Source organism: Pyxicephalus adspersus, chromosome 5, assembly GCF_032062135.1.
Source record: "Pyxicephalus adspersus chromosome 5, UCB_Pads_2.0, whole genome shotgun sequence".
Classification (NCBI taxonomy): domain Eukaryota; kingdom Metazoa; phylum Chordata; class Amphibia; order Anura; family Pyxicephalidae; genus Pyxicephalus; species Pyxicephalus adspersus.
The window spans coordinates 82,521,761-82,665,939 of record NC_092862.1 but is presented as its reverse complement, the minus strand read 5'-3'; the positions used below and the strand labels follow the sequence as shown (position 1 = coordinate 82,665,939).

The following is a 144,179-nucleotide window of genomic DNA, read 5'->3' as shown; positions in this document are numbered from 1 at the left end:
TCGCAGATCCTTGATGGTTTGCTGGACACAGATCACCCCCCCTCCCCTGATGGTTTGCAGGGTGTGGATAACAATCCCCTCCCCTTGATTTTTTCAATATTTTTGAGCTCTTTTAGGCCATTGGTAAAAATCCAATGAAACGTTATTTGTGGAGCCTAAATCCAAGTTGAATCAAAGGCCTGGGGCAATTCATGATTTGGATTGCAGGACAGAAGGTTAAGCAGCATGGGGAAGGAGTTTGCCTGCCAAGCTAATGTTTACCTATATCAGGAAAGGCAAGTTGGCTCACAGCGCAGACAGTTATTCTACTTGGGGAAATCTGAGTTACTTTGTAAATTTCCTTTTGCTACTGGTTTATTACCCACCTAGAGCTTTTTTAATGTAATTGCAAATTTCCTGTACCTGTTTTTCAATTTATAAATAGAGCACTGTTCACATATTGTGAATCTTTTGTGAAAAACTGGTGTCACCTTACAATTGAAATTACCATGGCCACATCCCCTTATATCAAAAAATGACGATGATGAGGAAGCAAATGACCGTCCCGGGAGATCTAATTGGGTGACGATCGTTTGCTATCTATTGTGTGTACAGTTGTTAAGTTATTCCCGTATTTTCTTTTTATACACTCAGACGTTATTGACAATAATTATCCATGAGATAAAAAATACATTCCACTCATTTATTTAGCTATCACTGCTACCACCAATATCAGAGTTTGACTTCCCCTACAAGAAAGTTTGCCCTGCTTATATCTGGATAGTCTGGGCGTCCTATGTGGTGCGCATCTGCACTATTTGATGGACGTTTCCGGTGAAAACCTGGAAACACATAGGAAGCCATACTCTATCCTGTACACGCAATGAACAGTGTACACACTATCTGCCCACCCAGAGTATGAACCGGGTGTTTAGCATTACCAACTTCCAGCGATCTTACTCCTACTTGTTCCGGGTGCCTCTGTGAATAAGGCACCTCCCCTTCCTCATAGTACGTAATATGTACTAGATTTTGTTGTCAACAAGCCCTTGTCATGTGGTATGCTTGAATACAGCACTTTAGTGTTAATCCCAACTAGTAAGTAATTTGGTAAAGAGAGACCTTCCAATACCTTTAATAGGTCTGGAGTCTTTCCAAATTGAGGGTGGACCGGAAACAAAAGGTAATAAATAATTATCAATTTATTGACTAGATTCCGATGAGATGCTCTCTATTCCTGACACAACCAGTCATCCAGGAGGATCAATCAGCTTTTTATGCACCTTTGGCAGTGTGTAGAAAGTTGGTAATTTCGGGTTCTTGTTGTTAAGATGATAAATGTTTTGTTATCAATAATTTCCTCATTTTTTGCTTTCGTAATGAATAATAATAAGTATTATAAAATTCCTCAATTTACCTACTCTCAATATCTCATTACCACTCCTGATTCTTAAGAATTTTTAGACACATCCTTTGTATTTTCTTTATCCAAAAAAAACACATTCCCACCTTTATCTGACAGTTTGATTACAATATCAGAATGTGTTTGTAAAATCCTAATCACTTTTTGTTACCATGCCATGTACTTTAGGTACTTCTAAGGCCTTGACCGCTTGAGAGACCTGTTGAAGAAAGGTGTAGTGTTACAGATCCACCCAAGTCTACGGCATCTTTCTGGCTCACCCAACTTCCACTCCCCTGCTGCCAGCACTAATTTTGCTTCTGGATCCAATACTCTGCACACCTGGTCCAGGTCATGTGACTCCCGATCAGCCGCTCCTTTTCCTCAGAGGACTAGAATGTTCCGCATTTGCGATCCATCTGAACAACATCTGGGACTGTCTCGTCACCAGCACTCCCTCTGCTAGTGAGTTTGGTGCCTGCGGCTCACATGACCCACACTCATCATATGACATCCCCTTTTTAAGGGAGTGGCTGGCAACAGGAAGTTGCCTGGACAAAGAGTTCCTTGTTGTTTTGCTCCCAGGTTTCTACTGCTCCAGTTTCTGTGTCCTGTTCCTGATCTATCTGTGTACCGATCCTGGCTTGTTTCCTAATGGCTCCTGATTGCTGCCTGCCCTGACCTTTGGCTTGTTCGACTATTCTTGGGCTCTCACTCTGGCACTATGTTTCTGTTCCTGCTAGTTAGCAGTCACCTGCCTTGGTGGGCACGGGGGCCACAACCTAGCAGCAGCTCACCGCACATCAACCTCACCTGTAGAGGCTCTGGAGAAGACCAAGTTACTGTATAGACCCTGTGCCCTGTGCACATCTTCACCCACTGGGCTGGTGACACAGAGGGTCCACCTATTTGCCCTGTGGAGCTGTGACATGTAGATTGCAGAAATTTGTCTCAGATAAATTTTTTTGTTTTTTAATCCACTTTGAACACGGAGTTATCCAAATGCTCCTCAGGTTCAAAGGCAAGACGTGTGTATTGCTCATCTAAGTCCTCAACATTCCCTGCTTCCCACAATTGCATTAAGTTTTCTAGGGTTCTGAATTCCTCTGTTATAATCCTCATAGTCTAATTGTGTCTAAACTAAGGCCTAATTTTATTATTTCAAGTTCTTTCTCAGATAATGGATATTGTGATAAGTTGATTACATTTAGTTGTTGATGTTCATAATTTTTTATACATAATTTCCCATTGGACCTGACACTTGAGAACTCTGGGTTGTGAGATTTATTGTGTTTCCTAAAAAAGGTGCAGGTGAGGGTGCAGGTGCTTGTAAAACAGGAACCCCAATTTCTGAGTATCCCTTTTCATGAGTTGTCTCAGTTTCAATCAGGTTTCTAGGAGGAACTGAAAGTGTTCCATTTGTAACTGTAAAAACCTCATTAGAACTAGGTGCCAAATGTGCTTTTTCATTGATATGTCGATTTTTGGGAGGTCTTAGTACCTGCCTCCTATGTTATATCGTCTTTTAAATTTCTGTGTGTGTTGTGGTAAAATTTCATTAGTGTATCTTTTGATCCCTTGTCTTAAACCTTTCATACTATTTGTACCTTTATTTAAAGATGGTTGTAAAGAACATGGAAAGTCACTCCCACCTGTTGTTTCATAATTACCCTGCCTTTCCGGAAGTCTGTTTTTGAAATTTGGTATATTTATCCATTTATATGCTCTTTAGGTTAAAAAAGCCTGTTGGTCTTTCAAAAATTTCTGTTCCTTATTGGAAACGATTTCAGAGTTAAATTTCGGCAAATAACTCTGATCTTTCAAATTTTTTCAACTACAAGCCTCTGAGGGAATTAGTTCAGAATGCTCAAAAAAATAAAATTTGTCCAATTCATCTATTTCTTTTAGCTCTATTGTGTGATATTTAATTAGCAACAACATCAATTGCTGTGAGCATCCTTTTTAACATCAGTAAAAATCTGAATTCGGATGCCCAAGGGGCTGGATTTTTCAACCAAATATTTTTGTAAATATTGTATATGCCAGTAAGATACAGATTTATTTTAATACATTCATTTTAAATGATTTGCAATCCCGCTGATCTTTGACTCCCTTTTAGTATGAGTAGTACAGGTTTTCTTATCCCGGAGTCAAAACCCTCCCAATAAAGACATTTTTGGCAAGAGTATTATTTACTGTCTTAGTGTGAGACGTATCAAAGTTATTCATAATAACATACCCTATTTGTATTAGGTGAACCAGAGATATAAATGGGTGTTTTCACCCTGAATGCAAACACTGGTATCACATAACAATTAAAGTTAACGAGGCCACATCCCTTTATATCAAATAAATATATACATGCAGCAACTTGTTCATGGGACTTTCAAGGCCATTACACAACAAATTCTTGTACCATTTAGCATGAATTTAAAAAAATGTTTTATTTATTAAATATGATTAAAAAGCAACATGGCTTAAAAAAAAAACATATTTTGCACATATATATGTCAATTAAGATCTCCTTAACAGAATACCCTTAAATTTGGGGTGTTCTGAATTTTTTCTACATGTTTCATGGAATTAACTACGCTTCTTCAGTAAACAACAGGAGATCTATAATCATAAAAATGTACAACATTAGCATATCATTGCAGCTTTACATTTCACTACATCACCCTAGAGTTCACATTATTTATTTTTGCAAAGACACTTAAATGGATATCTTGGTGGGAAGGGCTCGGTGTGGTTTTCAATGGATGTAGAAAACCACACCGAGCCCTTCCCACATAGAACGCTGCTAAACATACCTGCCTGTTTGCAGTTATTTAAATAAATGTACCTCTCCTAGCTCCTTATTCGGTGCTGACCTGAGGCTATTGCAGGTTGGTTCAAGACATAAAAGTTGGATAAGCCAATGTCCCTCATTCTCAAACATATTGGTCTGGGAGAAAAAATTCTGGATTCACTCAGTATATCACAAACCTTGAGCCAATGTCAGAGTAAATGGCTTCAAGTGCACATCTTTCTCTATTTTCAATTAAACAAGACAGGGCTGCCCGCTCTCTTCTCTCACCTTCACACTGACTTTGGAATGCTTCTGTGTGTTATGCGATGTATATTAAAGACATAACAGGTTGTAGCATGGGAGGCTCTCATCAAAAGGTGGCAGCATTCACTGATGATCTAATGTTTGTAATCACGAACCCAATAGTTTAACTCCCTAATCTTTTTAGGGAATTGAAAGAGTTTGGCAACTTGTCAAACTTTAAAATCAATGGCTCTGAATAGGAGGCTCTAAACCTCACACCAGCGTCACTCCTTTCAAGACTGCTCACCTATTATTTCTCCTTTTGCTGCTCCGATGTAGTCCCTAACTATTTATGGTTTATATACTGAAAAAACTTGCGTAGGTTTTTTAATTGAACTACCCCCTCTTCTCTAACAAAATCATTCTTCAAAACCACTCACTCTTCCTCCTGAAAGCAGGTTGGGGCCTAGGCATACCAGACCTCCCTTTACATTATACAGTGGCTCATCTCACTAGTATGATTGATAGCAAGCACTCCTGAAACAGACTTTTAGTACCTTACTGGTGCCTTTGTTGCCTTTGTTTCATCACCTGCCGCCACAGGCTCTGAAAACATACTACACCCTAGGATCAACTTTTCGCCCCTGCTCAAGACATCTACACAGCTCTGCTCTCTCCCAGCACCCTCACTTTACTGACAGTCATTGGCCTACCCCCTCCTTTGTACCAGATTAGGAGGACTGGGGTCTCCATACCTTTTCAACCCGTGAGCTGTGCAGGGCCCACCGATTTCTTATTTAGGGCTGATGGCTCACATTAGTGGAAATAACCTCCCCAAATTCTCCCAATCATTACCCATCTTTAGCGACTATAAAAGGAGGGAGTAGCATGGCAAACCCTTTTTGAATTATCACACCTCTTACACGCACCGCTTTCCGGCTTTACCCTGCATACCTAAGGACATGGAGGAGGAATTGGGTATTGCTCTCTCAGACTCCCAAAAGTCACACCTAATTACTCTGGCCCACAAATGTATTTACAGTAAATAAGAACTAGCCTAAAAGATATTGACATGCCGGTACAGGGTACCAGTATGTTTGCATCACATATTTCTGGGTTTGTTGGATAGGTGCTGGAGATGTGACTGATATGGGTACACTACTGCAAATTTTTTGGTCCTGTCTGAAACTCTGACTGTTCTGAGTTAAGGTTAAAGAAATTATGCAATACCTCTCTGACTTGCCCATTTTGGATAGCCTGGGCTTCTTTCCTCTCCATTGCTGTGATAGATCCTTGAAAGCATACTGGAAATCTGTGCCTAAGCATATGGTTAATGCAGCAATCTTGTGTGGCACTATTGTGGGGCCTCCACCATTGGCCTTTGATTTCAAAATATCAGTGAGATTATGTTAATGGAGGACCACACATCATGGTATGCAAGAGAACTTTAAGGATTCATCTTTTTGCAATGAAATCTTGCATTGTTGTAGCACAACATCTCCCTAACAAAACATAGAACACATGGAAGCTGAGTCATATTACAGAGGATGGATGGAAAAATTAGATATACTAACTTAACTATACTTACTTGACATCTCTGGCACAAACACCTAGGAACACTAAATTTGTCTTTTGTTGCTATACTGCATTGTCATTTTTTATGGAGCAAGATGCTGCAGGGTACCTCCTTCTTGTCCTTCCTTTTCCACTCCCCATAAAACTGAACAGCACTATACAGTGTACAGTGTGTTCTACTGTCATTAAAAATGATCACGAAAGATTGCAGCAAAAGTAAACACAGCCTAGAGAAGAGATTGCTTCTTTTTCCTTGTTCTTCTGTTTTCTTTCAAACTCAGTCATGTTGTCATTAACAAAAAATGTAAAAATAATAATCAAAAGTGAATTACTGGTTGACTCTTTTGCTCATGGTGAAGAGTGATGAAACTCCTGTGAAGTCAACTGTGGCCAGTAAACTTTGGCTGAGAAGTTAATAACTAGTGCTCGTGTTCGAATTCTCATGTGCTCGTGTTGTCCTTATATTCGACCCGAATATGGCTGTTCGAATTCGGATAGACCCGATCCAAAAAAAACGTGATTGGACGGCAAAAATTTGGATAAAAAAAAGTGTTAAAAAAATTAGAATAATGTTAAATTAATTTATTGAGTGTTTGTGTTTATTTAATTATTTTTTTACAGGTTATCCTACAATGACATGATATCTCTTAAGCTACGTACACACTTCCAATAATTATCGTTGGTAAACGAACGACGAACGATCCTGCACGATATCTGCAAACGATCGTATAGCACCGATCCTGTACATGCAGATAACCAGTTGCGCAAAAGGTGGTCTGATCTGAAGAACAGAGAGAGGGACGTGCTGCATACGCTGAGGCGACGTATTGACAGAAAACGTAAGTAAAAATTTTGTCACTTTGTGCAAGTTAAATTTTTTTTTGGATAATATTTGTTAAAAGTTATGTATTTTTAACTTTATTATTTTAAATTTATTTTAATTCTTTAAAAAAATTTTTTTTAATCTTTAAAAAAATTTTTTTTAATCTTTAAAAAAATGTATTTGTTTATGGCAACTTTTGGTTATGTTTATGCTTTTATGCATTAGGACGGCGTGCTCGGGAGGTAGAGGAGCAGGCGCAGGAGCGTCCCCAGGACCTGTAAATGGTCTGAATATAAGGGGTAAATGAGAGGGCAAAATCAAGGCTGACGCCAAGACAACGTGCCTAAGTTAGAAGTATGTCAGGTGAGATTTGGAATGTTTTTTTTTTTGGGGGGGATGATGAGCTCTGTTTTATCCAGGTTGAGTTTCAGAAATCTGTCAGACATCCATAAAAATTAGGCTGACAGGCAGCATGACACCTTATCTAGGACTAAAGTGAGACAAGTCAGGGGTGGTCAGATAGATTTAGGTGTCATCAGCATACAGATGGCACTGTAAACCAAAGAAGGATATGAGACTACCGAGTGAAGAGGTGTACAGAGAAAAGAGAACCGGTCCAAAGACTGACCCTTAGGGAGCACCAACAGAGAGCAGAGTGTGAGAGGAGGAATTACCATTGAAAGAAACAGAAAGGTCAGGTAGGAAGTAAACCAAGAGAGAGCATTGTCACTGATACCAATGGAACACCTGATTTGGGTTAGAAGGGGGTGGTCAACAGTGTCAAAAGCAGAGGAAAGATGCAGGAGAAGGAGAAGGGCACTTTATTAAGGGCTGTTTCGGTGGAATGGGCAGCTCGAAAACCAGACTGGAGGGGGTCAAGGAGAGAGTTGGTGTTCAGGTAATCGGTGAGTCTTTTACAGACAAGGTGCCCAAGAAGTTTGGAAACATAGGGGAAAAGGGGGATAGGATGGTAGCTAGAAGGTAGGGAGGGGTGGAGTGAGGGTTTCTTCAGGATAGGGAGAATAATGGCATGTTTGAAAGCGGAGGGGTGGATACCAGTAGGGAGGGAAAGATTGAATAGTTTGATTAGTGCGGGGGCTAGTGTGGAGGAATTGGCACAAAGTAGATCAGACGTAGTTGGGTCAAGCATCCCCCATTAAGATGATGAAAGCAGAGAGGACACTTTATCCACAGTAACAGGGGAGTTGTGATGATTTACAGGTGGAAGGGGTGGATTTGTTTGGTGAGCAGAGACATCATGTCCAATTTTGTCAGTTTTATCCCTCTCGGTACTAAGGCCAGATTTCCTTCACTGGCGCTCAGCTGCACGAACAGTCTTTTGTAAATGTTTGGTGTGATTGTTGTGCCAGGGTCGGGGATTGGCAGGGCAGGGGTAGCAGAAGGTGGCAGGGGCAACTTTATTCAGGGCCAAAGAAAGAGTGTAGTTTAACTGGATGGCAGCTTTATCTGGGGAGGTGATTTTGGAGATGGGTGGGGGTGAGGGACGTAAGGCTGTTTAAGAATAGGTTGTGGTCAAGGTTATGGATATCTCTCCGCCATTGGCCAGGTCTGGGATGTGGCGAAGGGGGGCAAGAGTTAGATAGGTTGAAGGTTGCAGAGTTTGGAAAATACCAGGGCTAAAGTGTGCTCGGGGATTTGTGTGGGGCCATTTATTTTCTGAGTCCAAAGGAGGAGGTAATGGAGAGCAGTTTGGCTGAGGAAGGACGGTTGGGGTCATCCACTGCAACATTAAAGTCACCAAGGATGATGGCGGGCAGGTCATGGGAATAATTATGTGGAAGGCAAAGTTGTCCACCAATTGTGAGACTGGGCCAAGGGAGCGGTAGACAACAGTGACAATGGGGGGTAGGGGGCGGAAAAGACGGATGAAATGGACTAAAAAAGGTGAAAAAAGAGGGGGCAGGGTAGGAAGTACTCTGTATGTACAGTTGGGGTAGAGAATGAGACCCACACCACCCCTTATTCTGTTGCCAGGTCTAGGGGTATGTGTGAAGTGCAGTCCTCCATAGGAAAAAGCAGCAGCAGAGGCAGAGTCTGAGGAGGGAAGCCAAGTTTCAGTGAGAGCCAGGAAGATTTAGAGAGAAGATTGTGGATGGAGGTTAGTTTATAACAGAAAGATCTGGTATTCCATAGACTGCCAGGAAAAAATGAGGTAAGATCTTTTGGGTAGTGGTAAGGGTAATGAGGTTAGGAGGAGGCTGATTCTTGGTGAAAGGGTATGGAAGAGAGAGGCTGTGGGGGGACCAGGGTTGGGTCGGATGTCACCAGCAAGTAGCAGAAGAGCAGAAAGGTGCAGAAGTACAGACAGAGAAAGCCGGAGAGTGAAGGAGCAGGCAGACAAGGTATTAACCGACTGTAGGGGGGGGGGGGGAGAGGGAATAGAGCAAGCAAAAAGAGTACATAGTAACACATAACACATCAGTCCAAAGATGTGAGGTGGGAGAAGCAGAGTGTATTGGTATGTCCAATTCTGTTTCAATTCCTGGTTCTATTCCCTGGATCAATTCTCAAAGCACTTATAATTTGGCACTTAAGATTTTGCCCTGTGACCAGAGTCCTACGTGACCTAGCCTGATGTTTAAAAAGAAGTGCTTGGGGCACTGAAAATGGATGGACTTATGGGAGTAACAAGGAATTTTGGCTAGTTGGCAGTTGAACCTGGGTAGGAGAGGGGTTAGCAAGGCAATAAAATCAATTAGCACTAAACTGGAACAAATGGATAGTGAACAGATAGTGCTATGGCCAGATTCAAATTTGTGCAATAAGTTCATCTAAAATGTACAACATAAGATGCATAAGAACATGTAAGCTACTCCCTTTCTCAGAGCTACAGCACAGCTTTGAGCCTAGAATGACCCAGTTACAAATTTAATATTTTGCACTATCCTTTGCTGAATATCTGGCATTATCTGCTTCCACCCTTTTTGAAAGGTCATGTATGGGTGGCACTGCATGACTGGGTTTGATTTTTGAAATGTATCATATTTTCATGGGGGGCATTACAAATAAACCCCCCTACATGGGGGAAGTTGGAAGCGAACCTGAGCATGGAATTATCCTTGGACCTTTGGAAATTAATTTAGAGACATGTCTATAAGAGCTTAATTTGTACTCTGTACCATGAGACTATATACAATAATAATGCTTTGGTTTTACACTCTGGACATATTGCATACAATTTATCCTGCTACTAGTAACATTTGTTTGAGATGTGGGAAGGCAATTGGCCTTCTTTGTTACGTCCTGTGGACTTCCCCAGAAATTGTTCTTTTTTGGGTGGAGGTAAATGATTTGCTTACTCAGTTGACTAATATTCCTGTATGATTAGATGCATCTACTGGGGCTTCCCATACATACATTAGATTTATCTAAAGTAGAAAATAAATGAGTTAACCATGTTTTACCAGCAGCCTTATCACTAGAAAACGACTTTTCCTATTTGATTAGCTTTATATCAGTGAGTAAGCATGTTCAATCAATAGAATATTAAATGTCTGTAGATACGCATCAAGAGATCTAGGCCCTATGAGATCAGTACTCTTCCCAAATCAATCTTTTATTAAACTTATAAAAGTTTTACCTCAATTAGGTGGCCAATGCTTAAAGTGGACCTAACACCAGAATGTTTACTTTACATAAAAAGGTAGACAACTTGTGCGCCTGTGCAGTGCGAGATCAGGTGAGGTAGGCAGAAGGCAGAAGAAGAGAAAAGAAGATGGCAGTGCCTGGCCAGGGTGAAGGAGGATTCCAGGATGGCACAGAACCTGATCAAAGAAACCTCCGGAGAGATTGATGGATCTGCCAAAGTAAAGGTGAGGGTTTTTTTTTTGTTTTTTCTTCCACCTTAAGGGGAGAGAAAAAATTAGTACTTTTCTGACTTGCCGTATTCTAGTATTGCAGTATTCTATCATTTTTTTTCTTTAACTATTTCTGTTTCTGATCTATTTACTATTTTGTTGATAGAAACTTTGGTTTTATTGATTTCCTTAGTTGTTTCAAATTTACTTACTGCTGAGATTACCACTGTGATTTATTTACTTTGGAAACTGTACTGCAATTTTTTATGATTTATATATGTTTTGATGCTACCTATGTTCAGATTTGCTTTTTGAATTTTGTTTGTTTCTTTTCTATATCTTATACATTAAAAAAAAAACATTTCATACAAAAGCAGCCTTTACACCACAGATGATCCCTGAATATTAAGCCGAGAAACTTGGTATTTAAAATGCTCATATAGTTTTGTCTGTTTTACATCAGTGATAGTAAGCAACCATATACTCCTTGGTTTCTAACAAGAAAAGTGTGAACTTGCATAATGATGGTGTGAAGTGAAACCATGAGGATGCTAATTTTCTCACATGCTTAGTGTCCTTTTTTTAAAATGCTACACACAATGATTTCTTTACAACAACGTATTTTCAGCATTCAATACCGTGTTCTGTAATATTGTTAGTGGGAAATATTAGGAATTTGTTTAGGATAAAAGTTCATTTAGCATTAACTTTTTGTTAATAACAGCATGATAAAGTAGTGATCATTTTTCCTTTACAGTATAACCACACTTTAATTATTGCTTCTGACAGTTCCCCCCAAAACGTTCATGCATTACAAACCAATGATGCCACTAGTTATATTGATGAAGATGAAGTGAAATTCACTAAGCCTTATTTACTAAAGTTCTCAAAGTCTAAAAAACGTTTTCCTTTTAGGTAGCAATTTTTTTCAGTACAGGACCAGGTCAAAGCAATTAATAGTGATATGTTTAGCTAAAATGTAACTGCAAAATTTTGCCACATAGTAGCAGACAATTTTTGTATTAGTAGCTGGCAACACTTTGAAACTCTCATCTGTCATAGAAGATGAGCTATTGTAGTTATGTGTACGTGGCTAAAATTAATTTTTATATTAAATTACAGGTTTGGTGCATGCACACTAATTCTACTGAACTTTTAGTAATTCCAAATTTTTTTTTTGCTTTGACCTGGTCCCAGGATAAAGAACACTTCTGCTCCTCTAACAATCAATTTTTAAGAAATATATTTTAGGTTTGCTGGATCACCTAGGTTTTTCCATGATGGTCTATCGTCTCCAATCTTGAGGCATTTTAGTACATCAGGGCAATGTCTCATATATTTTATGCTTCTCAGCAAATGTAGTGTTTCCTATGATCCAATCTGCTATCTATCCCACTACTACTGTTATAAGTTTTTCCTAGAATGTCTGTATTTGAATGTGCTTAACTATGGAGGTAATAATTGTGGTATTGCACATATTTGTCTGAAGGCTGAACACAGCTAAAGTATTCCTCAGAATTCTTTCTTTCAGTGCATCAATTTCTAATATTGTCTGATAATGTTCAAGGGCATGTACTGTATAGTCATAATAAATTTGTCACTGGTTGGTAAAGTCTTTTTAAAGTTTTTAAATGTAAATGATTGCCAAAACTGTAAATGATTGCCTAAAATTTGTATTTTATTCTCTTGCTTTTGTGTGGTATATGTGAGTGTCTTGACTACTGGACATCGTTTGGACTTTTTAATTCCAATCCCATGTATAGAAAATCGTTATTTTCTTTCATGAGATCTATCTATTACTAAATATCTGGCATTATCTGCCACCCTTTTTGAAAGGGCATGTATGAGTGGCCCTGTATGACTGGGTTTCATTTTTGGAACGTATCATATTTTCATGGGGGACATTAAATCCTCCTACATGGTAAAGTGGGAAGCGACCTTGAGCAAGGAATTGTCCTTGGACCTTTGGAAATTAATTTGGAGACATGTCCATAAGAGCTTACTTTGCACTCTGTACCAGATACTAGATATAAAATATTAATGCACTGATTTATTCACATTGAATATGATTTATCCTGCTACTAGTAACATTTGTTTGAGATATGGGAAGGCAGTTCCCCAGGAACCGTTGTTTTTTGGGCGGAGGTAAATGACTTGCTTACTCAGTTGTCTAATATTCCTGTACTATTAGACTCTTTGACACATCTACTATGGCTTCCCATAAGAGATTTATCTAAAGTGAAAAATTAATTTGTTACCCATATTTTACCTACCTATTTTCACTAGAAAATGGAAATTGACTACCTCCTATTCGATTTGCTTTATATCAGTGAGTAAAACATGTTCAATCAATGGAATATGTAATGTCCGTGGATACACATCAAGAGATCTAGGCTCTATGGGATCAATCCTCTTCCCAAATCAATTTTTTATAGTTTTACCTAGATTTAAGGGACCAATGCTTAAGGGGGAAAAAATTAATACTTTTGTGACATGCTGCATTCTGGTGGTGCAGTATTATAACTCAGTCATTTTTCTTTGTCTTCTTCTCTTTACTATTTGAATAGAAGCTTTGATTTTTATTGATTTCCTTAGTTGTTTCAATTTAAACTTACTGCTGACATGACCCCTGTAATTTATTTACTTTTTCAACTTGATTAAAGTCTGCTGAACTGATTTACAAAAACTGAAGCAAAGAAAACTGGTTCAAAAGTAAAACAAAAAACCAATGTTGCTAATCAGGTTACATTTTTAAATCAATGAAGGAAGCTAAATAGTTGTTGTTCTGTCCTGTGGATGAGCTCCAAGAATATTTGCTTGGTGGTTGGAACTTTAGCATTAGTGGATCTAATTTTTTAAGAAACTCATCGCAAGAATTTATTAATACAGTGTATGGTAAAAATTACTTTTACATAGTAATAATAAAAAAAAAATGGACATTATTTGCTATGACTTTTATGTTTTTTTCTAAATCTGTAGCCAGGGGAGAGGTAGAGGTTTACTAAAATTGTGCAGTGTAGAAAAAAGTTAAATACCTAAAAACGGGATAAATCTGCTATTAAAGAAAGAGAGAAAAATTTGTCTGTTTGAAATTACTCCCTTCAAATTAGAAATGAAGCTCTATTGCTAACCTGAAGTGAAAAGGGGTGGTGCAACAAGCCTTTCTAGCCCTAATCTGCATATATCCACAATGAATCCATTTCATCCATCCAATGAATGAATCCATTTCCTTTTGAAGATAGTTGCTACCTTGGTGAGCTAGAAACTCATTTCATAGTAGATCTAATGAAGGGATGGATCATTTATCACCAAAGCCCTCAGTGTATACTAGAATGGGCAGTTTACCTTTTCAGCTGCTATTCCTGCTCTGTTTAAGCCAGTATGTTGCACCAAGGAATTTATTGGAAGGTTAGTTTTTTTTTAATATACAGAATTTACTAGAATGTGTAATTCTATGTTCTTTTGTCACTATATCCTAATATATCATGCTGTAATTTTTTAGTTTTTTAATATATTGTTTATTTGTGGCCCATATATTGTCTATTTTGCAGCAGATCTAGGAAAAATAAATTAGGAGCATACATGTCTAGTTTATTAACCATGAGAGACATTTTAAATGTTGGTTGGTGTTAAAACTGTTCCAGCCTCTATAGATATGAGTGTGTTCAAACAAAACAGTAGAAATACAGTTAGTACACAGCAAAAGTATTATGGGTTCGTGATTTACAGTTCATTATAAAATTTAATAAGGCACAGATTTACTTTCACATTGCATCACTTTGGAACAAAGCTTCTTTTGTTCTACAGGTTACCTGACATTTTTAAGTGTTTTGTTTTTGAGAGCAGTTAAAAGCTAAGTCTGCTTTTGTGGATGAAGAATCTCCATAAATGTTGTGGTGTCCAATGTTTTTATGAAAGTTTTGAAGTTTAGCCTTTTTGGTTGGATAACATGCTCTGTAGTATTTGTGAAATGAGTGGGGGGCTTGTTGTTTACTTTTTCTGAGAGGGAGGGGGATCCTTATTATTTATGATTTTATTCAGTATCAGTAACACATTACTGGGCATAATAAAAGGTTCCTTGTTGCCTAACCTGCAAGTGCAATCTGATGAAGTCCTCATTGCAGTCACCCCTTCACTGTTGGTGGAATATTGTACTTTATACTATATAAATACAGATGCCCCTTTCTAGGTCAGAACACCAAGAACAGCTAGCCAAACCTAAACGGTGGTTTCTAAAAGAAGGAAAAACACGTTTGCAACACAGGGAGACATAGTGTTTAATGCCTACATTTATGGATTATTTTTGAGTTTTACTGCTCAAAAATGCTTGCATTGCAACTGCAAATGTTGCAATGCTTGGAACTGCCTATACAGTCGTTTTCAGGCGTTTTTTAATGCCTAGTGCTTTGCAGGCAAATGCCTGCAAAAAAACAGAGGTTTTGCCTGAAAATGATCCTAGATGCCTATGCATAGTATAGAAGTACAGGAGGGGTAGTGACTGCAGTTTTTTACTGTGGGTCTGAACCAGCATTTACTGGTTATGTTTAATAAGTTATGTATCCTTTCAAGACAGGGCCACTTTAAACAAATTATCCAACAAATGGCATTATTCAACGAACCTTTCTTACTAATGTACAGGGCAGCAGCTATATCACAAGCTGTACAATTTTGTTCAGTTTCATTCATTTGTATCTGTTAGTGACAAATGTCTAGAACATGTTCCTGTTCACTGAAGCCTGTCAGTTGTCATAACTGAAACAAGAGTAACAACTGCTTGTTTGTTAGTTTTTCCTCTAGAATAAGTACCTTAATTAGAGAGAGAACATCAAGCAGAACATCCAGTTAAACAATAACTTAGTGGGGGGTTCTCTTATTGCCATGGACCTTTTATCATTTTAGGAAGACAGACAAGAAATTTTCTGTTAGAATAACGAATAATTTTTCTAGCTGTGCTCTGTGATCATGTAACATTTGTTTACATTTTTAAATAAAAGTGTGTTGCAACTACTTTGCAAGATATAAAGCAAAGGTAATAACTTTGCAGATGATAATAGGTATGTATAAGTACATACACATTTGGTATACTGTTTTGCTACTAGCGCTCACCCAGAAATGGATTTAAACAATATTTCCATTGGGCTTTTCTATGTCTATAAAAATGACAGACAGTTTATTGGGTTTATTGGCTGAAAAGAGGTTTAATAAGTAACACTGTACCATTCCCTAGACCTCATATAACGTGCCACTCTTTTCTTTTCTTCAGGTTATTGTCCAGTAAAAGCCTTGTAATTTTAGCAAATGGCATACTGCAAAATACAGCATTGAAAGGACAGATATCTGGGCGTTAAAAAAGCCCATGGAAATTTTACCATGAAAATTTGCAGACATGGTAAAAGTTAGGCGTTCCTAAATTACATTACTTACATTACTGTCATGCCATCTCAGAGACACAAAAGTTAGTGATTTATACACAGGTCTGAACAGGGAGCAAGTAGCTATGTACTACCCAGCAGCTGTTACTGACTGCAAGTCCTGCTCTGATTGCTGCCTGAATAGTAAAAGTACATTCAATGAGATAAAACTGCACATTAAAATACATTGTGGGCTCTATTTATAAAACTGGGAATCTGACATTCCTTCAAACATTCCCACATTGTGGGAATCAATTACTGCCATTAAAACACATGGATCGGGAAGATTCCGACAAGCGAATGTTTGAGAGAATGTTAGATTTACTGTTTTTATAAATAGAGCCCTTTAAAGCACTGTAATACATTGGTGTTTGTAAATCACTGTAAAATGAAAAATCACATTTATGATTTGTTTCTCAGTGTGGATATTGCAAAGCAAAATCAAACAAGGTTTAGGCCAAGGGTGCCCCACCTAAAGCCTGTGGGCCACATGCAGCCGTCCCCTCCGTCCTTCTCTCCACTCCTAGCTCGTTGTCTTGGGGGGGAAGGGGCGCATGCATCTCCTATCTTTTTCTATGAGATCATGCTTTCAATGTTAGTTCCCTGAGAGTAGGCCTGTACTATAGACCTCAGCAAACAGCTTTGTCTACTCCCTGCACACCTTGCACTGTGAAATAATCTGTGTCTGTGTCCATGCTGCTGTCATTACCCCCTTGTAAAACCTTCATATCTCCTACACCAATTGCCATGGAAATGTGAAATTTTCAATGTATACAGGGGACCCTGAGAATTGTTACTAAACTTAATATCAGCCCCACAAACATAACAACATAAGTTGCCAGATTTGGGGTCACAAGCATAAATCTCTAACGACAATCAGGGATATTTTCACATTAAGGGGGGCTATTTCAAGACCAGGGTGCCCCAATTGACTTTGCATGTTGGGAACCCCCAGGGCCACTTTCATAGCAATGAGCATTAGGGTACTGTCAATTTGCTCTGTGCTGTGGTGCCCCACATATATGCCTTTAATATACTTGCTCGTTCATAAAACTTAAAAGCTGTGTTTAGAGTGGTGGTAAGGTTGGAGTGCGGTTAGCCCTTCCACATGCCGTAGAACCCTGGCCTGGGGGGAGACACTCAGTACCGGTCACTACCACCTGGAGGCAAATCTGCAGGTGTTGCAGTGTAAGGGACTGAGCGGCTGGTGTGGTGCCTGTCACACATAGCTGGCTACCTACCTTCTGTAAACCCCAATTTCTCTTTAACAGTGGAGAAAGGGAAATGTAGGATAAGTGGGGGACTCTTGTGGCTGACCCCCGCCCCTACTAAAATGTTATCAATTCTACCATGCCATGGTGCCCTGTAACATATAAATGTCCACTTACGTCCTTTAAACCCCAATTTCTCCTGAGAGGGGAGCTTTAGGTATATTAAAATATACGACTCTTGTGGCTTACAACTCCTAAAATGTTATTGCTTCGGCACCATCCCAAGATAAGAAAACTATACCTATCATACTGTGCTACCCTGTCAGACATATGTGTACAACCTTCTGAAAAATACATTTTACTTTGAATACAACTTTTCCAGCAATATTCTATGCATTTTTTCATTTTTTGTGCCTACAGAAAGAGATGCAAGTTTCCAAATATATTTTAAGCATGACAATACAACTGACTACACATCTTTTCTACTGGAGAACAAAACATCTACTTTTGTGGTAAGAACTATCTTAACAAAATCCAGGATACTAATGTGGTGTTCAATGATATGTACAAACATTATACTTATTTTATGTAATCCAGCTCTATACAACAGCATATATAATAAAATATTTATCACATTTGTATAATAGGTATTATATTTAATATACAACATATTTTTTATTCCTTTTCTGCATTTCTAGAAACCAACAAATTTATTACCCCTGAAACAAACATAAAAACTTTGTTATAACATTAAAATCATTCTCCACAACTCTTGTCATCACAGACTATGGAATTTTGATTCACAGATCATATTCATAAAGCAAATTGGTATTAATAAATATTTCTCGCAATCTAATGTGTTCCTTCTATATGAGAATCTCCTACAAACTGTACCTGGAAGATTGTGTGAATTGGTATATATGAACCACTTTTGGATGTTTTGACTATTATTCCTTGTGGGAATTTTCCAGGTCCAAGTGTTTCAATGGTTGCAATTGATTCTTACTAGGGAATCCTTCAGGTTATGTTAGATTTACAGTTTTATAAAAAGATACCTAAATTGTATAGTCCAAATATCCTTAAACACATGTAACTGTAAGTAGACATTGGTGTTAAAATATTCTGTAGGTAAATTACCACTAATAATACATATGTTCCACTCTACTTAATTTGTCCCACAAAAATCTCTAGTGATTAGCCACATAAATGAAACCTTATATATAAAGGTGGAGTATAATAAATGAGTCAAGGATTGCTTTTTTATGATTTCAAATGACCACTAAAGTACCCAGCAACAGTTCAATACATACCAATGCCACATCCCAATTACTCATCGGTACAAACAACAAGCAAAAAAACGAGTGACTTTCTAGGCATTATTGAAATATAATAATATTCATACATGGAATAAAATATTATAAACTATTTTATTCAAACACATATATACACAAATGTAAAAGGTATAAAACCATACAGTGGTTCAGTCTCAATAATCCTTCTATGGGTTTTGTAGACAACAGTCTACTTCCTCAGGAATCATTTGAGACCTAAAAAAACACAATACACAATAGGAATGATTTATTAAAGCTCCTCAAGGCTTGAGAAAATACACTTTTATCAGTAAAGCTGGGCAATCCAGCAAACCTGGAATATTTTCAATCCTGCACCAGATCCATTTCAGGTTTGCTGCATCACCCAGCAGTGTGGGATTGGGTGACTTAGGATCAACGGATCTGCAAAAGTAAAGGTGAGTGAGAGTAAATAAAGAACCAATAAACCCTGAATTATAACCAAAAAATGAATGAAACCAATAAAGCCCGATTATAATAAGTGTATATAAAACAGCAGATATTGTTGAAAACTGAAGCATATAGAATTATGTGTAAAATGAACAAATTTCATATGGTACAGTGATAATAAGTATAAGGTAATACATAGCACAGATATAGAGTATACAGCTAATAGATATCTCAATTCTAGGTGAGTGGTTAAAGGGTAAAGTATAATGGTGAAAAAGAATCATACTGATAAGTAAATATTACTATAAGAAAGTTTTAACGCTGAGAAAATCATATAAGCCTGGAAAAGAAGTTTTTTTAATTTAAAAAATCTATTTAGTCTCAAGTTGTAAGAGGAGTGTATCGATGTTCCTAGCACGGGGGTTGGGTGGGACATGGTATAGGCACAAAATCAGATGGCATTGACATGATAATTGTCTCATACCCACATGGTTTGCTACGGGGGTCACAACTCTACCATGAGTCACTGAGCAGACATGCTCATAGATACTTTTACATAGCATTCTTTTAGTTTTACCAATGTAGAAGGTGGCACCTTAAATTGGAATATCTAATATACATATAATCTATACCTGTACAATGTATTACCTTATACTGTTATCACTCTACTATTTGAAATTTCTTCGTTTTACATATAATTCTATACACAAGTTTGCAACAATATCTAATGTTTTATATACACTTATTATAATCAGGCTTCACTTGTCCTTTTTTCATCATTTTTCATGATTATTCATCATGCTTGTACTTTTGATCTGTATCACCATATACTACTACTAATGTACCTGATCAATTGCAAAATATGGAACATTCTGCATTGGTTTAGAGACTTCCTCCTTTAGAGACCTCCTCTATTTAATCTATCACTCCAGATCACATTAGGAGTCGTATGTCTAGTTGTACTGGTTTTCCTGTTCACAACACATATATGTGAACCGATACTACTTTTGTATGTAATTACCAGCTATTTTGCACCCTAAATGTACATACCATTAGCTTGTTGCAATTTGTACCTATTTTTGTTTGCACATATACTTTATGTCATTTTTTTGCTTTATTAACTTTAGATTGTCATCATGTTACTAATTTTCTTTATAAAAAGTTGTATTTTGGCCACACACAAAACCCCTTCTGTCCATTATTTTTATACATTGATTTACTCCCAAGGTGGTGGCCTTTGATCTAGTTAGTAAAAATTAAATACCTTAACCTACCCTTATCTAGCCTTGTGTTTATATGTGTTTTTTTTATATGTATCTTATATCTGTATGCATATTAGTATGTTTCAATAATGATGTGAAAGTTTCTCCTTTTTTGCTTGTTGATTGTTTTGATTTAATATTTCAAAGCTATTTCCTGCCTACCTTTCATATTTAGGTTATTCAAACCCCACTTGTCCTGTTTATTCCTCTAGGACTAGGGAAGGGGGTGCATGGAAAAACATGTGTTTAGAATTGCCACTGGGGTTTTCAATAAACATTTAGTTTTTAACATCCAAAAATGGAAAATACCAACATTTTAAAATATTTACGTAAATATTTTTTTATATTTATGTTTAGGTCATGATCATCATGTGTTGTAGTAGATAAAACTGTATCCAAGAGTTGGTACTGAGGTTTAAAGACAGCTTCATGCTCCTTTTGCATTTATATTATATTGATGCTTCAGTAAAGCATACTCTCGATGTGGGACCTTGTTCTGAATGCAGATTCATGATATTATTCATTATGTATTTGTTGGACCTTCCACTGACAGATTGGTTAAATTTATTAAAGTTCTCCACGACTGGAAAAGATGCACTTTTATCAGTGAACCAAGATAATTAACCAAACCTGAAATAGATCTGGTCCAGGATTGAAAACATTTGATAACAAATAGCAAATGAATCTATTCAAGGTTTGCTGAATCACCCAGGTTTTCCAGTCTTGGAGAGCTTTAAAAAATCAGGCCCCTTATTACCCTTATGTAAAAAGTTCATCAAAAGCAGTTTACATAATCTCTCAGTAATTTATTGTTATTTAAGTTGTTTATAATGTTTTTGCAAATAATATATTATATCAGACATTTTACCATAGCATACAGTTGTGCATTTTAGCTCAAATGGATTTGTTTCAGGCTTGTTTTTTTTTAAGTACTTAAAACAAAAAGTTTTGAATAGTTCCTTGCTGTTTCTTCTAGTCATGGGTGTGCATACACATACTTCAAGGTGAATGGGTAATAATAAACTCAGATGACAACTCAAGTCCTAAATTAAATGAAATTCATCTTAAAAATGATAGGTATGTATTGTCTATACTTTCTACAAATAGTTGTTTTCATGCAGTTTATGAGGCTTTCTACAAAATTAAAATTGAATGCCAGGCAAACCTGTAAATCAGGTATTTTCAACATGGTCCTCATGGAGTACCTAATTGTTCTCCTGGCACTGAATAATTATTCCTTTTCAAATAAGTAACCACTCCATTAATCTTTTTAGCTGTCTGTAAGGGTGAATTCTTCACTTTGATTACAAATAAATGGGACATTGTTCTCACTGAATACCAGTCTAGTGGCCCTTCTTCCCATTGACTATTACACCTTTTGCTACTGATAAAACCAGGGTGCCAAATACTCCAGGGTTTACTGTCACTTTTACAAATGTCTTCCATATTCAGCTATTTGCCCTGTACCTACATCTGAAAATAGCAGTTCATCCATTCCTCTAAAACAACCAAACCAAATCCCCTAAATGCTTTTAGAGCTGATTTTAGTTATGCATTTTGCATAGATATTCAGGGAGTGATTTACCAGTATACGAAAATATGCTCATGCTGTAGCCTCTAGGGATAAGCAAGCAAATGTTTTAAAATCGGTCTTGCAGCGAATTGGGCCATTCTCGCTTACCAAACATGGCGAGAACGGCTTTTGTAAATTCAGCCGACGAGAGTGAATTTTTGGGACCTGCAAGACCAATCAGGGGAGCGGAGCTGTCAGGAGTCCTGAGCCATGGGGCCTCCTCCTCTGATCACTGTTGCAGCCCTGTACTATGTGTGAGTCTCGCTGGTTGCTCATGAATAAATGCAGCGTGGGAAAAATCCCCTGATTTTTCCCATGGCCGTGTTCATTCATAAGAGAGGAGGAGTATAGTGGCTGCATTTATGAATGGAGCCGTGAGAATCCTCCTCTCAGTGAGAGATTCCCGGGCACTACAGATTAGAACAGGGGTGGGCAAACTTTTTTAGTCAGGGGCCACGGAGGGGCCAGGTCGATGGTAGAGTGGGCGGCGTTATGCCATCATCACGCCCCTGAACGTGACATCATGATGGCATCACCCCGCCCACTTTCCCTTTGCAGATCTGAGCCTGCAATGGGATAGTGGGTGGGTTGTTTACAGTGACACAGCCCGCCCACTCTCCCATCGCAGGCTCAGATCCAGGGACGTGTTCCACGGCTCTGGCCGGTGTGCCCCATGGCGGGGTCCTTCTCCTGACCCTGCTCAACACCCAAAGAGCCGCGGAACACCCAAGAAACATTTCCATCGGGCCGTAGTTTGCCCATGCCTGGGTGAGAATGAGTGCTTGCCCTCATTCTGACCTGTAGTGCCCGGGGATCGCTCACTGACAGGAGGATTCCCAAGGCTGTATTTATGAATGCAGCCATGATTATCCTCCTATAGTGATTTTCGATAATCGAACCTATCGGAACTTCGAGGAAATTTTCATGCATTTCAATGCCTCTGGCATTCTCGCTCATCCCTAGTAGCTTCTAAATAGTAGGGCATTTAGAGAAAGAGCAGCTGGTTCTACATCTTCCAGCAGATTTTAAAAATAGGAAAATAATTTATCATAAAGTGTTCTTTTGTACTAATTTATAGCACCTTGTTCTTATTAGAAGAATTAGTGTTTGTAATTATCCAGTTATTGAAATGTTGCCTATGTCCAGTGCTCTGGAATGAACATCCACATTACGATAACCAAAACATTTATTAAAAGTACTGTAATTTTACTGTAATTAAACAAATATTTCACAAAAGATTGAATTTTCTTGTTTTCTATGGCAAATTTCAAACATATTTCCCAATTATTAAAGGTCTTCTGAAAATTACAGCAAGTCAAATTATACTCTCCCATGGAACTTCTCATGTATTAAAAGGAGAACTGCTGAGAAAGCTAAGGTATTTTCTGTCTTTTTTATACACTAAAAATTATAAAATGCAATTGCTAATAGTACATTAACAGATTGTTTTCTTTGTATGAAACATTTTACCTGTACTTCGCTATTCACTATAAATTACTTATCTGATTTAAAGTTGCATTCATCTGTTATGACCATATTTGTGCATATTGCAGTATGTTACTAACCATTGCTCACTTGTTTTTGAAGATGCATTTTTCAAGGTTGTCATCCTTGTCCTATTTTTCTATTTGGTGAGTCATTGGAAGCAAATGTTTAGGCTTGATCTGGATTGTGGATTCATTGGGCCTGATTTATTAAAGCTCTCCAAAGCAGGAGAGGATACACTTTCATCAGTAAAGCTGGGTGATCCAGCAAATCTGGAATGGATTTGGTCCAGGTTTTTTAACATTTGCTAGCAAATAGCAAATGTCTTTGAAGAAATCCATTCCAGGTTTAATGGATCACCCAGCTTCACTGATGAAAGTGTACCCTCTCCAACCTTGGAGTTTAATAAACCAGGGCCATAAGGTTTCAAAACTAGGCAAAGGCTGACGCATCAAAGCCTGTATGTCATGTACCTGAATGGAGACCAAGAGACAGGCAACACAAGGTCATCGGGATGTTTTGAAAGCTGGTTAAAATTGCATTATTGGGGAACATGCCAAGAATATTCGGAGGCAGAAAACAGTTGCAGAGTTTGAAGTGAACTATTTTGCTGAGGAATGCACATCTAAATAACTAAATTGATTTAATTATATGTATAAGTTATTGTTGGATTGTTTATATGTTGTAGTCAAATTTACACTATGCATATTTTTATAGGCATAGGCATTAACATTTACTGATATTTATTATAACCCTTTGAGATATATAGCATGGTCATTTAAAATTGTGTGGTTTAGAGTAGAGCAGAGTAGTAGTACATATTTTTATATTCCACACTTTGAAGAGATAGCTGGCATTATTTATTTTACACTTTTTTACTGCTAGTGAAGTTATGCACCAAAAAATCAAAGTTCAACTATTGTCAGGATTTGACACCATCAGCTATAGAAAATTGAATCCATTCTCAGGCATAAACCTTACTGTATATATTTCTCCCTTAAAACACTATCCATTTGGTAGATGTAATCTGAACATTTTTTGCTTATGTTGTTTTAATAAGTAGTTATAAAACAGGAAACCATCTTGTTTTTCTTTTATTTTCTTCCATCCACAAGATATAAAATATATGATAAAACATAAGACGTTAAGAGATTGACTATTCATCACAGGGGAAACACTCTAGCTAGCTGTACCAGCTATTTTTTTAGACACCACCACTATATTAGGCTGCTCAGCTTTCCTTGGCTTTAAACAGTATTAGCTCAGAAATTTATACAAAAGAAATGTAAAAAGAACTGAAAAAACATGGATGGCTTCCACCCATTATAACCTATAGTATAGTGATAGCACCCTTCTTCTGGCACAATATGGGGAATGTAGAGTATTCAAAATCTCACAGAAGATGCACCCACCACCGTGCTGCATTGTCAGCAAAATTTATTTATGCTGACTTTTATGAAGAGGGGTGTAGTTGACTTAAACAATAGACATTGCTTTAAATCATGAAACACTTTCTAATGAGATGCATTTCCTTTCTCTTTTCAGCTGAACATAGTTCCTTGTACTCTAACTGCAAGACTTCAGGCAAAAAACATATCTAGATTCTACTGGGCAAAGATGAAAACTACTGTCCAATATTCAGTGCTCAATATTTCAGTAGCTGTGTATGAAAGTGTTTTACAACACATGACAGAATTTGTTGTCCACTTGCAGTTCACCAAACACTACATAGAAGACTTTGATTTTACAGATGAAGAACTAATCCAGATCCATTTAAAGCATTTTACAAAGGCTTGCCTCTATAACCAAAGTATTTACTGTTTTTTAAAGCATCCAAAAAAATATAATAATGGATTATACCACAAACTGTTACTAGAGGTTCATAATTATATTGGCACTTTAAGGAAAATGGCTGAAATATCTAATGGAGTAATAGAAATGGATATAAAATTCATCGCTCCTGATATAATTAAAGTTGGTGATTTAATTCATGCCACAGTATCCTTTCCATCAGATTCAATTTTTTCATGTTCATGGACAATTTATACACCAATCAACAACTACTCACTTTCTGGAAGGTAAATTTTTTTTGTATTATATTGAGTACCAAAAGTAATTTTCCCCCAGAGTAGAGTATCAATTTCTACAATGTTAGGCATGGATAAACTTTTGGATATGGAATCTTACTAGCATTTTTACAATGCACCAAATGTAGTATTTTACCAAAAATTCACCACAGTTAAATGTTTCTGGTACATGTTTTTTAAATCACAGAAAATAATCACTTACTGAAAATTATTTGGTGTATGTCACTTTGGTGCATGCCACTCTTACTAATTTATAAATATGGTAATTAAAGTATATGTATAGCTTACACTTTCTTTTTTACATGTTAGATTGAGTAGTAAAACGTTAGAAGCAATGTCAGTTTATATTTTGCTGTCCAGTTGGGGAAATTTGATTAGATGACTAAAGATGCACATCTCTATAAATTCTTTCTACTAAACCAGTGATGGACAACTTTCTTGATAAAACTATAAACATGCTTCAGTCAAAAGGTGGTCAGAGTCTCTAAATATGACACCCGAAACTGGGGGACACTTTAGAAGTGGCTGCTAGAGATTACTGCACCTTAACAAATGCTTCTATATTTGTGGTCCCCATATCCCCCATAAACATTGCTTTGCCTCATTTCTCTCAGCTAGATCCTCAGAAAAAAAGCAAGACTGCAAAAAAGGAATTAACTAAATGATTACTGCAACACAATCTAAATAATATTTTCTTTACTGGGTGCAAGTTGAGCATTAGGATCTTGGACAATTGTCACCTAAACAGGTGTGCCTCTTGGAAGATTTTTCCATCAACTATTGCTGGCGAAGTAAAACTTTGTAGTTCTCATTGGCTCCTGTCTAGATGACAGTGGTCACCAGGACAAACAGAGAAGGTGAATCTCCTCAGCAGGGATGTACAGCAATGAAAGCGTTACAGATGTTATAATACTTCATGCCACCAAAATTTCTATTAGTTCAAACACGTATTTGAGGGGTATTTAAGGTGTCTAATTGACTAATAATCAACAATATCAAAAGCACTTTTACACTAAAAAATAGCTTTTTTGATTCCCAATGTCAAAAAGAAGTTAACCATTTCAACGTGCACAGAATCAATACAGGAGCAATCATAACCACATTCCAAACACAATTTGGAAGCACTTCATATAGTACCCTCAAAAATAATTCAGATGTGGTGTTTTCATTCAGTAACCTGGGAGTGGAATAAGGGTACAACTGTACCTAAACTATAGAACTAACAAGGAAAGTTGTTTCTGGTTGTGCTATATGAGAGGACTGTGTAAAGATTGCATTAACATAAATACTTTAACAAGTAAAACAGAACTCATATTTATTTCATCTATTTTTTAACCTTTAAATTCTTTTTTTATCAGGGCAGAGGCAAGAGAGGTACATTTCTTAGCTGCCAAGCTGCAGGGGGCAGCTGTTTTTCAGTGGTCAGCCATCTTCTGTATTACATAGGGAGAGACAAGAGTTCTCCAATGTGCTTTTGCAGGTCTCCCTTTGCTGTGCCCCTCTTCCCCCATGAGCTATATATACCTCCACTACCATCTACATCTTGAGTGCCAGAGATCTTTGTTCTTGTCCCGGCACTAATATATGTTTTTTTAACTAAATTTTTTTCTCTTTTTTGTGTTTTTCAGTTCTCTGAATGTAACTGCTGATGCTCCTGGAATTCACTTACTAGGTGTTTCCCTGATTAGTCATCTTCATAATAATTCATTAATTGTTTCCATTCACAAACAAGTCAAAGTTGTTGGCCCTATTGACAATGTCACAGCTTTCTTTACATCTGGAACTAATTATGCCATTTTGTCTGTGAATGCAAATCAGTCCTATTCCACACAATTGCTTCATTTTAGAGTATTCACTATTGTTGAAGCCAATTTCTTGATTGATTTTGGTGATGGAACCCCAAATGTTTTTTTACTCAGCAATCTGCAGCCAACTGGATTTGGTGCGTCAACTTTCCATAAATACTGTGAAGGTAAGGATTCAATTTTATTTTTTTTATTTAATATTATTATTCTACATACATTTTTGTTGAGCAAATTAGATACAGGATATTAGATATGAGCAAATTAGATAAAGATACAGGTTATTATAATTATTATTATTATTAATAATAATATTAATAATAAAACAATATTGATATAGCGCCAACATATTATGCAGCGCTGTACATTAAATAGGGGTTGCAAATAACGGTCAGATACAATGACAGAGGAGAGGAGGGGACCCTCCCCAGGGGAGCTTACAATCTCTGTGGTGGGTGTGGCCAACTCTCTGTCCGCAGGGAGCAGGTGTGTCTGAGCTCCTACTCTTCTACAACACCCTGGTCTGTGTGCCTCTGCAGGCCAGGAAACATGCTCAGTCCTGGGGTCGACCTGGGACTTAAGTCTCCTGCTGGGCATGGACATGGAAGAGGGTGTAAAAGGCACAGTGAATGGGACTCAGACTTCTAAAGATATTTTCCTTTGGGGACAGTGTAAATGAGATTGTTCCCCTTTCTGCTGATGTCCCCCCTTCTGTTTCTGCCTCTTCTTCTGTGTCTGTTTCAGTTGGGCCTGAGATGCAAGAATGTGTGGAAAATTTTAGAAATCCAGTCCTTCAGCCTCGTAGGGGCAGTTGGAGAAGGCAGGAATGCGGGAGGTGGAGGATACAGGGAATTGAGAGGATTCAAAACATTAAAACTGATGTTTTGCTTTGCTTTGCCTAAAACTGATGTTTTGCTTTGCTTTGCCTAAAAATGATGTTTTGCTTTAGTCACAAATCCCTTCTGATCACTAGTAAGCTGTTATCATTTGCAGAATTGCTGGATACATTTGAATTACCCTCCTCTGCCTTTTACAGTTACCTTCAAATCAGACATTATGCCCAATCCCACAGGTGACTAATTCCTGAAATATATAACATTTTGAATACAGACTCTGCTGTGCCATCCTCCAAGCATGCATACATGCATGAGTGAGAGACCATTCTGGGTAGAGAGCTTGCTCTGGAACTCTGGCAAGTTATCTGGAAAAAAACTCATAAAAGCTGTTTGTACTTTATATCAGGAAAACACATACAAAATTGTCATGCATTGGTACACACCCCTTAAAAGCTCCATGACGTTTACCCTACCTGTAGCAATTTATACTGGAGATGTGGTTCCCAAGTAGGGACGATCTTTCACATATTTTGGACATGCCCAAGAATATTACAATGTTGTGCTGAGGTTAATAATCTTCTTTTCCTATTTCAATACATTGGAAACTACTAGTCTACCTTCTATTTTGGAGCTGGGAACTCGTGTAGATGACGTTAGGTTAATGGAACAACTTTCTGCCAGACTTTATAACCATCTGGAGAAGTTTGATGAGGTATGGGCCCTTTGAGATCAGGCGGTGTCAATGGGCTTCATATGATACCACTCTCATAATGAGGTTAATGGTTTATGAGGAGTTCAGGCCTAGGGCCTACACTTTATAACCCCTGTAAAAGGGGTCCCTGCCCCCCCCCCCTCTTTCTTTCTTTCTTTCTTTCTTTCCATTCTCTCTCTTTTTTCCTTTATTAACACTTTTTTTCCCTCTTCTTTTTTTCTACTTTACAGTACCACTTTTCCTTTTTCTTATTAACTCCTACTTCTGATATTACATGGGAAGTTTTACCGTTTATGATGGCTTTGAGTTGCACTGACATACTATAATTTGGATGCTTAATTATTACTCAAAGATGTGTGATGGGCTGGGGGTCTTTTCATATGCTTAGCTGTTCTGTAACTCTAACAAAGGCCTTGCAGAGTAAAAGCCTAAAGTATGTTTGAAGCCGTTTAATCTGCATGTGTTGGTAACACATGATGTTAGGTTGTTTTTTTTTCTCTAAATTTACAATTTTTTATTGTAACATCTGATGTAATACATCCTTTTGTTTATTGTTACTATTATGCTTCTTGAAAACCTTTAAAAATAATTTACGTTAAATTTAAAAAAGAAAAATTACTCAGATGGACATCAGGTTAGACACTTTCACATTCTGGTCTTTATGGAAATTTCACTCCTGATATTCTTAAACAAGTCTCCTAAAGTTTTTTTTTTGTTAGCTTCTGTGGCCATTCAGAACAGTGGAACACATAGGTTTTTGCACTTTAGCATCTCTTAAGGTCACAACGTTGTGGTTTTCTGCATCCTTTTGACATCCTTATGTATTATACATATCTTTTGACACCTCCACTGGAACCTATTACCATCAGCCCTATTTGGTTTTCAATGTATGTATGTGATCTCAGTCAAATACACTTTGTAATTAAAAAGTAATGAGATAAGTACATTTTTTACTTAAAGCCAAACAACAGACAAAATGTCAGCTGTAAAAGTAAGTAATAAGTGGAACCACTGGAAAGTTTTTCTTGACCTTATTTTACTATCTTTCAGGACACGTTTTGATAGAAAAAGGAGGACACAAAAAATGTTTGTAGTAATATGAGTAAGGGTTAGAACTTCTAGCATCATTATTTTCAGGGACAGGAAAGGAGGAGTTACTGACTGGAATGAGAACCCATTCTATTTTAAACTTAAAACCGTGTTTAGCAAAGGATTTTTTTAAATAGAAATATTTCATACTGCTGTGTTTTTTTATGTTTTTCAGGTATTTACATTTTCTCCTGTACTGCTTATTTGCTCTGTTGCACAAATTCATTTTTCATTTTGATTTTTTTTTTTTTGCAGTTGGTGAATATCATGTTAAAGTAACGGCTTTCAATGAGCTGTTTAATGCAACAGAAGTCTTTGGCCCTTTCTATGTACAAGTAACTCCTACTGGTCTGTCTCTGATGATGAACACTACCATTGTCTACAAAGATGATTACATTTTATTTAGTGCAACTCTCAGAACTGGCAGCAATGTTTCATACAAATGGAACATGGGTGGTAAAATGCTATATACCAGTCAAGGCAAGAAAAATATTGATGATGTAACTTGTACTGTAAATTGCATTTATTATCATTTTCAAGTCTTTAATTGGTAAATGTATATTTTTTTAATCTGTTTTCCTGCTTTTAGAGCCCACGCTTATTTACAGATTTACCACTGCAGCATATTACAACATTACTGTCACTGCTAGTAATACAGTTGGAAAACAAGAAGCCTGGAAGGTTGTGAATGTTTTGCCAAAAGTTAAATGTATGTGTTTTTTATTTTAATATTTTTTTTTATTGGAAGTAGTCTTTTTTCATGTAAAACACACTTTAATTAAAGCAGAAGAAACCACACCTCCCTTTTTTCTCTTTGCATTGCCAACATCCTCTCTAGGCCCTTTTCTAGAATTGTGAGCGTCACCTATCTTGTTTGGCCAGGCCAGAATGACAAGTGCATATGCGTTAAAGTTCATTTATTCTGGTGCAGACATATGCGGGAATGTAAACTTGTTTACTTAGGTCAGGATGCTGAAAAAAGCTAGAGATAAACTGAATGTTTTTCATTGGTGTTCTTTTACTAAAGAGGTTAGCAAGAGATAGTTCAATTAGCAAACATTTTGCAAACAATACTGAATCCCATGCATAGAAATGTAAAAAAAAAAAAAGATTTTTGCTTGTATATTATTGGATGTCTGAAGTCATTATTTAGGGTAATGCAGCCTAAATTGTTTTAGTAATACAATGCCAATGTTAGACTGAGTTGTTTTATGCTAGCAAATTCCATCTAGTAATAAGCATATTCACATTATATCTTGAGTGCCTTTTAAGGGGTAACATGATTCTCTGTTAACATAGCCTTGTAAGGTGTTATACTCTAATACTAATTACCTCTATTATATTATATGCATATGTGTGTGGTCAATCTGGTAACTTTTTATTATTTTTAATATTTTTTTATTATTTCTAATATTTTTAAGTGTTTATTTGCTACTGCTTTGTGCTTTGTGCATAAAAAGCCCTGGTAGTAAAATGCAAAGAAAATTTTAGTATAGTGCAAAACAAAATTTTATTCAAGTATACTTACCAAATATCCTCTTTTTCAGCACTTTCCATTTTAACCAATGGAACTGTGTTTTCTACCGAGATGTATATTAATTTTACTGCAGTGATGGAAGAGATTGGGCCTTTGGAATTTTTCTGGCAGTTTGGAGACCGACCACCTGAGCGTACAACCAGAAGAAGTATAATAAAAAGATTCTATCTACCTAACATGTATGTATCCAGTTGAAATCATATAATAGAAATAGCTGTTACATAAAGCGTTTGAAATACATATGAAAAAGACATGTTTATCTTGTCAACACTAATGCATTAGTGGCAGTAGCAGCAGTACAAAATGTACCTCTATTGATTGTAAGCCCACTATCCCTCTCTTTCTAACTATTTTAAGGTCAAGTACCTTTTCTGTAACAAACATTGATAGAGGAAACCAGAGGCATTAAATGATTTTGGATAGATAGACAATCTAAGGCGTATGTTTCACTGTTAGTCAGAATAGACACTGCACAGCTTCTTCAACAAAAACAACTAGTCAACTGGTTGAAGAGTGGAAGACCATGTCTGATTGCTCTTAATTCAACCAATTAGTCCAATGCTGGATATATAGAGACACTCTCTACAGTTAAAATATTTGGATAGTCAAACAAAACATGTTTTATTTCTAGAATTGCTAAACATTGAAGATGTTTGATTGCTGCTCAGCTGTGTCTGTGAACTCAACAGACCTTGGATGCCTATAGTGTTTAATATATCTGTTCAATAAATGCCCACAAAAACAGAAAAAGAAAAATTGTTGATCCTGCAAAAAAATCATTTTTTGTCCTGGGAGCTCTGTTGTATCATCTGAAAAAATGTTATCGACTTTATCCAGTTCATCTATGTGAACTACAGAGAAACACCTATTATGTTATGGAGATATGGAAATGAGCAGAGTGAGAGATGTTTCAATCTCTAACACATATAAGAACCTATTTATTAAGCAATAAATGTGACATTCACCAAGCATTCTCTGGTGATCAATCACATTTACGTTGAATTTTTGGTGAATGTTAGAGTTGTTTATTCATAAATATGCCATGTACAGTCTCAGAGTTACAATGCTACTCCTCTATTACTCCTCTAGTACAGTACTGGGAATAGGCATTATCATCCTAAGACAGAAAGTAAATATACATATATACTACATATAAAGACTGCTTAGTTGCAATATTCTACATTGTTGTTTTTACTTTAAAGTGGATCTATGGATAACTGGACAACTTAAAGCTGACCTATCACCAAAATGTTTACTTTTCATAAAAGGGTAGACAATGAGAGTGCAGAGCCTCCTGGGATACATATGCCGCACATCCCAGGAGGCTTCTAGCTGCTCCTTCTGTGTATGCCCCAGAATGGGTATGTGCAGCAGGAGTTTGTTCTTCACTGGGCAAAAAATGCCGATCTCATGCATGTGCAGTGAGTTCGGCACTCTTTTTTCCCCATTTACAGTAAGCTATGTCACCCGATATCGTACCTGGGCAGTGCGAGATTAGGTGGCGTGGACAGAAGTCAAAAGACGAATAGAAGACGAAGAAGATAGTAGAATCTGGCGCTTCCTCTGCGAAGAGACAAAGGCAGATTATAGGATGGTACAGGACCCAACTCTGGAAAGCTCTGGATTGATATAGGGACCTGTGAAAGTAAAGGTGAGTGAGTTTTTTTTTTTGAGTTTAGTTTCCCTTTCAGTGCTCCACAGTGAAATGGTTTGTGTTTTTGTATTGAAAATCTGATGCAAACTATAACTTTTACCTTTCTTAATAAATACCTAAATGTATCTTTTTTTTAATTATTTTTACAGGTATAATGTCGTAGTTAATGCTTCAAACAAAGTTCATTCTTTCACTTCTAATGTGCATACAATATTTGTGCAGAGAAAAGTTATTCCTAATCGCCTTGTTGCCAGTTCTTCAGTACTGATAAATTCAAATGTCAGTTTTTACTGTAGAATAAATTCTGGAACAAATGTTAGTTATTTTTGGAATTTTGGAGATGGAACCAAAAGACTTGGAATGTACAATGACACACATGTCTATAGACGGTAAGGACAGATTTATACTAATTATGAGTTAACCTTTTATTTATGCACAGGACATAATTAAGAAATAGAAAGCATGTGTTAATTTGTTTTGCCCAGGAATAACTTAACTTTGTAATTGTAGCTATGCTATGTGAATTAATTGCTTGTCTTATCTTGCTTCTTTAGATTTGTATATGTAACACAATTTTGGAGAATATCCTAAAACTTGCCTTGGCTAAATGAATCTGTGTTATATTATTATTATTCTGTATTTCTAGAAAGCTGGTAAAATGCATGGTGCTTTAAAAAGTCCATAGTCATGTTACTAAAGCTTCATACACAAGTGAGATGACTGTAACTTGAAGTATACAGTGATCCTCCAAAGTCTATACAGAAAAAGCACAGAAGGGTGCCGCTCATTTATACTGCCACCTCCCTTCTCCATAGAATAAAACAGTGCTGTGTGTACATTACTCATTCATGTACTCGTTCTCGTTACTGGAAAAGATTACAATAGGGGGACCTCAATTTAATGTCCCTTCTATAGTATCATTTGTTAACACATTCTAAGGGCAATTTTTGGGTGAAACCAAATTATGTACAATAATATTTTTTTATTGTGGGAGAAAAAAAAAAACCCAAACATGGGGGAAAACATATGAACTCCATGCAAAACTCCATTTACACCTGTGACTCTAGTGTGGCAAAGTCAAGAAAGCAAGCCAACTTTTTTCACTTTGTACTTTAGTTGTAGAACTTCCTTTCAAATTTCTCTAAAGTGACCTGAGTTGTGTTTCTTCACTTTTGAGAGGGCTTGGCTTTAGAATCTCTGGGAAATATGTGACCCTGTGATTAGTGACATTAAGGCCATTTTTAAGTTGTTTCAAAAATTTAAAAAGGGTTTCCTCTTTAGCAAGTGCTCTCCTCTGTCTTTGACAAGAACTACTCACAGTGGGACAGTAAATGATTCAGTTCCATACTCTTGTGGCAGGGCTCACCCAATATAGCATGTTTTTCTCTGCTATTTTCTTTAAATACTTATTGAGCCAATTAAAAATGACCTGGTTGGTCACATACTTTTTGCTGCCTTTGTGTTCTTTAAACCTTGGCCATTCACCTTGGCTTTATTTTGATGGACCTGCACCCTCTTCCTCTCTTCAGAGGAGCCTTTGCAACTTCCCCCTGAGGGGAGGACAGTCTCTCAGAAGGCTTTTGAAACTTCTGTGGACATCCACAGTCAGGGTATTCCGACATCTACTGTAGCAAGCATGAAGGGGGCACCGCAAGAAAATACATGAAGATGTTGATTTGCATGTTTCTTTACTGGGCCACCACCCTGCTTCTACCTCTGCAATCATCTTGGACTTTTGCTGGCTGCAAAAGCACTCCCAGTTTTGGTTTAGTTCTCCTCCCACATCTTGTTTGAGGCTATATTTGTGAGTCCATGTACCTTACCAGGTTTACTCCCACTCACTCCTGAGATGGTTCCCTCTATTCAAGTTTCCTACATTGATCTTTTATAATTCCTTCTCCAAATGCAAGACAGTTACTACTAGTGTTGGTGTTCAAATTCAGGTTGTTCTTATATTCAACCCAAATCTGGCTGTTCGAATGGATGGACCCGACCCGAAAAACATGGGATTCGACTTTGTGAATTCGTGTGTAAAAATATGTGTTAAAAAAAGAGTCTTTAATATTAAATTAATTTATTGAATGTGAGTGATTTGTGTAACTAACTTTTATTTTTTTACAAGCTATCCCACAATGACAGCATGATTCCCACAGATGCACAGCCGTGGGAGTCCTCCTGTCAGTGTGGGATCCCTGGGCACTGGAGGTTAAATGGGGACAAGTCTCCCCATTCATCACCTCTAGTGCTCTGTGATTGGCTGAGAAAAGGTAAACCCTGATGACAGCTCAATTTGTCTCCAAATATGCTCACTTCATGGCCCCTGGGAAAGCAGTGGCGACTCCAATTCACTGCAGTCCAGTGGTCTCAATGATGCAAAAGTTTACCTAGGATTGGGAAAATTCAATTGGCAACTCATTTACAACTATTCCATTCTTGATGTCCTTTTTTAAGCTCATTCCGTGATGCTAATGTGGATCCGTGACCTTCCTAAACTGTAGAATTCTTTCACACCTTGAAGCAGGTTTTGTCTCTAGACCTGTTTTCTCCTACTTGGAATATGTCAAAACCCATGTTTGTGCTGAAACAAACACACTGTTTGGACTGTACAGCTGTGTACTGTGTGTGTTGCACTAATCCCTGTTCCACTAAATATCACAAGACTTCAAAAGTTCCACATGAGTCAGAATTTAATATTTCTCCCACCCATGTTCTAGCTCTGACTTCTCTCCAAGTATTGACCATGTCATGGGTAAAAATGTTGTACCACCAAAGCTGAGAATAAAACTAGCTGGGCTCACAACTCCAAACTCTCTGAACATTCTGAGACCTGCTGGTCTCTTACATTCTCCTCTCCTCACTACTGGTGGTCAAATGTATAAAGGGCATGTACAGGACAACATAAAAGCTTATTAGGTTATATGGTCCTACAGATTGTCTTGTTTTCACTTCCAATTCCCTGCAAACCAAAAATTCAAATTTTTTTGGACTTCACTGTGTTGGACATCACTGACCTCCCTCTTTCTGATGACTGTGCATTCATTTGGGTGGTGATTCCAAAATCAGTCCTTTGTTGTCTATCTTGTCAGTATCAAAAACTGTTTATTCTGTCCAGTGATTACACTTGCAGCAGCAAGGAGAACTAAGAAATAGCAGCAGCCCCTGCTTTCTTTTAGCCATGCAGCCTTAGATGTACTTTATCTGAATTCTCAGCACACTCTGAGGTTGTGCAGAGCTGATGGGGATTTTAGGAGCATATTAGTTCCTGACTCAATCCTGCACTGTCATTGGATGTTGTGTGTTATACTAGGCTGACTTGCTGCTGATGTGTGATTTCAAAAGATTTATCGTTGCTTACCTTGCCAGTTTCTGATCCTGTAAGTGTATGCTGCCTGGACTGACCTTCTGTCTGTGACCCCAACTCTTTTTTGTCTTGCCCTTGTATACCTCATCTGGTGGATTACCTGTGAATTCCCTTGCTCTGTATTCTGGACTCTCTGCTGGAATCTTGGTACTGCATTATCTGTGGGCTCCTAGTCCTTTGCCAGACCTTCACCATCTCTTGTGCACAGAAGTCCTGGGGGAAACCATGTGCTGGGATGGTGCAACTAGCCCACTAAAGCTGAGCAGGGGGTTGCTTTAGTTGAAGATTGTGGCAGGGGAATGGTGTCTGGTGAGTACTGTTGCTGGACCTAGATCATACAATCTCTCTGTCTCCAGTGATCCTTGTGTGTTCAGGCAACCACTTATGTTCCTGTGACCTTAGTGGTGCTGTGATCTATGTGCTCCTGCGACCCTTTGTTCCTACCGTGATATATCCTTTGTTACCAACTCTTGTTTGTTCCTGAGTATGCCTGTTCACAACCCATCTTTGATCTTTGGCCTGTTCCCAGCTCCGAGGATTCCTGTTAATTTCCTACCTTACTTCCACAGTTACCTGCTATAGTATGAGCGATGTCCAGTTTTTTCTTTATTTTACATTACAGTGATATAATTTTCACAGAATGTAGGCAAGTATGGAACTAGAACTCACTGGGTCCAAATGCTAAACTTTGACTGACTCCCTGCCTGGGGTAAATGCCCTAGATTACACCCCTAAATACCAGTTAAATAGAGGTAGGCAGTGTATAATGCATTGATAAAAAGTTCCTGTATGTACAGTATATGTAAATTTGTTTCCCTTTTTCATGTCTTCTTGTGATTTCAGAGAAGGGGAATACACTGTGAATGTTTCCATCTTTAACAACGTCAGTTCTGCATTTTTGACCAAGCAAATCTTTGTTGTTAAGGAACCTTGTCAGCCTCCACCTGTAAAAAATATGGGACCCCTTAAATTGCAGGTATAAATCATGTGATCATTGTCTTTTGTTTAATACAGACAAACTATGATGTTATTAGCTTACTCTAATATCTGTTATTTATTTCCTTGTAGAGTAATACGGGCAAGTTTATAAGGCATAGCTAGAATTATTATGAGTCAACATGCTCACATGAGAACACATAAACAAAAATTTCTTCAAAAAAAAAAGACTATTTTAAAATTAAACCCCAGTGATTATCCTTTTGTGGACATGATTTACTAAAGCTAAACTTTCTTTGTCTGATTTTACTCATCACTATGGACATCCAGCATCATTTAGCCCATTCTAACCATATTGCCATTTTGTACTGCACTTTGTAGAAGAAAATATCATCAATAAAAACACTGTGATAAGGTAAAACAGGTACACACATACACAGTACTGGGGCAGATCTATGCAACTCAAACGTCAGAGTGAATGCACACATTGTCAGGGCAGGCAAACACAACCAGGCAGTGTTAGGGCATACCAATGTCAGAAAAATAGACATGCAAACACATTGTTCTTGCAGCATCAACACAAAGTGGGCGTGATTTATTAATGCACTTCAAGAATGGAGAAGACACATTTACATTGGTGAACCTGGATGATCCAGCAAACCTGGATCTGGTCCAGGATTGAAACATTTGGGAAACCAATTACAGGTTTGCTAGATTACCCAAGTTTACCGATGAAAGTGTATCTTTTCCAGCCTTGGATAGCTTTAATAAATCAGGCCCAATTAATCCACAATCCAGATCAAGCCTAAACATTTGCTTCCAATGACTCACCAAGTTGAAAAATAGGACAAGGATGACAACCTTGAAAAATGCATCTTCAAAAAGGCAAGTGTCAAAGCAAGCATACACAAGCAGGCAGTCACACAAGCACACCTATACATACACACATTGTTTTTGAGACACACACGCAGTGTCAGGGCAATACCTATACAGTGTATGGGAAGGTATATATACACACACTATCAAAGCAGATTACAACATGGGCCCCAATTGCAAGGTATTTATTATGCTCTAAACATTGCATTAACATCCCTGTTATATGTATAGTAAGTTGAACATGTTCTTGTATTTCTTAAAGTTGTCAATTCAGCTAATAATTGGAAATTCAATGGTGTATATGGGGTTATGCACATGGGTCTTAAAAATCGCCAGGGACAATGTAGAAGATAAACGTTCATCGGTGAACCTGGGTGATCCAGCAAACCTGAAATGGATCTGGTCCAGGATTGAAAACATTTATAAACAAATAGCAAATTACTTTTATTAAATACATTCCAGTCTTGCTGGATCACCCAGATTCACTGATGAAAGTGTATCTTCTCCAGCCTTGGAGAGCTTAAATAAATTAGTCTCAATGTAACACTGTGGCCGCTGTACTCATCTATAGACCTTTTAATTACAAAACTAATGTCGGATTCAAGCAGAATGCTCCTGAAAGAACACAGCATTTGCTCATTGACATAGGTCCTAAAAGTGCATGTGTTTATTATTGGACGCTATTCTTGTAAGACCATATGATTTTTATGTTTAATTATATAAAATAATGTGAGCATGTACTGTATTGCATTGTACTTTTTAGGTTCGAAGATATGAAGACCTATACCTTGGAGTCACATTTGAGGCTACAGTAATATGCAATATCTCACAAGGTCTGAAGTACCATTGGTCCTTTATAAAACCTGATGGGACCTATATTATCTTGCCAGGTCATGTTGATAACAGCAAACAAACAATTACTTTGCCAGGATTTTCACTTGATTATGGAAACTATACAGCTCTAGCTCGAGTAAGTAGACATCCATGTAAACCGGAAGCAAGTGTTTTTTTTTGCTGTTTCAGCTCTTTTATATTTTCTGTACATCTGAGTGTGACAAAAGTAAATATAAATGATAAAAGTAATTAAATGCTTGCTATCAGGTGCAGCTTAACCTGTTCAATGAGGTTGTTTGTTGTTTTAATGCAAAATTATATTACATATTATAATAACTTTCCCTACCTTAAATTGATTTTTTATCATGTATGTATTTATGTATGTATTTATAAAAATATATGTATGTTTTTATTCACATTTATATATATATATATATATATATGTATTTATATACATGTATGTATTTATAAATTATACTTGCTTTCATTCATATTTGGTGCATCACTGTGTTGCTCCAATCAGCTCTTTTCATTTATTTCTTCTCTATATGTACTCCTTCCTGATGGTGACAGCAATGGAACATAGTTGTGTAATGTATGTTGAAATAAACGCTTGTACTCTCCATTGTCAGTCTGAATGTCAGGGAGACAATTCAGGAGCACAAATGGAAGACAAACAGAAAGTTTTCAACCTGTAACAGAAAGTGTTAACAAATAGATGTATCACCATGTCATATTCTAATTAAAGATTAAAACCTTGTTTTAAATCATATTAAGGCTTATATACAATTAGTTATTTAGGATACTTATGCTTTACCTAAGGTCAAGTGTACATGATAAATTGGGTTCAAGTTCAACTGGTAGTCGCAGCACTACCCATGCATCACCCGTGGAAACTAGTGCATCACAGTTATTTCAGTTTAATAAATTTACTATGCACTTACACAATGTGTTTGCATGCATTCACTATTATGATAGAATAAAAGATAAACATGTAAACTGATCATTATGGCACACATGCACTGGTTTAAAAGACATGTATGTAGATATCATGTTCAGTGAGAACAAGATCTTAGTAAAATTAGAGAAATTTGTGGATGAAATGGTCCTATGTCTCTGTATGGACGTAGTGGTCTCTCTGAAGTAGTCTGACATACCTCCTGCTGAGTTAGACATATAGCTTTGCAGTTCAGCAGAGTTAATGTTTTGCTAATTGGAGAGCTCTAGCTATGGTCCAGCAAGGGTTGTGGTAAACTCAACTTCCGTACACTGAAAGAAATTGTTCCTTTCTGCAGTTTGTTTTCTCCTTCGTCTGCAGCTTCTTTCTGGACCTGGATTGTATTTGGCATGTTCAAACTGACAGTTTAGTTAGGCTTTAAAGTATCAAAAAACATTTTTTTGTTTGGGTATAGTGGTAATTGGTTAAGTCTGTCAGGATTTTAATGCTGACAGAGAGATTGAGTTTATAGGGCTTTGAGGCTTGGCTTACAAAATTCATTGAAGAGAATGAAGAATAGCTAATTGTATGTGTGTTTACCTGGCTAAAACATTTACCTTCTAGGACATTGCAGACTTTTTTGTATACTTTTTTCATATGTATGTCATTAGATTGTATTAGTGCTTATTTGTCACTTACTGGTCATACTGTCTTGTTAGTGAGTTACCTACCAGGTAGAGACTAATATGTTGATGATCCTGCTAACCAGGTTTTGATAGATCTTGTAAGTTCAGCAGTTGTCTGAAACTGGTCTCTTCTGTTCTTCTCTGTAACTGCTGCAGGGAAGTTGATCCATCAACTTCTGGATTATTATATTTTGCTATATTTATTGTTTTTTTTAATTGCACTGTGCTCTTTGCTGCACTGCCAAGGACAATGCAGGCACCAACTGACCTAATTACATGTTTTTGGGAGCTAGCACCTTGAGCCACTTTTCTGCACCAGGTTGTTTGACTGTGAGTTACATTTTACTATTAAATTGTTGAAATTTTGTTTATGCTGCTCCACTGTACTAATAGTTATCATATTGTAAAGTTTACAAAAAGTCAGTCATCAGTGGTGGTATCGCACATCTTTCTTGGACAGTGAAGTGTTTCAGATATTTCTGGTTCATTGAGTCTCTTTGTGGTTTAACTTTTTACACTTTCTTCATACAGTGAGAGCCAGGGTCTTCCCTTGTGTCTTTCAACAGGCATGATTTTTTGGCCTTGGCCTCCCTTCTAGATCTACTGGCCTCCCCTAATGTTCATTTTTGAACGAGTATCACTTTAATTCATTATAATGTAGCTTTGAGTGACTTTGTAGGACCCTATTTTAGTGCTTCAGAATTCTCAGTAACTATGGGACAATGTTCTCTTTTGCTCTAGTAGTTTCCTTATACAAAGCTGGTGTTCCCTGAATGGGGACTAAGGTTTATCATCACTTTATATACTTTATTATTTTTATATCACTTTATCACTTTATATTACTTTATTATATGTTTATGTGTACCTGTATAGGTACAAATTGCCTTTTATTGCCTGTCCATTGTTCAGGAGATTGGGGTGTGCCTGGTCACTATCCCTTCTGTTGCAGACAGATTCATCTCTTTGTGCTGGGTGGTTTTTGCAATGATAATGATATTCAACATTGCAGTTTCCTGGGAGATGTGATGTAACCATGATCACCCTGTATAAATATATAAATGGTCCATATAAAGAGCTCTCCTCCCAACTATTCAATTTAAGACCGTAACAAAGGACAAGTGGGCACTCTGCGACTGGAGGAAAAAAAAGTTTAGGCTCCGGATAAGGAAGGGATTCTTCACTGTAAGGTCTGTGAAAATGTGGAATAGGATTCCTCAGGAGGTAGTTATAGCAACTACTATAGATTGCTTTATGAAAAAGCTGAAAGCTTTTCTAGAAGCACATAATATAACTGGGTATTAAAGCTTTGAAGTAAAGATAACAGACTGTTGATCCAGGGAACATGGAATTGCCTCATGGATTTTTTTCCCTGTTGGAGTAAACTGTACCAGGGTTTTTTTTGCCTTCCTCTGGACCAACTATGTCTATAGGGTTTTATATCTGGGATATGTTTATTTTCCTAGTGGTTGAACTTGATGGACTTTTGTATTTTTTCAACCTGACTTATTTTGTAACTATATATTGGACTATGGTTCTTATCATGCTAGAACCAATGAAGTTCAACTCCTTCATTCTTAGGTACAGTACACACAGAATGTGCTTAGCATTCCTGTGTTTTCAGTCCTAAGTCTGCAGGTTAGAAGATAGCAAATGGAAGTCATATTTAACAGTTCTGTTAAGTGATGTTCTGATTTCTCTTGGAGATTAGCCCTAGCCTAGTGTTTTCATAAGCAGAAAATAGTATGTCCTTCCCTTGTTTTCCTTGAGAGGCCAATATTGGCATATTCTAAGGTTTAATGAATAATGAATTTAATGAAAAAAAAAAATATCATTTTTTTTGTACTCCTTTTCTCTGTGTTCATTGAAGGATACACCATCTGCTCCTATGTTGGTTGTGTTCTTACTGTTACCTTGGTTGGGATAATTTTATTCCCTTTTACTTCTTAAGTCCACTAGCAAAATCACCCACAATAATAATATTATTATTACACAGTATTTATATAGCGCTGACATATTTCGCAGTGCTTTACAAAGTCCATAGTTATGTCACTAGCTGTCCATCTGTCTAACTGCATGTTTTTGGATTGTGGGAGGAAACCAGAGTAATCGGAGGAAACCCACGCAAACATGGGGAGAACCTGCAAACTCCATGCAGATAGTGTCCTGGCCGAGTTTTGAACCTGGAACCTAGCGTCTATGCCTATTTTGTGTTTGTATCTAGCATCCTACTTCCGCTTTACCATCTACTTTACATCAGAAAAGATGATACTTGGTCCAGTGTAAACACTGTATTTTCTGTTGTGCTTATCATTTTTTTTTAGGTTCAAATAATTGGAACTGTGGTCTACAGTAATTACACTGTGGCAGTTGAAGTCCAACCCACTGCTCCAGTGAGTGTGATTGCAAATGGTCATCATTTTTACATAGATAAAAATATTGTGAAATATTTTATCCTGAATGGAACAGCATCATTTGACCCAGACAATCCTGGTTCTCCTTTAAGGTAAATACTTCTCAAAAACATTACGAAAAGCCTGTTTATTGAGTGATAGCACATGTTGTATACAACAGTAGTATGATGGGTCGAAAATGAAGAGTTGATATTTGTGTTGAAAATGAAGATGAATATTTTTCCCAATTAACTTGTTAATGACAGAGAAGTGTTAGCATCCATGTGAAGTAGTGTTTATAAACTATGAACTGAAATAAAAAACTATTTATTTTTTTTGTAATTTTTTACATATTTATCATTCATGGTTACAAGCAGGATTTTTTCACACTGTACCTAGATATACTTAAAATGAAAACTAATAGGAAAGGCCAATCAATCTTTTTGATAGGTACTATATTTTATTTTCTAAAAGTTTCATTCAGTTTCTTAGAGTCTCCACTGTTTCTATGCAACAAAAAAAAAATTGTAATTCCAGGTCTGTGCTTTATCTGGATATAACTCAGTTGCTTTCCTTGTCTTTTATGTGGCTTTTTGCAGCTTGCTGCAGTGTTAGTTTTGTCCACCAAAACTGTTCTGCTGAAATGTGTTCCATTTTATCTTTTAAGCTGACATAAAAAGCTCTTCTTAAGCCCTTGTTAGTTAAAAATCCTAATTTTAAAGACCCTTTTACTTACCTAAATCTGTCACATATCATGTGTTGGGTCAAGAGCCTTTTACCTTGTTCACTGGCAAGGAGGAGAATCTTTCTTCATGTGTCCACATTTCCAGCTAGCCTCTTTTTATTGGTTGTTCAGCATTAGGACCCACTCAGGTTTCAGAAGCCTGAATGCCTGACAGAATCACAATCAGGGGTCAGTTAGCAAAGTCAAAGGATGCAGTTCTAAATTACAGATATCCCTACACCTGAAGGTGTCAGTGAGGGACAGAGATGGTGTACATACAGGTTAACAATTGTCATATCACAAAATTCACAAGTATTTGAAAGAAAGAAATATCTGCATTAAAAATGACAAACAATATTTTGTAAGCAGTTATTTGGTGCATTCAAAGAATAATTTAAAAAATGCTATATTGTTTTTTATATACCATTCTAATTTCTGTGCAATTAGACTGTAAAATATTACCTGCCAAGTTTTCTTTTTTTAAGGTACATTTGGAATTGTATTCCACTGATTAAAGAGAAATCATGCTTTAATGAAGATGTGCCAAACCCACTACAGAGAAATGATGCTGTTATCACTTTTCCAACTGCTTTACTCAATGACGAGTGTGACCAATTTCAATTTAGTTTAAGTGTATCCAGTGGAGACCGCACATCTTCAAGTGCTGAAACGTTTTTATCCATCAAGAGGAACACCAAACTAAGGTCTGTGTCAGATGTGTAAATAAACTTTGTCCTTATAAAATGTATACTAAATGTTTATACTGAATGAGCCAGCAACCCTGTCCCTTTACAACTTTTTCATTATCCCTTTTTGTTGCGTAGTTATAGGTATATTTTATATCTTTCTATATTTTATAAGACTGTTTTTTGCCCCGGACAAGCCAAATATTTTTGGTTCTTTTTACCATTTACAGGCTACTTGAACTTATCTGTGTTGAATGCACGGGAAGTTCAGTGAATTGGAACAAACCATTTTCTGTACAGGCTTTTTGTACCAACTGCAGTCTATTAGGAAACATAACATTTCAGTGGAAACTCTTCTGGATTAATGCAACTGAGGAAAGCATTACTGAAGGTAAGCTATTGTCTATATAATATTAACCTCTAAAAATGGAACTTTAGTTACTAAAATACTCATTATAAATTATTATTATTATAACATTTTACCTGGAAGTAATTTTTCATGGCACTTTTTTGTTCTTGCTGCTCTAAATGTTTATGACGAACTGGTAATGTAAGACATTGTACCAAAATCATCTGCAATAAAACCAACACCATATAATCTAAACCCACACTATCAGTGTGGTCATCTGGTAAATTTAGTATGAAAAGGAGCTTAACAAGCCTTTCATATCCTCATTTCCAATCAGCTATTACAATGTCCATTATGATGAGTTACTAAAAATGGACTTGTAGCACCATGTGCTCTTTGTCTACTCTTGCCTTTTTTTTAATGCTAGATTAGATAAAACTATCACTACCTACGGATACTATAGGATACTGAAGACTGTGGTACCTTGAAAAACTTTTTAAAACAGGACTGTGTTCCATCAAAAAACTATATTTCCAGTGTAAACTCCTTTAGATATATACTAAAATTCTATATTATCTGTTAATACTAAATGTATACAGCCACAAAATTGAATCCGGTGAGGTTTACCTTTTCGTGTTTTAAACAATAGTATTATTCACGAAATGCATTTTTTTTAATTTCATCTCAAGTAAAGAACTTTCATTGCAATGATTCTATGTGAAAGAACAGGGGCCATTACAGGGCTTTTATTTACCTAAAAGATCCCTTCTCTGCCCTCTGCTCATAAAGATTGTTGACACAGAGTTTGCCTCTAAAATAGCAACTATCACCAGTTTTCTTACAGTGCTGAACCCAAGGGTGACAAGAACTGAGTGCTTTCATGCTCAAAACAGATCAGTGAATTGTAGTCCACTGATCTACTGCAGCTATACCATTAGAAATCACACCACAGCAGTCTGAGGCTTATAGAGTGACCCAATGATCATAAGTGAAAAAGGTATAAGAGGCTGCATTAACGTGCTTGGCATTAAAGGTCAAGGGGTAGCAATGAAGAGCCTGTAGCAGAAAGATTTATAGTAAGCTCCGACAAAATCAGTTGCCTTGTGCTAGAGATTGATTTAAAAGGACAAACAGGCTATTGACTATAAATTGCTACTCATCAGAGCATACAATCTCTACAAATTTATGGCTGTATTAACTCCAAAGCTACAACACCTCGGTGATCTGGAAATTCACTTCAGTGTACCATAGCATTGTCCTACAAGAGTAAACTATCGTTTGGTCAGGAAAAAAAGGAAATGTAAATTTACTGTAATGAGTATTAGAATGGCTGTTTAATATAATGGTTGCACATAATATTACTTTGTTTGCAGGAAGAACGGAAGATAATCATCAGGCGAGTAGTCATTTTATTTGTTGTATTTTACAGTTCCATTCTGCAGGATAAAAGAAAGCATGGGAGCTCCAAACTCATTGAGTGCAATTTATTCTGCTAATGAAACATCTTTTGAAGTCTCAAACTTTCAACTTGCATCAAATAAAATTCAGCCTACAACAGTCCCTGTGGAAGATCATTTTACTGATCTATCTAAAATATTTATGTTACCAGAAGGTATTTATAATAATAGTAAAAACACAGAATCACCAATTGATGGATATTTGTTGGAATCACATGAACTGCACTTCAACATGATAGAAGAAGGTTCAAGTGTAAGGCAAGGCTGGGGTCAGGTGCTAGGATTGGATGGATTAGGAGAAGATGATTCTGATTCTATAGGTAAGAGTTTACTGATTTGTAATCTGTGTTATGTAATTTTCACACGACCTAGGGATCAATATTTTCCAAACTACTTTTGTGATTTTTAGGATAATATTTATTGGCGTTCAAAAATTCACATAACACTGAATGAAGTCTTTGGGAACCAGAAAAACTTCATTAAGTAAAATTTACAGCTGATTGTAAACTTTATTCCCAATAATATAGTAAAATAATTCAGGGACATAAAAAGCAATTCTATGAAAATAGTCAAATATTTAGGCATCTGATTAAAAAAAAACAAAAAAACAACATGCCTTGTTTTCAATGCAACTCTATAGGGTGTATTTATAATTTTTTGGTTGGTGGATTTGATCCTATTTTGTTCAGTATATTTGTTTTCCCTGTTGAATTCACTTTTCCTCATTGCTCCAGTTTATTTTGCTTATGTTCTGCCCTCCGAATTCACCTAATCAAACTTCCTAAATTATTGTTCAAGATAGCTTGGATTCGCTCCAGGGGCTTTTTTACTCTCAGATGAGTTTTAAAATTGTAAACAACAGTAAAGTCAGAATTTAATTGTTTTTGGGGTTAAATTATCACTATTATCCTGGGGATGTCTGGGGGCCTGTGAAACAATGTTGCAAATAACAAGTAAAAAAGCATGACTTTTTCTACAAACATATTGTTAAAATATAGCCTGGAATTTTTAAAAGTAGTCTATTGCCTATATAGTAGTTGCATAGTTTTTATGTTAATTGCAAACCCCCTGAAAATAGTAATCTCACTAAAATTGCTGGGGAGCATTTCTCAAGTAGAAAAAAATATTTTAGGTATAGGTGCAAAATCATTTTGACATTTATATGGCAGTCAAGGGGTTAATTGGCATCACTGTCCTTTATTACCATGCCAATCCTAGTACATACAGTAGGCTTTGTCTTAAGTCAATCAGAAACATTTCTGGTAATATGAGACTTACATATTCATAAATTCTACTGCAGAGAAATCTATTGTATTTTTAATTTTTTTTTTTATACATTTTTAGCTGGTTCTTTTCTTCCAAGTTGACCTTAATGTTTTATAGTCTTCAAAATAAGGCTAGACTGAACTTTATGTAATGGCAGATATCCATATATTGACCTAAAGAAATGGAAAATATGTAACATGATCATCGATGATGGAAAGTAAATAACATTTCTATTTCTGACAGATTTTGACACGCATTTGTTCGGTGATATTAAGGAAGGTATTGGAGGCTCTGGAACAAGGACTGAAGGTAGACTACAATTATGCACACTTATTTAGATCAATAAAGTGTAAATCCTGTGCAGTAATCATATATTTGTTTTTCTTTTTAAAGGTGAAATAGACCTTGAAGAGGGTTTTTCCACTGAAGATTCTGGTAATACCCTTGTTGATTTGCCAGACACAGCACCTCAGATTTTACCTATGATACAGTGGTTAAAACTTCCCATTAGTATGGATGTATTTAACAGTTATTCTTCTTCAGGTATGTGTAAAAGAAATTTTTAACAGACTTTAATTTTTAGGATTTCTCCTTCAAAGATCAGGTAACTGTTAGACGATGTGGTCCTTGACTAATCACATTTAGGAAGCTTCCACACAGCAGTTTGTGAGCATACTTTTACTTGTGGTATACCAGAGGATAATACAATAAAACAAAATGGTGAAGTAAGAAGCAAGAGAAGAAAAACAATAGAGAGACACCAGCATAACAACAGTAACAATAATTCTATGCAGTGCCATCTTGTGGCCATTATAGACTCATACAGTTAAAGCACTAACATCCTCTTTGGTGTATCCTGAAAAGTATGGCTTGGTCAAAGTAAATGTAATGTACCATTGGTAAAATGTGAAATTTTTCTTTTTATGCTTTCTAAGAAAAAAATAGTGCATCATTGTTGTTTTTTTATTGTTATTTCTGTAATGCATCTTCATGGTTAGTTTTCAATTCGATTCAAGGTGTACCATACACCTAGTGTTCCTTCTTTTATAGGATCTGAATGATATAAGTAGATCTACTCATGCTCTGTGCTGAGGAGCCATCGTTCAACATAATGGGTTTGATTCAATAAAGCTCTCCAAGAATCAAGAAGATACACTTTCATCAGTGAGCCTAGGCGATCCAGCAAACCTGTAATAGACTTCTTCAAAGTCATTTGAAATTTGTTAGCAAATGTTTTCATAACTGGACCAGATACATCCAGGTTTGCTGGATTGCCCAGGTTCTTTGATGTGTATCTTCTCTAGTCTTGGGAGAGCTTTAATAAATCAGGCCCAATGTGTGCGTTTGCAATGCTAGCAATGACAATGTTTTTCCATGCTAAATGTTAAAAATTAAAAATTGATTCACATGGTGAAAAGAACCAGACCATGTGGGAGCGGCTCACTAACCAGCTCTATGGGTGCGTGTGGGGGAAAAAAAAGTGCCTGCCTTTTCAATGACAGTAGTCAACAACAAGTGGTCTTTACATTAGAAATCCCTTAGCGGTGGGTTAGTGGTTCTTCCTCACACTTGTGGACCTGTTGAGTCCTTGACAAACCGGGGAACTTTGTCTCAAAGTTTTTAATGGCAGCAAGCTCTGGAGTCAGTTGAGCTGACAATAGGCTGTGTTTCCCACTGTGTTTTTGGTTCACAGGTTCTTCTACTGGCTCAGGCAGCTGTGGTGCCTGCTCCTAAGTCAACTGAGTGTTCTTCTGAACCTCCTCACAAAATCCACTGTTCCATCCAAACACAAAAAGCAGCACCTGGTGTCCTGGCTCTTGAAAAGCAAAGGTGGATGCACCAATGGGTGAAAACCCATATGAAAGCCAGGAAAACTATCAACAATACCACCTATATTCAAGTTTCGCAATAATTTCACGCAATTGCTTTCTCCTTGCTGGTAAGAGTTCCATGATGTAATGGCTAGCAGTGATTCAAGTTCAGAATTCTGTGGGACCTTCTTTTTAGATTTTCAATTTCTTGATAATTCCTAGAATAAGCTGCGTGTTACTGCCACAAAGCTAATTGAGTTACAGCAGTTGTTCCTAATGTGGCACGTTATCCATAGGGTCATCATGGTTACCTAATACCTGCCAGGCACTATTGGAGCAGAGTTTCCACTAATGCAACTTACTCTGGAACTCCTTTAGATATAGGACTTGGGTTCAGATCAGGGTTCAGATGTATCATCATTCACCGGTTACTGTTGGCCACTCAACATCTTCATTCATTCAATTTGCAATGCAATTACAGAGAAGTGCCCCTTCCTACCCCAAGAAATCTAGATCACTAAAAGGGGACCTAGCGTGTGCTTGATTTTGCTTGTATCAGATGAATTTAGACCAGGGTCCAGATCTCACTGAGCATGCCGTCGCTGAAGGCAGCCCCTTTCCGTGCTTGTTGTGGCCAGAAAAGTTTTAGAGATTGTATCTTGGGTGCCTAAGAGACTTTTTATGATCTTTCTTTCCAGACAGGGCAGTTATGCACATACTGGGTCTTAGCCCGAGGGTTACACTGATCTTTCATCGAATCGGGAGACTGGGCCACCTACTTTCTTCTAGAAGATGGTCAATGAACTTACCGTATTTTTCGGACCATTAGACGCTCCGGACTATAAGACGCACCAGGTTTTCCGCACGGGAAAACAAGAAAAAAAAAATTCATTTGATTTCCCCCGAGATCCAGTGTGCGGCACTTGTGCCCGCCCATGAAGGCGGCGCCGATCGGCATTCATCAAATCAATCGGCGCTGCCTTCAATGCATTCGGACCATAAGACGCACCCTGATTTTCCCCCCACTTTAGGGGGAAAAAAAGTGCGTCTTATGGTCCGAAAAATACGGTATTTATCAGCAATACTCTCCAAGAATACCTTGGCATCTACTGTATATCTTTCATGACATGTCCTTTTATTCGTTGGGGGCTTTCAAAGAGTAGGAAGGCCTCAGTACCTCCCGGACTGTCTGCATAGCTAATCGGGCAAATGGTTAGAAATCCTTTCAGGGGTCATGCCTCATTCCTAGTATGTCCTTTTCTTGCATAGCAGCTGATCAAGTGTCCTTGGATACTTATTGTAAGGCAGCAACCTAGTCTCCGGCTCGTGTATTGGGCCTAATGTATTAAAGTTCTCCAAGGCTAGAGAAGATACTTTTTCATCAGTGAACCTGTCTAATCCAGGAAACCTGGATTTGATTTTCCTAAAGTCATTTGTTAGCAAATATTTGAAATCATGGACCAGATCCATTCCAGGTTTTCTGGATCACCTAGGTTCACTGATGAAAGAGTATCCTCTCCAGCCTTGGAGAACCTTAATAAATCAGGCCCATTGTGTCATTACTGCATTAAACTGGTAGCCTTAACTACTATTGGTTTTGCTCAAAAAAGGCTTTTCCACTGGTTACCTTGTGATCGTTATGTGTTTTTGAACTTCCCTCCCTGTAAGTGCTAGTTATTTCCCATTGAATGCTGACATGGAGCTGTCAGAAATGGCTATTACGGAATGATGTTTGGTCCGCATTGAATTTATCTATTTAGGTCCTGAGAGTGGGAGTGGAAAGGGATTAACCAATTGTATGCAGCCATGGAGCTTATCAAGAAAATAAAATTGGGGTAATACATTTTTCTTTGTTTGCATGGTTGTTATATTCTATAATATTATGCATGCTATGTCTAGTGTATGTCTATGCTATGTCTACCATGGTGATAGCACAATTTAGCCTGAGAATTTAGCAGGTATCTCCTCAGATTTTGTTTGCCAGCCAAACTACTTTGTGTCCAGGGGCCATTTGTATCAGGGGTCCAATTTTATATGAGTTGTGTACCGAACAATATGTTTACAACAACTTTGCTTACTATTTATTTCCACAATGTTTCAACAGAAAAAAAAACACCCAAAAATTATTACAAAGGCTGACACGCCATAGTATTCCACAAGGGGTATACTGTAAAAGTAGTATTTGATTTATTTTGTGTACTGTATGTGTATTTTGTGTACTGTGTACAGTATGGTATCAAACACAAACACACAGAGGGCCGATATTAAAAACTTAGACCAAGTCGGGGGCCAAACTTGAAATTTATTGAAAAAATTGAGGAAGTTTACTACTTCATCCATAACTAACAAAAACAAACCCCTCTACATACACTTTACGGTTCAAAAAACTAATTTCTATTTATCTTTGCAGGCTGTGTGTTGTTCATCCTCTCACATCAAAAGTTTGTCTGACACTAAATATTCCACTATGCAGTCTGTAATGGATTGAAACAAACACAATGCCCCTGGTAGTCGGGCACCATGTAATCATTGCCTAGGCTTTGTGTCACATAATGGGTGAACAAGAATAATGTCTATGTATTGCATGTATTAAAAATGATGATGTGAGGTGGTAGCGAGTGCAGGCGGGCGTACCAGGTGTAGTTCATTTTCGTAATTCTTTGGGGGGGGCAAAAAAAGGACCTTGAGGGCCAGATTTGTCCCCCGGGCCAAAGTTTGACACCCCTGATATTATACATCCAGATAATAAAAGACTTTAGGGCCTTTAGTTTAGAAGGTTTTTAGGGTTGCAAGTGGTTTTAGTTTATGGGGCTTAAAAGGGTCAATACCTTGATTGTAATGAAACAGGAGGTTCATGAACTTTAGTTTAGGGGGCTTTAAGGGTCCTTAGGCTGATCTATATTAAGTACGTACGCAAAAGGGGGTTTAGGGTGTTAAAACCTGAAAAAAAATTGTGAGGGTTAATAGGTAAATGGGTAAATGGGATTTATAGTTTTGTATGGTAAGCCTTATAAGCGATTATAAGAAACTTCTAGTAACATACAATATTTTAAATTGATGGGCCCACACTAACCAATATACAAACTGAATTTGATATTGCTAAAACCAGTGAATGTTGCTAGTAAAACACACATTCTGATTGGACCTAATATAATACTAAACAGTGTATGTTTTATATTAGCAAAGATGGCAATTCAAATACATACATATAAATAAATACATTGACACTAAACAGGTAGTCCCTGGTTAAGGACATCTGGCATACAGACGCCTCCTAGATACCAACAGGGCTTCCCTGCTTGCTGTGTGCAGAACTGAGGCTGGAGGGGGGCAGTTTGCATGACTTGCAGAAGAAATTTTTTGCTAAGCACAGCTGAGGTTGTGGGTGATCTTAGGGGGTGAGCTGTTTCTGCAGCCTCTTGTAACTCAATAATGGCCAAGACAAAGTCTGCAGTTGTTTCTTTTGACATATCAAAGCACAGCTTTCTTCAGAAGTTACTGAATGTCTAGGCTCCATAAAGATTTTTTTTTTTTTGCTTTGTTTGTGATTAACTCACAGCGAAGATTTTATACAGTATACTGTCCCATAATATGTTGAGACAAACATGTGTCCTAATTGCATTTATTAAAATAATGTACCTGTTGGTAAATGGTAATGGTAAATATATATTGTGAGGGGTTAAGCTCAGGATCGCCTTTCTGATTCATCCAATTCAGATCACACACTGAGGTAAAGGTGCTAAGCTGACTTGTAGTCAGGTTTATTTGAAGGTTGCGGATAACATAACAAAAATAGCAAAAGAAAACCTCGCCTGTCCGGCACTTACTATACATCCGACGTTCCCGTCTATCAGCTGGGGGGCTTCTCCCTGTCAGCTTCAAACAAAGCTTTCAGCAACCTTTTACTCAGGTTTGAGTTCGATCACACACACCAACTTTCTGTGTCCCCAGGCAGAGCTCACTCACACAGTCCACCTGGCTGTGTCTATAAACAGAGCTCCCTCACACAGTCCACCTGGCTGTGTCTCTCCAAATAGAGCTGCACTGACACAAACTCCTGTCTGTGTCTCTCCAAGCCAAGCTACTGACTGAGCTCCTGGCTCTATGTTATATACCCACCCTTAGCGCTTCTTCATTAATTATCTCACAGGTGAGAGTCTTCCACCTGCTACTTCACACAGGATAGGAATCTTGGGCAAATATACATCACATAAAAGAGGAATCCTGGGCAAATTTATCTCCCTTCCACCTCCAATCCTGCCTTGGTGTCATATATCCCCCCCTCTGCTCAGGCCCGTGGGACTGAGCAACTGAAACCAACAGACTTTGTAAGAGAAGTATCAACACCACACTTTTCTTTTTAACTTTTGGAGGCTTCCTGTTTCCACACAGGTATTCAGCCTTCCCTTTCACTGGGGTAGCAACTCCTTCCCCAGCATCCTTCTGAGTATCCTGTCCATCAGGCACAACAGTGATGGTTTCTTCCCTCTTTACTTGGCCTAATTTACGAAACTCTTCCCGCACCTTTTGGCAAATAGGGACAGCTTTTCCAATCTTTACTTTGCTTAATTTATAAACTCTTCCCGCACCTTTTGGGAAACAGAGACACTGTCATTGGCTTCTTTGGACTGTCCTATCTTCTCCGGGATGTCTGGAATAAGCCCCTTCAATTCATCCATTTCCTTCTGAATTTTCTCAGTGAATTCATTTGCAGCTTTTTCCAACTGCTCTTGAAATAGAGCCCCTCTTTTCTCTAGGACTTCAGTAGACTGTGTGAAGTGAGATATGGCACTATCATGCTTGCTACCGTACTGGTAGGCCAAGCCTCGTTGCAGAGTGCCAACTTCTTCCTCTTTCTCTTTTGTCTCTTCATTCTCTTCATCATTCGATTCAACATCTCCTTCCTCAACCACCATTGGCTCAGCTTCTTCCTCCAGCCCTTCAGGCTGTTCTTTTGTCTCAGCTGAAACAGGATCCCATCCATAAGCTTGGACTTCAATAAAAGGAAACTTTTCCCTAGCCAACACAGGCACACCTTCAGCAGCTTCCATCTCAGTTGATATAGAAGTATACTTGTCAATCACTACAGGAATACTTTCTTCAACTCCAATCTCTGTTAACACAACAATTCTTTCTATAGCCTTTACTGCACATGAGACAGGGACACTTATTTCAGCATGCACTTCTTTACCTGAGACCACTTTAATTGGGAAATCACCTTTGGATTCCTCTAGCTTCTCACAAGCTACCTCTGAAACAAGGCTGGCAATTTTCTCTTCTTTAGACTCATCACTATCTTCCTTAATTTCACTCTCTTGCTGCTTGGCCCATTTCTACTTATCATAATTTATTTCATGTGCTCCTTGAGCCTGTTCCATATGTTCCTTAACAATTGCCATGCCTGTGGATATCCTGTCCTTGTCAATACTTCTACTCCTTGCCTTTTCTCTTTCCCTACTACCTCCCCTATGCTTATGTTTACTTCCACTGGAGTTTCTTGATTTTCTAGCAGGTCTTTCCTTTACTTTCTTTTTAGGTTCAAGCACCGGTATAGCCTCAAACTTTTACCTATCACTTTCAATCTCACTGTTCTCTACCTGTGGAGCTGGGGAAGGACTGCAGCTAACTTTCAAACTAACCCTGTCCTCTTCATTCTCAGTCTCTGATGCGGACTCATCTAGGTCTCCTGCCATAACAGAAAATGGAAAAGGGGTGGAGCTATCTGCCAATACCTCCACCACATCCCCTAATGAGGAATCCTCTAATGGTTCTGGGCCTATATCAGAGGCTGTCAATATCTGCAGTGCACCTTTTTTAGTTCCAACTTGGACTCCCATAATTTCACAAAATGTGAAAAATCTCTCCCAACAATAACCGCATGCGTTAGTGCTGGGACTAATCCAACTTTGTGAAGCACTGACCCATAGGGAGTTGTAATAGAAGCAAGGGTTGTCTGGTATTCACATTTCTTCAGCTCTTCACATTCACATTATTATTCACATTGATGTGAGAACCGATATTATTCCTATTATTATTCACATAGATGTGAGAACCGATAATATTCACATTATTATTCACATTTCTTCAAGTCTTCACATTTCTCCCAGCTCCCTTAAGCCCCAGAACAGTCTTACCAGGAACTCTTGGAATCCACAAGGTTGAGGACTGAGAGTTATTTAGACAATCCTCAGCTGCAGAGTATCGCTCCACCAGGTCCACAAGCTGCACCACTTCCTGGAAGACTTGGCGTTTTTTTTTTCGTGGCCTCTCATGGTGGTTAGCTGTGCAGACAGTAAGCGATTGGCTTCTTGCTGGAATGCATTTGTGCGCCGTTGCTCTCTGGTTGCCTCCTGCTGGGCTGCATTTGTGCACCGTTGCTCTCTGGTTGCCTCCTGCTGGGCTGCCGCAGACTGTATCAGGGCCTTTACCACTTTATCCATTTTCAGACTTTAATGTGTTGCCCGCATCCTCCACCACTTGTGAGGGGTTAAGCTCAGGATCGCCTTTGCTGGGGTCAAAGGACACTTGTCTGATTCATCCAATTCAGATCACACACTGAGGTAAAGGTGTTAAGCCGACTTGTAGTCAGGTTTATTTGAAGGTTGCAGATAAAATAACAAAAATAGCAAAAGAAAACCTCGCCTGTCCGGCACTTACTATACATCTGACGTTTCTCTCTATCAGCTGGGGGGCTTCTCCCTGTCAGCTTCAAACAAAGCTTTCAGCAACCTTTTACTCAGGTTTGAGTTCATTTACACAGACCAACTTTCTGTGTCCCCAGGCAGAGCTCACTCACACAGTCCACCTGGCTGTGTCTATAAACAGAGCTCTCTCACACAGTCCACCTGGCTGTGTCTATAAACAGAGCTCTCTCACACAGTCCACCTGGCTGTGTCTATAAACAGAGCTCTCTCACACAGTCCACCTGGCTGTGTCTCTCGAAATAGAGCTGCACTGACACAAACTCCTGTCTGTGTCTCGCCAAGCTACTGACTGAGCTCCTGGCTCTATGTTATATCCCCACCCTTAGTGCTTCTTCATTAATTATCTCACAGGTGAGAGTCTTCCACCTGCTACTTCACACAGGAGAGGAATCTTGGGCAAATATACCTCACATAAAGAGGAATCCTGGGCAAATATATCTCCCTTCCACCTCCAATCCTGCCTTGGTGTCACAATATATATATATCTATTGTGACACCAAGGCAGGATTGGTGGTGAAAGGAAGATATATTTGCCCAAGATTCCTATATGAAGTAGCAGGTGGGAGACTCTCACCTGTGAGATAATTAATGAAGAAGCACAGAGGGTGGAGATATAACAGAGCCAGGAGCTCAGTCAGTAGTTCAGCTCTGTTTGGAAACACAGACAGGGGTCTGTCTGAGTTCAGCTCTGTTTGGAGACACAGATAGGGGTCTGTATGAGTTCAGCTCTGTTTGGAGAAACAGACAGGGGTGTGTGTGATAGGCTCTGTTTGGAGACACAGACAGGTGGACTGTGTGAGTGAATGCTGCTTGGAGAGACACAGACAGGGGTGCTATGTGAGGAGCTCTGCTTGGAGACACAGACAGTCGGTCTGTGTGAGGGAGTTCTGCTGAAAGACTCAACATCGGTCAGTGTCAGTGAGCTCAAAAGTGAGTAGAAGGTTGCTGGAAGCTTGGTTTTGAGCTGACAGGGAGAAGCCCTCCAACTGATAGACAGGGACGTCTGATGTATACTAAGTGCCTGACAGGCAAGGTTTTCTTTTGCTGTTTTGTTATTTTATCTGCAACCATCAATAAACCTGGCTGCAAGACAGTTTACGGCTGATACCTCGGAGTGTGATCAGAGTTGGATGAACCAGACAAGTGTCCTTTGACCCCAGCAAAGGAGATCCTGAGTGTAACCCCTCACAATATATATATATATATATATATATATATATATATATATATATATATATATATATATATTAGCCGTTTTATTACTTCTATGTTTGCAATGTTTATGGCCAATTGCATTAACTTTCTTTGATCTACTAAACAATAGGTGATGAGGATGTTATTTATTGGTGAATAATATGTAATATGGTACTGTTGATCTGTGTAATAAAATCTGCTGATATGTGAAAACATTAGATTTTTCCTATAAACATCCCCACAATGACTGCATAGCCCCTCCCTTTCTCGTTGTTATGGTCCAGGTCTGGTTGCAGCACTGATTCCAGCGATGCCAAACTAATTTTGCAATTAGGCCTCAAAATTCTGTACACCCAAATGTTTTTTTAAAACAACAATTTTGGGTAAATGAAAAAAGCTTAAAGTAAGCTATAGGGACTTTAACATCCTTTTTATAAATAAAACAAACTTTATTTTTAAACAATAAAAAATACTGTATTCGTAATACATAATAAAACAGAACATATATTTTCTCAAACGTAGCTTTGCATCAGATGTTCTCACTGTTGAAACAGATTTTTTTTCAGGTAGATCAGGTAGAAAGGCAGATTTAACCTTTCTTACATTATCTGACCCTTTAAAAAAACTTCTTGCATCTAAGCACCACATTGTAAGGAGACTCAGAAACAGTCTGAGCAGATTTGGCCTGGGATTTTTTTACTGTGTATAAGTTACTAAATACACAATCTAGGCAGTAGGGCTTTGTATAGCTGGTCCATTATATGAAACAAAACTTCTCATTTAGGCTACTAACTAACCTTATGTCAGTTCTTTACTAACACTTTTGGTCGGTGAAACAAGTGGCTGGGTATAAATGGAGTTAAAAAAACAGGAGTTGAAAAACAAAAGGAGTTGAATCTTTAATATAACTACAAACTGTAAGTATTATTTTTATTACTCAGTGAAACAATAAATATTGTAACTAGGAAAATAAGTGGCAGCAAGGTGGAAGGTTTAGTTCAGTGCACAGCCTGTCATATGTATGCACAAATTGAAGGAAATTACCAAGGTTATATTCTCTAGAATATTGACTGTGCCATGAGCAACTCAGCTAAGGTAGTGGAAGCTTTGACAACTAAACGCATGGCTTAAGTCCTGGTGTATGAAGGAAGGATTTGGGTTCATAGAGCACTGGGCTGACTTTTCATTTTGGTACAACCTATATGCCAAAGATGGTTTGCACCTAAATGGAAGGGGTTCTGCTGTGCTAGGGGAAAAGTTTAAGGGAATGGTGGAGGGATATTTAAACTAAAACAGAGGGGGTTGGGACAGTAAAATAAGGTAACAGAAAGATCAGATGGGTCAGTCACTAATGAAGGGTGGATTGGGGATAGTTGGGGGGAAGGTTATGGATAAATATTTCCCATGAGTTTCCCATTTTATGCACACACTTTGGTTTGTGCAGTACTAACTGTACTGAAAAACAAAAGGATTTGGCAAACAGCGCTGGAAAATACAGCAATGGTTTAAAGAGCCTTTTCACCAATGATAGGAGTCTGCGAACAAAATAGGACAAGCCCTAATGAATGAAGAGCATTATGATTAAGTTGGTATTACATAGTTACATAGTAGGTTAGGTGGAAAAAAGTCCATCAAGATCAACCACTATGCAAAAAAAACCCTGGTACAATGTGCTTCAACAGGGGAAAAAATTTCTTCCTGATTCCATGAGGCAATCGGATGTTCCCTGGATCAACAGTCACTGTTTTTTTTTACTTTAAAGCCTTAATTCTAAATAATAGCCGTGCTTCTAGAAAAGCATCCAGTTTTTTGTTTTTAAAGCAATCTACAGTAGTTGCTGAAACTACTTCCTGAGGGAGCCGATTCCACATTTTCACAGACCTTACAGTGAAGAATCCCTTTCTTACCTGGAGCTTAAATTGCTGAATCGGGATTTGTTCTTCTTACACACTGGGCTGTCAATATTCCTGGTTATACTCTCTTTCGAAAAAACAGAGTCAAACGAAAATGTGGTGGTGTCTGTATGTGAGAGGTGATCTGAAAGCGAATGTGAAAGAACAAATGGTTGATGGAGCAAGTGATGAGGTTGAGACATTATGGGTGGAGTTGAATATGGGGATGCATAATACACAGGTAATTAATGGAGTCTGCTATAGGCCCCCCAAGGCTAAGGAAGAAAGAGAGAATTGACTACTAGCACAGATAAAGGCTGCAAAATCTGGCAATGTTTTAGTAATGGGAGATTTTAACTACCCTAAAATTGACTAGAGTAATGGCACTACAGGTACAGCAAAAGGGCAGAAATTTATGAATTTATTCCAAGATAATTTTTATGGTACAGTTAATAGAAGCCCCAACTAGAAATTATACTGTGCTTGACCTATTTTTTCTAACAATGCAGAGCTTTTAACAAATGTTTATATAAAATAAAATCTGGGTAGCAGTGACTATAATATGATTTCATTTAATGTAAGCTGTAAACAGGAAGCAGAAACAGAAAGGATAAAAAATATGTAAAAAGGAGATAAAATGTGCAAAACTTCAAAATGAAAGACATATTGCAAAAGAAAGAAAGGCAAACACCTAAACATTTTTTAAATATATTAATAGCAAAAAGTACAGATCTGAGAATGTAGGCACTTTAAAGGATGTCTCTGGGTTGGTATTTATTAATACTTTTTTTAGCCCTGTGTACACAAAGGAAAATGGCAGAGTTGAACTCCAAATTGCTAATAGCAATTGGGTTTCAAACCCCTAAAATGTATATATTTGAAACAGAAACGGTTGGGCAAAATTAAGGTTGACAAAGCACCAGAACCTGATGGATTACAAGCACGTGTCCTTAAGAAGCTGAGCTCAGTTATTTCAAAGCAATTGTTTATCATTTTTAAAGACTCTTTAATCACTGCCATGGTACCAATGAATTGGCGTAAAGCCAATGTGGTTCCCATGTTCAAAAAGGGAGTCATTACCAAGTAACTACAGATCGGTAAGTTTTACATCAATAGGTGTAAGGGTTCTAGAGAGTTTTTTTAAATAACCACATAGAGGAGTTTCTGCTAAAAATAATATATTAAATGATACCATGGATTCAAGAAAGACTGAAGTTATCAAACAAATTTACTTTTTATGAGGAAGTAAATAAATAGGTAGACAGTGGAGTAGCAGTTGATATAGTGTACTTGGACTTTGCAAAAGCATTTGACACAGTACCCCACAGATAGTTAATATGCAAGTTAGGGTCAATATATTCAGAAAAGTCAATCTATGAATGAAACTGGCTTAAAGACCGCATCAAGAGATTAATGATTAATGATTACTACTCTGAATAGTCTTAGGTATTAAAGGTGTACCCTAGGGTTGGGAAGAAGTGTTGGGACCTTTACTGTTTAACATATTTATAAATGATATAGAGTTTGGGATTAAAAGTACCATTTCTGTGTTTGCAGATGGCACCAAACTATGTAATAGAATTACATCCATATAGGACAATACTGTATTGTACTGTTTGATTGGGCAGCCAAGTGGCAAATCATATTTATTATACAAAAATGTAAAGTTATGCACTTGGGGGCTAATAACATGCATGCTTTATACCGTCTAGGGGGAATACACTTGAGAGAGTCAGAAATAGAAAAAAGTCCAGGGGTTCTGGTAGATTATAGACTTAATAACAGCATGCAATGCCAAGCTGCAATATCTAAAGCTAGCAAAGTACTTTCTTATATTAAAAAAGGAATAGATTGCAGAGATGAAGACATAATCCTGCCCCTGTACAAAGCATTGGTCAGACCTCACCTGAAATATGCAGTCCAGTTTTGGGCACCAGTTCACAAAAAGGACATTGTGGAATTAGAGAGAGTGCAGAGAAGGGCAACTAAACTAATAAAAAAGATGGAGGATCTCAGCTATGAGGAGAGATTAGCTGAACTGAATCTATTCTCCCTTGAGAAGAGATGTTTAAGGGGGACATGATCACCCTGTATAAATATATAAATTGTCCATATAGAGAACTTCTTAATTATTCACCTTAAGATCATTACAAAGGACAAGAGGGCACACTTTGCGTCCGGAGGAAAAGAAGTTGAAGCTCTGGATAAGGAAGGGATTCTTCACTGTAAGCTCTGTGAAAATGTGGAATAGGCTCTCTAAGGAAGTAGTTTCTGGAACTACTGTAGATTGCTTTAAAAAAAGCCATATGTTTTTCTAGAAGCACAGAATATAACTAGGTATTAAAGCTTTGAAGTAAAGACAACAGACTGTTGATCCAGGGAATATCCGATTGCCTCGTGGAATCAGGAAGGCATTATTTTGCCCTGTTGGAGCAAAATTGTACCAGGGTTTTTTTACCTTCCTTTGGACCAACTATGTCCATAGGGTTTTATATTTGGAATATATTTATTTCCCTAGTGGTTGAACTTGATTGATTTATGTCTTTTTTTTCAACCTGATTTATTTTGTAATAGGCTTCCCAAAATACATGTACTTTTTTAGTGTCCTGACAGTAGACAGCGTTTCACCCAACAGCCGGCCCTCACTTAGCAGAGAGAGGCTTGGTCAGCTCACATATACAAAGGCTTTGCATAACTGATTGATAAGTGAGGTCTGACTAACAGATAAAAAGTGGACCTAGAAATGGAGGCTTTAAACAACCTATACAAAGCCTCTGGATTTCAACCATGTGTTTGTATTCTTTGTCTACTATGTGCTATTACACAATTTATAACAGTTACATGCTAATGTGTTTCTTTCTTTTTTATCTATGTATCAGGTATTTATTCAAATTCTGTTTCATTCAAGACATTTGTTTTGAAACCCAGCAAGATGTACATGCTTGATGTCACTTTAGGTAAGTCCCAATATACTGTGTAAAGTGATATTCCTGTTAAACACCCAACAAAAGAGTTGCCTCTTCATGTAGTTCCATACATCTTTGTACTGCATTTATGTATATTCTGATGTCTACGTTTTGACATTGATACTGTTGTTTTTCTATTGATTACTATTGTGGTACATTACACAAATACAATACATATTAACTCACATTACATGCTTTGACCCATTGTGTTGCCATTCTTTTTCATTGGCACCTCAACATACTACTGTTCCTTGAAAGGTGTTGTGTTTTAAAAAAGTGCATTTTTGTTGTGTTGTAAGCCCATGCATTTGAATAACCTTAATGCCAAACTTGTCTGCATTTGAAAAATGTGTGTTAATGCAACACACCAAGTTGTGAATGGTGACTAAAGTAGTAACACACATGACTATTACTAAACCAAAACCAATGTAAACTTCACAATTAACCACAAAAAGTAGTACTTTTAATTAGCATGTTATGCCTTGTAATTGATGTAGATTTTTTGCAATTTGTAAATCCTATTCACAATTTGAAATTAGGTAAATCATTGCATGTTAAACTAAAAATGTAATGATTGTCTATAGATTGTTAAACTAGTTCTCTTAATCCAGGTTCAGAACTTCTAGAGTTATATTTTAAAATTTTAACACAAAAACAAAAATATAAACTGTACGCTCCTCTTTGCAATGACCAGCCTGTCACAGTAGGTATGGATCTTGGTATCCTCATGAAAATGGTGCAATGAGCATGCAATTGGGTGAGCCCACTACCAGGTTGATACCCACTGCCCAATAGGAAGAGGATTTTTAAACTACCTATCTGCCCCCATGGAAGACTGGTAGTTTGTCGCCCCATCCATAGGGTAGGGATCCTGCATGTGGGGGGTGGGGTGGGAGGTCAGTAGTATTTATCACTTCACAGAAACTGTCAGGTGATTTGGATCCATTGGCAACCTGTAACACAATGTGTTGCTGAAAAAAATTTTTTTCTGATCATTTCCAGTGACAGAAGAATGATTGAGCTCTGTACACACAGCACTCTTCCTTTCTATGGAGACAGAGGGAGAAAGGTGGACAAGCAAGTTGCACCTCAGTCATTAATTGATCAACATCAGGCAACTGCTGTAAACATACTAGTGTTTCTCCCAGGATGATCACAATTGTTCATCTCAGGAGACATTATTCTGCTGTGTGTAGGTAGCTTAAGAAGTCATGGAAGATACTTCCAGTTTAGGTGCCTCATGTGAAGACACAATAAACAGAGACCCCTGTGCACCCGAAGCGAAACAGAAAAAATAATCGGCTGAACATAACCCCTCTTTTGGTCTCTGGGACCCAGGTTCCCTTGATGGACAAGTTTCTGGGCAAATTGCAACTTCAGTGGGCTGATATTCACCTCGTTTGAAGCCAAAGAAGGCAAGTTAAACTAAGATGGCAACCAGAAAAGAATCCAAAGCAGTGAGTAGTCAATCTTCCCCTTCAGATGAGGACACATCTAGCACACTACCAGACTGCTCTGATAGCACATGCACTGGCAGCCATAATAAAACCCATGCTGCAAGAGACAGTAGAGAAAGCCATGGGGAAAGGCATACAAACTCTGAGAAAAGAACTGAAAGCTCAATCTACCTGGATAACATTCGTGGAAACACAAATATAAGTTTTGCAAGATGATCTACATGCAGCCAGTGCCAAACTGGCTGTTCTAGACACCACTCATAAAACAACTAACAAATTGGATGACTTAGACAATAAAGCGAGAAAGAAACAATCTAAAGATAATAGGGATCCCAGACAGTTTGAAACCTAACCAACTGACAGAGATCTGTGCAAATATAATCCCTGATTTATCGGATATCCCGCATGCCTGCAAGGTGGAATGGGCACACGGTTTAGGCCCCTTACGTAATGATTCCAGAGGGAGAAGACCTGCAATTGCTAAATTTCTGCAATATACAGATGGAACTGCGATTTTGCAGGCCTATCAAACACATTCACTACTACTGTTTGTGGACTACTTCGTAAAGGTGTCACACAAACGAAAAAGTTTTAACGCAATCTATTTGGAGTTAAAATGGAGTAAAACGGATCCTGTTATGGAATATCTGGAGACACTCCATATCAAGAATCCCCATGGTAACAACCACACCATTACTTGAGCAGAGGAAGCGACCTATTTGAAAGTTATGCGGCAGGAGTTCCCAGAAGAGAATGCTATGGAACACCAGGAGGAGATTCCTTAATCACAGAAGTCCCTTCACTCCTCAAGATTGATGCCCAAGCAGCAACAGGCCATGTACAAATCCAGTTATCATAAGCCTATAGGTAGCAAACTCTTACTTACCATTACAACATATAAAGTACTACTCAGGATATGTATATAAGAGAATTATACAATAGTTGATGTATACTCCTGTTTTTATAAACTATGGCAGAGGTTGTCTCTGTGTTGATATAAATAGGTTACTCTAACAGTAGAAAACATTTAAAACCGGTGCCCGACTTAACATTGATGCAGATGTCACAGTATTATGTTCAGCAAGATAATGTTCTTAATATTTTCCTTATAGGGTGCGAGCCACTAAAAATTACGGAATCACAAATTTTATTTATTTCCATCATATGCACCAATATGATGTTCTATTGTTCAGTATTTAGTTATGTGTTTTATTAGTTTTGTTTTGTTATACACCCAAGTTGAACAGCCCAAGAATACAACAATATGCATACTAAGTAGTTGTATCTGAAATCTAAAAATGGCAGGGGGAACTCGGCCGAAAGAGCTGAAGATTGCCACTGAATAAAGATTACTGATTTGAAATGCCAATTACTGATATTTTGAAATCTAGCTTAATCATCATTAAGGTGACGAGAATTGTCTGGGGAGATATGTTGGCTCTTATATAAAGTGTTAAACCCCCATGCAGTAATTAAACAAATTTTTGTGGTAGCATGTCTAAAAATAATAGTATAAATAATAGTTTCTAGGAAAATTAGGGACATCTGTTCTCCGCATAAACTAATTGACATATTGAGACATTTTTAAAAAATGAAAATAGATGATTCACTATTACAAGAGACGCATCTTGACATTTCAGATTTCCATAGAATGAAAAAAGTGTGAGAAGGGGAAGTGTATGGATCCCCAGCAATAGAAAGGAGGCCGGGGTACTAATTCTTCCTAACAAACAATCGCAGAGCAAAACGCTCTATTGTGCTGCTGACCAAGAAACTTTTTTGATATATAATGTATATGCCCTTAACTCTCCAACAGCACATTTTTTCCAAACTCTTGCTAGCTGGGTATTTTAGGACCAAAATCCTCCCCAAATAGTAGGTGGAGATTTTAAACAAGTTATGCCCCCCTAGAAGATATGAGGTCTTGAGTGGGTTCTCCATTATACAACAAGAAGCCACTTACGATGGAACAAATGGGAAAGACACACCTGGCAGAGATTGTAGAGGCATGCATCTCCATAATGTTTGAGGAGAACGGTATATCGGTTAGAAAACCAGTATACTAATAGGTTCATGCCTCTCAATATCGTATAGATTGTTTATTTTGTTTTTCAACATAGATTCTCCAGAGATAGGGGTAGTGGTAGTTTCAGAACATTTCCCCATATTGATAAATATCTTGTGGCGTTTCCCCTCATACTTTAATAAAGATCCGGAATTATGGACAGTAGCACAGTCAGCATAATGGTAATGCGTATTGGCGAAACTTGTACGGCCCCCATTTAAACTGTGCTATGGTACTTCTTTATTTAAAACTGGAGACCAGATAACGTCTCATCCTGAGAAGATTTTTTCCTCCTTTGCCTTATATTATCAAAAATTATATACCACCAGGTCAATACAAGAAGACGCAACAGTTAGACAAGTTGAATGCCCTGATCACAATGTTGGAAATCCAATCCACAATCTCATATTTGTCTAATGGGAAAGCAGCTGGTCCCAACGGTTATATCGCAGAGTTTTATAGGATGATGAAGAATTGGCACTTACCTCACATGTTTAGTATAACCATATGAGGGAAACAGGTCAATATTTCCTTATGGGCAAAGATTTCTTTGTTACCAATTACCAAAAAAAGATAGATATCCATGCTCTTACCAAGCAATATGTTTAATAAATGTGGATGCAAAGATTCCATCTAAAATTCAAAAGCTGAAAGGTTGGCTTCCTTACTGCCACGTTTAATTTCCCCTTCACAAGTAGGATTTGTACATGGAAGGTCATCGGTGACCAATATCCGAACAGTATTAGCGGTTCTAGAAACCCGCAACCCTCTCATATATAATCGTTATGATGGACAGGGCGGAAGTCGTGACAGTCACACTGTAATCTAGTCCAATCTACTAATATGTAATAGAATTTGAAATCACATTTAATTATTTATAGGGTTCCCTACAGTTTCCAGTATAAATTAGAATAATCAGTTTTTTTTAGCGCCCCAAGCGAATCTACCGCGCTGTTGCTTCCCTCTGTGATTAGGTCGTTTAATTATATATATTTTGATTGTGAGCCTCTTTGAGGGACAGCTAGTGACATGACTATGGACTTTGTACAGTGCTACGTAATATGATGGCACTATATAAATAATGTATAATAATAATAATGGTAGGTCCATGGGATCTTAGGGCATTGTTACACTGTAAAATCAGTAGTTTACCCAATAATTTAAAGTACAACCTATTGCTAAGAGATACAGTATTAGCCTGGCGAGAAATGAGCAGTAAACCAAGAATACCCACACATAGGTATTTGCCTATCATGGGCAATCCAGAATTTGTCTCAAGACAGTCAAGCTAGTGTGGAAGACAAAAGGGCTTGACTGTCTAATGTAGAGGTTGACAAACTCTGGCCTTTAGGCCGGTTTAGTTTGTTCCGGTTAAACGCCCCCTGGCCGATACGGCCTAATGCCAGCCGTCAATCCGCGGGTTCCTGGTCGGGATTAGGCCGGAACAAAATACGGGAGCCGGAGCTCCCGGAGCCTCCTCTTGCTGTGGCTTCCTGAAGGGAAATCATACGGAGGAGAGGGAATATTCCCTATTTACCCCGGTGGCGGAAGTGTTAACGCCAGCCGGGGTAAATAGGGAACATTCCCTCTCCTTCATATGCATTGCGAAGAAGAGGAAATACCCTTCAGTGGGCTTTCCTGGTGGAGGGCGGAGCCATTAGGGCGGGACTCGAGAGAGAGTCCGGCCTAGTGTGCTCCTGCCCACCCTTGAAATGACCTAGTGGCCAAAAAAGTTTAAAGACCCCTGGTCTAATGGATCTACTCGATGCGGATATAGATAGACCCTATTCCAGAACGGCACTTCAGCGCAAATCTAATTTTACCAACATGGTCACCACACCCATTAAATTTACAAATTACTACATAATATAAAAATTTGATAGCTCCCTATCCCCACGAACATCCACTACATAGGAATGTTTTTAATAATATATTCATTTTATCTTCTATTTTCATGATATATCAATTTTGCCAAAGAGTATTTCCTAAATCATTATCGACTACTAATGTACAATTCTGGAAAAGGATTTTCCAACACCAGATCTGGTTGACCACATTATACAGGCATACCTTACAGTAAGAAGATATGTGGTAAATGAAGAATGGAGGGAGACACAATTTAGGTTGGTGCATAGAGCATATAAGGTGTACTAAGGACATGAGGCCAACAATATAGGAAGGTCTAGGTCATTATGTCCAGAATGTGCTGCATCAGGTGTAACACTTAAACATTATTTATGGAGTTGCCCAAAAGTGATTGAATTCTGGAGTTTTAGAATTTATAAACACTATTACAAATCAAGCAATTTCATTGCCTCCATCCTTGTGTTTTTTTGGGTCATGGGAAACGATAATTCCTTCTGAAACAAGAGTAAGATATAGAGGATGAATCACACTGTGTTTATTGGCAAGGGAAATTTTACGATACAAATTGCAATTAGTGCATTAAGAAAGTTTTTTGATAAAGAGAGATTTGAGGCAGAACGGTTGGATGATAAACGAATAATATAAACTTTTCAAGTTTGCCAAAAATTTATAGAAAAAGTATTATACATCACTGAGCAGCTACAAATTTATGAACAGTTCAAATATTCCACATGGGGTATCTTGAATGGGTGATCCTGATGTGTTCAGTTAAACGAACTCTATGTATAAAGCCAATTCTGTAGGGCATTATTAAAGCATACTTTAAACAACCCTTTTATTTAAAGTAAAAAATAGGGAATAGGGAAAGTAAAAAATGTGTTTGTTAGTGTTTTTTTTAAGTGCAACACCCTTTATTATTATTTTTTTTTTTTAAAAGGGTGCAGCACCGCCACCTTCCTCGACCTAGGTGATCGAGAATGAATGGGAGCGCAGAGGCTCTTGGCTGCTCCTTCTGCGCATGGCCAAGCATCTCGGGCATGCGCAGAAGGAGCCCTTTCATCAATAGGGATAAAAATTGCCGATTACACGCATTCGTAGTAGGATCAGCAAGTTTTTTCCCCAAGTGAGGAGAAGATGAAACCGCCTAATGCTCCCTCTGCGCCGGGCCAAAGATGGATACCGGGACTGATCTGCGGGATTGAAGGTAAGTGTGATTTTTTTGTTTTGAGTTTAGTTCTGCTTTAGGCAATTAATGTGGTGTTCTTTGGATGTTCACATGACTACTGGGCGGAAAAATAAAATAATTGTTTTTTCTTTGTTTTTATTTTCTGTGTAACTTTGTTTAATAATGTGTTTTGAATGTTGTAGTATATATATAGTAAATGTTATGTTCTATGTTCTGTATGTAAAGTATAAAAAAAACTAATAAAAATTATTTGAGAAAAAGTCATGGAGTAATTGAGTAATTCTATCGAAGCCATATTTAAACATGACCGATATCAAACTTGCCCTCTTATATGTCCTTTAAATTTGGTACAAAGTAAAATTGTTACTGTATTATCATCATCAGTTTATTTGTTTGAAATATTGTGTTTCAATATTTTGAATTAGGTGAAAACATTTACATTTATACTAAAATGTATTTTCGGTTCTTTTTTTTCTCATTCTAGAATCAAATGGAAATAAAGTTGGGCGGTCACAACTGTACTTTAGTGTCAATGAAATGTCTCAGAAAATTACATGCCAAGTTCAACCCAGATATGGGATTGAAGTTTTTACAATTTTCAGCATTTTCTGCACATCAGGCAAAGAGGTATGAGTAGAAAAAATAGCATCACAAACACATAACACTTTGTATCCTAACCTGTTATGTTCAGTTTCTATTAGGTATATGTATCAACCCAAAATAATGAAATTCCATCTCATTTTTCCCAAATAACCTATCTACTATATATAATTAGGATTGTTTTCCTATTCAATAAAAATTTGGTTATTATGGTTATAGGATACATCCTTATTTTGTGCAGTTTTTTCTTTTAATAACTCCTGGAAAAGGTAATTCCCTAGACAGTTATTCTCTGAGCTGGCCTCTGCCCCCTTGCATCACCTCATTTTTGTAGCTAATGGGGGTGGAATGAAGAGGATTACTATAAAGAAGTGTTTCTCAACCAAGGTTCTGTGAAACTCTAAGGTTCCTCCTGAGGTTGCTTGGGGTTATATAGTAGGTCAGGTTGAAAAAAGACATAAGTCCATCAAGTTCAACCACTAGGGAGATAAACATATCCCAGATATAAAACCCTATGGACATTGTTAGTCCAGAGGAAGGTTAAAAAAAACCCTGGTTCAATTTGCTTCAACAGGGGAAAAAAATTCCTTCCTGATTCCATGAGGCAATTGGATGTTCCCTGGATCAACAGTCTCTGATAAATTTACTTTAAAGCCTTAATACCCAGTTTTATTCTGTGCTTCTAGAAAAGCATCCAGCTTTTTCTTAAAGCAATCTATAGTAGCTGCTGAAACTACTACCTGAGGGAGCAAATTTCTCACAGTGAAGAATTCCTTCCGTATCCAGAGCTTAAATTTCTTTTCCTCCAGGCGCAAACAGTGCCTTCTTGTTCTTTGTAATGATCTCAAAGTGAATAATTGGGAAGAGAGTTCTCTATATAGACCATTTATATATTTTTACAGGGTGATCATATCCCCCCTTAAATGTCTCATCCCAAGGGGGAATAGATTCAGTTCAGCTAATCTCTCCTCATAGCTGAGCTCCTCCATTTCTTTTATTAGTTTAGTTACCCTTCTTTGCACTCTCTCCAATTCCACAATGTCCTTTTTTGTAAACTGGTGCCCAAAACTTGACTGCATATTCCAGATGTGGTCTGACCAATGCTTTTTACAGGGGCAGGATCATGTCTTAATCTCTGCAGTCTATTCCTCTTTTGATACAAGAAAGTATTTTTCTAGCGTTAGATATTGCAGCTTGGCATTGCATGCTGTTATTAAGTCTATGATCTACCAAAACCCTCAAATCCTTTTTATTTCTGACTTCCCCAAATATATTCCCCCTAGACAGTATGAAGCATGCATGTTGTTAGCCCTCAAGTGCATAACTTCACATTTATCTATATTAAATATGATTTGCCACTTGGCTGCCCAATCAAACAGTACATCCAGGTCTGCTTGTAGATTATTGACATTCTGTATGGACTTAATTCCATTACATACTTTGGTGTCATCTGCAAACACAGAAATGGTACTTTTAATCCCAAACTCTATATCAGGGGTGTCAAACTCTGGCATGCGACGTCCTTTATTTGGCCCCCAAAGGAATACTAAATATGAATTACAACTGGCCCGCCGCTCCATTGAAGTAGCGCCGCTACTACAATTCCAGGCATCACTCGCGTCTATAGACCAGCGGCCTCTCTGCCTATGCGTGGCCCCGCATTGGACTGTTTTATAGACGCAGGGAATTGCAGTAGCGGCGCTATTTCAGTTTTAATTTTGGCCCACTGTGTATTTGAGTTTGACACCCCTGCTCTATATTATTTATAAATATGTTAAACTGTAAAGGTCCTAACACTTAACCCTGGGGTACACCACTAAAAACCTTAGACCATTCAGCGTAGGAATCATTAATCACTACTCTCTGGATGTGGTCTTTAAGCCAGTTCTCTATCCATTTACAGATTGACATGTCTAAACCTATTGGCCCTAACTTGCATATTAACCGTTTATACTGTGGTACTGTGTCAAATGCTTTGGTGAAGTCCAAGTACACTATATCAACTGCTATTCCACTGTCTACCTGTTTACTTACTTACTCATAAAAAGAGAGTAAATGTGTTTGACAACTTCTGTCTTTCTTGAAGCCATGCTGACTATCACCTATGATATTATTTTTTAGCAAAAACTCCTCTATGGGGTTTTTGTTCAAACTTTCTAGGACCTTTCCAACTATGGACAGTAAACTAACCGGTCTGTAGTTAATGACTCTCTTTTTGAAGATAGGAACCACATCAGCCTTGCGCCAATCCATTGGTACCATGCCAGTGACTAAAAAGTCTCCAAAAATTACAAATATTGGCTTTGAAAAAACTGAGCTAAGCTCTTTGCGGACACGTGGATGTAATCCATCATGTCCTGGTGCTTTGTCAATCTTAATTTCATCCAACTGTTTCTCAATCGTATCAATTTTGAGTCATCGTGAATAATTTAGGGCAGTGACATTGCTATTTTAAATTTGGACTTGAGCTCTGCCATTTTCCTTTGTGTACACATAGTTAAAAAAGTGTTTAGAATATCCGCCCTTTCTTTATCCCCAGTTATAAACCCGGAGACATCGTTTAAGGGACCTACATGCTCAGATCCGATCTTTTTGCTATTATTATATTTATAAAATAGTTTGGGGTTTGCCTTACTTTCCTTTGCAATCTGTCTTTCATATTAAAGTTTTGCGCATTGTATCTCCTTTGTACTTCTTTTTTTATATTCTTTATAGTTTTCAAATGATGAAGGTGATCCTTCATTTTTTATATTTTTGGAATGCCCTTTTCTTGTTTTTTATGGCTTTTTTAACATCAGCTGTGTGCCACATTTTTTCAATGTACTTGTGTAGAACAGACTTTAAACATTTCCATTTCTGTTCTGTGTTCTTTGGGGACAATATTATGTCCCAGTCCTAGTCACAGAGAGCCGTCCTTAAGAATAGAAAATTTGCTCTCCTAAAATTAAATGTTTTTATCTTTCCTGTTTACAGCTTACATTAAATGAAATCATATTATAATCACTGCTACCCAGACTCTCTTTTATATGCACATTTGTTATAAGCTCTGCATTATTAGAAAGCACTAGGTCCAGCAGAGTATCAATTCTAGTTATGGCTTCTATAAACTGTACCATAAAATTATCTTGTATTAAATTCATAAATTCCCTCCCTTTTGCTGTTCATGTAGTGCAATTACTCAAGTCAATGCCAGTGTCAGCTGAAATCTTCTATAATAAAAACATTTCCACTTTTTGCAGCTTTTTCTATCTGTGCTAGTAGCTGATTTTCTATTTCTTCTTTAGCACTGGGGGTCCTATTGGTCCATCAACAATTTCTTATTTCACATTCACTTTCAGATCACTTCTCAAATACAAACAGACACCACCACCCTTTCATTTGACTCTGTCTTTACAAAAGAGAGTATAATCAGGAACATTGACAGCCCAGTCATGTGAAGAACAAAGCCAGGATTCAGCATTACCAATAAAGTCATAATGCTTCATTCATTTGTCCAATCGGTCCACCACATGCCGAACCCTGGCCCCAGGGAGACATCAAACCATTCGGTTGAACGGATCGGGGCGACAAACTATTCTATCAGTCCTCCTGATCATAGAATCCCCTATGACAACCAATTGTGTTCGCCTTCCTACATTTCCTTCCCCACCCCTACTAGATGGGCTGCTCTCCAGGCTGTTAGGGGTATCAGTAACATCCAGTGTTGCCACCACTAAGTCTGTCACCTGCACAGCTTCACATAACTTTGCAAATGTGTTAGGGTGCTCAAACACAGGGCTTGCCCTCCTTTTGTGGGTGCCCCTACCACTCCCTCTAACTACAGTTACCCAGCTCTCTACATTTTCATGCTGACTAACCTTTCCACCCTCCATATCTAAGCCATTAACTACCTGCTCAGTGAGCAGGAGACCCCTCTCAAAGTGATCCAGTGATTTCAGTGTTGCAATGTGCTTCTCCAGCTCTCCAATGCGAGATACCAGAAAGGCGACTTGCTCACATTTGTCACAGCGATATTCATCTAGAAGTTGTTGCTCCATTTGTGCATACAAATGGCTGACTGTGCACTGAACAAAAGCTTCCACCTTACCACCACTCATTTTCCCAGTTACAATGTTAGTTTTAAAGGAGGTATAAAAGTTTACTTACAGTTTGTAGTTATTATAAGGATTCAACTTTGTTTTCAAACTCCTGTTTTCTAACACCACCTAATTCCAAGCCAGTTGTTTCACAAGCCAAGAGTGAGCAAGCTCAAGGTGAGTCTGCCCAGAACTTAATTCACCTGTGAAATATTAACCACTCCCCCTCAGAGGTCAGCAAGAAAGAGGAAAAGAAAAAGTGATTAATAAAATTGACAATTAAACAGACACAACTCCCAAACACACAATATCAGAAAACAACTGTGTTTTCTAACTCCACTTGTATCACAAGCCAAGAGTGAGCAAGCTTAAGGTGAGTCTGCCCAGAACCTAAATCACCTGTGAAATTTTAACCACTTCGCCTAAAATGTCAGCAAGAAAAGAGGAAAAAAAGCAATTTAAAAAAAAAAAACTGACAGTCAGACACAACTCCCAAATACACAATATCAGAAAACAACTGTGTTTGCTAGATCCACCTAATTCCAAGCCACTTGTATCACAAGCCAAGAGTGAGCAAAACCTTAGGGTTCTTGTACAATAATTAATTAGTGACTTAGGTCAGTTTAACATATACCAATGATCTTTTTGGCTATCTGTAAGGGTGACATACTTCCAAATGGTCTGCAATGCAGAGAGCATTCTTCCTACTGATCATCACACTAAAGTACTGTGAGTTGTGGATATAGTAAATATAGAATTGGTTCCCTTAAGACCTGAAAATTATTTATTAAATAAAAAGGTCAAGAAACACTTCTTTAGAGGTTGCCCTGTGTTAAAATGGTTAAGAAAGGCTGCTATAGAGTGTCAGTGGAGCTGCTGAGATCAAATCTACGTTGGTGGTGTCCAGCAGCTGTCTAAAGGCCTTTGGATCTGTAAACAAGAAAAACGTTTACAGGTAAATAAAATGTATTATATACACTTAGTGCAGATATGATCTTATGGCAAGATTTTTTTTAAATGAATAGTCTGGTGTTGTGTTTTTTTGGGTTGTACTTCAACCTTATAATTTTGTCTTTGCCCTATAGATCTTATTGTCTGCAAGTACATAAGCTGAAAACTGAAATCTTCTAAATTCAAAGCAAACCTCTGTCATGTTTAGGTCTCATTTCCTAAACAGACAGCCCTATCAGTTGATATCCTATAGGAAAATGACAAAGTCATAGGCACTGCTAACTTCTTCATTTTCCTGGTTTCCTGATCTTTGGCCATTTTGACTGGGTGGGCTGGGATGACATCACAACTGCACCCGCTGCTGAGATACTTGGCATATTTTTTATTTTTTTAAAAGAATAAAGCAAACAGGCAAGTAAATATGTTTTTCTGCAAAAAGGACGTTGTTAGTCCCTTTATGCAATAAGACATGTCTGCTCTAAAACTATAGTTCCTCTTTAAATCTGATCTGTGAGCTGACATCTTTGGGCGGAGCTCTCTAACACGCTAATTATGCAGCACTAGAAGCAATATTACATTAAAATTGCTTATTTGTTTAAAATGCAAGCAATGTAAATACCTGTTTTTAAGAACTCACTTATTTGTTAGAGCTGGAAAGGACCAGAGCTATATAGACTATCTGCTAAACTTGTGTTTCAGTGAGTAATTTAGATGCTCAGGTGATCAACTTTTTTGTTTATCCTAGTTGTGTTGTGTTTTGTTGGCAAGCTTTTCAAAAATAGAAACTGGCCAGAGCTTTAGTTGTTTCTGACTGGGAAACCTAGTTTCTTTTATATGGATTGTACTTATAGGCAAACCCACAATGCTAAGAAAAAGCAGAATGAAAGAGAGATAAGATCACCACTGTGCAGATTCTGTTTTTACAGTCCAGTCAGGATGGTGGGGGTCCAGGGCAACCTGTGGTCAGACGAAGTGGGTTGAACAATGCTAGTTAAATTAGGGACATCTGAATCTTTTGTTGTTTTTTTTTTCTTTTTTTCTTCACTTTTTGTTTTTTTTTCCTCTGCTTAATTGAGATATTTATTTGTTTACAAACATCAAAATAGTGCTTTTTAATACATACTGTACATGTAAATAACATTTTTAGGACCTTTCCTATGAATTCAGCTATCAAGTGGGAAATCTATCAAGGAAAATATTATATAAAGGAAGAGATATTCAATACTACTTTAATTTGCCATCAGGGGATCCAAGTACTGGATATCAAGGTAAGTTGTTTTCTAAGATACTAATAAATTTAGTGTTAGGTGTCATCGTCAATTATGTTTCAGATGGTTAGTCCTGTGACCTAGTAGTAACAAGTTCTGCTAACTAAATTTGTATGTTTTACTTAACTTGCCATACCAATTTTGTATTTGTTAAAAAAAAAACACTTGGTTTAACCATTTACCCCTGACATAATTATTATTTATAGGTCAAAAAAGTTGGGGTAAGGCAAGGGCAGTTTTATTTCCCTGCAATATATATGTACTGTATAAAATTCAATGGTCAGCTTTACATCCAGGAATGGGGCATTCTTTAGCATGAGTTCAGCAACAGCAACTTACATATTCTTTCAGTTATGGATCCACTTTAAAATTGCTGACAGGTTAGGTTAATGAAAGATAATTAAAAATCCTATTAAGAAAAATTAGGCAGCAAATGTTGTCATTGAAGGGGATATGCTGAAAGCAGGAAAAAATATACAAGTGTAGGGATCTACGTGACTGTAAGGCCCAGATAAGCACCAGTATTCACCAAACACCAGTCCCCCAATCTAAAACTGCAGTCTTCACCTATAGCAAGCCCCCTCAGCCTTGGGAGACTGGTTGTGTCTCCCAGCACTCGGTTGCCCCTAGGACTTGTCATGGGAACAGGCAAAGGTCAGCAACAGAAAACCGCATAAGAAACTCTCCAGCACGGATAAGCCTAGCTAACGCTACAACAGGCACTGGGGACTAAAAGCAGAGAGGCTATAAGTCCCAGCAGCCAATGGCAGCATGGGATTGCTCAGGAACCATTCTTCCAACCAGCTACAACATAGCTCCAAATTCCACTCTGTGCAGCCTTAGTGCAGGGGATGGTGAGAGGAAAATACATCTAGAGGGAGACAAGGATGCTGCAAGCCACAGAACACTAATCCTAAAACTCCTGTGCTACTGCGAGTATGAAATGGTTAGTATCTGCCAAAAGTGGTCCAAGGATGGACAGCCAGCGAACCAAACTGGGTCATGAGCATCCAAGGCCCAACAATGAATGGGGACTAGCCTACCTGATCAAATCCCTCAGAAGAGATACTGTAGCATGAATTGCTAACAATCCTTAATGTGGGTCATGAAAGATAGGTGTCAGAACATACAGTGCATGCAGTTTGCTGCATACAGTTAGGTCCATAAATCTTTGGTTCTGTACATTACCACGATTATTTTAAATGAAACAAATCAGATGCAGCTGAACTGCAGATTTTGAGCTTTAATTCAGTGGGTTGAACAAAAAGATTACATAAAAATGTGAGGAACTAAAGGCTTTTTGTTAACACAATTACTTCATTTCAGGGGCTCAAAAGTAATTGGACAATTAACTCAAAGGCTATTTCATGGGCTACCATAAAGGGAAGACTGCATGAAAGTAAAAAGGGTGCACTGCAAGGTGCAAGCCACTGATAGGCCTCAACATTAGAAAGGCTAGATTGGGCTTTGCTAAAACATCTAAAAAAGCCAGCACAGTTCTGGAAAAACATTCTTTGGACAGATGAAACCAAGAAAACAAGGTACATTATAGAGTCATCTATTCATTTTCATACCAACCAAGATAAAAAAGATGATTTAATAATAATTTACCTTGTTTTCTGTTTATCTTCTTGATATTATAGAGAGACTGAAATGGATCCATGATCCCTCTCCCTCCCATATACTTGCTCCACTGGTATTGTATGTAATATACCTTTATATTTATATATTGTATGATATATAATATAATACAATATATATTTATTTCTATCAGCTAAAAGCCAAAGTTTATCAGCTAAATTTTTTTTATAGATTATTTTTGATTAATTATGACATTATGGTAAATTCTGCCTATATTCTAAATAATATATTTAGATTGTACGCAAACCTATACAAAAAAGTACACAACTACTCCTGAAGAAGCCTATAAAGGGCGAAGCGTGTCATAAAATAAGGCTGCTTAAAGGAACATGGGCTACCACTCATGTCTATGGCACATACGGTTAGCAGAAAATAATTTTTTTTTATATGTAAACAAAACTTTGGATACGGTTTAAACACTGTGTAGGTTATTGATGTCTAGAAATAGGTGACTACACCTCAAGGTATAAGGTGATAAAATTACCCGTATATACAAGCAATTTATGTTTGTTGTATCACATGTTATGAATGTGAGAAATACAATTTTGTTTTTGTTTGCCAAAAAAACTCTACTTGTCAATGTTTGTGGATGTATGAAATGTTGCATTGAATAAAAAAAAAATCCTAGACAATACCATCAGCAACTTCAGTGATTCTATGAAGTAGAATTTTAGTTCTGTATTTTTTGTTAGGTTTCTAATAACAAATAGAAAAACATTTCTTTTTACAGTTACAGTTTTTACTCAAATAACAAATGCATTTGGATCACAAACTCAGCCATGTCCACTGAATGTGACTGTGCATCCTGCCGTCTCCAGGAATACATCTAATGCTTTACAGGAGGTTGAAGTGTAAGTGTTAACCTGGTCACACACTAAACAATTCTCTAAAATGTTGGTATGCTAATATTTTGACTGCCAGTTGAAAATTTCTTTTAATTATTTTTGTCTTTTTCTATGAGTCTATATATCTTTCATCAAAATTAACTATTTTAAATTGCAGTATGCAATGTAATCAAAAAAATATCATAAAGTAAATATTTTGCCAAAAAGGAAAGTATTTGACTAACCCATCTCAGTCCTCTGACTGTGTCATACCTGACTGTCTACCATACAATGGGGTAGATTTTGCCCTAAAGATGATTAGGTGACAGACTACATCATTACATAGTTCATACTTTGTACTATGTGCACATTTTGTTTTATTTTTTACCTAGATTTCAAGAGGGCTTGAGAAATCTTTCTGTGCTTGTGTTGATGGGAAATCACATTGAGATTCGAAACTACATTGTCTTACTGACTACAATCCTCAATCGATTATATATTGAAGACAACATAACTTTTGGACAGCAGTTACAAATCAGAAATAAGCTGATTTCCATTGTTCAGAGCTTGCCATTTAATAATCAGGTAATGATACCTTATCATCTTATGTTTGAAGACATTGATAAATTAATACAAGATTCATGTCTTGAAAGGGAGGGACCACTGTTGGAAGGTCACTCTATTAGATCCTCAATACAAGGGTAAAATGGCAGATCTACTTCCAATATCCCAGAGGGAGTCAAAAATGAGGCACATGTGCTGTATAAGACCTCTTTATTTGCATTTCCGGGTAGTGGCAGGATCATCTGTAATATTTAACATGCCTCTAATCCATGAAGATACTTGACGTGTTTATGAACAATAGCAGCCAGATTGTCAGCAGGCAGTAGGCACAATTGGCTCCTCCAAAGCCACATAACTGCATACTATATCTGATAAAGGGCTGATGCTGACACTCTCAGAAGTGAGATCCACATGGATTATTGGGTATCCAGGCTTGACAACTCTTTGGAGCTTGTATATTTGTACTTTACTCTCTCGGAGCTTGTAGCCAGTGTGCTGTCTAGGAAAGGCATTTAAAATCCCATTTGTAGCTGTGATTGTCTATAGTTATTCTGTGTACCACTTCCCATTAAATTTTTGTTTCTTTAATTTTGGGTTTATTTGGGCATAATTGGGGAACCTCCATTCTGGTCAACTTTATAGTATATAAAGTTGCAGCAAAAATCATCACAATAGCTGCTGCTAATTTCTAAAACTTGTTAAAAATGCAATGCAATGTGACAAACTGAATTTGTTTTGTACACAACTAGTCATTTATTGCTTCTGTGAGTTTATGTGTTATCAATAAGGAGTTATGAAAGATTTTATTTAAACACCTTAAAAGTTCTACTTAAGTATTTTTTTATTTGTTATGCCTCTGTGATTGGCCCTGCATGGCATCAGCACTAAGCTACAAGTCAAATTATAGCCATCCTTTGCAAAAGATGTTCCAGTTTTAAAAGGATGCTTTACAGGTATGAAATACTTCAGAGAAATGCAAACACTGCAACATTTCTCATCAGAACACACTTCTTCAAAACAGTTATATAACAGGTAAATCTCAAAGAAATGTTCTTATTCTTTTGATGAAAAGAGATTGCCCTGATGGGATTGTTTTGTTTTCTCAACAAAAAGAGAAGCTACACAAATTCCAAATTATGTGATTTCCTGGGGACACAAGTTTACATTTCCTCCACAAAATCACTCTCAAGTTTCAAGTAGGACAGGATTTTTGTGTAAAAAAAAAAGCATCTATCCTAATCACTATTGGCCCCATGCCCTCTGCAGAGAATATACACTGCTTTCCACATGCCTCTATGTTTGAGTTAAAAATCTATTTATTTGTTGGCAGATTTATGGGAATAAACTGACAAAATGAAAAATTGTGAAAATTCCAGGGACTGTTGGCTGTTTTAAAAAACATTAGCAGTACTTATATATTCATATTTATCATTACAGGACGAGCTTACTGATATTGTGGTCATGATAAAAGATCTGTTTAACGCCACAAACCAGGTATAGTATATTAAAAGAGTTACTATAGTATTTGTTCACTTGCTTATGTATGAACATTTAGCCAGACTGGTTTTCTGGAGTTCACACATAGTCATGCAGAGACATATGAACATGTACAATATACACATCAAAGCATAAGGCTAAGGTCAGATGGGGATAATTTTACAGCAGAATCACTGTGGTTCACCCCTGTCATCCAGTCCTTAACTACCCCAAATCTTTGTGATCACGAATTGGAGCAGCCATAATCCCTTTTTGTACAGGCCTGTTTAAGAAGTGGCATCCCAGGGCAGTTTGCAGCTCAAATGTTTCCATTGACTTAAATATATTTCCAAGTATTTTGTAGTTTAACAGCAAAGAAGGAGATATCCCAAGATGAATAGCGACTTGCTAAAGCTAAACAAAAACTGCATACAGCAACCGCTTGCAAACGTCTGTCAAAACTGTATTTACATTCTCCTGGACAACTAGCAGATGAAACTGAACATTCTGTAACTTTTAATAACTTGGTTAACTGCCCATCTGAACTTAGTCTAATCCATAAACATTGAAAAGGATTACAAAAATATAAATGTTTACAAACCTATTTGCTCTCTGCAGCTTCAATAGCCAATACAACCAATATTTCTTGGAGCCTACTAACCTTAGTGAACAGTAGTGAACAGTATAACCTTTCATTGGACCCTACCCACACCAACCTTTCAATGCATGCACAAACAGAACACGAGAGCTCCTTATGCCTTGGTGTACTGTGCGGTCACCGCTAAAATAATTTCAAATTAAACCTTCAACTAAAAACTGGAGGATGGGGCGTTGGTGGAATTTTAAAGCAGAAGTAAACTCAAAATTAAAAAAAATCAAAAGGCATGGTGTATATTGCAGAAGAGACATGCTATGGTAAAGTAAAACAAAGTTACAGTACAGATTGCCTGTTCACAATCTTCATTAGAATAATTGATTTTTCAAAAGTAAAGCAAAAACCATTTACATTTTATTAATTGTGTTGTGAACTTTGAACACTTCTTTTTAATGCTTACAAATAAAAAGGTGAGGCTTGTTTAAAATACTTTTGCTGCATGTTTTAAAAATTGTAAATAGGAAACATAAAAATTGGTTTACAAATTACTATTATTGGGATTTACCATTAGTTTTGATATGTCATTATTTAGCTTCTAACAAAAATAATGTATTTAAACATAGAAATATTAGTAGCAGCATTATTGTATACATCTTAATTGCATATGAAATACAATATATGCTTAGTTCATTTTTAGGTGTTGATCTTTTTTCTTTACTTTCACTTAGGTAATCCCTGAAAGTGTAATGCTCATTTTTACATTTGTTAAATCATTTCTTAAAGAGAGAGCTGGAAAAATCCCATTAAAAGAAACATTAGCTGAGAACTTAATTATTTTGTTATCCTTTGTCATGGAGGTGTCATTCAAATGGCCAGGCATGAAAAATACATTTATGGATGGAATGGATTCTATAAGTGATTTAATGCTGGTAAGGTCAATAATGTTATAAAGAATGGTATATTAACAATTTCTCATCTTTTAATTTATTGGATTTAGAAAAAGCGTGGTGAAATAATTTACAATTTTTCTACAGTTTATAATTGCGTGGAAACACTGTGTTACAAAAACAATAAATATAAAAAAATTCCTAAAACTAAGGAATCTTTTATGTGCCCTCTCACCTAAAACTAGGCTAAAAACACACTGAACTATATATTTTTATTTTCCCCAAGCAAATGTTAAGGGAGTAATAATGTAGTAGTAGTAATGTAAGAACACACTCCTGCATCACAGTTTACTCCTTCACTTTGAGAGGGCACAGACTAAATTCCCAATCAATCATAGTTCTGTTTTTTTATGATAATGTCCAAAGAAAAAAATTGTCTAAAAGAAAAAAATAAACAGCATATTGTTTTAGTGGAAATTCAATATGTACAGCACAGAAAACCATTTTTAAAAGACCTAGTTATTTTTGTCTACAGCCACCTACTCATTAGCTTCCCACTACTTTATTCAACAATAGTTTGTGTTGCAAGTCTCAAATGGTTCAAAGCTGGACAGAGTGTTTATTTCTTTAAAACAAAAAGGCTCTCTAACACTTATCAAGCCTGGCGCTTCTACAGGTATGGAACCTGGTTGGCCAAAAAAAAGGGTGGACAGCAAGTATGTGTTTGTCAATACAAGACCCCTGTGCATTCTTTACAGTGAGGAACATGGTGACAGGACCTCATTCCCACAGTCTCCCAGGGTTTGAGTCTGGAGTTTATTGAAATCTGAAAGTCCCCTTTGACAAGAACACACCCAGACAGCCACCAGCTACTAGGGCATGACTACATGTCTTCATATTACCCCTCTCACATTACCAGAAACAAAAAGCTGCAGGTATCTATACCAAATAATAGGTATTTCAAGGAATATGTAAATAAATGAGTTCCAAATTTAAAGGGATTAAATTAAGTTGATCAAGGAATTGTTGACTGAAGTCATGGGATGCAAAACAAGGTAAATTTCAATGCAAAATAACCCCTCCCCCACTATAAAAACAAGTGCGCCTATTGATACTTGCTATGCTGTTTTCCTTAGGAAAAACAAACTTAATTTTAAAATGTGTTTTTACTATCAGGTAGAAACCAAAAATGGAAAATTCAACCATCCCCTTTTAGCAGTCAGAACTCTGCAGTGAGACCAGTTGCCCCTCTCTGCAACATGCTGGCATGAGAGCTTTTTACCCAGGCCTTGACTGTTTTCTAAAGAAATCAAACTGTACATGCCTGAAATGCATTTAGTCTACTTAAACTGAAAGTTCAATCAACTTTAGAATATATTTTGCAAACTAATTTACATCTAATCATGCATCATTTGCTTTATTAGAACTATATTTTATCCAGCTCATAATTAAAATAATTCAAAATCTGAAAAAAAAACGTAGCTACTGGGAGAGAAGTTAGGTGATGAACAATGGAGATGAGTGTCAATAAAGCGAAGCAGACCAACAGGAGCTGAATATGGTCAGTGAAGGAAAGCAAAAATAATAAAAGAATCAAGTGGGTTTTGAGAAGAGCAGTGAACAGTATAACAAGAAGACTGTCCGGTCTGCCCCTACAATTTGATCCCTTTGAAATGTTCAGTTATATAGTATATATATTTTAACTTTCACATTTCCCTTCCTCACCCCTATCCCACATATTTCCTCTAATTTTCTCTTGGCACCCATTTATGTCTTACCCTCATTCCAGAAATGCATGCTAAAGTAACAGAAAGTTCCCCCAGTGTGACGTCATGATGCCAGAACCTGCCCACTCTCCCATCACAGGCTCAGACCTGCGATGAGAGAGTGGGCAGGTTGTGTCTCTGGACAAAACCCGCCCACCACTTTCAGCCTACAATCCGTACAAGAGACATTGTCCATGGCTCTGGCCAGTACGCCCCCCAGCGGGGTCAGGAGAAGGACCCCGCTGGGGGGCGCACTGGGCAGAGCCACGGACCACCAAAAGTTTCCTGTGGATAACCGGTTGGCGATGCTGCTGATCTAGAGAAATTCATGAGAATGTTTTTACGGGGATGTTTTAAAGCCAATTTACTACTTTTCCTGTACTATGCAATAATGCTATGTAAAGTTTATATGAAACATATAGTAGCATTATTTTAATACATAGTACTGTGATTATCATTTAATTTATTTATTTTTTAATTATTATAATGTCATAATATTTTATGAAATACTATTTAATGTCATATATAATGTTATTGGTCTTTTTCTATATTTGCATTGTTTCACAGAATCACATTACTTTAAATCATGAACAGCGATTTAACTATAGCACAGATTTCCTGGAACTTAAGACTAGAATACATGAAAATTGTCAGAGTTACAGCCAAACAATTGGCCCTTCAACAGTTCATCTGCCAGACTTACTTGATACTTCTTGCAAAAAACAGAATACTTCAGTTTTACCATGTTACATAAGTCAGCTGATGTATTTTAAAGGAAAAGGACATTTCTGGGAAACTTTGCAATTTAAGGTAGGCATGCATAGTTCTATATAAAATAGTATTATAAATTTTTTAGATAGCATGCCACTCAAAGAAATGGCTAGCACAAATCTTTTAATTTAAATATATTTTTATTGTTATGTAAAAAGTAGGAAGAAAAACAAAAATAACAAAACTTTTTTTTTGTATTGTAAGATACATACACCAATAATTTTTAATGTAGCTTACCAGTGCTCTACCTCTGCTTCTCTAAAGGTTGATCAGTAAGCTCCCTATTCATGCAAATGGCAAAATCTTATTTTGAGTCACTGAACAAAGGTCTAGAATCTATTGGTTATTGTTCTCTGTTTGCAGATAAATAGTGCACCACTGATGCTTTTTTTATGTATTTCCCAAATGCTGTGGTTTTGTTTTGTTCTCCTAATCTTTATTCTTATCTATTACTTTTATCCATGGAATCTTTTTGTGTAAACTGTATATAAGTGGTCATGGGCAGGAAGGTAGCACTTCATAGCATTGTTCTTATGAGCAAGCCAGTGGTTAAACTGCTGGTGACCAAATACTTTTTAATATAAAATAAGTTTAGGAGGCTAAAATTAAAACCTAAACCTAAAATGTTACAAAAGTTACAATAGAATAATAAAAGATGGAATAGAATAAAAGGAGGGATCACCATTATCTGACAATTCTAAAAAATATAACAAAAGATATCAAAAAAAATAAAACCTGCAAAGCTTCAAAATGAAAGACAAATTGCAAAAGAAAGCAAGGCAAACCCCAAAGTTGTCGAATAAACTTACTCTCTTTTTATCATAAAGTAAACAGGTAGACAGTGGAGTAGCAGTTGATATAGTGTTCTTGGACTTTGCAAAAGCATTTGACACAGCACCCCACAAACAGGTAATATACAAGGGTTTATGGGTTTAGAAAATTCAGTCTGTAAATGGATAGAGAACTAGCTTAAAGATCACATCCAGAGAATAGTGAATAATGATTCCTTCTCTGAATAGTCTAAGGTTATTTGTGATATATCCCAGGGTTCAGTGTTGGAACCTTTACTGTTTAACTTCTTTATAAATAAAGATAAAGATTTTAGGATTAAAAGTACCATTTCTGTATTTACAGATGACACCATGTAATGGAATTAGGTCCATACAGGATGTCTATAATCTACAAGCAGACCTGGATGTACTGTTTGATTGGGCAGCTAACAGCATGTTTGCTTCACACTGTCTAGGGAAAATACAATTGGAGTAGTCAAAAATGGAAATGGATCTGGGTGTTGTGGTAGATCAGACTTAATATTAGCATGCAATGCCAAGCTGCAATATCTAAAGCTAGCAAAGTACTTTCTTGTATTAAAAGAGGAATAGACTGCAGAGATGGAGACATAATCCTGGCCCTGTACAAAGCATTCGTCAGACCACATCTGAGATATGCAGTCCAGTTTTGGGCACTAGTTCACAAAAAGGGCATTGTTGAATTGGAGAGAGTGCAGAGAAGGGCAACTAAACTGATAAAAAGAATGGAGGAACCCAGCTCTGAAGAGAGATTAGCTGAACTGAATCTATTCTTCCTTGACATGGGACGTCAAAGGAGGGGATATGATCACTGTATATGAATATATAAATGATCCATATAGAGAACTTATTCCGTAACCTAGGTCGGGGGTGTCCAAACTTTTTGCAAAGAGGGCCAGATTTGGTGAGGTGAAAATATGTGGAGGCTGAAAATTCAGCACGTACTCAGGGTTAGTGTGGCCATGGTCTGCGCGGGTCCCACACAGCACACACCCACCAGGGTGGCTTAAGGGATTCCCTGTGCATGGAGTCCAGTGTCAGTGCGGGCTCTGTGCAGAGCACATTTTTGGAATCAGAGAGGTTGTGGTCCGTGCAAGAATACAATTTCTGCAGCAGAAGTATTTTATGTACCCCTTTTTGTGTTTTAGAAGATTACACTGAATTGCTTTTGTTGGATAATAACTAGTGTGCCTTTTTTTTATAGCTGGATAATGGTTTTACAAGCCTTAATCTATTTGACTGCAACAGTAAAAGAAAACTTAACAGAAACATTGTAGCACCAGTTAAAATGAACATTGACAACAGGAAAACCCAAGTAAGTTACTGATTACCTAAAGTGTATCTAAACCAAAAGCAAAAACAGGTGAATGACAGGTGCTTGGATAATATTTAAAAATCTTTGAGTATAGCAAGCAAATATAAATTATCTACATTTAAATAAAAAAATTATCATGGCATTTAGGCTTAGTCCACACGGACTGTTTCCCCAGCGTTTAACCTGAGGCTTTTAAAGCCCATGTTTGAAGTCCCCATGCATTCCAATGGGCTAATCTACACCAGGACGTTTCCTTCAGGCACGTTTTTGAGCTTTATTTTAAACGTTGCTTGCAACGTTTAAAAAATTAAAACGCTGGTAAATCGCAGGAAAACGCGGGAAATCGCGGGAAAACGCGTCCATTGATTTTAATGGGAGCGTTTTCCTGCGTTTATGCATGCTAGAAATTGTCAATAAAAAAGCTTCCATTGATTTCAATGGAGGCTTTTACAAACGTTTTAACAATAGCCTGTGTCCTGTGTCACTATTTCATGTGTCATGCATGATTAATTACATGTACTATGCTGTTAAAAATTAACACCTATGCCTGGCACATGTGAAGATTGTCTGCCATTGTGTTTGCTTTTGGTGCTTTTCACACCTGCAAATGATGTCATTCATTATCACTTGTGTGTAGTCATTGTCTTTAATTGTGCTTCACTTTGCACTCTTTTCACTCTATTCTGTATATACTGTTACATTTGTCACTGTACTCTTGCATGATCACATGTATGCAGGGATGTATGTACTTCCTGTACTTGCAGAAATCACTGCCCAGGTTTACAGTTTGCATTTCTAACAAGTGCTAAAACGCTTGCATAGACGTTTTTCAGCTTTTTCCAGCATTTTAAAAAAAGTTTTAAAACGTTAGAATAAGTGCATAAAAACGCTTATAAATGCAGTAGGAACGTTTACATGCCTTTTTACAAAACGTCCATGTAGACCCAGCCTTATTGATGTTACTATACGCATAGCATATCAAAATCATCATAATTTACGTTCCATTATGTATTGTTTTTTTTATATATTGCTCAATTTTGTATGTCCTCTGCACATGTGGGGGCTTGCAAATACTAAATTTACAAAAAATGGAATAACATTAAAGTAATAAAGAAATCTTGAGTCCCAGTTACAATTTAGTTGTATTTGTCAGAGGACTGCAAAATCCGATCAAGCACTGTAATTGAATATTCATCTTGGTTACCTTTCACCTAAATCAGGGAATATATGGTCAGTATGTGCTTGTTTGTCTACTATGCTATGAATGTCACTAACTGGAAGAGAAATGTATACACTGACTTTGAAGTTTTTATTGTAACTAAAAGGTAAGAATGAAGAAAAAATATCATATATTGAAAGTGTGCTTTCTTAAGACTAAGTACGTTAAATGTTACTTGACCTGTTTACTTTCAGAATACAGTGTTGAACAAAACCCAATTTTCATTATTCCGAGACAAGATACATTTCCATCAGTTTAACACAACTGATACTAAAAATTCTGCTTTAAGAATAATAATTACATTTTATGATCCTGGATCCAGAACCTTTCCTGTCTTACTTTTGATAAGGTAAGAAGCACTATGTTTAACACTTAATAAAAGTCCCTATTCTATTGTAAAATGCTAGTGATGTAAGCTAGGGAAGCCTGCAGTGTTTATTGGGTCAGACGACCACACTTACGATTGGTCAGGGTACCACCTTCTTTTTCCCTGAGATTCAATATTGGTTAGTACAGCTTCCCATTATAGGAAAAGGCCAGTAGTGAGGCTCTTGAGATGGGAAATGGCAGATAAGATTATAGTTAGAAATGTTCATGGAACTGGTTTAATTAACAATAAAATACATTAACATTTGTATATATTTGTATAAAGGTATATCATAGAAGTATTATCAATTGAAGACAAGTTTAAGGTTTAAAAGCTGTGCAAAATATTTACTGAATAAATACATACTTGGAAAATCAATTACATTTCTTATATTTGTATAATCTTGAGTCTTTCTCTTACAACCTGGATGAAAAAACTAACAGATTTTCGTATGTTTTTTCTTTTTAAACAGATACTCCAAAAAACCTACTCCTCTGAATTACAATTTAAAGCAAGTTTATTCTTTGGAAGACAATTCTACAGAGCTATTTATTCCTGCAGATTCTTTGAAAGGTCATTTTCAGTCTCTCAATTTTCAGCATTTCTTGAGTAGCAAATCTAGCAATTAAACAATAAATACAATGATCCACATGTCATTTTTTTAATAAAAACTTTTCTTACCCCAATTTTTGTCTGAGCTAACCCTGCCTACGCAAAAAAAACAGAAGCAAAAGTAATATGTAAGATGCCCAACTACTGCTGGATGCAGTAGGATTGTACTGTGACAATCCAGACAGATTACATAACAAAATGATACTCTTTGGGTTTTGTTTTGTTTTTTTTGAAGAAACAGTGGTAGCTGACTGATACACTATATATATGTCTATTTATGCCTATTTAAATTTGCACTGAATATATTGAAAAATATGGTGCTATAGGTAAAAAAAAATGCATCATAACTTAAAAAGTTGACATGATAGAAAAAAATTAAAGCAGACATCAGTATGAAAAACTGATTTAGAAAAAAGTTTTATTTTTTGCCTTATGTTATTCCTATGATGTTATGAGCCATTGCTTCCATTACCCATACTACTCATAAAGCTCATCATTCTTGTTCATAGTGATCTTTTTAATCAGTCTGTTTTTTTTTAAGTTTAATCCATTTATATAGGTATTACTAGGCGTACATAGCATATAATACAAAACTTAAGAAAAAAGGCATTAAAATATGAAACACAGTTATAGGTGGATACAGAAAGAAATAGGCAAACATAAGGCATAAAAAGGGGGGCGTGGGGAGAGAAGTAATATACTAAAAAAACAACAGTACAGCTAAAACATCAAAGACACAGTCAAATATAAATCCAACAAAAAAAAAGCAATCTTCCTTTTTATTAAAATAATGAGGAACTATGCACACATGACCTTGGAACATGACCTTGAAAAGCAGGGAACTACATATAAAAAGTCTGTCCTTCCTAAACTATTTACCCCTTTGGGATGTAAACACTACTAATCCAAAGCTGGCAGTATTCAGTTTCAAACCACAATTATCATATAATTTTATCTCTAATATGTCTTGTTAAAAATTGGAATACTCTATCAATTTCTAAATGTTACATATGTGATTGTGTGTGCAATTTTTAAATTGTTAGAATACTATATATTTTCTTCCCTTCAATAGATTCTGGCTGTGTCTACTTGGCTTTGATGGATGCAGACTACAAAAGACATCCAAAAAACAATTACATAACCAAAGTATTACAGTATGCTGTTGACATTCAGTGGATACAGTGTTTGTCTTGGCGTAACAGGCAATGGAATTCTGAGGACTGTTCTCCTCAGAAAGGAACCACAACAACCATGTTCAGTTGCAGGTAATGAGGTTTGCAAGAAAATGCTACAATTATTATGTTTCTAAGCATAACGTCACAAGTATAAAATATTATAATATAATAAAATTGATATATAGATTAGGGTAACATGCTCATAACTCACATTGACTTCCATATCCTGGACCTTCACCATATAGCCCTTCAATGCATACTGAAGGATTGCAAAAGTGGGACACAGCATATTGTCTTCATGATATAAGGCAATTAACAGAATAGCAACTGTTAGAATCCAATAGGCCGCTCTGCTAAAGCTTTTAAAAATAAGATCAAAGCAATAATATAAAACTGCAATGACAACTGTAGATTTCTCTGTTTTTAGCTGTACATATCTAGGACTGTATACTACTGCCAGTAGACATGTGTTGTCTTATTTCACCAAGGAAGATGTCTCTCAGTTCATAAGGTAAAGATATGATCACCTCATTTTTATTGTTTGTCTATCTCAAGTGCCTATAGACATGTATGAATTTATATCAAATAACTATTCGTATACTTTCCAAACACACCTAGAACTTTTAATTAAAAAGAAAGCATACATTTGTGAACATGATCCGTTTTATTGACACAGTCATTCCAAAATTTGTTTAAAAATTAAAGATAGGCTAGGATAAAGGTGTGTGTGTGTATATATATATATATATATATATATATATATATATATATATATACACACACACATATATATATTTATACACACACACACATACATACAGTTAGGTCCATAAATATTTGGACAGAGACAACTTTTTTCTAATTTTGGTTCTGTACATTACCACAAATAATTTGAAATGAAACAACACAGATGCAGTTGAACTGCAGACTTTCAGCTTTAATTCAGTGGGTTGAACAAAAAGATTGCATAAAAATGTGAGGAACTAAATCCTTTTTTACGTACCGATGCACGTACGTTCACGCCGGTCAGCAACCTCTATTAGCGTGAGTCGGGCCCGAGTTCTAGTGAACTCGCCTGCCGGTTTCCTGCAAAGAGCTCGAATACACCAATTAAGGCGATTAATTTTCAGCTGCGCGATTCAGAAGGAGATGTTAACTTCAATGATGAGGTGATAGCAATTGATTAGCGCACACCTGAGCCCTGTTCTGTGCGCATCTCCAGTCCATTTTACAGGTCAGTTTGAATCTTTAATGCTTGATGTTTTTTTTTTTTGTAAGTGTTACTTTTTATGTTACAATCTACTCCATCACAAACTTCATTTATAAGTTACATTTGTTGCACTTCTTGTTACTTTTTCTTTTGGTTGCAACACTGCAAACTAATTTCTATGAGCTGGATATATACTAAGTGGCTCTTTCAAATATGTCATCACACAAAAGTATGAGTGTAAAAAAATATGTGAACAAACATTTGTGACCTCATACAAATTTTGTTGTAGTTTGACTTCAAATATTTTAGTAAAGGATTATAGGCAAACATGTTATAATACATGTATTAAGGATCATTTAGTAATTTCACTTGTGTGTGTATATCAAAATACATTTAAATGTATACAAATACATATGCATTTTAATTAGTACTATTTTAACTGTACTGGTTTGTGTGTGTGTGTGTGGGGGGGGGGGGGGGGGTACATTTTCTTGCTTTTCCATCCCCTTCAGGGTGTTTTTGCAGATTTGAATGGCATTTTAGATCTTGGCCCGCTATGTATAATTCACTTACTCACCTCAGCTTGGTAGTGGAAGCACATAAAGGTGGATTCCTTCTTTTTTTAACCAGAAGCAATATCCTCCATGAATGTTGCTTGTTGCCAAGCCCATGATATCCAAAATCATAGGAAGAAATAGGCAATCCTTGCAATGTGAAGCAATATGGTCCAAAAAGCCCTCTATGCCTATCTCATAATTTCTCTTTTCTATGTATATGTACACACATCTAAATGCATACATACATGTTTGGCTTTATGTGCACTCATGTCTATACATACATGAGTGCATATGAAGCAAAACAAGGAATATACACAAAAAATACAAACTTACCTTAATAAGGACTGTGCAAAAGTGCAGTGCATTTTTCCACTGATAAAACAGTTCAGGCGCAACTATGAGCTACACGCTCCTGAAGTTTGGTGCACAACTATGCGCATCAAACAGCTGAGTTTTAATAAGACAATTGTGCTGTTTTTGGTCTTACAAATAATTCAGAGGAAGGAACAGCTTAAAAACACAATTGTCTTTTTAAACTGTGTGTCCTGGGAGATTAGAAAGGAGATCACATAACAAACCCCCAACAAACAAACCACAACATTTTAGAAACAACTTTATTCAAAAGAAACATTTGCTAAAAGGTCACAATAAAATATAAAAACACATCAAAACCAAAAAAAAAAACACATCACTAAAATTTACACTAAATGACAAAAAAATTAAAAAGAACAAACAAACACACTTCCATGTAAAGCCAAATAGTTCAAAAATGGCCCAACAAATATTGCATTCAAAAAATACTTACCAAACCAATATGCAATTTTGCCCTATCCAGGGTGGAAAACTGGACTAGAAAATATTTATGCAGGACAAACATTGAAAAGTGGTAATAAACGCAGAATTTTGCAATCAAACAATATGGCCACAGACACAATAACATAGCATTAAAATTGATTTCAAAATTGCAAAATAGACATTAAAACATTCAAAGTAAAAAAAAAAAAAAAATTGGACATTTCATTATCATTGATTGATATGATCCTTTAGATTTGTACACCAGTAAACAGATATTCTATTAATTAAAAAAATAAAATAAAGTTGGGGAGGATTTAATGTTAAAAGTATTTTCTATATATATATATATATATATATATATATATATATATATATATACACACACACACACACACACACACACACATATATACATATATATCTATAAGAAGCAAACAAGAACGTGTGTGTGATGGTGACTTTTGTGGGAAAATCTAGTCCGATGGCAAAGCCGAGGCTTCGCGCGCGTAAAGTCACAAGATTTACCCCCAGGCGGCTCCTCCGATCAGGCATCCTAAGCCTTTAGATAGGCGCCTATGTAGAGGAGCTGAACTCAGTTAACTCTTACCCAACAGGAAAGAAATAAGTTATTTTAAAAAATGCTTTTTTCTTAGCGCATATAGATGTTTTAAACATTTGAACACCACACACATTTTTTTTAGGGTCAAGGGTAATATGTGTGCCATTTGAAAGAATGCTTTTTTAGGAGAACAGTGACTTTTAATGCAAGCTCGCCAGTGTAAAACTGCCGGGGATGCGCGGCTTCAGCAGCGAGCTCATTAGGTTGGTGAATTGCGTAATGGCTTCAGATTTTGGATCACGAATACGAATGTGCAACCAAGCCTCCGATTTTCCTTAGTGAATCAGGGCCAATGACTTTATATCAGAGGCTCAAAAGTAATTGGATAATTGACTCAAAGGCTATTTCATGGACTGGTGTGAGCAATTCCTCCCTTATTTCATTATCAATTAAGCAGATAAAAAGGTCTGGAGTTGATTTGAGGGGGGGGGGGGCGCTTGTATGTGGAACATTTTGCTGTGGGAGGGATGACAGTAGTATGAAGAGGTTTAGTGCTGTGTGGTGTAGGAGGGATCTGTACTGGGTGAAACTTTACCTTGGGGTGGTATTTGTACTAACAGTAGGTGTAATTTCTATTTTTACGCTGTACACTGGCTACAAAGTCATGACACTGTTAAAGTACAAATGTCTAATTCCCTATTTTAAGGAAGAACTTCACTTAAGAGCTGGGCACAGGATGATGCTGGATACAGGCTTATGTGGGTGAAGCCTTTGCAGGATATAGTATGTTGCTGGTGAAGGTTAGGCTTGATAAAGGCTACACTGGTGAAGGCTTGGCAGGATATTAATAATAAGAAGTATCTTCTCAATGCTGTGCTGCAGTGCTGTGCAAAAATTTCTTGTTGTGTGTTTGGCTGTGCGTTAGCTGGCAGGAAGAAAGAGTAAACTTGGAGAGACTTGGGATGACTGTCAGTTGCTGCAGTGTGCAGCTGTGCAGTACACATTGGTCACATCACACGAGGGTCAGACTTTTGTGTCTCTGGAAATTTACCTCCCTCCCAGCTTTGTTACCAGGGTTTAAAGCAATGCTAGACTGAGAATATCATATGTATATTTCTATATGTATTAAATATTACTGGATATACATATGATGTAGGGGTGTCTCTCTATGGGGAGGGGGTTGTTAGAAAAATAAAATATGCCTTGATATAAAGTAGGCTAGGTATGCTACTGATATGTACTACGATGACAGGGCCACTTTAAATTAGATTTACAAATGTATGCAAATGCAATATTCATGCAAAGAAATTATCATAACAAAAACTTGTTTTTTTTCAGCACCACAACAAATCCTATTCCAGTCGTAATTGTTGTGCTTTCCATTATCTTCTACATTTTGTTTATGAGTTTTGGTAAAATCAAGGATCAACATGAAGATCAAAAAAATGCATATGTGTTTCTCCAGGATAATTCTCCAACTGATCAGCAACAATATGCAATTATGGTTGATGTAGGATTTCGATCTGTCCCAAAGTCAACAGCTAAGGTAATTTAAATGTTCAGGTAACTGACTGGGGGAATTTAAACTTAAAAATTAGCAGACTGACAGAAAAAAACTTTACCAACTTTCTTCTCTGCTTTTTCGTTTTGTGTTCAAACAGATGCATAAAATATGTTTGTTCCAGGAAATTAGCATGTTTCTTATCTCAAACATCTTTTGTTTTATTATAATAAATTGGACCAACAAAGGCCATCTGAAACGGAAACTGCCCCAGCGAAAACGGGACACTTAGGAGCTATAATTATTTTTATAAATCACTAGATGAAACTTCTCTCTCCTGTTAGTTGTGTATATATAGTTTGGCATGTGCATACCATGTATTGCTGTATGCACAAATGTTATACATTGCTGTATACTTTCAATGTACAAAAATACAGTACTAATTATATGGTATCCAAAAACCAAATTTCATAGTAAAATAACATAATCCAAGAAGGTACAATATTATAACCAACCCCTTTCATTTAAATTTTTTAGGTTTACATAGTTTTACATGGTGAAGATGGTATTTCCGAAACTCAAGAGCTTTATTGTCCTGACAGACCTCTGTTTGAAAGAAATTCAAGAAATGTATTTATTATGAGGTAATGTGGAATGGCACACTACATAAACATAGTTTCAAGTGGTTGGTTGCACTTTGCATAAGCCTCTCAAGGTTGACAACATTAGATCTGCAAATTGCTCTAAAAACATTTGCGTGGGTTCATCATAGGGGTATATTTATACATTTTTCATTAATCAATTTAGCCGCTGTTTGAATTCCTAGGTATTGCTCCTTTCAATGCAAATACAAACTAAGAGGCCAACTTAACAATCTTGGGTGCATTTCTTCCTTAGTTCTGAGGCATTGAGTGAGTGAGTATATATATATATATATATATATACACATTTATATATATATATATATATATATATATATATATATATATATATATATATAGGTAATTGTTTTCCACTTGATAATTTGTTTTTAGTACAATTTGTAAATCAGTTACATAAAAACCCATTCAATTAAACTTCAGTTCATCTAAATGTAATTAAAACATCCCAAGTAACAAATAATGAAAATTAAAATTTTCTTAATTTTTAACAGATTACAGAAAATAGAATTCTTATGTCTCATAGTCTCAGGATTTCTCACCCCTGTTGAGGTTGGGTTATCCTAATTGCATTTTTCTAATTGTAGTTGCACTTTTGATGGTATATTTTTTTCTTTTGGTGTTATATTTTTTAAAAGCAACAAGTAAACAATATAATGTTACATTTAAAATTTGATGATATTTTGTTACTGTGTAGTAAGCAAGTCTGTTGTCCCGGGTTTTAGTCTAAGCCAAGGTAAAAGAACATAAGCATTATTCTACCTAAACGTTAGGACAAAATGTATTTTTCTTTTAATATAAAGTTTATCTAGCTGTAGTGTTACAATTTTTGGCTTTATAACTTATTATTCATCATTTTCATTTTTTCAAATTTTTCCTTCTTTATTTGTGATTTCCAGTGTACCCGATAGTCTTGGACCATTATGGAAGATTCATATTTGGCATAACAACAGTGGTCAGTCTCCAAGTTTGTACCTCAGCCATGTGATTATCAAAGATCTGAAGAGTAGGAAAAGCTGTTTTTTTTATGCAGAGTGCTGGCTAGCAGTGGATAAAGAAGATGGCAAAGTTGAACGTGAATTGACAAGTGTAGCACATGGATTAGGCTTCAGAAGGGTAAGAATTGTTTGTACCTAAAAGGGAAAATCTCAGCACTCATGGTTTTCTGAAAATCCCTTTACAGTAGTTCATAATGACATTGATTTTGGAAGGCACAATGGTCCTAATTCTAAAATGGTAACAAACTTTCCAGTTAAGGACACAACTCAAACTGCCCTTTACAACAGCCTCCAGTGTTTGCAATGATAGGCATTTAATTTGTAATCATTTGTGAGTAATCCTGTCACCAGAACAAGGTTATTTGTATCATTTGTACCTAAGACACACAATAAAATGTGTATGTTGTGTGTGCGTGTATGCTAGAAATTTGGAAAACAAAATAGGGGAGTTTGAAGCCTAAATGAATGAAGAGTTATACCTTGGTAGGTATTGCAGAATCCTGGCTTTGTTCTTCACATGACTGGGCTATTAACTTTTCTGATTTTACTCAGAAAAGAGTAAAAAAGAGAGGTGATCTGAAGTGAATGTGAAAGAATAAATAGTTGATGGCGCATGCGATGATGCTGAGACATTATGGGTGGAATTGCATAGAGGCATGCATAATACACTGTTAATTACAGTGATACCTCGGCTAAAAGGATAATTTGTTCAGGAATCACATTTGTTAGCTGAAAAGTGATTTCCTATAGGTTTCTATAAAAAACATTTAATTTGTCCTGGATGTGGCCCACAAACTAAAGATAAGTTTTATAAAAAAAAAAAAAAATAGTAAAAAGCACAATATAAAAGGTCATAAACTCACTAAAGGCTGAGGTGAACAGCTTCATAATTGGGGCAACATATTATTAGGCAGCGTGGTATCAGTTACTATATAAAATCCTCACTGTGAGTTAATCACAAACAAAGCAAAAAAAAAAAAAAAAAACAACTATATGAAGCCTAGACATTCATTAACTTCTGGAGCAAGCTGTGCTTTGAGATGCAAAAAGAAACAGCTGCGGAGTTTGTTTTGGTCAATAAAGAGTTACAAGATGTTGAAGAACAGCTCAGCTCTTAAGATCATCCACAACCTCAGCTGTGTTTAGCACAAAGACTTCTTCTGCAAGTCATGCAAACTGCCCCCCACCCCCCATCAAGCCTCCATCCTGCATACAAGCAGCAGGGAAGCCTGTTCCTGCTTTTTTTTTACAATTGTTAGCAGAGTCTACTAAACAGTGAAAAAAAATTGTTAGCTGAAAAATTTGTTAGCAAGGCCACTCGTTAGTAGAGGTGTTAATGTATTGGTGTCTGCTATTGGCCCCCCAGTGCTAAAGAAGTGATTGAGAATCAACTACTTGCACAGACAGAAAGGGCTGCACAGGCTGGACCTAGTTTTTTTGTCTAACAATGCTAAGCTTACAACAAATTTTCATATAAAAGATTCTAAAGGGAAATACAATGTGGAAAAATGAAATACAGATTTAAAAAAAAGAAGGAAAGGCAATCTAAATGTAAGTATCTTAAAAGCGTTGGTAACTGGGGATGAAGAAAAGAAGGAATTACTAAACACTTTTTTTTTTTTGAACACTAAAGGAAAAGGAGGTCTGAACACGAAGAAAAATAGCAGAGCTCCATTTTTTGAAAATCAATAGAAATGTTATTGCCTTATACAATCAGCAATTATTTAAAATTGATATGATCTGAGAAACATTTGGATAAAATTAAGGTTGACAATGCACCAGGATCTGAAACATTACACCCATGTGTGCTCAAGCTGAGCTCCGTTATTTCAAAGCCATTGTTTCTCATTTTTATAGACTCTCTAATCACTGGCATGGTACCAATGGATTGGCATAAAGCCAATGTAGTACCTATTTTAAAAAAGGGAGCAAAGTCATTATTATTATATAGTTTTGGATTAAAAGTACCATTTCAGTGTTTGCAGATGACACCAAACTATGTAATGGAATTAGGTCCATACAGGATGTCTATAATCTACAAGCAGATCTCGATGCACTGTTTGCCACTTGGCTGCCCAATCACATGACATTTATTATTAATAAATGTAAAGTTATGCACTTGGGGGCTAACAAAATGCATGCTTCATACTGTCTAGGGGGAATACATTTGGGGAAGTCAAAAATGGAAAAGGTCCTGGGGGTTTTGGTAGATCATAGACTTAATTATTGAGAATATCCCTCTGGTGCATATATATTAATGATCATAAACTTAATAATAGCATGCAATGCCAAGCTACAATATCTAAAGCTAGAAAAGTACTTTCTTGTATCAAAAGAGGTATAGACTGCATCTGGAGGAAAAGAAGATTAATCTCAGCATAAGGGGTTCTTCACAGTGAGGTCTGTGAAAATGTGGAATAGGCTTCTCAGTAGTTAGTTTTGGAAATTACTATAGATTCAGATCAGACAGACTTAACTGGAATTGAGTAGTTTCATCTGTTTGAGTTCCTTAGTGTGTATAGGAAAAGCTATATGAGCATACCAGAAACAAGAGTTAAAGTTATGAACAGTGTCTTTTAAATTAAATACAAAAAAGTTGTATATTTAGCAAATGCAGTTAATAAGAGAAAAAAGCCACATGATGGTGCTGGTCACTGATGGTAGAGTATTTTTTGAAATTGATAAATTTTATCACCTTTAAAATACATAATGTAAAACTCTTCAGCCATTGCTGACTTTAAAAATGTCCCTATTCTTTTCTCCCCATCCCATAAAAACTGGTAATACTAGTTCATTAGTCTTTGTTCTCACTCAAATTAACATCACACAATTTTTTCCATACTGCTATGTCATATGATGTTAACTGCTTTGTTATTTGTTGCTGTTTTTTTTTTTTATTTGTTTATTTTTTGGGTTTTTTTTTGTTATTTGTATATATGATATTGCTGTACCATACTATGTGTGGTGTTTTATTGATTTTCTTTATTAGACTTTAAGTTTAAAAAAAATCCATACTTGATTGTCAAGAGTGTTAACTAAGGATGTATGCATGTACACATAATTATCTATCCTGATTTATTTTTATGCCTGTGATAATAGCTCTTCTACTCCAAGTTCACACAATATCTGGAAGATTTTCATTCCTGGGCTTCAGTCTTTACCCGACCATCTTACAGTTGGTTCACTCATACTCAACGAATAACTACATGTTATGTCCTATGCCTGGGGTATATGTGTTTCAACACCATCCTTCTGCACTGGAAAGATGATCAGGTATGACATATTTCAGTTTTCAAGGAACCTATTATACAGTTATTGAAAGACTAGTTTTTTTTACTCTTAAGAAACCAGATTTAATTTTTAATGCTTTTACTAAAATATTAAAAAAAAATTTAAAGGTGTATATAATATAATAGAGATTTTATTTTTATATAGGAATACTAAGTACTAGAGCAGGTATCACATTTCACATCACAAAAATTAAAACTAAAGAAATTATTCTCCTGTAATGCATCATGAGCATTCCCTGCTGTCAGACAAAATCAGAATATAATAATAAAGTCAAAAACATATAGTGTTTTTCTTAATAAATCTGTGGAAGGAGCAAAATATTACCCACAGCAGCTGGATGGCATATATCTTGTACTAACTTGATTTCGAAAATCTGTTTTTTTTTTTCATTACAACCCAAAAAAACATCAGAAATCTGAATTTGTCCCATTTTTAAGGCCAATGGTTAGTAGAGATAACAGGTTTTTCAGCTTTGCATTAGCTGTTCTTTTAGGTTACAGTTAAAAATTTCAGAAGATTTAAATTGGGTAAAGTTATTTACGCTTTGTAAGCATTGAAGATTAACTATAGTGTAAGGCTAAGTCTACATGGACTTTAATTGAGACACTTAAAAATGCTTAAACTGCTTTTATATGAGTTTTTAAGCATTTAAAAAAAATAATTTTAATCCAAAATGTGTCATAAAAAGAGCAAGAAACAGCGAATATGCTAGAAGACCTAGAATATGCCCCAAAATCCCTAAAAATGCCCCCAAACCCCATTCATGTCAGGGGGGGGTGGGTATTTAAAGTTTTTGGGCAGTTGGGGAGCATTTTTGGGCATTTATGTCCTTTTAACTATTTGCAAAAACACTGTAGGATGTTTCATTAAAAGCTCACTAAGAATACTCTCTGGCGTGGACTGCCCCATTGGAATGAAAAGGGAAACAGTCCATCTAGACTTCACTGATGCAGTCTTGTTTCCAAATGTCAGTCAAGTTTGGATATATTTAAATATTTTGCATTTTAAAAGTTTTACAAAAGTAATTGAATGATTGGATACATTTTGTTTAATAAAAACAGTAAATATTTTTAAAGCTTTAGCAAATGTTTACTAGAATCCTTGCTACTGTTTAAAAAAACTGAAACGTGTCCTAACCTTTTTTTTTTTTTATGAAAGTTAACTGCGGAGAATGGCCTTATTGACATTTCTATTACTTCCCTGATATCTGGATTTCAAACTACAATGGTTGTGTATCCAATTGCCTTGGTATTATCACTTCTGTTTAGGTCTAGTAAGGTAAGACAGACTTTGTAAGTGTTAACCATTATACAGGTAGTCCCTGGGTTACATATATGAGATAGGGACTGTAGGTTTGTTCTTAAGTTGAATTTGTATATGTATCGCAGGGGTCAGCAACCTTTACTATCAAAAGAGCCATTTTGCCTCCTCTTCCACTAAAGAAAAATAGTCTGGAGCCGCAAAACATAACACTGTTTATAAACTTTTAAAAGTTTTAATATTTTTTTAATTTTACCTATTACAACAAGTGTGCATGTGTAGGCCTACTTTGAAATAAATTTAACACTGAACTATGCCCCTAGAAGCCTCCAGCTTCTAACGTATCATCCTGTTACATTAGCTGGAGGCTTCTAACGTAACAGGGTAGATTTTTTTGATGGGCAGAGTTCTTTATGTTCTGACGATGCCTTAGCAATGAAATTTTAAGGGGTGTTAGCCACAGGTGTCCCTCATTTGCAGCTTTAATTTTGTTCACCTGTACCCCCCAATCTTGAGTAATTGGGGTTCAGGTGCTAGAAGCCTCCAGCAATGTGTAACGGTAGATTATTTTGATGGGCAGAGTTCTTTATTTTCTGACGATGCCTTAGCGATTCAATTGTAGGTGGTGTTAGCCATAAGTGTCCCCCACTTGCACCTCTATTTTGGTCACCTGTACCGCCTCCCCCCGTTCCAGAGAAATTGGGGTTCAGAGGCTAGAAGCTTCCAGCAATGTGTAACAGGATAGATTTTTTTGATAGGCAGAGTTTTTATGAATTTTTAGGAGGTGTTAGCCACAGGTGTCCCGTACTTGCACCTCAAATTTTTTTCACCTGTACCCCCGTTTCCAGATAAATTGGGGTTTAGGTGCTAGAAGCCTCCAACAATGTGTAACAGGGTAGGGGTTTTTTGATGGGTTGAGTTTTTAGGAGGTGTTAGCCACAGGTGTCCCCCACTTGCACCTCTAATTTTGTTCACCTGTACCCCGTTCCTGTTCCAGAGAAATTGGGGTTCAGGTGCCTCCAGCAATGTGTAACGGTAGATTTTTTTGATGGGCAGAGTTCTTTATGTTCTGACGATGCCTTAGCAATGAAATTTTAAGGGGTGTTAGTCACAGGTGTCCCCCACTTGCACCTACATTTTTGGTTTTGTACATCTCCCCATTCCAGAGGAATTGGGGTTCAAAGGAGGGGGATGTCATTGTACACACCCATTTGTACACGCCCCGTGGTAGATTTATTTCACTGATGGATTTTTTTCATTAGAACACCGGATAGGGAATCCCCCTCCTCCGCAGTGTCTTGGGAGGAAGGGGATCCCCCATCAGAGATCTCCCTATGGCAGCCGAAGGGAGCCACAACAAGGAGGCTGAAGAGCCGCATGCGGCTCCGGAGCCGCAGGTTGCAGACCCCTGGTGTATCGGAACAGGTACATTATTTTATAAATGCAATTAGGACAGATTTCAGTTACTGTAAACACTCCCTACAGTGAGTAACAAAGCAAAAAAAAAAAAAAAAACTCAGTAGAGCCTAGACATTCTAGCTGGAGCAAGCTGTGCTTTGATATGCAAAAAGAAACAACTGCAGAGTTTGTCTTGGTCATTAAAGAGTTACAAGATGATGAAGAACAGCTCAGGTCTTAAGATCATCCACAACCTCAGCTGTGTTTATCAAAAGACTTCTTCTGCAAGTCATGCAAACCGCTCCCTCCCCCCACCCAGCCTCCATCTTGCACACAAGCCAGCAGGGAAGCCCCATTCATATCTAGTAGTCGTCCTTATGTCGGATGTCCCTAACCTCGGGACTACCAGTATAGTGTGTCAATCTTGGAAGTTGGGAATTCCAGATTCCTCTGCTATGTATATGAATTGCCATACACTGTTTATTATGCTAAACAGGGGACTGTCTGTTTATCCTAATCCACAATATAAAATATCTTTCTGCAACACAATGCACATTTACAGATTTTTGTATGTTTATTATGTTTTTTTTTTTTTTTTTTTTTTTGTAGAAGGTTAATAAGTATCTCAGAGAAGACCATTCTAAGACTAGGGCCTCTAATATGAACTATCATGAAGGTAAGAGGTAAACTGAAGGTCACAAATATGAGCTTGAATAGAATTACATGGTAATATTTTTTCATAAAAGAAGTGCTATCTAAACTTCTCTAGGAAGACTTTGCTTGTGAAATATATTTGCATGTATTCGTGCATATGTTCCTGAAAGTCTTTACCTGTAAAATATATTTTCATGTACATATGCATATGTTATTTATATGTATAAAAATATCCTTCTGATATAGTTTAATTGTGATGCCGAGGGGGAAACTAATAATAGTATTATTACCGATAGTAAATATTACTATAATACATGTTATGTGTGCATATGAACAATGTTTGAGTACAACATTTACCTAATTTACATGAGAACTTGCAAGTTTATTTGACTGTTGGAGAAAAACAAGAAGATAAGTTCACCCGAAAAGAAACAGCCATGCACTTATGCACTTGAGCACAGCTATCTGAAAAAAATCACCTCATGATTTAACAGATATAGCTTTATCTGTAGCGTTTCCCTACAATGTAAAAAAAATAAAAGTGCCAATCTCACGCATGCGCAGTGAGAATTTATGACCTAGGCAGAAGCTAAAAAACAAAGGAGAAAGATGGCAATGATTCTTCTGTGCAGGGGCCAAGAAAGAACCCAGGCCGACACAGGACCAAAGCAAATCTTATTGTGGGGGACTGTAGAAGTTAAGATATCATTTGAGGTGTCATTTTTTATTTTAATGAAAGTTCCATTTTAACAACAGGTGATGATTTAAACACAAACCTATTTCATCAGTAAACTAATTATATTAAAGATACTAAACTTGGATAATTTGCCTATATTTAGCATTGTTTACTATATTTAGAATCTTTTGACTTTTAAAATAAAAGTAGCTACAATGGATTAAATAATGCTTAGTGTAATAATTGTACTGGATTAACAAACAAATTATGGTAATACATTTATATTTAATATTATATTTTCTAACATATATTAGATAAATACAGCATACTCATTACTCTGTCTTTGTAGGTCATCAACATTATATTCAAGAAACTGACACAATTCTTCAATCTAGTCTGACATGGCAGCATTTCCAGTACTGGGCATATGATACCTGGAAGAAGAAGTACCAGGTATATATATGTGAAGTTCATAATTATCAACTTGCTACAATATACATGTATAAACTATAGAACATGAACAATCCTCCACAAAATGATAATGAATTAAAACATAGAATAAAACCTTTGCTCATCAATAGCAGTAACAGTACAAATTCCATAATCACCATAAAATATACTGTCTATCTTACATTTGCTCCTCACCAGTTTATTAGAAAATACTACTAATGAAAACATGTTTTTTTTATTTTAGTTTTGTTTTTATACATTATAAAAACAAAAAATATGTTTGTCAGGAAGCCACCCACCAACTTTCTGAATTAATCGCAAAGCCCTTGAACACTGTATAACCCTGCACTCATTCCTAAGGATGAGGGACCAGCTATCTAGCTCTTGTAAGTAAAGCCAGGTTCTAGTAAGCACCCCCCAAGTTCCCACAACCACTTTAAGGACAGAAGACAATTAAATCAAATCCACATGAATATAACCTAATACATGTAAATAATCCACATTGGCTGTAAAGAGTCCTTTAGATGCAAATGGCAGCTGAATTCACTAAGAAAAGAACATAGGTTTTATCCTCCAGAATCACTGCACACCAGATCACAAAGTAAACACTGTCACTCAAGACTCTCTGATTATTGGATTTACAGCCAATATAGATTATATTTTTTTTGCACTTATTAAGTTTTATTCATGTGGATTTGCTTTTTTTGTATTTTGTCTTCTTTCAGATTATTAGGGCTGCTTGATTAATTCTTAATATTTTGGGAGTTTAATACACTCTGAAGTTGGCTGCTTCATACCTTGTGCACATTTTACTATTTTCTGCACTGTAGGGACAGGTTGTAGAGATTGGTACCCAAATGTTGAGAGAGCTCCCGGCCTAGTGAGCTTGCTGTTCCCCCCTCTCCTGGCCAGTCAGGCTTTAATGGACCTAATGTGGAGATGAAGTAGACCCAATTATATATTTTTTATTATATTAAACAAATCAGCATTGTTGGCCTTAAGGCATTCCAAGCATGTTATCTGATATGTGAATTAATTTGTTACTGCTATTCTGCATCTAGCAAGTTTCCCCAAAATAAACAGTACACTAAGTTTTCTGTTTTTCACTTGGAACACATTTTTCATTTGTTTTTATGACCCCCTAGCAATTTCAGTGACAATACTTAATTCAGGGGCCATTGGCAAGTGGCTTTAAAAAGGCATTTTCATATGTATTTATGGAAAACACATTCTATAAACATTTTTTTACCCTTACTGACTTACCCTTTCACCCTTACAAAAACTATTTTCTCCTCCTCTAATTATTTTGCCATACTTCTAGCTAATGGCCATGAGAACTTGTTGGAATTATTTGAGCATTACATTTATGAATTTGCTACACAAGTCTCTCTTTTTTTGCTCTTTTTAGGGGCAGGACTGACAGTGACAGTGAAGAGAGTGGGGTGAACACAAAGGGTCTGATTTATTATAACTCTCAAAGACTAGAGAAGGTACACTTTAATCAGTGAACCTGGTTGATCCAGCAAACTTGAAATGTATCTGGTCAAAGATTGAAACCTTTTGCTAACAAAAGATGGTTAGGAAATGCATTCCAGGATTGCTGGATCACCATGAAATTGTCACTAAGAAAATTATGGTAGACAATAGGGTGGCAGACTTTACTAGAGTGGCACAAAAGGAAGTGCAGGACAGCTCAGTTTGAAGAGGGAGAAAACAGGAGCTTTGAAAAATGGTGAGCTAGACATTATTTGACACCATCCCCTTTGACTTCCTGCTGGAACACTGTGTGGCCTCATAGACAGAGCATTGGAGAAAGGTGCGGTGGGGGAGGGGGTGATCAAGAAATAAAATAGCTGGGGTCTAAGGAGTAGGAAGAGGGGATTCATACCTATTTTAGGGACTAGCAAGGTAGTGGGGTCTGTGTGACTTCACTGGATAGGTATAGCACACAGGAACCAGGCACAGCAAATGATCAGGTCAGTTAGTGTTTATTTACTAAGCCTATTCACACAGAAACACGGCAAATAAACAGAACAATAAAATAAAACCTGGCCACTTAGCCTCCAACTGACTGTTAGTTCCCTCACTAACAGTCCTGGGCAACCTACTGCTGCACATAAACCCTAATTCCTTAGCAGTTTTTCCTTTGCACTCCTCCCAGCTTACAGGCCAAGAACAGGAGCCCAGAAAAGAGCAGGCTGGGAGTTTACATGCACAACATAACTGCCAGGATGGGTTTCAGTTGGAATAATTTATTCCTAATCATTCCAAGCCTCTTTAGCTCCCCCACCTGGCCATGAAGCCCATTGTCCTACAGCCTGGTACCTCAGTTCCACCATCAGGTCAGAAAGAAAACTGCCTGATCAAACAGAAAAATATTCTGCATATAATCTTAACCTTGGAAAATTGTATCTATCGTCCTGGATGAAACCCTGTGTTTTCATTGGCCAGCTGTTACACCACACAAAAATAATGCATAAACCCCAAAATGTATTTGTGGGTAGGATGAGTAGTCAAATGACCAAGTTGTGTTAAATGACTTTATGTTGTGTTAATGGCCACAGGTCATTTGGAGCACGTGTTCTCCATCATGCTGCAGTATCCACTTTAGGACTCCCATATACATGCCAAGAAAGAAAGGGATCATTGAATATTTATGCAATACAGATAAAGTGGCAAATCTCTACTCACTATCCATGAGGGAATCCAAAATGCATCATTGAGGATGACCTCCAAAATTGCCTAGTTGTAACATTCAAATGTTGAAGGGGATCCTTTTGTTGCCCATTCTACCTCTTCCAGCCGATGCCTGGTGAGCAGCAGTGACAGTGTCTATCCCACAAGGCCCATTAGGCCACTGTCTGTTAAAAATAGTACCAGGCAGCACCTATACCTACAAAAGTGTTTAGTACTAAGGTGCTATAAATACCTACAAATAAGCGATTGTTTAAATTGCTTATCAATTTTACTTGAAATACTTTTGGAATACTTTTTTATTATCTACATTGATAATTTCTGGCAGAGATTAGGTGTGGGGGAGCAGAGTACACTTCTTTGATAAATGTTAGCTTGTGAGCACACCTGATGGCTAATGATTGTGTGGACTCCAGGGCTGACACAGAAGTGAAGATTGCATGGACTATTGTGTGTTTACCATGGACTTTTGGCCTCTTTTCCAAGTATGGCCTACCTATATGTTTGTGTAAAATTGTGCTGTGGAATATCCATCTACACTTAATATAAGACCATACCTATAGGTAGGTTTGATTGCATTGAAATGAGATTATAGTATATTTGACTTACTTTTGAACAGGTGGTCATTCTACTGTGGTGTGTTCCAGTCCGATGACTGTAAGAATTGCACCTAGAGTAATGAGTGAAACACATTGGTGGATATATTTACTATTGAAAATTACATGTAGGGATATAGACTATTGCTTTATTTGCTAATATTTTGTGGCCCCATTCATGTACACATGATTTTCACTACCTATTTATTTTTATATATTTTTTTAAGCAGCACATATGTAGGATTTACACTGTATGTGCACAAATTACACATCATAGGATGGTGTGAGCTTTATGTTCTTTGCCTCCTGCCTAAAAGCCTATTGTATCTAATCACAAGAGCATATGCCTGCCACCCATTACAGTGTCTTCAACTGGGATTGTGGTGATAGGAAACAGAAAAGTGGTAACTGCTTTGCCATACTCTAGATGGTCTTTTCTAACCATAACTGTGGCCTGCATTTTTGTTCATGGTCCTGGTCCAGCTACGCCAATGGATTATTTCAGTATTATTTAGGAATATACCCACTTCCAGAGTACAACATTACTACAGGTAGGACAGTGGTAGTAACAGTTACAAAGGAAGACAAACCTTTGGTTGATTCCTGTCATTTGTAGTGACTTGGCAAAAGGGAAGTGGCCGTATGTTAAGCTCTACGGAATGAAAATATCCTCTTATCAATGTTTTATTTTTGTGTTTTTTAAGGGAGATTTTTTCACTTCAAGTATTTACTCCAGGGATGGCAGAGAAAAACATAAAAGTGGCTATCCCTCACCTTCCCAAAGTTCCACTGGATTTGAAGACTGCAGTTGTAGTATCAGTAATTTTCAAACAGCTGCACTAGGAAACATCAAAGATTGCTCAAATGGCACTTGTTTGCAACAATCAGGTAAAATGTAACACAAAAAGTAAGTGTCAGTGAGTTAAAATCTAACAGTTGTAACACAGTGACAAAAAGGTCACCTTTGTTAATAGGCAGAGTGCTGGAAGGACACTGTGTGGGACCAGCATATCTCAGATACTATATCTGGTAAAATTGGGATTGAGTTGTCTGCAGGGAAACTTTTCTGGGGCTGGTTTTACTGGGAATCCGCAAGAGTGGGGTGGATTCCCTATTCCGGGCCTTACATTTTCCTTAAGGCCCAGAAGCCTGTTAAGCACACCTTGTACTAAGCAGCAGGTGGCTGTGAGACTGACTGTGAATCAGTCCACAGTTTTCTGAGAGAAAAGGAAAAGTGCTTATTTTGAAGCAAGTCAAGAAAAGATTCTTTACTAGTCAGGGGACTGTATATTGTTTTTGCTAATGGACTGTTCTCTTGCTGAAACCAACCCGAGGAGAAAAAATGTTTATTTCCTTTTGCTATTTTGACTAATAAACATGAGATGGAGCCCTAAAGCTATAATGTTAACCCCTCACATTGTTTTTATGCTTATAGGCAAAATTAAATACATTTATGTGGTAAAAACAACATGTGAACAATCTACATAGCAAATCTAATAGAATCAAAACATAATGATCATCATGATGCAAACTGAATAGCACATTCCTAAAGATCTAAAAAGCATAAGTGATACATTGTAACATGGAACGCAAATACTAAACTCAGAAGTGATCAAGTAAAAGCTTTTCAAAATAGAAATCAGAAGTGTGTTATTAAAATACAGCTACTTCAATAGTTATGGCTCTTTTTTTGGGACTTAAAATAGGTAATGTGCATTTTGTATACATATTGTACTAATGTGTTTTTGTATTTTTTGTTTTCTAGAGCTTGGATTGTTTGACATATCCTTTTTAAATAAATACAAAGTTTTGCCCCCATGGTGTGTCTATGTGGCCTGGTCACTCTGTGTTGCATTTAGCATTGGATTTGGAATAGTAACAGTGATGATTGGAATCAGGTACATTGTTGAACCTTACTGCAAAAAAAAAAAAAAAAAAAAAAGAAAACATTTAACATTCATTTTTTTTCAAACATTTTAAAAAAGACAGTGTATACTAATTACTGCAAATATTTAAAAGCACCTTTGCTGCAGCATTTGGTATTAAAGCTAAACTGGTATGCTGATGATATTCTTTTTTATTTTACTTTACAGATGATTACTCTCCCTAACCTCTTACAAGAGCTTAGGGACTGTGCCTCCTTATCCAAATACAAGATTAATTTACAGAAGTCTGAGGCCCTAAATATCTCTATCCCATCCAGTACCATTGAGATTCTACACACCTCCTCTACATTAAATGTAGAATTTAATTTTCTACTGCTAGCTAGATTTGAAAAAAGATTAAAAAAATCTGCCTTCTCCTGGTTCGTTAGACGTAACATACCAAAAAATGAATTTAATGTATAGATTGCTTTATGTATTACAAATATTTATTATTAAAATCCCCCCTCTCTTCTAGAGCGATTTAGATCTGTATGGTTTGTATGGCATATTAATTCCCCTTAATTAGGCAAAACCTTTATCAGACTCCACAAATCTCAGGGTGTAATGGTGTTTTCTGATCCAGTTGTTTACCATCATCCAGTTGTTTACCTGGATGATTTTCATCTAACTTGCTTGGTAGATCGGTGAGACATGGCCACTAAAAACAGTGGGTACGATTGGAGTATGCAATGGCATCTATACTAGTATTGAGCACATTTGGAACTTTCAGCTCTCTTTAAGCTTCTCCTTACTGGCACCACACTTAAAGTAGTATTTAAATCTTATAGTACACTGAATTTAGCCCTATGCCCATCACCTATGTCTCCTATTTGTGGTCATTTTTCTGGATCCGCCCCTGGATTCAGAAGGATATTCATTGAGCTTTTTACTTTTCAGATTGACCTCTCACCAATCTTGATACGTGGAGATTCATCCAGCTAACCTAGTCCTCCTATTCTTTACCCCTTCCTAACCATTTGGACAAGGCTCATCTTTTTTGGAATGTAGTACTACTGGGGCAGTTTACGACTCCCTCTCTTATACATACCAACTTCTGTTACATCCTAAATCCCCGTCAACTCTTCCCTTTGTCCGCAAATAGGATTGTGACCCCAATTTACCATTTACTGAGCACCAACATGAACATCTCTTATATTTTGAACACAAGGCATCAATTAGTAACAAATACAAATAGTTGAATTATAAATTACCCCTTCAACTGTGGCCAGAATCTATCCTAATGCTGACTCTACATGCTGACATTGTAATGGCGAGTTCTATACCCTTCTCTATGTGTTTTGGAACTATTCAGTCCTAACCTCCTTCTGATCTAGTGTAGGGTCTATAAACTTACAGATACTGATATTTGCAACAAACATGAACTATCCCCCCTACTATGTCTAAAAAAATTATCAGAAATCTCCTTTGCATCATTTGTTAAATGTGGCAAAAGCTTGCAGCCCAGCTCATTGGAAACAAACTACTCCACCTACCATGTCTCAATGGTTTGGCCATGTGAATTAAATTATGTCTAAGAATGAATTGATGTCCTCTTGGGGACAGAATGTGGAGAGACTTACTTTGTATTATTAGATTCAGTTCTGCTATTCTACATACTTTGACATACTTCAATTGCAGGTTACCTGATCACCTTCTTCCTCAGCAGATCCACTGTAAACCCTGATTACTCATTGCCCCTGATTCATCAATAAAATCCGCGCTCGCTGGAAGCGCGAAAGTACGCGCGGCCATCGATCGCTTTTTTTTTAGGGCTATGGGTAATGTGTGTGCCATTAGAAAGAATGATTTTTTAGGGGAACAGTGACTTTTAATACACGCTCACCAGTGTAAAGCTGCCGGATATGCGCGGCTCCGGCCGCGATCTTTTTCAGTTGCTGAATAGCGCGATCGCGTACGATTCCGGATCGCGAATACGAATGCGCGACCGATAATCCGATTCTGCTTGATGAATCAGGGTCTCTGTTTGTATTTGAGCAGCTTAGGTCAAAGGAAGACCATGACTCTTTCCCTGTCCTATTTACATTTCTCTCTTGACTCTAATTTTCTTTGTTTCTATCCTCCTTCTTGCTATCCTCTCTCTTGCGTCTTCTTGTACTTCTTGTAGGCGGTGACACCCTCCCCTTTCTTTTTTTTTTCCTATGAGAAAGAAAACAGAAAAAGTTTGGCATCCAGGTGACCTTTTTATCTACTTCATTAAAACAATATTTAAAGGATTGATCTAATCTGTGAACCTCTTCTTTTATCCCTTTCTATTTGCTTGTAATACTTTGTTATATTATCCTTAGTAAAATATTGGGATTTTCTTCTCCATTGTTTGTTAAGATTGCCTTTTTACATTTTAAAAACATTTTAAAAAGCCAAACTCTTTGCAAGAAACAAATGCACGGTTAAACACATATGGCCTGCTTTATCTCCCAAAATATTTCCAATTTTATCTCTGAACTCAGTTTATGATTTACAATTTTTATATATCATATTTTAAACTAAGTGCAGATAAGCAAATTTTTTGTAATCAAGATTCTATACTAAAATTGTTAATAAAATAAAAGAAAGATCTTTATTCACATGTTTGTTGTTTTGTTTTCAGATTCAGTGCTACTAAGTGTGTTCTCTGGCTGCATGCAGTTTTTTTCTCTATGATCTACTGCATTTTTATTGTGCAACCCTTTTTGGTAAGATGTTTGACAGATTCAGTACAAATAGACCCCTTAGAGAAGATCTCCTTGTTGATATTTGTCACAGTGTACCTGTCTATAATATGTCTACTGTTTGTTATATATTTTGTTTTACTAATGACCACTTTTTAGAGACAGCAATAAAATCATGAAAAAGATTTCACTTTTTTCATTGTTAAAAAAAAAAAGTCCAGAACTTACACCTCCTAAATCCCACATTATAGTACAGTTGACTAGTTCCCCATGGGTGCTGGATAATGAACAGATCACACATCACACCAGGTTTATTATGTTGGACAATAAACTAGGCCAGCAGTGTTTTATTTTATTCCTGAAAAATATTTTAGTGGGTTATTTTCATGGTGACTTTAAAAAATTCAGTCATATGTCTTTATTAGACTCTAAGGACAATTTTGTGGGGGTAGCCAATTAACCTAACTGCATGTGGGAGGAAACTGGAGAACCCAGAGGAAACCCATGCAAACACACAGAGAACCTGCAAACTCCCTGTAGATAGTGTCTTGGCCGAGATTTCAACCTAGGACCTAGCGACCTACAGTAACTAAGTAGACTTCATTGGAAGTTTCTGCAAGTGGAGGGTTCCACTGGCAAAGTTCAGGATTACCTAAGTAGCCTAGGAATACCTTGAAACTGTCCAGAAAAAAAGAGTTCATAGAGAGGCAAAGGACCATTCTACTTTACTGTTTGGTGACTAAGAATAAGGGGCTAAAAGGTTATTGAATAAATACAATGTTTTTTTTATTTTTGATATTACACATTGTAAAATTATTTTTTATTTCAGATTTTACTCATAGCACTTTTTGTTGCATGGAGAAAGAAAGAAAAAACTGACTTTTTTGTGGAAGCATTAAGTGAAGATGTAAAGTATATTGCTAGGGAACAGTATTTCCAGTTACCACACTTAACACCTTCATCTTCGCAGGGTAGCCATGAAACCTCAAACTTTGAAAAGGTATGACAGCTAATTAGAGGCTTTTAATATATAATAGTAAATTTAAGAAATTATTTCTTCTTCTGGTTGGTACCCAAATTCAAAATGATGCCTATTTGTCAAGAAATTTTAGTCTGTGTCCCTGTGATTTATGTGTGACCAAATTGGAGAGCCTTTTCCAAAACTATATTAAACTGTTAATTTAAACAGAATTAACAGTGATAGAGAATATCAGTTCAGTCAACTGCTCCAAGTCAGATCAAACCAATTTATTAGGTTCAAAATTATCTGCATTTATACCAGCAATTCCAATATTAGGTAGACATTGAGCACTGTCAAACTATGGTCAGAGATGGTTTTAGAAATATTTACTTTTATTTGTTCAAAATTTATAAATAAAATGGAGAGAATAGGTCTAAACAAAAATATATATGATCTATAAATTATGTAGCATTTATTTTTTCTACACAAATTTAAATATTGTTCCATACTTTAAACAGATCCTTGCTGCCCGAAAGAGAGCTCGGTACCTAAGGTTGGCACGCCCACCCACACGTCCCCAATTAAGGCTAGCCAGAGACAAGCTCAGAAGGAAGACAGTTATCAAGGAAATATTAAGGTAAAGTATTTTTGTGTCAAATCTGCTCCATTTACCCTTCAAATTTAAACAAATTATTGTTGGTTGATGTTGGTAACTAATAAAGGCTCAGTTCATATATATGCTTTGCTTATAATTATTAACAACACTTTGTTCCTTTTTGCTGAGTAATACATGCAAAAAATTGAGCTTAGCTAATGCAAACGTTTATAAAAAATTGTTTTCTGGGAACCTAAGAAGGTAGGCTGGACTAATAAGTGCTAAGAAGCATGTCAAAGGTCTATAGGATTTTTCTAATCGGGAAGTGTTGTGATCCATTTTTTTTATTTATATTTAAAACTTAGGTAATTTTTGCACAAGCAATTGCATTCATAACTTCATAACTTTTCATTGGAGCTACACATGGGACTGTGCCTTTTTTTTTTTTTACTTTTAAAAAATACATTTTATAGTAATATTGTATCCCACTCAAAGGATCCTCGTATATATAGCTTGTTGTGGCTAGTTAAACTAGAATTGCTGTTTGGATTCTGACTCCCGTTCAAGACTGTGTACATCAACTAACATTGGAAGCAAGTTTTTTTTTATTTTTTTTTTTTATATTATATGTGTTAAAGGATGATTGAATCTTTTAAACCCCAGGAGAATTTGCAAGGGTAATGTGCAATCCACAACTTTATTGCAGAAAACAAAGTATATATCAACTAATAAAAAAAAAAATCCTGAAAACATGTAAAATGTTTCTAACAAAACCAATATGGCAATGCCTGACCAAATTCATCCAAGGCCTTGTTTTTATTGTCTAGGTGCTTACTAGGTGCTTAGACTAATGAGGTAAAAATATTCTTTAGACTCACTAAATGCCAAGCTAGAGAAAAAGTGCTTGCTGTGGGTGCACCCTTTACACTGTTAGGGTTAAAATCTAATTTTGTTTTAAGAGAATAAAATAAGGTGAAATACTTTTATCGAATGCTCCCTTAGCTATCCTCCTTTACAGTTGACCAGTTTGCCGAAGCTGCAGACCAGTGGTCCAGCAATATATGTTAGGACAATGAGGGCCCTGCTCATATCTTGTAAGTTGACCAGTGTCAGTTACAAGTGAAGGTAGAAATAAGATCAGTATTTTACATTGTTTATCATCCCCTAAACAAAACAAGCATTTAAATTTTGCATCCAACCCAAAGTTCAGCTTTAGATGGTTTATTTTATTTGTAATTGCGGTCTTAGATTTTTCTGTATTGTTTATTCCTTTTTTTTTAAATATTTTTTCCCTCTGATATTATATAATCGATCCTGAAATACCAAATAAAGGCGCAAGTAATTTCTAAAAGGGGTGTAGCACAATTGGTAAAACCGTGATATGCTAAGGGTTTGTAATAGTAGTCTTATGGCAGTCACATGTAATATGTCTCCTCAATAGCATGTTTACAGTCTGACAATCTACTGTGGATTTACTGAAATCTGTAATAATCTAATATAATGCGTATACTCCTTGAGCATTTAATATGGCATTACTCAAGCGTATGACAGTGTTATGTAGTGTTACATTCACTGAATATTATGTGTGGCCATTTGCTGAAGTGACCATACTTGGGGCCCCTATATAAAAAAAAAAAAAAGTTAACCACCACTGCCCCACACTAATATTCTTACATATTTCCTTTTTTAAGAGTGAACATAAATGGCACCTATACATTGATAAAAATGTTCATTGTGTATGTAATATTCTTTAAAAAATATAGGTATAATTTAATTCCTTATGATTTACATCTTTTAGGGAGTTTACGGCTTACATCTTCATGACTTCTGTATTTGTTTTTATAACATTTGGGAAGTATTCAAACAATGAACATCTTCTAAACCAAGCAGTAAGAAAAGAATTTATAAGGTAAGCAAATTTGAATCAAACACATGGAAAATATTAAAGTTATTATTAAGAATAATTTTTTTTGTAGTATTGAAGAATATTGGTTACATAACATACATAGCACCTATTTGATATAGTTAAAAAGTTACTTAAAAAGATAAAACCTTATTCTTGTTAAAGAGACCTGGGGGAGAACACTTAAAACTGGGTGTCAGTTTTCACTAAGGACATCCTAGTTTTTGTTTTGGTACTGCCAGGAGTTACACTTTACCTAGTAAATGTGTACGATACCTAGTAAATTTATAGGATAATAAAAGAAAAAGTTGACAAAAGTATCAAGTGTAAACCATTTTAAATTATTTTAATGTATTATTTTACTAATTATCTGTTCTACTTATGTATAATTTTGAAAAAAACGTTTTTGAAATATCTTGCTAGCATTCAACACAAATTTCCCCTTGTAAAATCATTGCCATGCAAATTGGCTGGGTATACAAAACATTTAACTGTTTAAAAGGTACTTAGGAAAAAGGGTTATGAAACTGGCAATAGACCGTTACCTTTTGCCTGGTACATTTTGCTCATCATTTGCAACCATGAATCAAATATAGTATACATCCATGACAAATGTAATAAAGACAGGGCAACAGTTAAAAAAGGGCAAACTAATGGGGGACCAGAAAAATGTTTTCATTTTTTCTTTTAGTTTGTTGTTTTAATAGTGATTTGATTTTTTTCCACTCAGAAACCCTGTACAACTTTTCAATGAAATCAGAACAGAGGATCATTGGTGGAACTGGAGCTTCAATGTATTACTTGACCGTTTATACTGGAATAATTCATATAAAAATATATATTCAAACCGAGAGGTAAACTAGTCTTTAGCCTTCAACAGTCCTACAGGGTTGATTTATTTAACAAAGTTTATGGAAATGTATTAAACTAAATACAGTAGGTACACTAGATACATTTTTAAATTGCATTTATATTCTGCTTTGTTTTATCTAACATATGATTAAATTCTGTTACTCAATTATTAAAATGACTGGAAAGTGTCTTTTAGGCAGAATGGATTACAGAGGTTTTCCTACATTTGCCTTTTGTGGGAGAAAACTTGATTTTCATGTTATTGTGAATGTCAAGCTAAATATCTTGAATTAGAAAAAAAAAGGGTTAGAAAAACAGTTAGAGCCCCTATTAAGGTTACTTCCTGTCTTGCATTTTCCAGACGGGATGATCTTCCTAACTGTAACAAACAACAAAAGTGTACAAACGAAGAATTGATAAATGCTAGTATTATCAATTTTTCTGTAAGGCCAAACCCTCTGTTGGACACTTAAATAGCAATAACTCCAAACGCTAGTTCTAATCCCACTTTTCAAAAAGCTGTTGGCATGACATACACTTAAATTGTTTTTAGAAACCCTGAAAAAGTAAAGATAAAAATATGGGACTTGTTTTTGAAAATGCTTGTGTTTGTTGCTATCTTTATCCAAACTCTAACCATTTGCAACACCTAATATACACATCGAATATTCACTAAATATAGAAGCAAAAATTTTAGGGACCTGCATCATGCACATTCAAAAACAAATCTGTAGTGGTGGACAGTTGTTTACAAAGTGATACTGTAGTTGGGAAGAATGTAAGAGAAGGGAGCCTCCAGAAGCCAGATAGTATTCCATAGGTGAGTTAATGAAAAGCTTTTTTTTAGTTTTAAATATGTATGGGATGCCTAAAACTTGTGTCAGTATTTTTATAAATTCAATTACTTCCTGCTCTGAAGACAACAGCAGATGAGAGGAAATCTCTCCAAAGTGAGGGAAAACCCCAAGATTTTTGTTTTCACTATTTCTGATTTTCCATTACGTTTTCTCTTATATGTTATGTTTCTCTTATATAGGTGATAATGGTCAGCAGGTTAAATAAAGAACATATATCACTGTAGTGGGTACCAAGCAAAACTGAAAGCATTTCAAAAGATTCCTCTGTCAAAAACTAAAACCAAAATGCTTTAGATACATTTTATTGGCGAACTTATAGAAACATGCTGAATGTTTATATTATTTGTCAAAAATTTGGTTCTATTCATACAGCTGGGATTTAGATACTAGAGTGGTTGTGATGAAGCACTTTTTTGATTTAACTATTGTCATATTATAAAAGTGCACTTCTAGTATTCCTATGCATATGAATATAAGGTGGACAAAGTCCAGTATAAGAGATTTGAAAAGTATTACAGTTTTGAGATGACCAAATGGAATTGAATTGCCATGTGCAGGTTAGTGAATAAAAACTAAAAAAAAAGTAGTAGTTATAGGAAAGTCATTTTTATTTCTTACAATGTCCATAATGTTTCTTATAATTTAGTATACCCTATATACAGTTAGGTCCATAAATATTTGGACAGAGACAACTTTTTTCTAATTTTAGTTCTGTACATTACCACAATTAATTTCAAATGAAACAACTAGGATGCAGTTGAACTTCAGACTTTCAGCTTTCATTCAGTGGGTTGAACAAAAAGATTGCATAAAAATGTGAGGAACTAAAGCCTTTTTTTTTTTTAACACAATCACTTAATTTCAGGGGCTCAAAAGTAATTGGACAAATTAAAAATCTGAAATTAAAATGTTCATTTCAAATACTTGGTTGAAAACCCTTTGCTGGCAGTGACAGCTTGTAGTCTTGATCTCATGGACATCACCAGATGCTGGATTTCCTCCTTTTTATTGCTCTGTCAGGCCTTAACTGCAGCAGGTTTCAGTTGCTGTTTGTTTGTGGGCCTTTCTGTCCAACGTTTAGTCTTCAACAAGTGAAATGCATGCTCAATCGGGTTCAGATCAGGTGACTGACTTAGCCATTCAAGAATATTCCACTTCTTTAATAAACTCCTGTGTTTGAAACGCCTCCCAATCAATTTGACTGCATTTAGCTGGATTTGAGCAGACAGTATGTCTCTGAACACCTCAGAATTCATTCGGCTGCTAGTGTCCCAGTGCCACTGGCAGCCATCACACAGCCTCCGCCATGTTTTACCGATGATGTGGTATGGTTTGGATCATGAGCTGTTCCACGCCTTCTCCATACTTTTTTCTTGTCATCATTCTGGTAAAGGTCGATCTTAGTTTCATCTGTCCAAAGAATGTTATTCCAGAACTGTGCTGGCTTTTTTAGATGTTTTTGAGCAAAGTCCAATCTAGCCTTTCTGTTGTTGAGGCTTATGAGTGGCTTGCACCTTGCAGTGCACCCTCTGTATTTACTTTCATGCAGTCTTTATGGTAGACTTGGACATCGATACACCTACTTCCTGGAAAGTGTTGTTCACTGGTTGGCTGTTGTGAAGGGGTTTCTCTTCACCATGGAAATGATTCTGCGATCATTCACCACTGTTGTCTTCCGTGGATGTCCATTTCTTTTGGCATTGCCGAGTTCACCAATGCTTTCTTTCTCATGATGTACCAAACTGTAGATTTTGCCACTCCTAATATTGTAGCAATTTCTCAGATGGGTTTTTCTGTTTTTGCAGCTAAAGGATGGCTTGATCCACCTGCATGGGGAGCTCCTTTGACTGCATGTTGTCTGTTCACAGCAAAATCATCCACATACAAGCACCCCCCCCCCCCCCCCTTCCTAAATCAACTCCTGGCCTTTTGTCTGCTTACTTGATAATGACATAACGAAGGAATTGCCCTTTGAGTCAATTGTCCAATTACTTTTGGGCTCCTGAAATGAAGTGATTGTGTTAAAAAAGGCTTTAGTTTCTCACATTATTATGCAATCCTTTGTTGTTTCATTTAAAATTAATTGTGGTAATGTGCAGAACCAAAATTAGAAAAAAGTTGTCATTGCTCAAATATTTATTGACCTAACTGTAACCTTTGAATATCTTTTTATATACTTAAAACTACAAAAAAGGTAGATGAAGTTGATGAAGTTTCTGTCTACAGGTAGTCCCCGGGTTACGTATGAGATAGGGTCTGTAGGTTTGTTTATAAGTTGAATTTGTATGTAAGTGGGAACAGGTATATTATTTTAATAATTGCAATTAGGACAGATGTTAGTCTCAACATATAATTAGGCAGCGTGGTGTCAGTTACTGTATAAAATCCTCACTGAGAGTTATTCACAAACAAAGCAAAAAAAAAAAACTTTATGTAGCCTAGACATTCATTACCTTCTGAAGCAAGCTGTGCTTTTGCAAAAAGAAACAACTGCAGAGTTTGTCTTGGTGTAGTTTCTCCTGATGGCAGCTCCATAGAAAATGAATACAGGTGTCAGTGATTGATAATAGTACTGCTCACTGCCAACAGCTGTCAAATGTACAGATTCTGGTTCTTTAAGAACCAGCACTCTGGTGCGAGTGACTCAATGGCCAGCATGGTGCCAGCCAAAGAGAGCAATGTGGGATCACTGGTCTGAGACTACTTTTAGTTACCCCCTAGTACTGGAAAAGTCATGATGTCTCTCATGGTTTTGTTGCTGGTATCTTTGCCACTTTTCTTCTACATTTGGAGTCTTTGCCTGTCTTCACTGGCCGCATTTAAATAACTTTTGCAGGTTAGAACTCATCTCAAAATCATACTGGCTCAGTGTAATGAAAAATAAACATACTTCATAGTCTTATTTTTCATGAAAAAGCCTGCCTGTTAGGAATTTTTGTTAAGCAGCACTCTCTTTAACGCTTCCCATTTTTCTGACCAAATATATGTATGGCTTAGTTGCCTTGTTTTGTATTCACTTTTTTTTTTTTTTTTTGCAGGTTGGGCCAATACAAGGGAATTTTTTTCTCATTAGACCTCCTATTATTAGAAAGTTTAAATCCTCAAATAGATGTAATCAAATGGTAAGAGCATAAAATGAAGGGCACCATACATAGCACTAAAGAAGATGGAGAACATACATTTTCATGGATCTGATCCAGGATTGAAAACATTTGCTAATAATTAGCAAATGACTTTTAAGAAATCAATTTCAGGTTGGCTGGATCACCCAGATTTACTGATGAAAGTGTATCTTCTCCAGCCTTGGAAAACTTTAATAAATTAGGCTCATTGTGCCTGATTTATCAAAGAACTCCAAGGCTGGAGAAGATAGATGATCATGGATGAACCTGGATGATCCAGCAAACCTGAAATGGATCTGATCCAGAATAGAAAACATTTGCCAAATAATACACAACTTATTTTAAGAAATTCTTTCCAGGTTTGCTGGATTTGCATGATTTAATAGGATTGTAAGCACACACAATGATCCTTTTGACATCTTAAAGCATTAAGCTTAAAGTGTTTAATTCCCACGTTGTGTGCTGATTAACTTCAGGATTTTAAATAATATTATACTGAACAACATTGATCACATATAGTACAATTTGACACTATTTACTAAAACTATTTGTTGTTACAGATTTCCTATTTTACACCTGGACATTTAATTCCCACTTCATCTTATGAACTGCCAAAAGAAAAGAAATATAATCCACACGCACAGAAACCCATGGAGACTCTGGAGCAACCATATTATTACTGTGGCAAAATTCATTGCTACAGAGACCAAGGATCAGTAATCAATCTTGGCAGATTAAGGTATACTTAAAAGATGGTATGCTAATAAAACTTTATTTTTTAAAAACATGAACAGTTTTCTACTGTATATATGCAATACATTTGTTATCTCCTTATTTCCTGATTTATTAGAGCTGAAGCCTATTCAACAATACTAAAATTAAGAAATCAACAGTGGATAGAGAAAGGAATAAATGCCTTTGCTGTACAGTTTGTCCTTTATAACGCTCCAAGTAATCTATTTACAATGATATCACTACTAGTGGAATTGCCTGCTTCAGGTGGAATTGTTACCTCTTCAACTATAGAATCGCTAAGAATTTACCGAATCACCAGTTTAAAGGAATATTTCATTATGGCATTTGAGGTACAGTAAATATTTTTTTTTATTATTTAATGTGGTTTACATTAGGAAATAAAGAACTAAAATTCTAAATTACAGGTATATAGTAAATTTCCTAAATGTATTTTTTGCACATTCTGGTAGAAAAAAAATTTAAAATTATAAATTATAAAATTTTGAAAAACTATACGGATGAGCTTGTGACCTACTGCTGGTGTGAATGGGGTTATTTCCCTTCGATGAACCCTATTTGAAAGTTTATTGCCTATTAACATAAAACAGACCAACTATGTGAATGTACTGATCAACTTGATGGTTTTAGGTAATTTTAACTAAGATTTGAATAAATTGTTTTATAATTTACCTATCAATGGTGTATATTGAGCTTGATCGGATGCCTTTAATGTCCCATAATCATCTATTTGTATTTGTATCTACTATATTCATTGTGAATGGGGATGTGGTATATGATGCTGTTTTGCAAAAGAGGAAGAATTGTCCTAATCTATATAAAAAATAATGCTAGATGGTAATTCTTTAATATTTGGAGTCTTATGTACTGTATAAATGGTACAGTTACCAAAAATGTACATCAGAACAGTACCTCAGTGTGTATTATTTCATACAAATTACATGTGCTTACCCAGCTGTACTTTTGTTTAAAATAATAATCTTAGATTGACGGTGCTGGAATATACTCGTATATATTGTGCCTGGGACCCAACAAGTATACATTGGCTAGCTACCAAATCTATTGTATTTATAGTGTCTGATATACAGTGTTTACTATCATAAGTATTTGGTAACCACTTGCATTCAGAGTGAAATGTCTACTTGATACGGTGTTCAATAATAATTAAATCTAAATACGTGTGTGTGTGTGTCTTTTTTTTTTTTATAGAACATCACTCTGACTAATATTTCTTGCAAATGTTGAAAAATCAAGTTCAATTAAAATTTGCATGCATGAAATTGAAATATAATCTGTTTTGCTCAACAATAAAACATAGTGTTAACAGTATATGAACACTTTTCTATTAATAGATGGCATTTCTTTCCATGATACTTGTTTCTTTCTGCATGCAACTGAGTATTGTTATTCAGAAAAACATCAAAGCCTATTTGCAAGATATATGGAATTTATTAGAGGTATGTCATGCTCTGTTTTTGTAGAAATGTTTACCTAAAATTTGGCTTGTATAGATAACATTGAATTTTTCCCAATTTTGAGATAAATGATACAATATGCAAAAAAGGCTGGTAGCCTACTTGTTGCAACTTGCTTATTTGCAGCCATACACTTTAGTCATTTCTGCCTACACCACTCTGGCATAGTATAAATGGAAACAAAGTGGCTAAGTAGTTAGAAATCTTGCACTGTTTTGTTGACATTTGTTTTCAGTTCTTAAAATGTTCTTATTTGCATAGAACTTGTAACGTTATCCTGTAATATTTTATTATACTACCATTACTAAAACAAGACTTTGATCACCCTGTATAAATATATAAATGGTGCATATAGAAACTCTCTTTCCAGCTATTAACTTTAAGGTTACAAAGAACAAGAGGGCACTCTTTGTTTCTGGAGGAAAAGAAGTTTAACGCTTGATAGGGAAAGGATTCTTCACTGTAAGGTCTCTGAAAATGTGAAATCAGGAAAAAGTTTCAGCAACAACTATAGATTGCTTTAAGAAAATGCGAAATCCTTTTCTAGAAGCATAGAATATACCTGGGTATTAAAGCTTCGAAGTCACGATAACAAAGACTGTTGATCCAGGGAACATCTGATTGCCTCATGGAATCAGGAAGGAATTTTTTTTCCCTGGTGGAGCAAATTGTGCATAGCAAATTGTGGGGTTTTTTTTTTGCCTTCCTCTGGATCAACTATGTCCATAAGGTTTTATAACTGGGATATGTTTACAGGTAGTCCCTGAGTTACATACGAGATAGGGTCTGTAGGTTTGTTCCTAAGTTGAATTTGCATGTAAGTCGGAAAATGTACATTATTTTAATAAATGCAATTAGGGCATAGTATTAGACAGCATGGTGTCAGTTACTGTATGAAAGTCTCATTGTGAGTTAATCACAAAAAAAAGCTAAAAATAAAATTAAAACTTTATGGAGCCTAGACATTCATTAACCCCGCCTAGTGTTCTAATTCTGTCAGTTTTTTGATGCAAAAAGTGATCCTTTTTTTTTTTGCATAGAAATTTTTGTTTATATTGTGGGCCTGTAATTCTTGGGATTAACTCCCGGGTATGATAATTATATTTATTTAATATATTATAATCATAAATTATAATATAATACATTATAAATAATAATTTAAAAAAAAAATGAAATAATAGACAACAATGTAATCTTAAAATAAAATATAAAAATAAAAATGTACTTTAATTTTTATTTCATGTTGTGTGGTGTTTTGCACTGAAAAAAACATTTAAAAGCAGATTACATTATAATCTGCTTTTAAATTTCCCGCCCGGACACACCCCCCAATACATCACCACTTGCACTACCGGGAAGATGACACATCCTCCCGTGTGATGTGAGTGGGGATGTCCCGCCCGCCTCACCCCGACGCTGGAGCTGCTGCTCTGCATCTCCAGAGAGATGCAAAGCACAATGCAGGACTTCTGCATTGTGCTTCACATCTCACTGCAGATGCGAGCAGCAATAGCAAATTCCGGGGGTCACACTCGGGATTACCGCTAGGGGGGTTAACTTCTGGAGCAAGTTGTGCTTTGATATGAAAAAAAACAACTGCAGAGTTTGTCTTGGTCATTAAAGAGTTACAAGGTGATGCAGAAGAGCTCAGGCCTTACGATCACCCACAACCTCAGCTGTGTTTAACAAAAGACTTCTTCTGCAAGTCATGCAAACCACCTCCCTCCCCCCTATCAAGTATCTGTCCTGCACACGAGCGAGCAGGGAAGCCCTGTTCGTATCCAGGAGTCATCTGCATGTCGGATGTCCTTAACTCGGGGACTACCTCTCTTTCCCTGATAGTTGAACTTGATGGACTTATGTCTTTTTTCAACCTGACCTACTTTGCAATATTATGTAATATTAATAAATCCATGGAATCTGAGTATGTTTCATTTCTTACAGGTATTAATAATTGTATTCGGCCTGTGGTATTTCATCAACCGGTTCTACTATTTCATGTTTGTTGTTGACCTTGTTGACCATCTTCAAAGAGGATATTTCAGACTTTTTATAAATTTCAGCTTATTAACTGAATATGAAAAGGTAAGATATTTTTGCTACATACTTAGCCTATTGTTATGCTAAATAACAGGAAATAGTGCGCTTATTTTGCCAAAATAATGTCCAGTTTCCTGTCCTTTAAAAATGTGGAAACATGCCTGGTTTAAGATGTTCTGTGCCACCCTTGATGTTATATATTTTTGTACATGACAGTTGTACAAAAAGTTGTTGTATTTTTGTACATGATAGTTGTACATGACAAGTACTTACTTACTTAAAGCGTACCTAAACTCAGAAATTTCACTTTACATGAAAGGGTAGACAGCCCTTTTATGTTAAAAAAACAAAAAACAAACAACAGAATTTTTACTTAAGTGCAACACCCTCCCCTAGGCAATCGAGAATGAATGGGAGCGCAAGCCTCCCGGGATGCGTAATATAGATATCTTTGGTGCTTCTTCTGCACATGCCCGAGCATCTCGTCAGTAATATGTGCCAGCAGTTAAATCTAGTAATAAACTGCTTATGCACTGATACGTAGTGCCACAATGCTGGATGAATTTTGTCTCTAATTCCTCGGAGCTATGCTTTTGGGGTCAAGAGTCCCTAGGTACTATCCTGTATATATGGCAGAATTACTTGAAAATCAGAAGATATCAGATTGCTAGTTAGCAATTGGCTTATATTTTCCTGGGTAAAAATGTCCCCCAAAACCCTAAAGAAGTTCTTGAAACCTGAAAACTGCCCAATACAACAATATATAATTTAGACTTAGTTTGTCATGGTGTACTTGTGTTTGATAAAAGCAAAATAAGGTATGTAGTATAAACAGTTTATTCGATAGGCAGGGAAACATAAACCAGGGAAGGTGAACTTATAGTTATAGTAGTAATAATATTACATAAAACCTTTCAATAAATCTGTCCATTTTTTTTTCTTATAGCGGAGTCGAAGTTTGCATGGGATCATTTTATTTTTTATGATAATTAAGTTACTAAAAATTCTCCGCTGTTATAGAATGATGGCTCCTTGTATAGCTAAATTTCATCTCGCTTGCAGCAGCTCCCCATTTATCATGGTAAGAATATTCTTGTCTTATTCTGGGTATTTAGGCTTTAAAGTAAAAATAACAGAGACTGTTGATCTAGGAAACATCCAATTTTTTTTTCCCTGTTGGAGCAAATTGTACCAGGATTTTTTTTTTGCCATCCTCTAGATCAACTATGGCCAAAGGGTTTTAAATCTGGGACATGTGTTATTTCCCTGGTGGTTGAACTTGATGGACTTATGACTTTTTTCTACCTGACTTTATTATGTAACAATGCAGCTTTGGGACACAATAAACCACCTGACGGTATTCTCGAGTGTGGCTCAGAGTAAAAAAAAACATGCAAAAAGTGGTAAGCCCTAGCCACACTCGGGGTAGCTAAAAACACCAAAAAAAAACCACACTTACCTTGTCCCATTGCGTTTTCCGGCGTCCTGCCCGACTGATCTCATCCTCGGGCAGCGTCCTCTTCTTCTGATCTTTAGCCAGTGAGTGCAGTCACGTTCCCGGGCTTTCCCCGGTGACGTCGGTGCATGCGTCGTTGCGGGAAATTCAAATAATTTTGTTTTCAATACAAAATAGCTGTATTGAATCCAACACAAAGTAATCCTTATATAATATATAATTATATTATTTATATTATACATGCAACTGTACAGTTATATAACAGGTTTCTGTATTTTCTGCACCCTTGTTTTAACATTTTTTTATATAAAGTATATTATTAAAATATTCAATATTGAACATATTTCAGTGAGTTATGCCTAAGATTATAAAATAAATAAACAAAATAAATTTGCAAAACAATGTAACGCTTCTTGCGCAAAAAACGACAGACAGATTTAGAACGCCAGGGGCGTTAAGCTCCCTCTCGCTCTGTACATCAACCTTGGTTTTTTTTTTTGTTTGTGTTTTTTACAGTACAGGTAGTCAACGGGTTACATATGAGATAGACTTTAGGTTTGTTCTTAAGTTGAACTTGTATGTAAATCGGAACAGGTACATTATTTTAATAAATGCAATTAGGACAGATGTTTCAATATAATATTAGGCAGTGTGGTGTCAGATACTGTATAAAATCTTCACTGTGAGGTAATCACAAACAAAGCAAAAAAAAAAAAAAAATTATGGGGCCTAGACATTCATTAACTTCTGGAGAAAGCTGTGCTTTGATATGCAAAAAGAAACAACTGCAGAGTTGTCTTGGTCAATAAAGATTTACAAGATGTTGCAGAAAAGCTCATTGTTTAGAATCACCCACAACTTCAGTTGTGTTTGGCAAAAGACATGACTGTGATAGGGCTGAGTACCGGCAGGCCGTGCCCCACTCCCACCTTCCCCCACCCCACCCCTTTACCCCAAACACACACTGAGACCACAACTTGGTTAAATGGCCCTTTTGGGCCGTTTATTAACAAATAACTTAAAATTTTAACTCTTTTAATAAATAACCATAAATAACAATATAAACACATAATCAACAAATAATAACAACTTACAAATAATAACAAAACTGTAAACAATACATTAATAAAAACATCCTTTTCCTAAAACACAACCCCTGGTTACTGGTCCTCGAAGGCCCCACTATTGTAACCCCTTGCACATAATGGGTCTGCACCGCCGTGATATGTAATGCTCCCAGCCGCACCTCCAGCTCAGGAACGATACCAGCAGCACTCGCAGCCCTACCACAAAACAATTTAACCTTCCCAACAACAACCTTACCAAGGGTCCCATACCATAGATGAGACCCTCACCCCCACTGAAACCGTCCAATACCACTCCTTTCCTCGAGGACCTCACCGCCACAAGAGCGACACCTTGCCCTTGTGCGCCCCGCCACACCCGGACAGCTCTCTGAATGCCTTCCTGCAACACTAGACACCACAGATCCATACCCACATCAGACAAGTGCACCCCATCAGCCTCCAAATACAACCCTAAGTCCCCTTCCAACTCCTTATGCCGGACTACCACCCCCCCCCCCATTCCGTGCCACAAAGCCCCCCACCGATTTGTTAAGCTTAATCCTAGCTTTATTCACCAGGGCCACTGACTGAGCGCCTCGCCATTGTGTCCTGGCCACCACATCGGACCAGACCACTATGACACCCGGCAACAAAGTAAGGAGCCTAAGCAGGTCCCACCTAATGTCCCTGGATAATTCCCTAATTGGCCTCCTCCCCAAATCATTTCCCCCCACGTGCAATACCAACACATTTGGACACCTATCCCACTGCAAATACCGACGAACCTCCGCCAGCAGCCTACTCCATTGCATCCCGGGCACTCCAATCCACCGAATTACAACTTTGGCACGAGGGAAACCCAGCTGCCGCCCATCCGGCCGTAATGCTGCTCGTCTGGCCCCCCGGCTCACATAGGAGTGCCCGGTAATCCAAACAAGACACTGGGAACCACCTAAAACAAAATAACAAAATTATGCACAATGCGATACCATCCATCCCTTATGAAACCCCCCCAGCCTATCACAGCATATGAGGCCGCACATATGACCTAAAACGATGAGATTGCCAGCGACCAATGCGCTGAATAACCTTCTCCCCAAGGCCCCACCGAGCTGCCTCCGTAGCTGCCCCTATTCTGAATGAATGCAAGGAAAATTGTCCTGCCTCCACCCCCTCCTCCCATAAACATCTTCTAAAAACTACCATAAACTGATATCTCGATAAAGCCAAACCATCAGCGTGCACCAATAAGGGCCCACCCCCCTCCGGCCTAATCGCCAAAAATTCTCTCACAGCCTTCACCGGACAAACCAACCCCCCACCCAAACTCTGTAAAACAATATCCACCCCCTTACCCCCCTGGTCTGTTTTTGACCTGGCCAGGCGAATCCTAAGTTGCTCACCGTCACACTCCACATCACTCACCTGAATTCCTCCCGGCTTCTTTTTTGCCTGGCTGACCAGCTCCCCTATTCTAAAAGCCCCACAAAAGGCTAAAACGAATGCCACTCTGAACAACGCCCTCTCATAACTATTATTACAGATCCCCTGTAACCTCTTCACCAATGCTATCAACAAGGGGAATGACACCGGCCTTCTCCCATCCATTCTTACTCTCCCCTTCCTAAACCCCTTCACCGCCTGCCGAACTAAAAACTCCTTACTCAAATCCTTCAACCCCATTAACTTGAACAGGAAGGCTAAGCCTGCTAATTTTTTATTCATAACAGCTACGGACACCCCCCTCTCAAAACAGCGACCCAAAAAATAAATCAGCACCCCCTTAAAATCCGCTTCTGGCCCCCTACATTCCTCACAGAAATCCCACCATTCTTTCCATACTGCCATAATATGCCAACCATGTAGCCGCACTCACTGAACGCAGAATCATACCCGCTATGATGCCAAGGGGATCTTCCACAGTTCCTGAGGGCACGGGACACCTTGCCGCTCCGCCCCTGGGACCAGCTGCCGGAACCGCTTCCACTGAAACCGAGACAGAGAATCAGCTATATTGTTAACAGTACCAGGGATATGCACAGCAGCCACCGCAATGTTCCAGCGAAGGCAACAAAAAACCAACTGCCTCAGCAATGTAATCACCGGCGGTGAAGATGCCGAATAGGCATTCACCGCCTGAACCACACCCAAATTGTCACAGCAGAACCTTATCTGTTTATTTGCAAGCTCCCCACCCCATAACTCCAGCGCTACTACAATGGGGAACAGTTCTAAGACCGCCAAATTTGTCAACAAACCAGCCTCCCTCTACGACTCAGTACCGACCGTACCCAGATGCTCCTGCCGCATCTGTAAATAACTCCAGGTCCGCATTCCAAACCGGCCCCATTAACCAAACTGACCTCCCATTGTACTCATTCAAAAATCTCCTCTAAACTTCCAAATCCTCCCTCAAGTCCTTGCGCAGACGAATAAAATGCCCAGGGCAACCCCAGCTGTAGCCGCCGCCAATCTCCTCGCAAATATCCGCCCCATAGGCATGATCCGGTAGGCAAAATTTAACTTACCCAGGAGCGACTGCAAGTCCCTCAATGTAAGTTTTTTTCTGTCCATTGCCCTTGCCACATCAATCCGTAATGCCTCCAACTTGTCTCCTGGCAATCGACACTCCATGGCCACGGTGTCAATTGTGATCCCCAGAAAAACCAACTCTGTCGTCGGGCCCTCCGATTTATCTTGCGCCAAGGGGACACCGAACTTGTTTGCCAAGAAATCGAATGTCGCCACCAACACCCTACACATCGCCGACTCAGGTGGCCCGATGAAAAGAAAATCGTCCAGTTAATAGATGACCGAATCTACCCTGGCTACCTCCCGCACTGTCCGTTCCAAAAACGAACTAAAAGTTTCGAACAGCGCACACGACAAAGAGTACCCCATCAGCAAACAGCAGTCCACATAGAATGCTCCTTCCCACGTGTAACCCAAAAAACGCTGACTGTCCGGGTGCAGTGGTAATACCCGAAAGGCCGCCTCTATGTCCGCCTTTGCCAACAGGGCTCCTCTGCCATACTTACGCACCCATTTCAGTGCGCTGACGAACGACGTATAGGATACGGAACAAAGGCGAGGGTCAATCGCCTCATTCACTGACGCACCGGACGGGAAAGACAAATGGTGAATGAGACGAAATTTGTTGGGCTCCTTCTTGGGCACCACCCCTAAAGGAGAAATCACCAAGTCCTCCACCGGTAGCGCTGGGAAGGGCCCCCCCATCCTGCCCAATCGCACCTCCTTCCTCAATTTTTCTCCTACCACCTCCGGGTGTAATCTCGCTGACCCTCGCTGACTTCAAATTCCTTGCCACTGGGGGGAGCTCCTTCAATAAACAAGAAATCCGAAAACCCTCTGTGAACCCTTCTTCCAGGAGCTTAGCAGCCGCCTGGTCCAGATACCTACTTAGGAAAGGCCGGATTGGACCTACCTTCACCGGCGTCATACCTCTTTCCAGCGGCGTCCGACCCCCTTCCCCCGCCTGCTCAAAAACAGCGGGCTGCTCCATGCATGCCCCTGCATTTTGCACATTTATGCTTGAAACGGCAGGCCTGGCCAAACTTGCAGCCCCCTTCATTAAATGGGCAACACACCCCTTTCTTACGGAAGGCCGAGGGCCCGAAAGGTGACGGACCACGGCCCCCCCCCCCCATAAAGGGCTGCACGGCCCCGCTCCTCCCCAGCGTCATCAGCTTCATCCACAATCCAATGTCCTTGTGGTCCCACCGAATCGACGAACGAAAAGCTTTCCTCTGCCTAAACTGCTCATCATATCTGAGCCACGCTACCCCCTCATAAGTCCTATGAGCCTCCCCAATGGCATCCAAATAACAGAAAAGGGGCCGAGCAATCCCCTGGTTCCTTTTCTCCCAACAGACTGGCGAATATCGCAAACGCTTGCAACCAATTAGCAAATGTCCGCGGGATCAACCTGTACCGCTTCGACTCCTCTTCCTTCCGCCACTCACCATCCTGCCTACTGGGCCCCTCACCCTCTCCCCAATTTTCTAAATCCCCCCCTTTCCTTAACAGGCACTCACCGGCCGCAAGCTCTCCCTCCGACAGGTCCTCTTCAGCCTCCTGCTCAGGCACTTCTGGACCCAGGATCGGGAAGCCGCATGCCACCCCTGCTGTTTCTTCTATTCCTCTCTGCGCTGCTTCCCCCTGCCCGGCCGACACCAGCAGGGCCCCTTCCTCCACTCTGCGCTGCCCGGCCGCGCTGCCTCCATTGCTAGCCCTCACACAGCCGGCTGCATCCTCCAGAAGCTGGCTGGCTCTTCTCCCTGCACTTCCCGGGAACCCGACACTTGTCGTCCTCTCGCCAGTCCCGCCCCTTACTGCTGACAAGCTGGATCTTCTTCTTGTAGACTCCCGGCCTAGTGGCCCCGCCTCCTCCTCACGCTCGTCCGTCCCCGCCTCCTGTTCCTCCACTGCAGCCATCCTGGAGAAGGCAACAGTTGCCCTGTTTCTGTCCAGCAACCAGATCCAGGGAGCCCCGCGGCTCCCTCCTATTGCGGCCCGAGCCCTACTGCTGGACCCTGGAAATCCGCCAGGGGGCGTTCCCCTGGGAGAGCGCCCCCCGTCCACGTGCCCAGCAAGCCCCCTCGGGGCTTGCACTACTGATCTCACAGGGCTGTTCCCCTCCCACCCTGGGGCTCGGCCTGAGAAGAGTATTCCTCTCGGCTGTCCCAGCCTCAGCAGCAGACACCCGCTGGGCTGAAGACCCTGGAAGGTCCCTAATGGGGCTCCTAGTGCGGCGGCGAGCCCTAGGGGGTTCAGGGCTCAGGCACACCGGAGGCCTAGATCTCCGAGGCCGTCTTGCGTCCGCTCCCCTGACTGTGGGGACTGAAGCAACCCCCTGTAGAGCAGTCTCTACCTGATCCTGCAGCCAGCCAGGCCTCTGATCCTCTGCAGCTGCTCCCAATTGTGCCAGCAAAGCATCAATGTTTGCCATGTGCTCCTGTGATGTGCTCAGCTCACAAAAAACTTCTTTCCTTCTCTCCGCCACGCTGAAAAAAGACCCTCCCTTTCCAGCTCACCCCCCTTTTCAGTCCTCTTCTCCCTCCCCCCTGCATGTGGTCACTCGGTAAACTAATGCAGGAACTCCCCCCCTTCTCTATGCTAACTCTTAACCCTTCCCCTGCCTGCTCCTATCCCTTCCCAGTCATGCAGGCCTTCCACTGATTTTCACTTCGTTCCCTGCTCCAGGCCTCACTGGTCATGCAAACCGCCCCCTCCCCCGTTATCGAGCAGGGAAGCAAGTTTTCTATACGGAGTCTGTAGGCAGACTGTCTAGATTTTATGCTTTGTGTGGGCTGATTGCCACTGCAATGACAGTCTGATAACCCTCCTTCAGCTTATATGATAATGCAAAACTGTGGTCATATCAGGTTCAGGGGATGCAAATAGATTTCACTGCTGAAGAACTTCATCCTCTTTGGTAAAATTTTTTTACTGGCAGTATCACCAGAAGGGGCTGTAGTTGAAAAGACATAAAAATGTACAATTTTTGCCAGTGTAGCCACCAAATAGGAATTGAAAAACAAACCCCATAAGCCCCCAAAGGCAGTATTTTGTTTCTTGAGCCAGTATTATTTCTTTGGCTTTGAGAAACGCAAGCTGAAAATGCGATTCGACAGCTATTCGATCGAATAAATGAGATATTCTTCAGGTGATTGAATGGCGGACACCATTGAAGTCAATAGTGGGAGAATTCGGGTTATTTTTAGGGACTATTAGGGGTGTAAGAGCAATCAGATTTAAAAAATGTTATGTGGGTATGTTTGCAAATGCTTTCTACCGAGCCAATACTATATTTGGGTTACATGTGTTTTTCTTTCAGAATATTGGGGTCTATTTTTAAATCAGAAAATCACACATTCATCAAAAGACTGAGAATCTTCTGGGTCCATGTGTTTCAATGATAATTGATTCTCCAACAGGAAATGTTTCAGTGAATGTCAGATTCACTGCTTTATAAATAGACCCCTTTGTCTTCTGTCATTTAAAATGTTTGTTATCTATGTATAAACTGGATCCTAATGCTTGCATGCTTCAGTATCAAGCTATTATGAAGAACTGTATTGCATTAGAATGATAAACTTCTATTCTTTTTTGTTGCAGATCATAGGAATTGTGTTCATGCTCTGCTATTCATCTCTAGGACATATAATCATTTTGTCCGATCACTATCCCTTCACTAGTGTGTTACAGTGCATTCAAACCACTTTTGCACAGTTCCTCAGATTTCATGGATCAAAACCTATACATTTTTTTAATGTCCAATGTAAATGTAAACAAGCCTGGGTGGCTGGACTTTATGGAATATGTTTTTCTTTTTTAATAATTTCATGGACTGGAATGGTAAGTAAAGAAGCACAAGTTGGGGAAAAAATGATAACCAAACATTACTCACCTGTCCTACTGCCTATACCACAAAACGTTGCTGCATAAGATACATGCTAAAAGATGTTCTGCATGTAACTTCTGTTTTAAATAAAAAACATTTATCTTTTATCTTTTTAAAAAAAGGTCTTTAACTTGTACTGGCAATGTGTGCTAGATCCCACAACAAATACATTAAAATTATTTTATTTGTTATGTTTTATGATGTCATTAGCTATGTAACTTATCTCATATTTTTCATACTTTAGTGGAAACAATGTTTGAGTAAAGCTTCAGAAATGTGGTGGTTTGTGACAGTAAAAGATTACTGTGCCAAAACAATCTGTGGAGGATGTTTGTTTCTGCACAAATATTATGTTAGCATAGTCATCTGAAATGAAACATATATTTGTAATATGGGGATATTTACATTTGTAACATCAAAGATGGCTTTGTGAGTATGGAAGCTGACCTGTAGCCCCTTGCGTCTTGTTAACGCATTATGTGTCCTCTGCTAACCACCACCATATTTATTTAGCCATGTCGCTATGGCCCATCTGAAGGATTCATGTTTTAGACTAGTAATAGTGACTTTAGTTTGCTGGATCCTAAATTGCCACATTACATCATTGCATTTCAAGTTGGAATGTATTTAGCATATCAGTGCTATGATAAGAACAGAAATAGAAACCACACTGTGCAGTCTCCATTCTAATAATACTTATCACAACATCAGTGTAAAGCTGCGTACACACTTCCAATTTTTGTCGTTGGAAAGGATCTTTCACGATCCTTTCCAACGACAAGGGAGTGCACGATGCATGAACGGTGCTGTACATACAGCACCATTCATGCTCTATGGAGAGGGGAGGGGGAGAGCGACGGAGCGGCACCCTGCTGCGCGCTCTCCCCTTCCCTTTCATTAGGATCGGCTGTCGTCCATCGTCCGTGGATCCGGCAGGTCGGTCGTCCGGACGATGGACGACACGGACTGTACACACGGCAGATTTTCGCCCGATAATTGGCCGATGCCGATTATCGGGCGATAAAAATCTGACGTGTGTACGTAGCTTTAGGTTGTGTGCTTTTTCCTGGACATTAAGTCTTTCTATAAGGATGTATGATTATGTGTGTGCTAACTCTGAGCTCCATGTGTTTGCCTTAATGCTGTATGTCTGTAACCTCACACTTTGTGTGCGCTAACATTAAATGTTTGTGAGTTTGCTCTGGCATTCTGTCACCCTGCACTTTTAGGGTACATGCTTTCACAGATGCCCAGTCACCTGAAGGAGAATTTTCTATGTGTTTCAATGGAAAAATTCTCCAATAGAGAATGTTTCAGTAAATATCAGATTCACTGCTTTATAAATAGACTCCTTTGTATGTTTGCCCTGACGCTGTGCATGTGGTTTTCATTTGCTGTGTGCTGTATTTGTTGATCCACAGACAAAGTAAACATACTGTAGATACACACTGGGCCTAATTTATTAAAGCTCTCCAAAGCTAGAGAAGATACACTTTCATCAGTGGAGCTGGGTGCTCCAGCAAACCTGTAATAAATTTGTTAAAAGTAATTTGCTAATTGTTAGTGAATGTTTTAAATCCTGGGCCAAATCCATTCCACGTTTGCTGGATCACCCAAGTTCACTGATGAAAGTGTATTCACTCCAACCTTTGAAAGCTTTAATAAATCAGGCTCAGTGTACCACTGAGGAGTAAAACAGAAAAAGATGCTGCATGAGATATAACAGTGTAAAACAAAAAAGTGGGAACATCAAATACTGCTGCACTGAAGCAGAAGATGTGCTAGGAGGGGTGTATAAACACAGAGAAGTTAGGCAGATTGGAGTGGATCATGCTTATGGAGGCTATAAAACTGTATTGGAGAAAGCCTTCCAATGATTCTGTGAGGAAATGCTTTTTGTCATATAATAAAGGAAAAGCTGCCTTATTTTAAAATATGATTATAAGCATATGATATAAGCTCAGTTTATAAAAGAGGTTAGCAGAGAGAGTTTTTACTTGTAGATGTGGACATCTGAAGTACTGCGTCAAATGTGCCCTTTACATTACGTTTAATTCACACCCCCGCTTTGCTGTAAATAAATTTATCTTGTGAGTAACATAAAAATAAAATATTTTGTAATTACTGATGATTTTGTCTATGCTGATCTTCTGCTCTCTGATAATCATTTTATTGGAATTATTTTAATAGTTAAAAGGAGTCCTTACTTCAGTAGCAAAATATTCTAAAAAAGTACATCGGAACAAGCACTTTGTGACCTTTAAAGAAGTTATATCTTATACAAGAGGATTGATCTTTTTGGTTGTTGATCGTCACAGACAGAAGAGCACAGACAGAATTTCTATAGCTGGAAATGTAAGTGACTGTATATACTATTACGTTTTAGGACAGCAACAAATTCTCTGAAGTTAGAATTTTTTTTGCATTAGTATTATTATTTTAGTAGTCGGTTATTACATTCGATGTGCTGTATGATATACAGTATTTTAATGACAAAAGAAAGTTAATGCTCATACCCTCCAATCACATATTTTAGGGGATAGCCAACCCACGGCAACAGAATGATGACAGTAGTTGAAAATCAATCTTGTATTTAAATCTGTACAGATGTACAGAGTTGACTGCATTTAAGATCATACAGTATGTGCAAACACATAAAAGATTTACATGTGTACCAGATGAATATGCAGTGTAAATAACTCCAAAGTAAATATATTTTCCAAAGTCTAAAAGGATTTGTGAGCAGGAGAATAAAACGTATAATCACATCCTGATGGATACTGTAGGTACCAAATGTCAGCAAACAAGTGAGGATGTAGGATAAAGTTAAATTTCCCAAGAGTGCCCGTTTAAAAAAATGCAGGGAGTTTTTTCAAGAGCAAACATAAAATAATATGGAATCCTCTTAAGAGAATATAACATTGCATAGTCAGTAGGAAACAGCTACAAAACCCTTGAGCACTGTACTATATACTTATTATTATTATTATAGTTATTTTCACAGCATATGAGTCATAAAGAAATCTTTTATGTAATGTGTACATACCTTTTTTACTTTTTACACATTTTCCCTATTGCATTCCTTATATGTAATTAATATAGTTTGGATACATATATAATGTGAATGTAACATTTATTTTACATAGTATGTGAATTGTTGTGCATTACTTTAGATAGTTTTTGTGATGTGCCAAACAAATGTTAACCACAGCACACCCACTTTTTTTTTCTTTTACATTTTTAAGAATTTTTATTTTGATGAATTTGAAGACCTGATAGATGAGCTTCTGTTTCGACTTAATGCCATATCGGACAGCCTCCATCATTCACTTCCTGCAAAATCACATAGTTACACTGAAGAGGAGGATGATCATCAAAACCTTGATACTTGCTCTAATTTCTCTTTTAAACAAACCACCACAGAGGTAAAACATTGTGCATAATATGTATATATACTGTAAACCAAATACATAGACCTAGTGACTAAGACTGGGGCTACAGGAGCCCATGTAAACATTCCTACCACGTTTATATGCATTTTTATGCACTTTTACAAGCGTTTTAAAGCTTTTCTTTAAAACGTTAAAAAACTCCTATAAACGTCTGTGACGCGCTTTACCACGATTTTACATAAGTGTTTATAAAAGTTTTACTTTTACCCCTTTCAGTGAATGAGTACAGGGGTACATAAAACCCCTTAATCATTCACTGAAAGGGTTAAAAATATGTGTAAAAATTAAGACGAGGCTTTAAAGTTAAGTAATTTATTAAATATGTGTGTTTTGTGTAACCAAATTTTTATAGAGGTTATCCCACAATGAAAGGATGATTCCAATGGCTGCATTCATGGCATGAGCACAGCTATGGAACTCCTGATCCCCGGGCACTAGAGTGCAAATGAGGAAAAGCCTAATTTCCTCTTTATTAGGCATAGCTCCATTACACTAGTGTCTTCCTCTCACATTTGCTTAACAACATTCTCTGATCATACATCTGTTTCCATTTTGATTACACCAGACTGCTGTCTACCAAGATCTTAATCAACAAATTCCTTTTACATATACTAGAAATACAAATGCGAATGGAGTCAAAGCTCTAATCATTTTTCACTACCAATCTGAACCCTTTTTAACCACCCGGCCATTAAGCCCAACCTTGCAAATTCAAATCACTTTGCATTGAACTCAATACAAAAAAGCTGTATTGAGTCCAATACAAAGAAATCTTTATATAATATATATATAATTGTTTTATATATATATATTATATAAGCTACTGTACAGGTACATTACATTATACACTTTTTTTTTTTTTTTTAAGATTTTTTTTTAAAGATTTTGTTTTTTTTAAATTTATTAATAAATTTATAAAATTTTGGACATATTTCGGTGAGTTATGCGGTAATTCAGTAAATTATAAGTAATTATTGAGTAATTCAGTGAATTATAGCCTACAATCTAAAATAAATTTCCATGCAAAAAATTTAACACTTTTTTGCATGAAAGTACAGAAGTTCGGAAAGAATTAGCACACCCGGCGTTCGCGTACGCGTCCCTCGGCGATTCCTGATGATGTCAGTGCATGCGCCCGTCCATGGGGGTCGTAGCGGGAAATTCAAATATTTTGCATTGGATTCAATACAAAGTCGTGTATCCAATCCAATACAAAATAATACAAAATATATTTATGTGGTTTTGTCTATAGGTATGGACGTTGGGAGGTGTTTTAGAAATATATATTTATATACAGTATACCGAATTACTGCATTTTCAGTATTTTTGATTTATTTATGTATTCTTGTTTAAGCTGATTTTTGTGTTTTTTATTTAATTTTATTAAAAGTACATTTTTTTTTTTACATGGATTGTGTGTTTCAAACTTTTTAATATTTATGATATCTACTAGACCCTTGTTCGGACATATTTCTGTAAGTTACAGCTCTACAATTAAAAAAAAAAAAATTCATGAAAAACAGTGTACCGCTTTTGGTACAGAAATCTAGACATCAGTGAAACGCCCAGGTGGTTAATATGGGAAGCACACCAATGTTTTATTATGGTATTTTTATTCATCAAGCCCACAGGCAAATGTAACAGATACTCTCCTCCCTACTATATGAATTACATAGAACAAAAATAAAACAAAAAAAGCAACAATGCCCTGAAATCAAATTTTTAACCCTGAGAGATTAAATGAATGCTCTCTGTCAGCATAAAACAAAAGCACGGAATACACAAAGCAAGGGATGTTTTTAAGAGTATGCCAATAAATGTGGTAAGACCCTATCCAGAGCCATACAAGTAAAACAAGCCACTATTTATAAACCCTCTATCTCCAAACCTTCTGGAGATATCCTATACAAAAGAACAGACATTACAGATATGTTCCGTTCATTCTATACAGACCTTTATAACCTACCATCTTCCTCTGCTCCCAATCTCACTAGCAATAAAGCAACACTTACCTTTTTTTATCTATGTTCCTCTGGACTTCCGTCTATCCCTGCGGAACTGAATGGATCCTGTGCTGCCACTGGTAAAGCCTTAGGGCCCAATTTGCTTACTTTTGAATAATACTATTAGAGGAAGGGACATGCAATGTCCATTTTGCCTTACCTACCAAATGTGAAGTCCAGAGGATAGGAGCTGTGGGAGAGCAAAGTGACAAAAGCTATGAAAGTGCCTGTTGTGTCTGGTAATCAAGGAGGAAGGGCAACTTAAACAAGGTTTATTGACAAGATTTACCAACTACATACATGAGCAGTGTTCGTAGAATCTTCAGAGCACAGCAAGGCAGGAACCAACAACAACAACAATATAGATTGTGTTACGGAGTAAACAACTAGAACAGTGACATCCACAGGCCAGATGGATGAACATCACAGTGCCCTCTCTATTTCTGCACTGGTTAACCAGCAGAGCCATTTAACTAAGGGATAGGAGAGCTCAGTGCCTTCTTGCCATCTCAAGCTTCCCCACCCAAAGGGACATCCCAACTCACTCTCCCAGCAAACATTCATCACAGTTGCAGCACCCCATTTCCTAACACTTAAACAATAATTATTTACAATTATTAAGAATAATTCATATTTATGGACTTTTTTTCCAGTATGAAGATGTCATGCAGCATGAACAATTGGAGATGAATTTAATCACAAGAGGAATAAGCTGGTAATATATTGTAATATTGTGGTGTAATGAGGTGGTGTGCAGTTATTATTTGCTCAAAAAGGACCTTGCAATCCACAGTAACTAAGACCTAAGATGTTATGTCCCTAACCCCCTTAAACCAACTAATCTAACTCTATGCAAAGTTGCTAAAACTAACGAGAAAAATAGCTCAATACCCTAAATGCTGGTTTTAAACATGTTTACTTGGGTTCCAGTGATGTCACTCTGCTTCCCACAACCTTCTGAGAAAGAGGGGGAAGCCATATTTCAAGAGAATACTCTCCTGCACTGTACATTCATTATTTGGGCAATATGGTAATTGAAATGCAATATTCTGTGACATTGTTCTGCTGTTTCAATAAATAGGAAGGTCTCAACAGCCATGTTTTCCAGAATCCAGCAGTATCTTTACTGAGAATTCAGAAGAACATTCATAAGTAATAAATGTAAAATGCAAATTGTCTCAACCCCACTAGCTGTCTTTTTTGCTGTACAAAAAGTCTACATAAGGTTGAGAAAAGTATACAGATTGGCATGTTAAATAACAAAGAAATGCATAAATTTTAACTTTTGGGGAAATCTTATCAACTTGTGGAGAAAAAATAGTCCCCCATGACTTACCATTGTCATACACCTCCAGTAATAATAATAATAATCATAATAATAATAATAATAATAGTAATAATAATAGTAATAATCATAATAAGCTGATTGCTCTTGGCTTGGCATGTAGCACTTTAAAGCTTAGGAAAATTTTCTGGAGCACCTAGCAGGGGATGCAGAGCACATGGCCTCTGCTAGTGACGCTCCTGACAGGGGTGCTCACTATTTGTCATTAGATTCTGGGGGTGTGAAACCTTCAAAGATAACCAGATGCACCAGATTGTGGAAATTTGAACACACCTGTGCTGCATCAAGAGACAGAAGCAGAGTGGAGTACATAGCTGGCAAGCAACATCAGATCCAGGGACAAGTAGCAAGCTTAGTCAGAAAAAAAGCTAAAAACAGTAACTGGAGGCAGGAATGCAGCAGCAAAAGAATTTGCAAAGACTGAAGACTTTCACAGAGCATACTTATAGATAGGAATGTTATCCTCTGACTGGCTGTAACACCAGCACTGTAGGGCGCATGTCTAAAGGTATACAGGCACTGGATGTCTGGAAAGGAAAATGTGACATTACCCTTCTTTTAAAGGGGGCAACCCATCCATCAAAGTAGGGGTTTCAATGTATAGAGAGAAGGATTTTTTTGTGGTGGGATGTGGTGTGGTGGGAACATTTTAAATGTAGAGACTCGGGATCTTTCCTTAGGACCAAAGACCATTGGTCGAGCTTGTATTCCTGAGAAGAATCAAGTGAGGGAGCAATCAAGGATGAAGAATAAAAAAATGTTTTTTAGGACCAGAGATCTGAAAAGTGACAAACAGAAGAAAGTGCATAACACGGGAGGAAATCAACCCAATTGTTCATTATTAGACAGAACTAGGGTTTAAAGGTTTTGTTCCAAAGAATAAAGGACTCTCTAATACTTTACATTGCTATAGCTAACCTGTTTACTAGGGTACAAAAATGACATTACTAGTGTGTGGCACCTTTTTAAATCTAGCCACTGGCTTATAGCTGGCTTTATACATTTTTTCCTCCAGGTCAGCTATCTTCATCCCCTGCCCCTTACAATACTTGATGAACACTTGTAAAATGTTAAGGTAATGAAATGTCCCTAATAAAAAGCAGAAATGTGTCCGTAGAGGTAGTAATTGTACTAAAACAAGCAATACTCTGTCTGCAGGTACACAGTTAGTACCTTACAGGCACACATATCTGCAGAGAAAATGCAGCACTGTATTTGCACAACCAGAAACATGTAAAGATACAGGCCATACAGGAGTGATGCACAAAAAAACATGTCTGCAGAAACACATTTCACATATTTACAGAGACACAAACATCCAGAGACCTGACTATTGCCATACTGACCCATGAGAAGAACACAGGTTGGAGCATTACTACATTAATTATAACACTGCAGTTAATATGAAGACTGGCCAGCAAGCATAAAGACATGACTTGTGGAAAGATAGAATACCACAGTCAGTAAACCTTTCCCCCACCGTAAACATAAATACATAACACCAATTTTAGTTAAATGCCCCGTAGGCCTTTTATTACCCTCATAAATAACATCCTAAATAATCATACCATTACAATAACAATTCCCCAATAACAAAACAAATAGGACATAATAATAACACAACCACAGCTAAATATTCTTCCCAACACTATTCTTTGGTTACCGGTCCTCGAAGGTCTCCCCCTTTCATTAATCCCTTTGGGATCTGCGCCACCATGATATGCATGCTCCCAGCCACATCCACACCAGGTTTGGAAACAATATCACCACTAATCGCAGCTCCAGCACACATCTATTCCAACCACGATTTCAGAGATTCCACACCGCAGGTGGCTCACCCACCCCACTGAAACCACTACCCAAACTGACTTCCTTCGAGGACCTCACACCAACCCACAAAAAATGAAAGGAAGTCCGCATGGGAAAACATTTCTCTCACTCCACTGTTTGATCCCTCCCTCTCTATTTCTTGCATTTTTAACACTTTTTACCACCCCCACCTCTATGTCACTTTACCCCTCCCTCATCTATCCCTGAGACAAACCCAACTTTAAGTTATTTAACCCTATCACTGCCTGCTCCCTGTCTCCCCCAGTCATGCAGGCCTTCTACTACCCACCTAACGAAAAAGGAGAAGTGATACAAATATACTAGAGAAAAAAAAAAAGAACCAATAGTCCAATATTATGCAGCAGTTTAAAATTGGCACGCAGCAGGATCATTTTAAATAGTAAGATTAAGTCCAAAATGAGATGCAGATAGCAAGCAAAGGCTGGAACTTTACTACAAGAAATAGGAGATTGCAGATTGTATCTTTTAGTGGGGGTGTACAGTGAATGTGAGTGATATAATGTAAGGTGGTATACGTGCACACTGTTCATGCACTTAGTTGTAGTTTAGATTTAAATTAGGCGGTAGTGCTCTTCAAACAAAAGACTACTCCAAGAGCAGATGATCAGTAACAAGTTATTGCTCCACTTGAGCACCCCAAATTTAAAATTCTCATCAACATTATAAATGTATATATATATATATATAAAGAAAAAAATGAAAACTCTCAAAACAAAAGTCAAAGGGAAAGTCTTTGGTATTTGAAGTGTGCAACAGAAAATTGTGATTAGCTGGGTAGGTTTGTATTATTGCAGAAAAGACATAGCATGCACCTTCTGCAATAAAGAGCCCGCCTGCTTGCAATTTTTTGTTTCAGTTTTTCAATAAAACCTAACAGGCCCTATCAATATAACATAATTGGCAGTTGGCACTGCGCTTCACTGATGCTGAGTTTGGCAGGACCTTACAGTGTAAGGCCTGGACACAGTGTCTAGACAGTGTTCATGGCAATGCCAAGCAATACTTCCTAAAAGGCGGTAATCAAAGTGTATATGTCACACAATAGTGACAGACAGGGGACTGGATTAGGTGGTTTATATGGCCTAGGATAAAATACAGCCATGAAAAGGCTGGCATAGGTTCTAGATTAGGCTACACTGCTTGACTGAAATGCAGTTTATAGAGAGGTTCCAGAATTGGCTGTGCTGCCTTGTTTATCTGCCTAAATTAGAAGACAAACTGAACAATATTTCAAAGGTTTTTGCAGTTAAAATCAATAACATATATGCATTTTAACTGGTGCATCAATAAACTTTATTTTTTGTTACTGAGAGGAATTTCTTGTTCTCAGGGAGACATTTCGGCAGTATTTTACTTGCATAATTATTCAAATATGCTATATGTGTTAAAATTTTACTCAACTGATCATTTTTTCTTTCTATACATCCACATCCTTTTTTAGTGTTCCGTATGAATCTGAAAGAGAACCAACTTTTCCACCTACTCATCAACACTTGGAAAGTGTATTTGGAAGTAATCTAAATATTCAGACGAGGCACCATGACAATATTGAAATGAATAGTAAGTGTCCAGTAAGTGTCTAGTGAAGGCTGAACTGGAAAATGATCTGGACTTTAAAAGGCATACATCACATTTAGATGTCCACAATGAACAAACAAAGGATATTCTTCAGCAATCAGGGATCAGTGGACCATTGCAGTCCTACTCTTGGCCTTCAACATGACCAAACAAAAAAAATCAAACCTTTTGCACCTCTGATGACATATTACATGAGGACTGGAAACTTTTAAAAGATTCCTTTGGCACAATGTTTGAGACTTTGGAAAACGGTACCATAGATTTCTTGAGCGCAAATGAACAAACAAGCTCCGTAAAACTACACAGTGGAAACACCGCACTCCAGCAGCACTGCATTTTTCAAGAACGTCATTATGACATTAAAATGGAAAATTAAACTGTAAATCTCTTTGTTGAAAGGAATCTTCACATAACACTTGCAGAAAACATAACTGTGATAGAGTTCCCGCAGACCGTGGTTTAATGGCCCTTTTGGGCCATTTATTAACAAATAACTTAAAAATTTAAATCTTTTAATAAATAACAATATAAACAATAATCAACAAATAATAACTTACAAAATAATAACAAATAACTGTAAACAATACATTAATAAAAACATCCTTTTCCTAAAACAAACCCCCTGGTTACTGGTCCTCGAAGGCCCCACTATTGTAACCCCTTGCACATAATGGGTCTGCACCGCCGTGATATGTAATGCTCCCAGCTGCACCTCAAGCTGGGGTACAATACCAGCAGCACTCGCGGCCCTACAACCAAACAATTTAAACACTCCCAACATCAACCTTACCGAGGGTCCCATACCATAGATAAGACCCTCACCCCCACTGAATCTCTATGCTAACTCTTAACCCTTCCCCTGCCTGCTCCCATCCCTTTCCAGTCATGCAGGCCTTCCACTGATTTTTACTTCGTTCCCTGCTCCAGGCCTCACTAGCATGGCACTTACAGCAAACACACGTGTTGAT

The 144,179-nt window shown here is 37.3% G+C and overlaps 1 protein-coding gene and 1 long non-coding RNA gene across 2 annotated transcripts; both read left to right on the top strand.

Moving 5' to 3' along the window:
- The first annotated feature begins 25,328 nt into the window (after positions 1–25,328).
- On the top strand, positions 25,329–30,264 carry LOC140332031 (uncharacterized). The gene is made up of 3 exons (XR_011921019.1): positions 25,329–25,387; positions 27,025–27,368; positions 30,091–30,264. It is a non-coding gene; the product is annotated as an uncharacterized lncRNA (long non-coding RNA).
- Positions 30,265–30,284: 20 nt separating this feature from the next.
- PKD1L1 (polycystin 1 like 1, transient receptor potential channel interacting) lies at positions 30,285–143,929 on the top strand. The gene is made up of 48 exons (XM_072413367.1): positions 30,285–30,315; positions 30,425–30,544; positions 31,383–31,551; positions 33,176–33,415; positions 37,231–37,363; positions 38,963–39,169; positions 42,978–43,159; positions 44,256–44,474; positions 44,687–44,847; positions 47,922–48,071; positions 62,009–62,086; positions 69,154–69,296; positions 75,444–75,564; positions 77,936–78,056; positions 78,422–78,614; positions 80,031–80,087; positions 81,393–81,593; positions 83,885–84,127; positions 86,102–86,212; positions 87,626–87,780; positions 88,271–88,371; positions 89,483–89,675; positions 90,013–90,096; positions 94,045–94,252; positions 94,745–94,851; positions 95,766–95,982; positions 98,964–99,137; positions 100,314–100,433; positions 102,423–102,489; positions 103,493–103,596; positions 107,588–107,771; positions 108,616–108,781; positions 111,417–111,501; positions 112,307–112,477; positions 112,957–113,075; positions 114,832–114,942; positions 115,667–115,790; positions 119,684–119,767; positions 120,328–120,506; positions 120,618–120,852; positions 121,873–121,977; positions 123,940–124,080; positions 124,982–125,116; positions 132,697–132,936; positions 135,173–135,337; positions 136,228–136,407; positions 139,091–139,152; positions 143,075–143,929. Exons 1-48 carry the CDS (start codon positions 30,285–30,287, stop codon positions 143,214–143,216), a joined length of 7,038 nt encoding a protein of 2,345 aa, XP_072269468.1. The 3' UTR covers positions 143,217–143,929.
- Positions 143,930–144,179: the final 250 nt, after the last annotated feature.

Bases quoted from the DNA above. Each gene is read 5' to 3' on its own strand.
- PKD1L1 (XM_072413367.1), top strand. From the start codon at position 30,285: ATGGGTGGTAAAATGCTATATACCAGTCAAG. The intron at 84,128-86,101 runs GTAGGCATGCAT...TTTTTTTTATAG, and splicing joins GGGAAACTTTGCAATTTAAG to CTGGATAATGGTTTTACAAG. The intron at 88,372-89,482 runs GTCATTTTCAGT...TCCCTTCAATAG, and splicing joins TCCTGCAGATTCTTTGAAAG to ATTCTGGCTGTGTCTACTTG.